Source organism: Eublepharis macularius, chromosome 11 (assembly GCF_028583425.1).
Source record: "Eublepharis macularius isolate TG4126 chromosome 11, MPM_Emac_v1.0, whole genome shotgun sequence".
Lineage (NCBI taxonomy): Eukaryota > Metazoa > Chordata > Lepidosauria > Squamata > Eublepharidae > Eublepharis > Eublepharis macularius.
In genome coordinates this window covers 1,909,525-2,053,703 of record NC_072800.1, presented here as the reverse complement: position 1 = coordinate 2,053,703, position 144,179 = coordinate 1,909,525, and the positions used below count along the sequence as shown (strand labels likewise).

At 46.4% G+C, this 144,179-nt stretch overlaps 1 protein-coding gene across 1 annotated transcript; it reads right to left on the bottom strand.

Moving 5' to 3' along the window:
- Positions 1 to 29,349: 29,349 nt before the first annotated feature.
- On the bottom strand, positions 29,350 to 129,838 carry LOC129337569 (transmembrane protease serine 11C-like). Its single transcript, XM_054991377.1, has 10 exons — positions 129,779 to 129,838; positions 76,916 to 77,037; positions 63,750 to 63,868; positions 61,309 to 61,376; positions 60,233 to 60,396; positions 59,250 to 59,288; positions 50,931 to 51,099; positions 49,877 to 50,142; positions 34,540 to 34,682; positions 29,350 to 32,796 (listed from the first exon to the last, which is right to left on the bottom strand). The coding sequence occupies exons 2-10, from the start codon at positions 77,034 to 77,036 to the stop codon at positions 32,635 to 32,637; spliced, it is 1,251 nt and encodes a 416-aa protein (XP_054847352.1). The 5' UTR covers position 77,037; positions 129,779 to 129,838; the 3' UTR covers positions 29,350 to 32,634.
- Between the last annotated feature and the right edge of the window lie 14,341 nt (positions 129,839 to 144,179).

Sequence of the window (144,179 nt, the reverse complement as noted above, 5' to 3'; positions counted from 1 at the left end):
TAGGCCTCAAAACAAAGGTGTCAGATAAAGACGGTGCCCTGATATGCATCACACAGACAGTGTAATCATAGTCTTAACCCTGAAACTAATTAAGTTTTATCATTGTGATCTCCAGCCAAGTGGCAAATAGATTCATTAAGCCTCATGTGGCTTCAAAACATTCACATTCCAGGAGACTCTCCAATCACAACAGAACTGTCTAAAGCACTTCTGCGTCCAAGAAATACAATCCACTTTGTGTACATTAAATGGCAATTTGCTTTCCATCTGTTGGATACTGTCCCCCCACCCCCACCCCAGGCTAAGCTTGTGCAGTAGAAATATCTCCTCCCCCCCAACATTCAAACCACACAGAGAAAGCATAAAGCACACATTTAGAAGTGCATTGTATGAGTCAGCCAAAAACTACTCACAATTTTTCATAAACATTTCGGCAGCATAAAAAATCTTCCCTTTTCCCAATTATTTTTCTCAGGTAAGCTCTCCATTGACGGGCTTTCCTATTCAGTTCACTTACTCATTTGAGTTCCCCTGCTCTCCGCTCCTGTGCTGCACAACCTCTGATTGGGTGGGTTCAGGCATGAAAGGAACCCAGGAAGCACAATCCTCCTCTTTATTTTCCCTCAGCAACACGATGGCCGCTTCCACACGGCTTACCTTATTCTGCAAAATAGCGAAATCTCGCATGAAATCTCACGAGAAGACGCTGTTATTGCGTGAGAAGACGCGATAACAGCATCTGCGTGTGAGATTTCGCACGAGATTTTGCTTTTTTGCAGAATAAGGTAAACTGTGTGGAAACAGCTGATGATAAAGTTCACTTTTATTGGCTACATAACATTATGAAGGCGCCAGAGTGCACTAGCGGGTGAGGGGAGCAGGGGCAAAAACACAGCAACTGGAGGGGAGTGAAGGGATTTCCCCTCCCCTCCAAATCCTTGCAAGTCCCCCTCCTGTAACAATCTAGTTTTCTTGTTTCTTGGACTTTGCAGAGTTGCGCAGTGGCGACCAGGGCAAAACCCCATCAGACTTACCAGTTTTTCAATCCAATTCCCGACATCTCTAAATTTGTCAGAGGACTGCCGAGCCAGAGCACTGCTGTACCGGACACTTCTTATTTTGAAGTTTCCATTGTAATAAAATAATCCCTCATCTGTCAGTGAAAGAAAAAATAAAATTAATATCCCTGTTATACCAGTATCCCACATTTCTCAAGGAAGCAATATCCTAACAGAGGCCATTTTCACACTGCTTACCAGCCACGGAACATCGCGCCAAACTCCCAGAACGACAGCGTCTTCCTGGCATAATTTTGCACCAGGAAGACGCTATCGTTCTGGGAGCTTGATGCGATGTTCCGTAGCTGGTAAGCAGTGTGAAAATGGCCAGAGAGTGGAACGTGAATGTGCCACTCGCTTCTCTTGAGGGAGACTTGGGGCTTGGGGGACTGTTAAAAATTCACGCTACAATTCAGGCTGGACTGTCTCAGGTGACTCCCTGCACTCTTTCATCCTGTGACACACGCACACACACACACACACACCGCTGTGAAAATCACAGGGCAGCGGATTCTAGGGTGCCATGCCAGGATCCCTGCTCTCCTACCATTGCCCTCGCCCAGTTTGCCTCCCCCTCCAACTTCACAGTAGCACTGGCATCGACTCCTCCCAAATTCAACTTGGCAATTGTGGCATCTTCCTATGGGCCCTTCCTCTCATCTGACACCAGCTTTGCTGTTGGCTCAGTGGTGGCAGTTTCCCCTCTCAACCCGGCTCCAGAGTCAATGGGATTGCGGCTACTTTCCCCTTCCCATCAAGCCATCTCAGATTAGCCACTGCTGCTTGCTCGCCTTTCCCAGCCTCCTTAGTTTGAAGGAAGTCCCCTCCATGCCACACTTTCCCCTCCCATCACCGCTTCCTGTGGGCCCTCCCTGACTTTGCTGCCATTGCCAGAAATAACAGAGGAAGAGGTGAGTGCATTTTCTGCTCATGTGCGGAAAACTAGGCTTGCCAAGTACCCGCCGATGGGCAAACTCTCAGCAACCCGTGCCTCTGCCCACCAACTGTCAGCTGATCAGCAGGGAGAGGCCTGAGCTCCTGCAGGAGGAAGCAAACTGGGGAAATGGAGGTACTGGGGCCCATGACCCCTGTTGATGATGTCACAACAAAACACAGCATTTTCTATATGTTTTGTGCTAATTCTTGAAGAATTGGACCTGGCATGACACCATTGCTTCTGGGTCGTCGTGACAGAAGTGACATCATCAACTGGGGCAGCAGGTGCGTAAGAATACAGGTGCGTGACTGTGATCCCCTCACCCTCCCCTTACCAGTTGTCAGGCAGGACCTGGTAACCCTGCCAGAAAATACTTATGTTTGAGTAGTATTTTACCCCCCTGCCTTTCCCCCCTGATTTTAGATTTTTCTGCAACCCTGGAGAGTGCCCCAAGGTTGCACAAACATCTCTTTTGTGTCCAAGCGCTGCCAACGTGAAGATTTAAGTATCTGAATGCCTTAAGCACTTGCCTATCGTATAACAAGTGGGGGGGCCTGCAAGGATTTCCCCTCCCCCACCACATCCTCCCCCCCTTCCCTGCCCCCATAGCCTCTCCTCCTTTTCCTGCTTCCTTCTCCCCTTCTCACTCATCTTTAGCTGCTCTCCTGTCTTCTCCTCCCCGCCCCTCCACCCCAGCAGCCTCTTCCCTTTGGCCCAGTTGTGTGATGCCAGCTGAACGGGGCCCAGCTGCATGGTGGGGAGGGGGCTCTTCACTTCTCCATGCCATTTCCTCTTTCCCACCTCCTGGCAGCCCCCATGTGCTTACCTTTCCCTAGGCCCTAAACAACTTACCTGCCCCCCTCACACACACCTTCATCTATGTTTATTAATTGACTTCATTTATGCACTGCCTTTCTCCACAATGGGGACACAAAGCAGCTTACATCATTCTCATTGCCTCCTTATTAGCCTCACAAGAGCCCTGAGAGGTAGGTTAGGCTGAGCATGTGTGACTGGCTCCAAGTCATTTAGCAAGCTTCCACAGCAGAGCGGTTGTTCAAACCAGGATCTCCCACATGCAACTCTATGGCTGCCTATCAGTTACCGTGCTCAGTTCAAGGTACTGGTTGTTACATACAAAGCCCGTCACAGCCTTGGCCCAGCATACCTATGGGACTGCCTCCCTCCCTATGTTCCTCCACGGCAGCTTCACTCATCTGAACAGGGTATCTTGCAGGGGCCGGCCTGCACATGGGCAAAATCAATAGCAGCCCGTACATGGGCTTTCTCTGTGGTGGCCCCTACCCTGTGGAACGGCCTGCCTGAGGAGGTCAGGAGAGCCCCCACCCTCCTGAATGTCCGCAAAAGATGCAAAACCGAATTATTTTTAAAAAGGCCTTTTTTCTCAGCTAAGAGGGTGGTATTGTAGGAAAGGGATTCCAGATGTTTCACTAATGAGTTAGAAACCATAGATTTCACCAGTATGTTGCCTTACATATTATCTGTTGCTTTAAATATGTACTCCTATATCCTACCTGTGCTAGAAGTAAGTCCTAGAATTGATTATGTTCTGTTTCAGCAGTTCCTCTACCCCATACTGGATCCCTGCTAATACTATATCTTTGTAAACTTATATTCTTTTACCCCATGACATTGTTTATGGAAATGTTCTTGACGCTGTATGGAAATGCCTGCCCTTGTCCTTGACACTGATTGTACTAATCTCATACTATGTAATCCGCCTTGACTCTCAGTGAGAAAGGCGGACTATAAATGACATAAACAAACAAACAAACAAATAAATAAAATGCTAACTACGACACTACACTGGATTAGGGGTGGGCAGGGCTTTTTTTCAGGGGGAACGCGGGGGAATGGAGTTCCAGAACCTCTTGAAAATGGTCACATGGCTGGTGGCCCCACCCCCTGATCTCCAGACAGAGGGGAGTTGAGATTGCCCTCCGCGCCCCTCTGTCTGGAGATCAGGGGGCGGGGCCACCAGCCATGTGACCATTGTCTCCGAGGGCAACCCACTGAGTTCCACCACCTCTTTCCCCAGAAAATAAGCCCTGGGGGTGGGGGTTGCTCTGAATAGTAGTAAGCAGCCAGGCCTGAGTGAGTCATATAAGTCATGTAATATCAAGTCACTTGGTGGTTCCCTCTGGCCTGGCCCCAATGAGTCCTCTCTCAGAGGCCCAAGCAAGGATGCGGCATTTTTCAGAAATGTAAGAAGATCTTATGACACAAATCTCTGGATTTAAATACGCACAGATCAAGGCCCCTTGGAGATTAGTACATAAGATTACTAAGGGAGAAATTAAATCCATTCTCCTCCTGTTATCACTTTGAGTCACCAAATGACACTGATTAGCTGTGGATTCTAGTTCAAGGAAAAAGCAAGTACCTCTCCATGGAAGGCGTACTCAGCTCATTATGGGATGTGCAGCTATGACATTCCCTCCTCCTCCCTCCCACATCTGTGTCCTTAAACAGCAGAAATGGTACCAGGGGCATTTTTAAAATTCAGAAAAATAACTCTGTTTTGTTTATTTTAGAGGGGAAAGGTCAGGTGAAATCAGGGGTAGCAGGGCTTTTTTTCTGGGGAAAGAGGTGGTGGAACTCAGTGGGTTGCCCTCGGAGAACATGGTCACATGGCTGGTGGCCCCGCCCCCTGATCTCCAGACAGAGGGGAGTGGAGATTGCCCTCCGCACCGTTTGGCAGCACGGAGGGCAATCTCAACTCCCCTCTGTCTGGAGATCAGGGGGCGGGGCCACCAGCCATGTGACCATTTTCAAGAGGTGCCAGAACTCCATTCCACCGCATTCCAGCTGAAAAAAAGCCCTGAGTGGCAGTAAACATCTGAGGTAATTCAACACAGAATTCTCTGAGCAGAAAAGAAGTCTCTCTGGGCAGGTTGAAATTCCTCCTGGTGCTCCTTGACTTATCTTTAGTCACAGCGGTGAGACCCCTAAGTGAAGGACAGCAGCAGCAGCAGCAGGCCACCTGGCCCACGCTCTGGGTCCTACTCAGTGCAGGCCTCCTTTAATAAATGCTTGTTTTCACCATAATCTGCATAACATGAGTCTTTGCGGCAACGGGGGACTCAGAGGCTGGAAGACCCCCCCCCCAACCTCAAGCCTGCGTCTGCACTCCCACATGGGCACTGGTTCCTTGATGGCCTTTTCTTGCATTGTGCGTAAAAGCTCACAGGAGGGGACTGGAAAGGCCTCACCAACAGCTCTGCGCTGCTGCCTCCTCCCCCAGCACAAAGCAAGCCTTTGGAGAACTGGAGCCACTCAATGGCAAAGCCAATGCCATTGCCTGGGAGGTACCGGAGACAAAATGCACTCGTGTGCATGCAACACGCACATCCCCCTTCCCGCCAGCAGAGTTACGCCATGGTAGGGCTCAGCCACTCCCCTTGGGATCCAATTGGTTGGTTGCACTTAAGGAAAACTCCCCTTGGGAGTGTGCTTGGAAGTAGAGGTGTACAAAATGGAACAAACAAGCCAAAAAAGTTTTTGTGTTTGGTTCGTACGGCAGAGCAGCAGTGCAGGCAGGCAGGCACTGGGTTGGCAGTGGCAAGCAGCAGCAGCGTGGGCATGTGTGTTTACCATAAATATGGTACAATTGACCACTGAGGAAGGCCTGAGGGCCAAACCGCGTCTGGCCTGCCTTTGTGTCGGTCACTGGACTGTAACAGCATCCGTGTATGGAGGACGTTTTAGTTACTTTTAACAGATGCCTGTAGCCTGTAGTATAGGCCCTATGTTTTTAACTTGTTTTTCACTCATAATAAATACTTACTGGGAATATTTTTATTTTAGTTTGTAACTTGACCCTGTATTTTCCCCAGCTTGTTTGGGTTGAGTTTGTGGGGGCTTCCCCCCTCTTTTCTTTTTCTTGAAATATAAGAAGTAAACAACAAGACCAGGGAGGGGAGATCAGAGCCATCCCCCCCCCAAACAGGATAATCCACCCACCTCGACCACCATAGGCCTGGCGGAACATCTTTGTCTTGCAGGCCCAGAGGAATGATAGCAAGTCCCACTGGGCCCTGGTTTCCTCAGACAGAGAGTTCCACACGGCTGGTGCCAGGCCTTGTGTTCCACCACGACAGCTTCGATTATTTGAAGAGGGTCTTCTGCAGGTGCCACCTTGCACACTGGCAAAATCGACAGCTTCCCGGACATATGTACGCTCTATGGTCACCCCACTTTATGGAATGGCTTACCTGAAGAGGTCAGGAAAGCTCCCACTCGCCTAGCTTTCTGAAAACTATGCAAAACTGAATGATCCAAGAGGGCTTTTTACTCAGATAGGGGGGCTGTAGTGAAAGGAACTGGTCTCATAAAGGTAGGGACTACAGAGAGAGAGAGATTATATAGGCTTTACTACTATGTATTGTCTGTTGCTATAAGTCTGATGACACTGGATCATTTCTGTATTGTTTAACGTGTCAGTCTTAGAACTGCTTACGCTCCGTTTCAGCATTTCTTCAGCTCTGTATTGGATTTGTGCTGGTTTTAAATCTTAGCAAATCTGTCTTACTGCATTGTTTATTGAAATGTCTTTGAGTATACAGTCTCACACTGTGTAATCTGCCTTGAATCTCAGTGAGAAAGGTAGACTATAAATGACATAAATAAATAAATACGTATTAATGAAAAGAGGATGACAAAGGCAAACCACCTCTGCTCCTCAGTTGCCCAGAAAGCCCCTTGCTAGAGGCACCGCTTGATGGCACGTAGGCAGGGCTTTTTTTCAGGGGGAACATGGGGGGACGGAGTTCCGGAACGTCTTGAAAATGGTCACATAGCTGGTGGCCCCGCCCCCTGATCTCCAGACAGAGGGGAGTTGAGATTGCCTTTCGCACCGCCCAGTGGCGCGGAGGTCAATCTCAGCTCCCCTCTGTCTGGAGATCAGGGGGCGGGGCCACCAGCCATGTGACCATTGTCTCCGAGGGCAACCCACTGAGTTCCACCACCTCTTTCCCCAGAAAAAAAGCCCTGCACGTAGGGATGTGAGTCCTCCAGCGGGGCTATGACTGGCCTAGTCTTGTTGTTTTTTATGACTGCAGTTGGACTGATGCTCTGTGACACCTGCTTGACTACTAGTGGAGGACAAGAGTGCAGAGTAAATCAACACAAAGCCCAGGAGCTGCAGTTTGGGCAGGAGAAGAGGGGCTCGGTCGGCTCTTGACATTTGGTATGGGAACAAACACATGCCTCTTTCTGCCTTTGTGAAAAGGGACAGTGGAGCACAAATTTGGAGATGTGTGTTTAAGAGGGCAGCTCTTCCAAGGGAACAGAGAAATTATACTCACCGTATTCAAACAGGTAAGCCAGAATGCCCAAGGCCAGAGTGGCAACAAATGCGACAGCCAGGACGATGAGAGCAACCTTCCATGCCTCCAAGAGTCTTGGGTTTGTGGCGAGCAGCTGTGCTCTGAACAAAGGCAAGACAGCAAAGTGATTGTCTGCACAGCACTGTACGTCAGATCTTCTGCGTTTGGCATACATCCCAGATAAAATTATTTCTGTCAGCTTTATCAGCCTCTGACTCCATTAAATACAACCCAATTAAATGAAGTCCAACTCCATGAAAACATCAAATTGGCTGAAGAGGACTGGCGCGTGGCGCAGTGGGTGGAGTGCTGGATGAACATATCTTCACACACAGCTTTGGCATGCAGGACGTTTATCATGACTCAGGAGGAGGTCCAGGTACAGACATTCTTCTCACGAAGGGCAAGGAACAGCCTTGGGCCAAGGCCCAGACCCCTCCCCCCCTCCCCGCAAGGTCGTTATGAGGATAAAACGACGGTACAGGACCAGTCCAAAGGGCTCTGGTGCTACAGGCGAACCACTACTTGGACCCCCCTTCAATATTAGATCCTTGCCTTTGTAAGTAGATAATAAAGACAGAGAAAAAAGAAACCCACTGCAATCTAATGTGGCTCCTCTCCTTAAAGCCCGGGGCTAGTCCTGCTCTAGGAGCTTGTCTTGAGGTCTTTGGAAGATGCACAAGATTAAAATGTAATAATAATAAATATTGAAAGCAGGCAGGATCTAGGAATAGGATCTACGCAAGAGCACTGCTAAAGAGAAACACGTGTTAAGACGGGTGAGGTAAAGCTTAATTTTATGACCTTCAAACTCAACAGCAATACTTACTTTTTTTTTCAAAAGCATCCTTTACATTGAAATTTTTAAAATAGCCCTTGTGAACTTACGAAATGCACTTGTTTTACACTGAAATTTTGTCAAACTTGTGCACAATTTTATTTCAACTCTAGAATGACCAAGAGAGTTTTAAAGTTAGTTGGAAAACTCCCGGTGGATCTTTTTGGAGAAATATTATTCTCCTTAGAACCGAGCAGTCCTCAGACTTTCCTTAACTTTATGTCTTCCCTGGATTAACTTGGAAATGTTGGGGTGACAAATGTGAGGAATTCTGTTTTTATTTGAACCATTTCTGAGGCTGAGATGCTCATGTAACACAAGGAAGTTAACCCATAACACCGAATAGATCTTTGGTCTTCGGTACGCTTAGCACGGCACACAACTGATCTGAATGCGGCCCTCATCGTCTCTTTTTAGGCATGAGGCTCTTTTGAAAGCTCGCTCCTCTAGCACAAAAGCAGAGGCTCTCACTGCATGCAAAGGTTCATCTCCACAGAACTGGACGCTGGGACAGACCCCCATCTGTGGCTGGTGGGGGCGGGAGGGGCTGCTGTTAGAACAGGCAGTCTGGCCCGGCATTCAGCGCCCTCCTCTGTCTCAGCAGGAAGCTTTTAATTAACAAGGTAGCAAGGCAGAGCTGAACAGTTTGTGATGGAGCAAGCCCAGTGCAGCCCTGCCTCCTCTGCTTGGGACATGTCAAGCACCTGGCAGTGGATGGGCCAGCTATCCGGGTTTTTTTTTTTAATGGTTAGGAGTCGACTGAGATTTTTAAATCAGTATGCATCCATATAAAGAGTGGGATGAGCTGCAGGAAGGTGGCCTTGGATTGGATTTCCTTGGAGCTAGCCACCAACTCACAGGATTTCCCCCTTTAACACAATACAGTTTCCTGGCTCGCCCTCCACACCAGGCTTCTCCGTAGGAAGTGAATAGGAAAAGCAGTTCAAGAAGACAGGATCACAGGAGCATAGAATCTTTGCTAAGACTAAAGGTGTCAGCTTATTCTGTCAGAGGTGACTGTGGGCCATTCCTCGCTTACACTCTAGCCTACTTCACAGGGTTGTTGTGAGGATAAAATGGGGAAGGGATAATTATGTTTACCACCCTGAATTCCTTGGTAGATGGGCTGGATAAAAACATACTAGACAGAGGTCATAATGTAGAGACACTCCTTTGCACAGGGAATTTATTAACATAATAAGGAAAGCATTAGCTATTTATTTCTGTTGTCTTTCACAACTAGTATGCAAGGTGGATTGCAACAGTACTAATTAAAGCATCAAATATAATAAATGACACCCATCACATAACCAGAAAAGGCATTAAAAACAATAGCACAGCCCTTAAAGGGAAGAGAGTAGCCTGCAGCATAGAGCAATAAAAGATTTAAAAGACTGTAGCAGCTGTCACGAAAGGCAGTTAGGAAAGATTTCAAGGCATTACTAAAAGGGGGAAAGGCAGGAAAATGAGCAAGAAAATGAGCAAGGAAACAACTTGGCACCAAATAAATAGATGTGGGCCGGATGCAACTCCACCTCACACAGAGACTGGCCTGCAAAGATGCGCTCAGGTGGTCTATATTGGTTCAGATTAATATGTCCCAAAATTATTTACATTATTTTATGTTATTTATAGTCCACCTTTCCCATTGAGGGGTTTTCTGCATGTTTCCACCCCGAAGGTTCTGCCCTCGTACTGCTGTGATTTATCCCCTCATTTCTGCACATTTTTTTCACCTTTTGTTTTCACTTCAAATTTTAAATTCTTTCCTGTTTATTTTTTCCTGTTGTTTTGAGTCCACTTTTACCCAACCTTTTTCTGGAAATCGATTTCAAGTCATTCTTTCCCTCGTGCATAATGTTTCTTTCGGTTTTGTTTGCCCTGCCCACTTCCACCCATTTCTAACCCACTTTTGGTGAATGGATGTTTGTCATCATTGAACCTCTCCCCTTCCCGCCTTCCTTTCCCCTCTCCTTTTTTAAAACTGTCATTTTCTTATTGCTATATAGACATACCACTGTAACAATACATTCAGCAGATTCTCTGATTTCTCAGCTTTCATTTTAAAAAGTAAGTGTCTGACCTGCTACATTGTTGCCTTTTTCCTTATATCTCTGCAAGGGAATGGGCTAGAGACTTACTTTTTTAAAAAAAATGAAAACTGGGTTACCCCAGGAGAGGTTCTCTGCTTTGGACCATGGAGGGAGAGGACTTAGGTGTGGGCAGTGGAGCTACCTTTTGGGTTTCCCCATGCAATGATTTCCCCATATGTTCATTTTCAATCTTTTTTTAAAAAAATTCATCCCTTATATCAATATGGTGATATAAGTCTGTGCAAAAAAATTTTTAAGTGTGCATGTGCTGTGACATCACCAATGACGGCACACTGATGACAGCGCCCTCACTTGAAAATCCTGATTATTTAAGGCACGTGCAGAACAAAATAAACTGATTCAAAGGTAGGGCAGATGTGTGGAAAAACTGTACCCAAACTCATTTCTGCTGATTTCTGCTGATGACAATCTGAGTTGGGTGTTCTTGCAAAAACACGACAGCAACTAGCAGCATATGTATCCAAATAGCGAACTGATGTAGAAACTAGGTGTGCAAATGGGTGAGATGGGAAGATAATGTAAACAAAGGAGTAGGTAACTTTGGAATATTTACAACAAAGGTGGGGGGGGGGAATAGAGAATTCATTAGGCCCGTGACAGACAGCATTAAAAAATTGGAATAAGAAAAAAGCTACCTGGTTGCCAGTACCTTCAAAATGGAACCCTACTGAATCCTTAAACGAAGCATTTAAAAATTTTGGAACTGCTTTTTGGGAGGAATTAAAGCAGAAGGGTTTATACAGAATGAAAGATTTTTATGGTTCACAAGGAAATTTGATTCCAATGCAAGAAGTATTGGAGAGAGTGGGAAACCAACCTTGGTTAAAGATTATGGGTTTATATAATTTTATGAAACATAGGAGATATAGTGAAATAGTAAATATGGAAGACAACCCATTTGAAAAATTATATAGTATGAAGGATGTCAATAAGAAGGGTATAGCAAGGAAATTACATCATTTAATGAATAAGGATAGAGAATATATGATCAGGTTGATAAAATCTAAATGGGAGAAAGAGTTAAAATTAACAGATCAGAAGATAGATAAATTAATGAAAGATATAAGAGTAATAAAAATGGAAAAATTTAAAGAACTGGAGATGAAAGTAATATTGAAATGGTATAGGACTCCCTCCCAATTATCCTATATGATCAAGGGAATGAAATCAGAATGTTGGCATTGTAATAGAACAAAAGGCTACTCTGCTCATTTATGGTGGGAATGCTCTAAAGTAACAGTCTTCTGGCAAATGATATTGGGAAAGGTGAAGGAGCTTTGCGATGTCGAGATAAATTTAAATGGGGAGATCCTATTTATGGGCATCTGGGGGAATAATAAAGTACAGGAAAACAGACAGCCCTTGTTAAAAGCCGTGACTATAGCTGCCCGTGCTGTAATAGCGTATGGGTGGAAAGATGCCTCTAAATGGACTTTGGAAAGATGGAACTGGTATTTATATGAATGGATCCAATCAGACATTTTATTGATACTAAAACAGGATAAGACATTAATGATAAGGAAGAAATGGTCTAGATATATTAGATGGGTAAGAGGAGGAGAGACCAACCAAATTATATTAACGAAACTCCAAAGAGTGTGCTCATGGTTAAAGATGTAAAGCAGATGATCCTTATGGTCGTTCCTCCTGGGGGGGTGGGGAGAAAAGGGGGAAAACAAGTTTGTATCGGATGTATGGATTGTTAAGTTTATTCTATATGTACATGAAGTATAGATTGTACGTGGAGGCAATATAAGGCATACATCAGTACAATAAAAAGAAAGAAATTAGTTGTGCAAAGACTGAGAAGGAGCTATTCATAAGCTGCTCACTTGTGAAAGTGCTCGTCGCCGTATTTATGGACAAAGAGTGGCTGTGGGAACAGGTGGCATTCTTATTCATCAAGGCCTTGAATGTCTGCAGCTCATGTGCAGGATCAAGACACAGAAATATAATTTGGTATGGCATGGATTCCCAGTTAATTTCTGTTTACTGTGGATGCCCTCTCAAAGGCAGTCCGCTCCTCCAATGCCAGCAGAGGAGGCCTTGGAAACTGAAACACAAGTCTATGTGGACTGGATTATAACTTTGCTTATGCTACAGATGCATCAGACGAAGAGAGCTGTGGTTCTCGAAAGCTTATGCTACAGATGCACCTGACGAAGAGAGCTGTGGTTCTGGAAAGCTTATGCTACAGATGCACCTGACGAAGAGAGCTGTGGTTCTCGAAAGCTTATGCTACAGATGCACCTGATGAAGAGAGCTGTGGTTCTTGAAAGATTATGCTACAGTAAAGTCAGTTAGTCTTAAAGGTGCTACTGGACGCTTTACTATTTTGCTACTACAGACTAACATGACTCACTCCTCTGGATCTTGACATGGAGAAGCTCAAAGCTGTGGATGAATCGGCCTAGGCTTAACCAGGCTATAGCAAACACCGCCGAAGGTGGTTTCACCTGAGTGAAGCGTAAGCCGCATCAACAGATGGAACTCCTGGATCCACACCCAGTTCCCTATACAGTATACCAGAAGGTAAGCATTGGTTGTTTGTTTGAAACTTTGCATTCCAAGGATTATGCAACAGGTTATTGTTTTCTGTAGCCAGAAATATGTACCTGACAAGGACTGCTAATAAAGTGGCGCTTGCCTGCCTTTTCCCTTGGCGTGGGGCCTCAGATGAAGTCTGCTCCACACAATGCCCCCCATATTCCATTCAAAATTTTCTCAGTTGAATGGCTTTTTAGAAGGATCTATACAGGCTGTCAAACGTTTGATAAAGAAAACCTTTGACAGTGTTGACAATTCGTACAAGGCATTGGTCCGTGTACAAATGGCACCTAGAGACTGACTGGGCTTCTACTCAGCTTTTAAGGGGAAGGCGCATTAATTCTAATTTGCTTATCGTTGATAATTTGTTAACGACTAGCAGCAGCCACAGTATTAAGAAGATGAAGGGAATTCAGCAAAAGAAACAAAAGGGTTTTTTTTTTTAAACCCGAAAGTGTACAAGCTTTTAAATGAAGGATACTCATGAGAAAATGTAACTCTTGTACAGGAAATCAAAGAGGACAGTCATAACCACACTTGTAAATAATCCAGACTGACCATGGAAAATTCATGGCACCGGAGCCCTCACAGTATCCTAGGAATCCTAGAAAGTGAACCAGAGGTTTGAGAATGTGGTGTGACTTCAGCTTCTGTCAACTGACAGATAATTCATCCAATCAAGAGCAATATGACCAGATCCCAAAGAGCCCATCAGGTTCTCATAAGGAACCAATGCTGAGACATCGGGCCGAAAGACTCTTAACTTCCAAAAAGATGGAGCTCTTCCAGATAACTTCCTTTCAATAAATAAGGTAAATTGTAACTAGCACATATATTCACATGTAATTGTTATGTTTTTGCTTGATGGTTAAGGGGAAAGATGCAGTGATAGAGTTCATAATTTAAAGACACTCCCTTAGATGGTGTACTGGTTAACACTACTATGGAAACAATCATTTGAGGTCATATCTTAGGGTCAAATGGGCTGTGGGAGTTTAGAAAGAGGCTTGGAAACTATTCTACAGGCTGCTGACTCAGCTCTTGATTAAAGCTGTGTTCTGCACCTCATTCTTTTGTCTGTTTATCAACTCAAGAATATTATAGACTACAAGGAAAGAAAATAAAAGGTAATCACTTATTTCGATCTTGGGAAAATTCTTTCTTAAATTAATCTTTTAATGTGAGGAGGAAACCTAGATTTGGTAGAAAGATTTATGCAATCTGAAGATAAACCAGGGAAAATTCGAGAGAAAGTGGTGACCCCTCAGGGCTGTCATTAGGCTGCAGGCACAGTAGTGTAATTCTTACAGTGCTTTATTCAGCTTGTATTGTATATTTCATCTGTATCGTCGCTTATATTTCTGCTACTGTTTTATTGTTTGCAGTGGCCTTTGGCCCAATGCAATAAATCCTGAACTGAACTGAACCTAGGTTTGGTGTACATTATCTAGCTTGATTAAAAGTGCATTTTAAAAAACCAACTTTACAGCCTTCCTGCAAAGCACCTGCAAAGTATAGCTCCACAAACAGACAGCGCAAACATAGAGACACAAAGCTGGAAGGGATCCAAGGGTCGTCTAGTCCAATCCCCTGCACAATGCAGGAAATTCTTAGCAACCCCCCTCCCCTGTGACCCCTGCTCTATGCCCAGAGGAGGGCAAAAACCATCTAGGAACCTTGGCCAAGCTATCCTGAAGGAAAATTCCTTCTTAGAATCAGAGAATCATAGGGTTGGAAGGGGTCTCTAGGGTCATCTAGACCAACCCCCAGCACAATGCAAGAAATTGACAGTTACCTCCCCCCCACACACACCCCCAGGGACTCCCCTGCTCCATGCCCAAAAGATGGCAAAACACTGTCAGGATCCCCCGCCAAACTGGCCTGGGTGAAATTGCTACCTGACCCCAAAGGGGCAATCAGCATTATCCTGGGCATGCAAGAAGGGGCCACAAGAACGAAGCCCTGATGCAACCCTTCCTGCCCTCCCTCTCATGATCTGCCTCTGAGTGATCCCAAAGTGGCAATTGGCATTATGCTGGGCATATAAGAAATGGCCACGAGAGCCTAGCTTGCCCTCTCTGTCATGATCTGACTAAATTCATACTAAGTCATAGAATCAGCAGTGCTATCAGGTGGCCATCTTAAATATCTCCAAAGAAGCCCACCACCTCCCGAGGAAGCCTGTTCCATTGAGGAGCCACTCTGTCAGGACGTTCTTCCTAATGTTTAGCAGAAAACTTTTGATTTCATTGTAACCTGTTGGTTCTGGTCCAACGCTCTGGAGCAAAAGAAAAACACTCCATCCTCTAGGTGACAGTCCTTCAAATACTTGAAGAAGGCTATCATATCACCTCTCAGTCGTCTCCTCTTCAGGCTAAATATTCCAAACTCCTTCAACCTTTCCTCATAAGACTTGGTCTCCAGAGACCCCTCACTCTCTTCATTGCCCTGCTCTGCACACGTTCCAGCTTGTCTATATCCTTCATAAATTGTGCCCAAAACTGAACACAATACTCTATGTGAGGTCTAACCAGAGCAGAGTAGAGCGATGCCATCACTTCGCGTGATCTGGACTCTATGCTTCTGTTTATACAGCTCAAAACCACATTTGCCTCTTTAGCCACCATATCATGCAGCTGACTCATGTTCAGTGTATGGTCTACTAAGACCCCTAGATCCTTTTCGCACATATTACTGCCAAGACAAGTCTCCCCTGTCCTATAATTATGCATTTGATTTTTCCTTCCTAAATGCAGAACTTTGCATTTATCTCTGTTGAAATTCATTTTGTTTGTTTTAGCCCAGTTTCCACCCTGTCAAGAATCAACCTAAATCTTGATTCTGTCTTCTACTTTATTTGCAACCTCTTCCAGTTTAGTATCATATGCAGATTTAATGAGCATCCCCTCTATTCCTTCATCCAAGTCATTTGTAAAGATATTGCACAGGGCCCAGAGCAGATCCCCCGCAGCACGCCACTTTCCTCTTCAAGAGGATGAGGAACCATTTACCAGCACTCTTTGGGAATGATCTGTCAACTAGTTACAAATCCATCTAACAACAGGATCCAAACCACATTTTACCAACTTGTCAACAAGAATATCGTGTGGAACCTTTTCAAAAGTCTTACTAAAATCTTGTCTGCAGCATTCCCCTGATCCAACAACTAATAGCGCTCCCAGATAAGGAGCATCAGGAGATAAGGTAAGTCTGACATGACTTGTTTTTGAGGAACCCACGCTGCTTCATAGTAATCACAAATATCTTTTCTAAAAGCTCAAGGACTGACTTTTTAATGATTTAATCTAAAACCTTTCCAGGTGATAGATTGATAATTACCTAGCTCCTCCTTTTTACCCTTCTTGAAGATGGGGACAACACGTGCCCATCTCCAGTCTTCTGGCACCTCACCTGTTCTCCATGAATGATGATAGACAGAAGGTCCAAAATTACATCAACACATTCCTTTAACTCCCTAGGATGCAATTGCTCAAGCCCCTGGGGACTTGATTTCATTTAAATAAGATGTTTATGTACCACCGCTATGTCTGTCCTAGGCTGCAGCGCCTTCCTTCATCATGGCTTCTATTTTTTTGCCTGGTTGAGCAGAGTTTCCCTTGCAAGAGAAGACATAGGGCCAAGCTCCAAGTGACAAATGACACTTGAATGGCAAGTGTATTTCTCCCTGTTCACTTGCCCTCCACTCAGTCCACTTGCCGTTCAAGTGTCATTTGTCACTTGTAGCTTGGCCCTGAGGCAAAGTAGGAGTTGAGGAGTTTTCTGCCCTCTCTTTATCACCTGTTCAGATTCCACTTTCCTCTTCCCACAGTGGGCCTACCACTTCCTTGCTCTTTGTCTTGCTGTGCTCATAACCAAAGATCTTTTTGTTGTTGTGTCTAGCGTCTCTCGCTAGCCTAAGGGCATAGTGAGCTTTAGCCTTTCTAACGCTCTTTCTACAAGCACTGGCAATGTGTTTATATTCATCTGTGGTTCCATGTCTCTCATTTCCTAAATGTGTCTTTTTAAATTCTTAGATCTTCATTTTTGTCCTTCCCTGCACAATTAATGATCCCTGCATCTGTCTCTCTCCCCACTCATCATTAGTGCGCATATTGCCAGTAACTGGCATCATACTAGTTGGAGGGTTTTGTGTCCCTCCCTCACAGGACTTTGTTTAAAGCCTTCCTTATCAGGTTTGCGAACAAAGAAATCTCAGCTCCTACAAAACCACCCTGGAAGATGTTTTGGCGACAAAGCCAGTTAAAAGCTGGCCAGGTTGACAGTGAGTAAAAAGTGCAGCCCTAAACATACTTTTTATTCCTGTTGAATTCAGTGGGACTTGTTGAAGGAATGTGTTTAGAGTTCTGCTGTGCATTGCGCATTGCTGCCGATCCCATTGACTGACAGCCAGTCCTCTGCCCTGGGCTGTGTTATGGGTTCCTGTCAGGATTGCTGTTACAGCATCCACGTGAGCTGGGGCTGCTGCTGCAGCTGCTGCACAATTCGCATGGAGCCCCGTGGCCTCTCCCCTCCCTTTGTTAACGAACTGGATGAAGATAAATGGGGAACCCGTATAAGAATATATCAGAATAACTAGACATTACTTCTGAGGTACTTCTAGCAAAAAGCATCCGCAATTTTGATTTTACATTCAGCCAGATAAGGAATTAGTCTCTCAAATGGAATTTTATTTTAAAGGAATCTTTCACTTTTTTCCCCTCTAAGAGGTTAAACTCACTGGCACAAGGCCTGTATTTGATGCCCATATTTGATGCTAGGAATGTCGAGGGTGGCTCAGTTCTTCCTTTTTTAATGCATCTTTCTCAGATACTGAAATATACGAGTTTTTTAAAAAAAAATTAAACACCCCTGAATTTCGGAGCTTTTATTTCCCATTTCCACCAGTTCTGCTGGAACCAGGAGCACCTGCCTCTCTTTCCACTTTGCAAAGAATAAGTCGCAATGCAGTCTTAATCCTTCACCCCTAATCTTGTAATTTTGAAGCAGGTGATCTGGACCGGCATCTGAGGCAACCCAAGAAAGGTCAGCAGAATTTCAGTGCCTCCTATGAGCTACTTTTCCTGCTATACAAGCCTTGCTGTCATTTTTTCACCCACCCACTCAATGTCAGATGGGTGCAAGCTATGCCGCTTTACCAGCTCCACCCTTCTGCTGGGGCCAGCGCACGGTTTGTATGGCTGTGGGGGCATGAGGGCCCCTGTTCCTAGGCAGCCGGCCAGGGGAATTCCCACTCTCTCTCCTTTACTCACTTGAGCTGAATTTGGCCCTCAGTTCTCGAAATCCAATCAATATACCTCTCCCTATAGTTGTTCCTTGACCAGAGAGAGCAACTCTGGTCTCTGGTCTCTGTGGCAAGTACAAATTCTGCAGGTAAAACTTCTCTCTAGCCTGAAGATGTGAGGGTGTGTGTGTGTGGGGGGGGGGTGCTACGTAACTGGCCAAAGAGCCTTCAGCAGCTATGAAAGGTAGAAACGCCCGTCCAGAAAAAACTTATTTTGAGCAAGTGTGGCACAGGTTTGAACCCGTCTGAAGACAGATACAGTCTAGGGCTGCCAAACTGGATGCTTGAGGGGGAAAGGAGCTGGAATCCTCTATATGTTTATGGTTTTTAAACTGAGTTTTATTTAATAATGTTATTACCTTCCCTGAGCCCGTTCGTAGGGAGGGCAGGTTAGAAATGTAATTAGTTAAATTAAATTAATTAAACAATGTCAATCCGTAACAGTTTTGGAGGGAGGAATCCGTGAAACGGGGGGGGGGGGGGGAGACCTGGATGCAAAGCTCAACAAAAAGTTGTGTATTGCTTCCTTTGCTAGCAACTTGTCCAAGAGCAAATGCAAAACAGAGGAAACAAAGGCCAGACAGGGCTAGGCACATTCTTTTTCTGGTTGGAGAAGATCTTTGATACAAGGCCCGGTGACTCAAGAGGGCTGTAGTCCTTTTCTCTCTCTCTGTTTCTGATCCTTCAAACACATTGTTATACGCAAAACGTCGAGCTTTCCTCATCACCGTATTTCCATGCCAGGAAAACATGTGCCTCCCTGTAAATGTTCTTCTTGTCCTGCCGTGGCCAAAGAGTTCCCATCAGGAATGAAGATGGCAACACCACTTTTGTGATTTGCCCCAAGGCAGCACAAGCAAGATACAGCCAAAGGTGTAAAGGAACCACTGGGGGAGCTTTCCTTGCAAGCCCCTTGAACAGAAAGCAAGCTGTGAATGCCCTCCTTCAGTTCAGTCAGACTGGCCCAGGATGGACTGCAACGGAGACCTACTCTACACAGACCACGTTTGCTCTGGATGTAAGATGACCCTTCCCTCATGTTGGGCGAAACCTTTTTTACGGCTGGGCACAATGGTAACCTGTATGCAAATTTAAGATACCCCCGCTCTCTTTTATGGAATGTTGAGAAAACCCTAGTCTTGCACATGAGTAAATACAGTAAATGTGACCGTTCCCTCTGTCTCGTCATTTAGTAGAGTTAAGGTTTACCTTTTTGTGAAAACTTAGAAGTGGGGACTGCTTCACATTTAGCAAGTAAAGACACATCAGTGGATTCAAATGCCAGCGATTTTTATGCTTTCAGGCAGAGGGTTCCCATGGGGAAGCGGAGAGGCACATCCAAACATAACGTTAACTGGCGGCATCAATTCACAGTCATGGACTTGCCTTCCTTGGCTGTTCTTCTGGCTGAAACGTTTGCTTGGGATTGTTGCCCTGATAAACTAGCGGGATTCCCTCATTATGTAAAATCCACAAAGTCCTCATTATTCCAGATTGCACCCGCTGCTTTGTTTTCACAATGAATTACAAATCAAATGTGTTTTACATATGCACATATTATTACAGATAAAAAGTTGGCTCCTGCCAATGTTTAGTGAAGCCAAAGGTGAGTCTCTGGGTCTCTTTATCTGGCTGCAGAAAATCTGCATTTCTTTTATTTTTGCACAGTCTGAAGCCAGACTCTTCTTTACCTTTTTCATTTGCTGGACATGTAAAAAATCCTCTAGAATGCCTGCATTTCTGTTCCTGCACCTGCTCACAAACAGCATCAAGCCAGCATCTCAAAACAGTAACAATACCCACCCTCACTTTGCTGTTTCAAGTATTGCTGTTCAGAATCAGGCCCCTCTCATTTCACCATTCTTATTGTCATATTTGGGAGGGAAGGAAGGCAGCATGCGGAGGCTCACTCTCATGAGATTGTGGAAGCTCAGCAGGGTCAGTAGTACTTGGATGGGGGACCACCGAGGAAGACTCTGCAGGGGCCGGAAAAGGCAAGCCGCTGCTGCTGGCTTGCTTGCCTTGAAAGCCGGGGTCACCATAAGTCAGTTGCGTCTTCTTGAGTCAGCAGCACACATATATTTGCTCTGTTGGCTAGCAAAGATCCTGAAGACGTTTCCTCTCTAGGTCTTCATACTCCAGAAGACTGCTGTTCAAGGACAGGTGGACATTCTTTAACTCTCACTCGGAGCCCGAGCTCTAGCCTGTTTCCAGAGCTAGGACTAGAAGTATACTTTTGACATGCCCCTGAAAGGGCCCAGAGCAGAGCCCTTTCCCTTCAGCACGAACCACCTGCCTACCCACCCTCAGATGCGATCAGGGAGAGGAACTCAAGGTTGCGGCTGCCAGACCGAAATCACACATTCTCTTTTAGAGCAAAGCTGCGGGAATTTCACAGATTACCTCAAACAAATCTTTTGTTCCTTTTTGCTTAATACAACCCCACAAGCTTTGCAAAGCCAATGTAGGTACCAATGAAGAAAGTTATCAGATTTATTTCTTTAGGTCTTCAAAGTACTGACTCTAGAGCACACCTAATGAAGTCACAGTTTGTACTGCTATTTCTTTCGCTACTTGACAGCTGTCACACCAGCATCAAACTCTACTTGCTCTGGTAAAACTTGTTTCCTACATCTTACGCACAGAAGCCTTCTCTTCCTTATTCTGAGAAAGATCCATCTATTCTTTTCTTCCTGAGACATTGCAAGTAATTTGCCTGATGTTAAACTCATGCTATCAAATCTCATCAGATTATAGAACACTAAGTGGAAGTCCTGGAGATTGTATCAAGACAGCATGAGGACAGGTATGTTTTTCCACCTTCAGTGCCAAGCAGGCTTCTGTCTTTCTGTCTGTAAGAAAGTACTGCTGGTCTAGCGGGGGGGGGGGGGGGGTCACCTGATAAAAGTTGATTATTTCATCACCATGTTGGTGACAGGAAAGGAAGTACCTGCTGCCTCAGTCCCGGCCAGATTCTACTGAAGCCCCTTTTATTCCAGGATTTCAAAACTCTGCCTCAGAACTACCGCTCAGAGCTTTTGTTCTTTTCGTTCTCTGACTGTCAAACCCACCCAGATGTGGCAGACTGAATGCACATGCAACCAGCATTCCACAGACCAATTCACAAATCGAACTGAATGTGCATGACCTACCTCCGAAGCCCCCAAGGCCTATGATGAGAGCTCTGGTAGCCAACTTGGATTCCAGACCCAGTTTGGTTGAAATTGTGGACACACGGTGAATGTTGCTGACATGCGTAGTTGTCACAGCACCTGGTGTGATGGGCAGGGTCCTTCATTGAGATATTTCTAGTGCAACACTCCACAGCGTGCAGAAATGCAGACTGTGGCTGGACCAAGTAGTTGATCAAAACTACAGAGAGATGTCAACATGAAGAAGACGACAACACTTCAGCCTTCGGATCAGCACCACAGAAACTCACACACCACAAAGGGAGAGTTCAGAATCGTCAGCTGCAGATGTTGAGTCTGGACGTTCTTCAGAAGCAGCTCCGAATTTTTCCCAAGAGAATTGTGTCACCACCACAGAGCTGCCGGACAGCTGGCTGGCTCTCTCTGATGAGACTGCCCATCACTCCTGCTCCTTCCTGGTCCCTCCTCAAGGGCACTCCACAGCCAATTAGTGGAATGCTGGACTAAATAAGCAAGCGATGCCAAGATAATCTAGGTGCTTCCAGATGCGCACTCCTCCGGGCACATCCCTGACTCCTGTGTCATTAAGGCTGCAGCTCTCTGTATCTCATCTCCTAATTATGTGTTAAGCTGTTCAAACTGGGAGCCTCCTATGGGAGGCACTTGCCATTTCAAGAGGCCGCCTTCCATTTTCTAGCCCCTTTCTCCTGATATATTGATTTACTCAGGGATTCTTGTCCAGGAAAAGAGGTGGTGGAACTCAGGACTGCACAATGGCATCACTTTGGGTCAGCTGGAACAAGAGGGGAGTTTGGAAAAGTTTAAATCACCCTCAGCAAAAATGGTCACATGGCCGGTGGCCCCACCCCCCTGACCTCCAGACAGAGGGGAGTTGAGATTGCCCTCCACGCCACTGGCCTGCAGGGCAGGCAAAAGGCAGCGCGGCCCCTCGCACTGCTTTCGCCTGCCCCGCAGGACAGGGGGCGGCCGGCTTTCCATGCACCCCTTGCCCTGCAGGGCTGGCAAAAGCAGTGCGGGGGGCTGCGAGGCTGCCTGCACCATTCGCCTGCCCCGCAGGACAGGAGGCGGCCGGCTTTCCACGCACCCCGTGCCCTGCAGGGCTGGCAAAAGCAGCCCCCAGCAGCCCCCAGCCCCCATATGCGGGGCAGGCGAATGGCGTGGGCAGCCCCACAGCCCCCCGTGCTGCCTTTTGCCTGCCCTGCAGGACAGCCAGCCGCCCCCTATCCTGCAGGGCAGGCAAAAGGCGAAAGGCAGCGCAGGGAGCTGCGAGGCTGCCCGCGCTGCTGCCTGTGCCCTCTGGCAGCTGGCAGCTGCTCCTGGCACCCCCTCCCTGATGGCTCTGGGGGCAGACTACCCCCCCTGCCCCCCCTCGATCCAGCCCTGAATGTGTGTGACAGCCTGGGAAATGAAATTCAACATATGTGTAAAATAAGACTTATTGGGACAAAAACTTTACAGTATACTTATGGGGCCTGAACTGGCAGTGACTGGCCAGGACAGAGATCTTGGGGGGCGCAGTGGAGACCTCGGTGGAAATGCTGTACACGCTCTGAGGACCAAACTCCATGTTACAGGTTCTTCTGACTAGTTGGGTTCAGATTCCACAGATGTGACTTGCTTTCCTTGCTGCCCCACAGCAACTTTGGGGCACGTCATTTTGATCACCTGCAGGAGCCTGATTCTGCTTGGGACTGTAGCGTGGGGAAGGAAGGCCTCCTGCCTTCCCCACGGCACCATTTCATGAGCTGAATCAAGCTCTCCGAGGTTTGGCAATGGTGACTGGTAACCCTAGAAGCTGCTGTGGTCAAGTGAGTTGGGTCCAAGGAACCAACTCATTAAAAAAAAACATGTTGTGTGGTTTCACCTCAGTCGATCACAGTGAAAACAGCAGATTTGTATGCAAGGGATTTTTAGGAAAGAGTCTGAAAATAAAACAGCCAGTATTGAAATGCCCTTACAAAGAACCGACAGCTGGAATGACGTGTACGGTTCGGAGCACTGTATCTCAAATAATGTTGTAGCACCAGAAGAGGAGCAGAAAAGGGGACCAGGTTGACCAAGGAGGTGGTGGCTCCCCCCCATGGGGAAAGGATAAGGGCCGACTCCAGCTGGCCCTCCCCATGCCGAAACGTCGCGTGTCGTCGCGCGGAAAACGCAAAATATCGCATTTTCTCGCACGACGACGAGCAACGTTTCGGCATGGGGAGGGCCGTCTGGAATTGGCCAAGGATGGAGTATGCGATTTTCGACTTTCAGAAAATTATAAATAAGGGGCAACTCAGAGAGAACATCTTTCTCTTCCTCATACTAGAACTCGGGGCACCTGGTGAAGTTCATGGGCAACAAAAGGAAGTACTTCTTCACTCAATGAGTCATTAAATTGTGGAATTTGCAGGAGAAGGCAGGGGTTTTCCAGTTCAACAATTGTGGAATTCACTGCCAGTGGTTGTAGAGATGGCTTTAAAAGACAGATTCATAGAGGAGAGGGTCTTTGATTTTGACTGATTTTCTGATGCATTTTATAATTTTATGCTTTTAATTGTTGGCCATCTGATTGGGCAGAAAGGTGGGATATATGTTTTGAAAATAAAATTAATAATTCATAAATCATCCTCACTACTGACTTGAACAGCCAGATCAGGTGTCCAGTTGTCAGTCACACTCAGTCCTTGGCTTGGCTTCTTGTGACTTTTTTTCATGGATCTTTCGCTGGCTGACCATAGAATTTCCAGCAGTTCCTAGACGGATGTCACCTCCAGCATTTTCCCAGAAGTGACGTCATGCCATCGCTGACAGTGATTCCCCCACACACACACACCCCAATGCTAGCCACTGGAGTGCTGATGGGCAAGAGCTCTGGGGCAAATCCAGGGCTTTTTTTCAGCGGGAACGTGGTGGAATGGAGTTCTGGAACCTCTTGAAAATGGTCACATGGCTGGTGGCCCCACCCCCTGATCTCCAGACAGAGGGGAGTTCAATCTAAACTCCCCTCTGTCTGGAGATCAGGGGGCAGGGACGCCAGCCATGTAACCTTTTTCCTGAGGGCAACTCACTGAGTTCCACCATCTCTTTTCCCAGAAAAAAAGCCCTGGGCAACTCTATATACCCTACCATGTTCTCCCAGTTGACTCATGAATTGCTAGCTTCATATTTAGATGGCAGAAGTTACAGTCATCTTGCTACTTCAGTACCTATTTTATAGAACTTTAAGAATGGAAGGGAATGTAGGGGAAACTGGGCAGATCACCAGTGAAGACTGGAGGCTTAACAACAAAGTGATGGAGAAGTTGATTAGTTTGGGAACATCTGTACAATTTCCAGTCTTCCTAATGAATTTGTAGGAAAGTTGACCGATGTGGTCTGAAACAGGAATCTGAGGTCCAAGCCAACATGTCTACTAAGCAGATCACACAGCAGCTCCCACTTTGCCTTTTCATTACCAGATTGACTCTGCAGCACTGGTAAGTGGCAGCGTGGAAACTGTGAGGCCCATTCCAGATTAATAATCGCTTTTATATTTTGTTGCTTCACTGAATTTGCAGCACAGATTTCTGGACCCTGGTAACCGGGATAAAAATATTAGTTCCTGCCGTTGCTGCTTTTTCCATCACTGAATCTCTCTTAAGCTAATCTTACAAAATTCTCCCTTGTCCAAAATTATATCAAATTTTAAAGACATGGGATTTGTTTTCCTGGGTTGCTGATGAGGAAAATTCATGCACTGAGAACCCCGAGACGCACAAGCCTTTCTGTTCTTACTGATTTCAGCAGGAGATACACCCAAACAAGTGTGCACAGGAGTCTTTCTGACATTTGTGACACATGACCTTTCTACCAAACCATTTAAAGCTCCCCTCAGGGTTTTCAGGGAGGGGCCAGGGCTCAGTGGTACATCATCTGTTTTGCATGTAGAGGACCCAGGTTCAAAACCCACCCACCCACCTCCCGCATCTTCAGGTCAAAGGATCACGTAGCAGGCATGTATGAGAAGATCTGGAACCTTGGAGAGGCACTTCCAGGCAGAATAGACAATACGAACCTTGATGGACGAATGGTCTGGCTCTCTGTAAGGCTACTCCATGTGTTCGCCATGACTTAACACCGTTTCCCTTGAGTTAATAATACAATGGCAAAATTTGTAGATGAGATGTAAAATGTGTGTGGAGGAGGGAGATTGTATATGCTGCCTTGAGCAATTTGGGGGGATCAGTTACTCACTTGACCCCTCATAGACTAATTATCTGCTCACTGTGAGGAGTTGGCTTCTGCCTTCTGCTACATCCAGCAGTTTTTCATTGCTGGGGCAGCAAGTCCTGTGGAGAAGGAGTGGATTGCAATGACAGAATCTGGCCGCAGTACTAAGGGGGCCCTCTGGTGGCTCACCTCACAATGTACACCTAAATAAATACCTGGAGTCACGCAGGAAATTGGCCTTTGGAAAAAGAATCCCTCTCGTGGCAGGGGATTGGATGGGATGCCTGCCTTCTGCAATGAGGAGAGGGAGGGAGAAAGGTCCACCTCTTCTTCCTTGGGATACATGTTGCTCCAGTGCTAAAGCGGGGGGGGGGGGCTCTGACCCCAGGGCTGGCCTGACCTTTAGGCAAACCTAGGCAACTGTCTAGGGAGCCAGATGGTGAGGAGCACCCCACAGCCCTGCTCTGAGCTCCTCCTCCCCTCAGGACTCCGCAGCTGCCATCGCCCTTGCGCTGCCCGGATGCCAGCACCTCCTGGACTTGCAGTGTGGGAGAGGAGGAGAGGCAGGCGCTGCTCAGGGTGCCCAGCTCAGGGTGCCCAGCAGAAGCAGAGCCCCTCGTACAGCGTTCCTCCCACACACCGTTCTGCCTGGGGGAAGTTGCCCTGCTGAGCCAGTCTAGCCAGGCTTGCCGCGGCCAGCCCTGTAGGGAGGCACAGGGCTGCCCGGACCAGAACGGATCAGCGACTCCCCCGCCCCACTGCCTTTGCTCTGTTACTGACCCATGCGTCTGGCTCAGCGTCCAGCCTGCTGACCTTCGTTCACCTGCTGCGCTGCAGGCAGGGCTTGGCTTTCAAAGGTAACCACTCAAGCACTGACCCAGACATTTTGCTTAAACCCCCCCCACCAATCTTTTGCTTTTCTACCATTTCAAACTGAAATGGAGATTGGGGGTAGGAGGGTGGCTTTGATAGTGATCCTATGCAAGTCTACTCAGAAGGAAATACCATTTTATTTGGGCTTGCATAGTGGCATATTGAAATAATTTGCATATTAGACCACGCCCCCTTTTACATCAGCAGAAGTTGCATGAGTAGACCACTTCCCCAGTGATGTCAGTGGAAGTGATTTGATTGGGCCATCCCCTGTGACGTTAGCGGAAGTGACATGAGCAGGCCACACCCCTCTTACGTCTCCAGGTGGCCCACACCTAGCCCTGTCCCCTTGGGAGCGCTGCTGAGGCCCTCCGCCCTCCAAACTCTGCCCTCTCCAGGCTCCCAAACCTCCAGGAACCCCCAAGCCAAAGGTGGCAATCCGAGGCAGAGCCGCTTCAGAGAACCTTACCTGCGAGAGGGTTGATGCTGTGAGCATTTCCCGCATTTCTTGTGTTTTATTCCCACCCCAGAAGATTTGTGACACTAAAATTACCATGTTTCATGGATGTCTCCCGAATAACTGACATGGCAGAGCATATAGAAATTCTAAAGAAAATATATTATACACCTGGAGTGGTTGGGAGCTTTGGAGGAGCAGAGCGACTGCTTCACGAGGGCAAAAAATAACAGTATTCAAAAAAGCAGAGGGTCACATGGCAGACTTGGCCACTCCCAGTGGCCGCTACCCTCTTTCTGGGTCGGGGTGCAGCAGGCGGAAGTTCAAGGACGATGGAGAACGGAGATCTGGTCATGCATAAGGCAGAACACCCGATGCCCTCAAGGGGCAGAGCTAGGCAAGGAAATGAAGACCCCTGTGAGGCAAGGACTCTGTTTGGGAATCTGATGTTTGTTTGTTCACAAGCCTTTCGAAAAAGACTCCATAGGAGCCTTTTTCAGTTGTCTGAATGCCCAACCCTTTCCAAAGGCCCTTGAACAGCTCTGAGGCTCCACAGCGAGGCGCAGTCCCTCTGAGCTTGAAAATGACCTTCCTTCCAGCTGCTGTGTGACTGCGGGGAACGCAGCCCGGGGCCAGGGAAGCCCAGGTGCAGCTTGCCAACCCCCACAGTGTCTAGTTTGGCATGACGGGGAGGGGGTGGGTGGGTGGCGGCCAGTGCCAGGTCTCAGGCCAAGACATCTCCAGGAAAGGAACGCGAAGGGGGGGGGACTAGTCATTCCATCAGCCACCCTTGTAGGATCCAGGCAGGGAGGGAAGGATGGCCATGGGCCTCCCCCAGCCCAGCGATGCGAAGGTCGATGCCTCATTCCCCCCTGCCACTGACAGGTTTCTATGGGCATGTACTGGCTTTGCGCTTTTGCAGTATTTCTAAACCCCACTTTGGGGGTTTCCCCAGCATAGTGTTGGGTGCAGAGGTGAATTACTGTTGTTCTGCATACCTGGGACAAGAGGTAAATGCAGGCCTTTTTTTCAGCCGGAACGCCATGGGATGGAGTTCCGGCACCTCTTTCTTCTCCCTCCCCCAGCAAAATCTGTGTTACTGTGTCAAGCGTGGGGGGAGGCGTGACGAGAGCTCCCCTGGCCCTGTTTGCTAGTCCTAAACTACAAATCTCAGAAGCCAACGGGGAACCCTAGGCCGTGATTGACGTGCATGTGCTGGTACTGCTGGTGCTGGAGGTGGGGTCTTTCCCTCCCCTCTCCGATGAATGGAAGTCCCCGTGGCTGGCTGGGGCCTGTGCTAGTGCCACGCTTAGGTTTCTCACCCTGGTGCCTTCCCTGCGGTGAGTGGCGGCTTTGCTTCTGGGGAACTGTCTTAGCAAGCGGTCGCAAGTAGCGCTGAACTGAAAGGTTCACTGTGCCTTTTCTCAGTGTGCCTTTTCTCGGCAGTTCTTTGCTTCGCTGTGTGTTGGTACCAGAAGGTCTTTGCGCGTGGTCTAGAGGCGTCTTCGTTGTGCCAGCAGAGGTGCTTCGGCACTCTCCGATTCCCATTCCCAGGCCAAACTCTTCCCCCTTTCCCAGGAAGCAGGCGGTTCTGCCTCCCATTGACAAAGTGTTTATGTTATTGTGACTAGGGTCTGGGAGACCCCGGTTCAAACCCTTTCTCTGCCATGGAAGCTCACTGGGTGACCTTGAGCCATACACTGTTGAACTGACCTACCTCACAGGGCTGTTGTGAGAATAAAATGGAGAAGGGGAGGAGGGTGTTGTAAGTCATAGTCGGTCCCCCTTAGAGAGAAAAGCAGGGTATAAAATCAGCACGAGAAAAAGACACACTCGCTCAATGCTGTTGTCCGGCCTGATTTGAGTGTGACGCTGGTGATCCTAAAGAACTGCTTGTGCACCTTTGAACTCACACTGCATCTCATTTAGCCTGGACTGCATCTGGGGCAAAGGCCAGCACTGCAACTGCCTGTTTTAGCTAGCTGCTGCTGCAGTGCATGCGGTTCCAAAGGAAAATGCAGTGCCTGCACTCCTTCTGCTACCAGATCACCTTACCTCCTATGGGAGAACCAATAGACCAACTGTATATAGCTGAGCACATATGAAGGTCTTCATAGAAAGATCACATTGGTTGAATTTATTATGGATCTCGAATAATATTATTTCAAAGAATCCTGTGTGTTTCTTCCTCATTTCCCTCTAGAGAGTTCCACCACCTCTTTTCCCAGAACAAAAAGCCCTGAATGCATGCTTGGAGGAAGCTTCAGGTATGTATACAGAAGGGGGAAAGATGAGCGCCCCCCCATTTTTCCTGTAATTGACCCGAAGCGGCTGTCAGCTTTCTCTTCCTTCAGGGGCGTATCTGGCCTCCCCGCTTCCCAGGCTGTTTCCTAAGTAGTAGCAGAGTCTCCTCACGAGCCTAACTGGCACCCGCCCCCACTGATCTATCGGACAGACCAGACCGAGTTCCCCTCAAGCCGTTCACAGACAGCAAACGAGTCAGCATAATCCCATTAATCCTTTTTTTATTTTCATTGCATTGAGTTGAGATTGAAATTGATTTCTAATGTTGGTACACTTGCTGACCCAAGTTCTGAATTCTTGATGTGAAATTTCTCCTTAAATCTATTTCCAGTGTATAGTCATCATTTGATAACTACAGCTTCTGATGGTAACTTGTACATCTAAATAGGTCATCATGACGTGTCCACATCTCAGACTGCAGTTATAATTTTCATAGAAGCTTGTATTACATCAGATACAATGCTTTTCAACAGTCAGTTCACATACGTTCAAGTTTTATCAACAGCATTCACATTTAGAGAAACTGTCACCAACATGCATGTCTGAACAACTGGGCAGGATGTTGTACATCATCTATCTGATCGTGTGAGAACTGTCTTCCCCTTCTCCAGAGCAAAATATCTGCCGGGGATACAAGGGGGTTGTCCTCCAAGGGCTAGGGAAGAGTTTCCGCAAAAGCCTGTGCTTGCAGAAAAGTTGAATAACTGAAAAGGGGGAATAAACAAATGTGGAAAAAAATCCCTGCACAAGTTAAAAAAACTCAAAACCCTGTGTAGAATGAAGACCGCATCCCAAGATGTTAGTTGCCATTTTAGATTGCTAGGAAATGACATACATCACCAAGGTATTAGGTACTCTGCCTTGCAATGAGTATTTTGTGCAATTTGCAGAAGAGTTTATGGCCCTTTTCAAAATGAAGCGATGTTCACCCAAAGGTTGAGAAACAGAGCTTAAGTCCTCTAGCAAATTCCAAAGAACACTCTGTACGAGGCAAGGAGCCCTGGTGATGTCGTACGGGATTGCCTGACAACCCCAAAGGGCAGCTGACATCTGGCATGATGACCTTCCAAGATCTTACGAGCCATTTTGAATTGCCCAGGAAAATGCGCACACTATCTAAAACCTCACAAGAATAATCTCATCAGATCTGACAACCCAAAACAACACAGAAATGCATGCAATAAAAACACGTGGGTGCTCCATTGGGTAGGTTAGACCGGTGGGGCAGGGGATGGAAGTGGGGAGCAGGGCTGCCAACTCTGGGTTGGGAAACTTCTGGAGGTTTGGCGGTGCACCCTGGGAGAGGCACAGTTTGAGGAAGGGAGGCTTTCATACAGTCCACCCTCCAAAACAGCCATTCCCTCCAGGGGGACTGATCTCTGGTCTGGAGCTCGGCTGTCATTCCAGGATATCTCCAGGCCCCACCTAGAGGGTGGCAAGCCCAGGGGCAAGGGTATCCACGGAAGAGCTGCCATTGCTGACTACTGCAGATGGCTTCACGCGTCTAAATGGGAGAGACGGGTGTACAGATATGTGTGGGGAGTCATTTTGGCAGCTGCTGTAGCATAGTGGTTAAGTGGTTGGGTTGCAAATCTGTACTCTGCTGGTTCTAACTGCCATGAGATCAGCAGGCAGCCTTGGGTAAGCCACTCCTCTCAGCCCCAGCGCCCAAGCTGCATTGTGGGGATAATAACAACATTGGCTTTGTTCACCGTTCTGAGTGGGGCACTGATCTGTCCCGGCAAGTGGCACATGGTTAATAATGTTGCTGTTAGCTACCATGACTCTAATGCCTAAATTTATCTGACTCCCTGATAAAGAACGTTTAAAAATACAGACCAGAGGTTAATACATTACAGGCCTTCTCAATCTGCCACAGACAGGACAGAGCATGTCCCGGGGGAGGGGTGGCAGGCGGTTCCGGCACCTCTTGAATCTCACCCCACCCACAGGACTGGGCCTCCTTGCAGTAACTGAGAAGACTAATGGGACTCCTGATCCTCCAACGGAAAACCTTTTAATTTGAAAGAGGGCAGCCAATAACAAGTCCTGCCTTACAATGACCCCACCTACTTTCTGAAAGGCTTGTCAGGCACCACTGGTGGGCATCATGCCAGCCCTCTGCACCATGTCGGGGAACCCTGATCTAGAGCACCATCTAGACAGATCTGAGTAATTTGGATGAGTGTCCCCTTTGGCCTCTGCCTGCTCTTTTAACTGCAGGCTGCAGGGTGTTTGGTCAGTCCTGGTGCCTAGCTAGGGTTGCCAGGTCCCCCATCCCCCTTGGCAGACTGTCAGAGGCCCAGCTCTTACCTTCTGGTTTCTGCATTCTTGCATGTGTTTTGCGTGTGTGTGCTCCCGGCTCGTGCAATGACATCACTTCTAGGAAGTGATATCATCACGCAGGTCACGTGCTGCCCTGGGAGCACTTCGGCCCAACTTGGACTGAAATCAGACCACTGTGGAGTGCGGGAGCACCGCCACACTCCGCAGCGTCCTGATTCAGCCCAAATCCAGCTGCTGCAAAGCACAGGAATGCTCCCGTGCTCTGCAGCAGCCCAATTTGGGCTGATTGGGACCCGAATTGGCCCAAATCCATCTGCTACGGAGCATGGGAGTGCTGCTGAGCTCTGCAGTGGCCTGATTCAGCCTGAATCAGGGCCAAATTGGGTCCAAATCTGCCTGAATCTGGCCACCACAAAGCACAGAAAGGCTCCCGTGCTTGGCAGTCACTCAATTTGGGCTGAATCCAGGCCGAACCTGGCTGAAACAGCATACAGGACTGTGCCGTGCCACCCGGAAGCATGCCATGCCACTTGGAAGCACGCCCCGGGAGGTTCTGCTGCCCAGGTAGCAGGGGCGGGAGGTGGAGGGTGGGAGCAGGAGATCCCCCACCCCCAGCGTGAGATGGGCATCCCTACGCTTGGCCATTGTGGAAGGCCACTGAGAGCCTTCTCAGGTCCTACAGCCAGTCTTGGTGCTTTGCTAGTTGGGATACATGATGGCTACCAAGTTTGCCCTTCAAAGATGAGAGGGAGGAGTAAATCAGGGGTTTCTAGTTCTTGATGGGGGGTATTCAGTGACGAAATACTTTAATGGAATGAAATACTTGAATACACTTAAAAATACTGCCACCAAGTTCTTAAAACTGTTGTGACAACAGGAAATGCTCTATAACTAAACAGCTTTACTACTGCAACTGCACAGAAGATCAGAGTTTGAAAGAGTATAAAATCTCAAACGTTTGCCAATTGCAAAGGGTTACTTCAGTCTATTCCCTTCCTTGTAAACAAAAAGTGGAAAATAAAACAACGCTGGCAAACAGTGCATAATATGATAGAGAATCAGGCGGCTGCCTCCTGCAGAGACACGGAGGCCTGGTCTAGACGCAGTATTAGCCAAAGCTACAGAACGATCACGATTTAGAGTCCAAATGTCTTGGGGTTCCAAACTGGGACGCTGCTTGTGAAATAAATCCTGCCTGCCATTTCAGACTCCAGTATGGGCAGCAATCCAGTCTCGATAGTAGGTCACCCGTGTGTAGACGCCTGGCTTGTTGGGTTTGGCACATTCGTCCCCCCAGCTGACTATGCCAACAAGGTACCACATGTCTCTTGAATCAGGAGTAACCAATGGGCCGCCAGAGTCGCCCTAGCAGAGGAATAAAAACATTTTAAATCTGCAAGAAGGAAAATATTGTTCTCTCAGGAAACATGATAATTAGGCCTGTGTGTGCAAGAACTTAAGTTGAAGAGTGTTGGCTTCTGCAATCTGTATACATCATGCAAACTGGGTGAATTTGCGTGAGGGTTCTGAGATTTCACAAAGATTGTCCACACCTTGAAGTACATTTTTGCAACCAGGAAGGATTGGCATTTGCTTTGTTAAGTAAAAGACGTGAGTCTCAAGAAGCTGAAATCAGTCTACAATTACCTCCTGTGCTTACACAGAATTGCAGCATACACACTGCCTTGAAGGGTAAAAAAAGAAAGCAGAAAAACAAATAAGAGTCTCATTAACATTTCCAAATGAATGCACTTCTAAAGAATTAAGTAATTCAAAATTCCAGCTGAGCAGTTTCATTCGTCTGTTGCAGCAAGAATGGACAGGAGTCCAGTGGCACTTAAAAGGTGAAGTAGGTCCAGTGAGTCCACACAGCTCACAAATCGTTCCTGGTGGTCACCAATCATTCCACGTGGCCGCCACAAGGACTTTGGATCAGACATGCACCTGGACTTTTGTACCTGAAACTTAACTGGGAATGCAGTGCACCAGCGCGCACGCACACGCTCTTTCCCCCCAACCTAAAAGAGCCCTGGGGAACTGCTGTTTGCCCAACTGCGGAGACTTGCATGTAGTAAACCGTATGTGCTTGCTTCCCCAGTGCACAAACAGCAGCTCCTAAGCCCCTCCTTGCCACGCCTGATATGACTTGGGCCCTGCAAGCTTAAATTCCTCCGGGCACCGGTCTGATCCTCAGGGCAGCTGAGGGTCCTCCACATGGACTTTGTAAAGTGTGGGCCAGCTTGTCCTCACAAATCTTACTCCATTATAAGCACAAAAGTTTCTGCTGAGATAAACCACGTTAGCCTTTCAAGTGCCACTGGACTCTGGTTTGATCATTCAGAAGACATTCAAGATCCAGCTGCCGTCACCCTTTGTTGATGGTTGTGTTTTCAACAATTATACCTTGATCTTAAGAAAAAATAGAGATCTTTCACACACATGTGCATGCACACGCTTTGCTTTTCCACAGCTGTGAGAAAGGGTAAAGCAGAGTCTCCACAGATCACTGCCAGTCTGGAGGCTACCAACTGCTGTCTGGTTACATCTGTTACAAAGCCCCAAGTTCTCCCTTATCTTCGTGATGGTGTGACGGATCCACCCCATCTCCTGTCGACAAGTCCCAGCATCTGAGAGTCCCTCTGCACGAGACATCTGACACATGAAGAACACCTGTCGGGAGATGCAACGCTAGCCTCCCAACAGCATTGAACCAGGGCAAATGAGCCATATGGTTATGCCCCTACAAAGCAGCAAAGAGCAAATGCTGCCTACTTCTAACACGGAGGGGGCCAGGTGACAATGGCCCCTGTGTGAATGCTGCCAAGGCAGAACCCCTGTGGGAGATGGGCCGTTTCCAGACGGCCCCCCACCTCGCGAAACGTCGCGCGTCGTCGCGCGTCGTTGCGCAGAAAACGCGAAATATCGCGTTTTCTCGCGCGAGTTTTGCGCGACATCGCGCAAAACTCGCACGAGAAAACGCGATATTTCGCGTTTTCTGCGCGACGACGCGCGACGTTTCGCGAGGCGGAGGGCCGTCTGGAAACGGCCATGGTGTGAACCTATCCCATTCCGCTCTGACTCCGCGCTCTTCTGCACTCTGAGACTTACCTGGCAAGCATCTCTCCCCCCTTGCAGATAGCCAGCACACAGCATCCCAGGAGAAATGAGTCCACTGTACACTTCTCTTCTGTTGCAAACCTCATTGCCTATGATTTTTACTTTTGTTTCACGAAGCTCACCAACACTGGGACCTAATTTTAAAATAACAGTTCATTAGAAAAGACAAGCAAAGCTTTGTGGTAATTCACAGACGACCATACAGCAAGGCACACCTCAGCCCCCCACACATCTCTCATCCCCGTCACGTATGACACCACGCATAACTAACATACACATGTACGGACATATGGAACCACTTCATTCTGACACACATGCCCCACGTTGGCCAATCACTAATGCTCAGACAGCACTTCCCCTGAAGACGGAGGTGGTGGTTGCCAGCAAAAATACTCGTGGCATAAAATCTTGTCTGTCTCCTGTTAATGTTTTCTGCAATGGCTCCCCTCTTGGATATCTGACACACAATCACCTCTGTAAAAGTTGAAAAAATACCGGTAGCCCTTTGCAGGCAAAATGGGACTCACACATAAGGATAAAATAGCTGGCCATCTCCAACCTATTGATAATCTGCAATACTAATCGACATTCTTTGAGAAATAGCTACCGTTCTTAAACCACATAAGCAATACAAAACAATTGCACATCTCTGACTCATATGTTTACAGTTTTATTGACATAACTTGAATAATTACATTATGGTTACATTACATTACTCAGTTAGCCTCCAAGTTGTGTAATCTGCTGCCACTTCTATGATAAGTTTAACCTTTTTGCATTGTAAATAGTGTATTGCTTATTATGTATTGTTACTTAAAGTTTGGGAAAAAATTACAGAAATAAAGAATTTATTTTAAAAAATGTGGGGAGCATACCCATACCGGAGCCAGTGTTTTTAGGAAGGGTGTCTGAGGAACTGGGTCAGATTGAGGTGACAAGAGAAGTTTCAGGACTACTAGGCAACCTGAAAACTCATAAATTTGCAGGTTCAGATGGCAAACACCTGAGGCTTCTTAAAGAATATAAAATTGTTGATTAACTACATGTAACTTGTCACTAAAATTGGCCTGTTTGCCAGATGACTGGGAAATAGCAAATGTCACCCCAATTTTTCAAAAGGGGTCAAGAGGGGAATGAGGAAATTACAGGCCAGTTAGCCTGTTAAAGTATTTAAAGCATAGATAATTTGAAGCTGCAAATAAGCCTGGAAGGTATTTGGCGTATTGTCTGAAGAAAGAATCAGAGAAGAGACGGATACTGGGAATTAGGGAAGACAACCAAGTAATTTACAGAGATCAGAAAATGAAAGAGCAAATTGGAGGTTTGTTCTCAAATCTCCACAAAGAAGAATCAATGAATGAAGAAGAGATGGAGAACTATTTATTGGAGACACTAATCAAAGAATTTACTACTGAGCATGGAATGATCTTAAATCAAGTACAAGAGATAAATTCTGCAATCAAAATTTTGAAGACTGCAAAAGCTCCAGGTCTGGACAGATTCACAGCTGCTTATTACAAATCTTTTGAGGATATGTTGGCTATACCTTTGCCAAAGGTGATGAACGAAACTAAGATCTTACCTCCAACGTGGCAAGAAGCAAATATAACTTTGATTCATAAAGATGGGAATGATCCATTAATACCGCAATCATACAGGCTTATCTCTTTGCTGAATGTGGATTATAAGATATTTACAATAATAATGGTTCAAAGATTGAAAAGATGCATCTCAGAGGTAATACATGAAGACCAAACAGGCTTTGTCCCAAAGAGGTATATGAAAGATAATATCAGATACCTCCTTAGCGCAATTGAATACTCAAGACGAAAAAACTACATTTATGTTGGTTGATCCTGAAAAAGCGTTTGATAATGGCAACTCTGTAGACATTATATGCTTGGACTTTTAAGAGGCTTTTGACAAGAATCCTCCCCAAAGACTTCTGAATAAACTTAGCACTCCCTGGATAAGAGGACAGGTCCTCTTTTGGATTAAAAATTGGTTAAATAACAAGAAGCAGAGAGTAGGAATAAGTGGACAGTTCTCGCAACAGAGGAAAGTAAGCACAGGGGCCGTACAAGGGACCAACGACATTTAACTTGTTCATAAATGGTTTGGAACTGGGGGTGAGGTGAGCAACGTAGAGGCCAAGTTTGCAGATGATACCAAATTATTTAGGACAGTGAAAACCAAGGTGGAATACAAGATGATCTCTCTGAGCAACCATGTGGCAAGTGCAGTTTATTGTAGGGAAGTGTAAGGTAATGCCTACAGGAACCCCCTCTCTCTTTTAAGTACATGCTGATGGGACTGAACTGGTTGAGACTGAAATGGAAAGAGATCTTGACGTTCTAGTGGAAAGCTTGACTCAATATGCAGCAGTGATGAAAAGGCAAACTCCATGGTTGGAATTATTAGGAAAGGGACTGAAAATAAAATGGCTACTATTGTAATGTCCCTTTATGGTGTTGCCTCAGTTGGAATACAGTAGGCATTTCCGATCACTGTATCTCAAAAATGACATTGCAGAGTTGGAGAAAGTACAGAACAGCATCTTTCCCATGAACAAAGGCTGGAGAGTCTGGGACTTTTCAGCCTAAAAAAAATTAGCTATGGGTGGCATTATAGGGATTTATAAAATTAAGCATGGGGTAGACAATCTTCCTATCCAAAGATCCTAGAACCCAGGGCACCTGATGAAGTTGTTGAGACAGATAACGCTTCTTTACACAATGAGGAATAAATGGTACAATTCACTACCAATGGACATAGTGATGCCCATGAGCCTAGATGGCTTTGTTAAAAGGTTAGGCATATTCCTGGAGGAGAGGCCCATCGCTGGCTACTAGCCATGGTGACAGAAGGAAGCCTCTATCTACAGAGGCAGCAAACCTCCGAACCTAGAGCTCAGCATCAACATCTGGGGCTGGCCTTGGCCTCTGTATCTTGTTTGATTGGCCCTCCATGGCAACTATTTGGCCACTGCATGAAACAGTATGCCAGAGTAGATGCATAAATTAAAAACTAAAAGGTATGCACAGAAATATAAAGGCCTAGGGAAGAAGTGCCCTGACCTGGATAGCCCAGGTAAGCCTGATCTCATCAGATCTCAAAAGCTAAGCAGGGTCAGCCTTGTATTGTCGAAGGCTTTCACGGCCGGAGAACGATGGTTGTTGTGGGTTTTCCAGGCTGTATTGCCGTGGTCTTGGCATTGTAGTTCCTGACGTTTCGCCAGCAGCTGTGGCTGGCATCTTCAGAGGTGTAGCACCAAAAGACAGAGATCTCTCAGTGTCACAGTGCGGAAAAGATGTTGGCAGGTCATTTGTATCTACTCAGGAGGGGTGGGGCTGAGCAGAGTCATCCTGTAAGAGTTTCCCAGGGTGTGGAATGCTAATGGCGGGAGACTTCAGGATACAGTGAAGCCTCCCGCCATTAGCATTCCACACCCTGGGAAACTCTTACAGGATGACTCAGCTCAGCCCCACCCCTCCTGAGTAGATACAAATGACCTGCCAACATCTTTTCCACAGAGATGGAGAAATACTTGTTTGAAACACCAATTAAAAAATTCACAACAGAGCACAGAAATATTTTAAATCAAGTAGTAACAACCCAAGAGGTTAACTTTGCCATCAAAAAAAGGCAGTCTGGATGATGCTTAAAAATCGCAAATTGCTGGCCTTAGAGGGATATAAAAAAATATTTGGATGGCATGCATATTTATGGTATGATAAAGTAAAAGCGGACTCTATGTTTTTACACCATTACATTCGGAGAAGCCTCTTCACAATATGGAAAAAGTACAGAGATTACCTACAAGAAGGAATTCCCTCCTGGGTGGTTCCTTATGAAGCGATAGATCCGAGAACTGTTGATAATGAACAACAGTGTTTAACGTATAAGGAGATAACACGAATAGAATTTTCTAAATTAAGAATAAAGACGCAAGAAGAGTTGTCTCCAAACTATGACTGGTTTCAATATAGACAGCTCAGAGACCTTTATAAATCGGATTGTGCCAAGGGAGGGATAAGAATGGAGAACTCGGACTTGGAGGAAGTAATTTTACAAGAAGACAAAAAGGAAATTTCAAAGGTCTATAAAGTGTTGTTAAAATGGTATACTGAAGAAGAGGTAGTTAAGGTGCAAATGGTGAAGTGGGCTATAAATTTTAATAAAGAAATAACAATGGAGGCGTGGGAACACTTGTGGAAAAATACTTTGAAGATTACGACATGCACTAACATTAAAGAGAATGTCTATAAAATGATCTATCGTTGGTACCTGACACCAAAGAAAATTGCGCTAGGGAATGTGAACACGTCTAATAAATGCTGGAAATGTAAAAAGCATGAAGGATCTTTGTATCATATGTGGTGGACTTGTGAGGTAGTCAGGCAGTACTGGGGGGAAATAATAAGAGTAATAAGTGAGATTTTACAGTTTCAAGTTAATAAGAACCCAGAACTCCTGCTACTGAACTTGGGAATGGAAGATATTCCAGCACAACATAGGACATTGCTTTTTTACATGACAGCAGCGGCTAGACTTTTGTATGCGCAAAAGTGGAAAGTACAAGAAGTGCCAACTATCGAGGACTGGATTTACAAATTGCTGTACATGGCGGAGATGGATAAACTGACAAGAAAACTAAGAGACCTTGATCCAGGACAGTTTAACACAGATTGGGAGAAGCTGAAACAATATTTGGTGAAAAAATGGGAGGTGGGAGGAGAACTGTGGCAGTTTGAAAATTATTGAAGAAAAACAAAAGAAGAGAGAAGTGACTATACCGGGGGGAGGAGAGTTAAAGAAGAATTACTAAGCAATTATTCTATTTGATTATTCTATACAGTATTGAGTAATAGTTATTATGTGATATATAAGAATAGAAATTAATTAATTAATTATGTTGCTGGCAGATAGGGGTGTAATTGAGAATTAACAGAATTAAAATTCATGAATACAAGAAGGGAGGGAATGAGAAGTAGCATATAGAATATAGGTTAAATTTATTGACTTATGCTGAAGCTATTTTTGGTTATAGCGATATTTAGAAATGTGCAGAACAGGGGTCAAATTGATGGACTTATGTTGAATGTATATTGTGTTTATAGTTATATTTAGAAATGTGTAGAATATGAGTCAAATTGATTGACTTTATGTTATAAAGATAAGAGATATAAGAGGAAGTAAAGAGTAACATATAGAGTATAAGTTAAATTGGTTGACTTATAAATGTATTCATCACTTATGAGTACTCAAGTTATGTATAGGGAGGGATAAATTGTTTGTCCCATATTGATGACATTAGAATGAATAAGTTAGAGTACAGGATATTGAGAATATTACCAGTATTATTACTATTGAATAATATGCCAGGAATATATTAGTTAGTTGATAAGTGAAGGGAAACTGACTTAGCACTGTGTTATAATAGATTAGCTTAGAAGAGTGTGAAAGTATATGTTTAATTGACAAAATAAGTTGAAATGAGTAGGGGAAGAATAGACAAAGGGTTGGAAAACTGTTGGAAGTCAACAAACGGGGGGGGGAAGGGAGGGGGTTAGAACTGGAATATTAGAGTATTTTGATTGTTATAAATGACAAAATATTTCTAATTCCAATAAAAAAAAATTTTAAAAAAATTAAAGGCAGTGAAGGCACCTGGTCTGGATGGACTGATGGCTGCCTATTATAAATGTTTTGAAGACACAATAGCTATACCCCTACAAAGAATGAAGGAAATACAACACAGGGAAAATTTACTACCAACGTGGCAAGAAGTGGATATAATTCTAATACATAAAGAAGGGAACGATCTGTTACTACCACAATCGTATAGACCCATCTCTTTATTGAATGTGGATTACAAGATATTTACAATGGTGGAAAGGTTAAGAAGATGTATCTCAGATGTAATTTATGAAGACCAAACAGGATTTGTTTCAAAGAGCTACATGAGAGATAATATTAGACATGTCCTTAATGCAATTGAACACTCAAGATGGGAGGGAGAAAAAATGGCGTTTATGTTCCTGGATGTTGAAAAAGCATTTGACAATGTATCTTGGAAAAGTCTCATGAAAGCACTACAAAGAATGAACTGTGGGACTGAGTTTTTGAATTGGATGCAAAGTATCTATACCAGCCAGCAAGCCAGAATCCTAGTTAATGATTCTTTCATGGAGAAAATTGAAATAACAAAAGGAACACGACAGGGGTGCCCAATATCACCATTACTGTTTATTATTGCTTTGGAAATTTTGGCAGTAAGAATTAGGCAAAACAGTAGAATCGATGGAATAAAGAAGGGTAAAGAGATCTATAAAATGAAAAGCTATGTGGATAATGTGGTTATATCAGTGACAAATCTGAACGATTTTCTGATCCATGTAACGGAACAAATATTAAAATTTGGACAGCATTCTGGATATAAATTGAATAAAAAGAAAACAAAGATAATGCTACTATTGGCAACACGAGAAGCACAAGTAGAGACTGGAAAAATAACGGACTGTGCTATTACTACAAAACCTGTAAAATATCTAGGAATAAATGTAACAGTTCGAAATGAGAACTTATACAAGGACAACTATCAAAAATGTGAACATTACCAAAGATTATCAAAGATGGGGAAAACTGAATATTTCATGGTTAGGAAGAATTTCTGCTGTTAAAATGAATATACTGCCAAAATGGAACTTTTAATTTCAAATGTGCCAATTCATATGGATGAAGAGATATTAAATAAGTGACAGAAAGTGATGATTTCATGTGGAAAGGGAAGAAACCAAGAATAAGGACCTCAAGATGATGGCTGACTAGGAACACAGATTTGTGTGCTCCTGTGCTGGTTCTGTTTCCTGGGCTTAATTTCCAGGCAGGGTTGTGAAAAATAACGCTCAGCCTGTCTCCTAATGATAGAAGACACATCAGCTTCATGGCCAAGAGGAATATCAGTGGATTTTTCAGCTCTTTTAATTAGGGGCTTAGTGATCCTCTGTCTCGAGTCCTCAGACACGACAACATCAAAACAGGAACAGATCGATGCCAGCCGGAAGGCTGAGTAAGTTCACCGTGTAAATATTAACATTTATATATAATATTCTCCAGGAATTTGGACTCTGTCAAGAACTATTTTCTCTTTTCTTCTCTCCTACAAAAAGCTAAAGATTAGAACTACATTTATTTTATTTTTTTATTGAATGAAGAGAGTCAGTAAAATCCATAGCTCTTCAAAGAAAAATTAAAACACAATAGCTTATGGCTTATTTGGACTCTGAATTCCAAAATATAACTTGGACGCTAACCTAAAACTGTTTTGTCTATTTTAATTGTTAAACCTTGGACTGATAGACTCTGTGAAAGCTAAGGGGTGGAGGGGAGAGACATATGTATGAAGACTGTTTTTTTTAAAAAAATTAATTTATCACATACAATATAACAGATACAAAAATAGGCACATGCGATAAAAATTTTTAAATGTCTTATTTAGCATCCTAATAAATAACATCTTAACATCCTAATAACCAAATTCCCCCTTATATTATCAGCAGTCATTCCCAACTTGAACATATTTCTTGGTCATTTAAATAGCTTACCACAGGAGCCCACATATCTTCATACACTTGAGGGGAGAAACTTATCTTAGTCTCAAAAAAAGAGTTATTTGTAATTCTACCCATAACATAGTTGAGCCAAAGTTTCTCTTGCCACATCAAGATGGAGGGGAGGGAGGAAAGGTGATTTCCATCTAGCAGCTATAGTGAGTCTGGCAGTAGCTACTAATAAGGAGATAAGATTGTTCTGCTGTTTAGAGACAACAGAAGAGGGCCAAAGATCTAACAACAAAAATTCTGGGTAAACAGTACCGCAAAATTTGACTCTTTCATTTTGCTCCATCACCTCTTTCCAAAATGTTTGAATAACAGGACAAGACCACCAAGTGTGTAAATAAGAGCCTATTTGATTACAGTTTTTCCAACAAAATGGATTATAGATTGTTGCTATCTTATTCAAATAATAAGATAAGATGAAGACTGTTTATAATTTCACTTCACCATCTCAACAGATTGTTAAGAAGCAATTATAAATACATCCAAGAACACTGCCAACGTTTAGACATTATCTGCATATCATTTGTTTTGTTCTTTTTTCTCCTTCTGTGCTTTAATCTTTTGCTCTTCAACCCTCCTAAAACATAACAGGCCTTAATTTGCTTCATTCCCTGCTCAGTTTTTGGATTACAAAACCTCTATATCTAACCTATATCTAACCTCTATATCTAACATATCTAAGAAAAGTATGACTGACAATATCAGACGTACCCTAAACATGATACATTATGGCAGACACCAACCAGGCCCCTCTATACTGCTTTCAGTTGATTGATTCCCTAGAAATTCCATATTTACAGGCCTTGCTGAACAAAATGGAGTTTGGGGAACGATTCCTTAGCTTGATATCAAGTACTTACATGAAGCTCCAATAGTAAAAGTGCAAGCAAATGGCTTACTGTCAAATTCTTTCCCCATAACTCGAGGAACAAGACAAGGCTGCTCCCATCCCTTTTGCTGTTTGTGCTGGGGATAGAGCCTCTAGCTGAAGCAGCATGAACCAATGAAATTAAAGGGATGCAGGTGGGAGGTCACAAACATAAAATAAGCTTGTTTGCCAATGATCTGGTACTCTATATTTCATGTCCACTACAATTTTTACCAAGGGTGTGCAAAACACTAGCAGATTTCAATAGAGTTTCTCGTCTTAGTGTGAACCAAGAAAAATCTGAACTCTTCCCTATAAAACTTTCCGAGGAGGAAAAAGAAATCATAAAAACTAATTTCCCATTCAGCTGAGTTACTTCTAGCTGGAGACATCTTGGCGTACAAATCCCTCTGGAACTAAAACACTTTTTCAAATTTAATTATGCTGAATTAACTATTGATATTGCAAACCAGCTGATAAAATGGCATAAACAAACTCTAACCAGGCAGGACAAAATAGACCTAATAAAGAGTTTTCTGTTTCTGAGATGCTTATTTCTTTTTCGTTCCCTTCCAATAGAGGTGTCCGATTCAATAACAAATGGCAAACAATGTTAAATAATTTCCTCTGGTTTTACAAAAGACATAGAGTTAACTTCAAAATAATACGTAATCCTTCCCAGAAGGGAGGTTTAAGCATACCAGATCTAAAATTATACCACCATGAAGCTAAATTAGTCAATGTAGTTCCAATGCTAAGCAAAACTGCTACAGAGGGTTGGATATGCATAGAAGGAAGTTGTATTAGCTCTAAACCCCTAAATGAAGTATTTTGGAATCGCCCTTCCATCCACCCCATCCAGGTTCAGCAAAATGAGTTTCTGCATACATCCTTAAAGACTTGGGATAGGTGGAGAAAGAAGTTAGCTCCAGATTTCTCTCCAACGCAGGCGTTAACTAATCAACCTTGGTTCCCTCTAGGAAAGGAATTCCAGCCTCACTGGAAACAAGCAGGCATGTTAACGCTAACTGATATCACTCACAAAGGTACTGTTAGGGGAAAAGCTGATCTAGAACAATCTTTAGATGCGAAGATACTTTGGTACTGCTATCTCCAGTTACAGCATTTAATGAGATACCCAAATGTTCAAAAAGCAATAAAGAGACCCCAAACAAACTTTGAAACATACTCAATATAAACGAAGGGTTTGCTCTCATTTACAAAATCCTGCTTAAAGAAGATGCAGTTAAGATTCCTAAATCTCAAAAGACCTGGCAGAATATGTGTTCCATAGGCTTGACAGAAGAACATTGGAATCCCATCTGGAAAACATTTTCAAGGAAAACTTTACCTATCCGATTGCAAGCATTCAAAATTTTGACAAACTAGTACCTCACTTCCCAAAAATTACACTATGCAGATAAATCCAGGGCCAATTCCAGACGGCCCTCTGCAATCCAAAACGTTGCGCGTTGTCACGCGTCATCGCGTGGAAAACGCGAAATATCGCGTTTTCTCGCGCGAGTTTTGCACGAGGTCGCGCAAAACTCGCGCGAGAAAACGCGATATTTCGTGTTTTCCGTGCGATGACGCGCGACAACGTGCAACGTTTCGGATTGCAGAGGGCCGTCTGGAATCGGCCCAGATCTCCCTTATGCTGGAAGAATTGTAGAAACCCTGGCAAGTATGCTCACTGTGGGTGGGCTTGCCCAAAAGTGAATAAATTCTGGGAGGAAATTATTTTTTAAAATTCATGAAATAATTGGGTGTTCCTTACAAAATTCACCAGACTCATTGCTGCCAAATGTTTGGGAGAACAGGCCTGATTTGTCATCACAGAGAGAACTAATAGCTAATCTAATAGGAGCTGGCAAAATGGTCATTGCAGCTAAACGGAAAGACAATTGATGGTTGTTGTGGGTTTTCCGGGCTGTATTGCCGTGGTCTTGGCATTGTAGTTCCTGACGTTTCGCCAGCAACTGTGGCTGGCATCTTCAGAGGTGTAGCACCAAAAGACAGGTGCTACACCTCTGAAGATGCCAGCCACAGTTGCTGGCGAAACGTCAGGAACTACAATGCCAAGACCACGGCAATACAGCCCGGAAAACCCACAACAACCATCGTTCTCCGGCCGTGAAAGCCTTCGACAATATATGGAAAGACAATTGTTCTCCCAAAATTCAGACATGGCACAAAAAATTATGGGAGTTTTTTTACATATGAGAAAATCTCACAAAGTCTGAAACAATCTGATACAGAGGACTCCCATGCCAAAGTCATGCAAAATTGGTCTGCGCTGCCAACTTACCTTAGCAAACATGACATTTTACCACCTTCCTATGTCCCTCAGGCTCTCACCTTCTTCTAAAATATGTTGGGATCTTACATATGACAGGTAAGCCAAACTCTTTAGATATTTTTGTAACGTATTCTGTCTCCAATGTTAGTTTCTTCTAGCATACTGTTATGTTCAATTATTATATTACACTGATATTCTTGTAAATTGAATTATCTATTGCAATCTCTCTATATTATGAACTTTTTAATAATGTCAATAAAGGAATTTGAAAATGAAAAAAAGAATACAATATCTCAAAAAATAAGTTCTTCCCTTTCAAGACAATTTAAAACCTTGTTTGTAGAATTAAAGAAAGAATATAAAAATGCCTTTGGGGGGGTGGGAATCAGCATGGGGTTTTATTTTTGTATATGACTACCACAGCTAGAATTTTATATGCGCAAAAATGGAAAAGCACAGAATTGCCTTTAATTGAAGAATGGATCATGAAAATGACGGAGCTAGCAGAGATGGCTAAACTTACAGCTTTGATCAGAAATAAAACATCGTCTACTTTTTTGGTTAACTGGAATCCCCTCATTGACTTTCTGCGTGAAATAAGAAAAAATGATTTGATGATTTGTGGCTTTGATTTTTAAGAAGATAAATCTGGGGGAAAACAAATAGAAGGGAGGCAGTAATGGATTGCTCTAGGTTGGATTACTGTAACTTGCTCTATGCGGGGCTTCCCCTGAATCTGATCCAGAGATTACAGCTGTTTCAAAATGCAGTGGCTTGTGCTATTATGGGCGTGCCAAGTGGAGCGCATATAACACCTATACTGCATCAGCTGCATTGGCTGGTGGAGTATCGGATCAGATTCAAGGTTTTGGTATTAACCTATAAAGCCCTATGTGGACTGGGACCAATGTATCTGCAGAACTGCCTCTCCCTGTATGTGCCCCAGAGGATGCTCCATTCAGGAGAGAAACAGCTATTGGTGGTCCCTGGCCCCAGGGAGGCCCAACTGGCCTCAACCAGAGCCAGGGCTTTTTCAGTCCTGGCTCCAGCCTGGTGGAAGTCTCTGTGCACTGAGACTAGGGCCCGGCAGGATTTGCTATCATTTCGCCAGGCCTGCAAGACAGAGATGTTCCACCGGGCATATGGTTGAGGATGGGCTTGGTCTTCACAAGCTGAAGAAAAAGGAGGAAACTGAATGATCTGAACCCTCCCTTCTAGGGCTGTCCACCATCTTGTTTTGTAAGCAGCACGTCATTTACTGCCATCTGTTATTACACTGTTTTATTAAATGTTTTTAAAATGTTTTTTCCAGTTATTTTATAAATTATATTAATGTGTTTTCAATTTTGTTGTTATCCACCCTGAGCCTGCTTGTGTGGAGGGCAGAATAAAAATATAAAATAAATAAATAAATATACTGAGAGATGGATTACATAAAATATGGTTTCGATGTAGAAATAGATTAATCCACCAATTTCACCACTGATATCACCAGTAAACATCTACTATGATACCACCACTAGAAATAGAATTGTCCATGTCAACTATGAATTTATGACAGATAAGCAAGGTAACGTGAAAACTTCAAGCTCATGGGGTGTGTGGCTTTGGCTCCAAGGGAGAAGGAAGCTTGGAAAGTTAGCTCCATCCCTCCCCACCCTAAAGCCTCAAAACGTCATAACAGAACTTAAAAGTGAATAAAGAAAGAAATATGAGCAAACCAAACCTTGAGAAGGAAAAAACGAAGGCAAACACTTGAAAAAAGCTTCAGGAATTCTTCCCAGCCTTGCAGCAAGCAACGGAGAAGAAAAGTGCAACATCCAAAATGGCTGCTGAAAACAGCAAGGGTAAGAATAAACTACCCAACTTCTCTAGCTCAGCAGACCCGATACTAACCAGAATGCTGGCTCAATCGGAGCAAAAAATTATGAATAAAGTCTCAACTGTTCTTCAGTCCTTTGAGGAACAACTTGCTGAAATAAAATCGGCTATAGACAAAGTAGCACAAAAGGCTAATTGTGCCCTTATATTAAGCAATTCACTGCAATCTGAAATAGCCGTTTTACAACAAGAAAATAAACAGCTACAAGAAAGACTATTGCAATTGGAAATCCAGACAAAACAACCTAACCTTAAATTCAGAAATTTTGATGAGAAGATATCTGATAATGTAAATCTACCCTCCTTTTTAGAATCATGGCTTTTCACCTGGGGTCACAAAATAATCCAAAGTATAATAAACCAAGAGACACATTAGCCACAATCCCAGACTGGAAGATAAGGAGCAAAATACTAGGAATAGCAAGAAATAAAGGATCAATCCCCTGCAAAGGGACAAATATTCAAATACTTACAGACTTGCCATCCGCAATATTAAAGAAAAGAACTCAGATCTACAACAGAAGCATTGAGAAAAGCCCAAATAAAATATAAATGGACTAATTATACACAACTTCAAGTCAAAATACAAGATACAATCTACCAAGTTTTAGATCAGGAAGCTAGAAAGACATTACTGCAAGATCTTGGCATTGAGACTTTTTCAATCAGAAATTAGAATATCACAGAAGAAAGAAAAAACAGACTGAAACGTTAAAATCCAAGTTGATAGCAAACTAAAATATCCTGTAAAATGTTATGACTGTAAAATGCATATATGTAATATCAGATTAGAGGCATGGTAGGGAGGGAATGGAGCTTACAGACAGGGCCTCCAGTTATTTACAGTTCTCCAAGTTGGTAGTAGTAGGCCAAATAGTCTATAGTGGGTTACTCTAGGGCTATAGAGAACTGTTATTAAGCAACTTAATTAATCCAATTTAAATAGCACTATTTAGTAAAGTAAGAGGGGACAGAGGGAGAGGGGAGGGGAAAGGGGGTTAATTTAGCAAGGTTTATAAGGGTTACAATAATGAGTATATATTATCATTGTTGGTTCTTCTATTAATATCTGTAATAGATGGGTAAAAGGTTTGACTTCATAATACTTATTTAATCATTATTACATATATTGAAAATATCTTCCTTAAACAGTATTTTTATTAATCTAATCATTATCAAAGTAGTTCAATCGTCTATGTTTATGATATAAATCCTCTATAATAAGGTTAAGATTTGTTATCATTTAGTATATCAACCTTTAATTGAAATCCAAGCTGAAATACTCATTTGTAAGAAAATTCATGGTTACAAGGGCATGTAAATTATTATTAATATGTAACAGAAGATTTCTTAGTTATCAATGTTTAATGACTTTCTCTCAATATTGTAACTATTAATATGCATAATTAAATAAAAACTTTAAAAAACAAACAAACTTCAAGCTCAAGGGAAAAATATTACATGGTTGATGTATCATCAAATGGTATCTAAATTTAAGAACAAACTCTCAAAGAAGGTGGCATATCAAGAGAGAAAACAGTTCAAATTAGTAATAAGAAGAGACATGAAGCATTTATTAGGAAAAATCTACAAAATTCTACTGCAATACCACACAGAAACGGAACAAGTCAAAAACTGTATGTTAAAATGGATGAACAATTTTGTAGAAACCATTTCCATGAATCAGTGGGAAAATCTATGGATCACAGAAATCAAATTTACAGATTGTCAACTGTTAAGAGAGAACTGGTATAAAATGTTCTTCAGATGGTATATCACACCTAAAGACATTGCAAGAACCAGGAAGGACTACAGTGGACAGTGCTGAAAATACCGATGCATGGTTGCAACATTCTATCACATGTGGTGGACATGCAAGAAGGCATGAAGATATTGGATAAAAATACATGAAGAGAGACAGATTTTCAAGCTCCGGTTTGAGTTGAATCTGAAAAAAGTGTTATTAAATATCCTACTAATATTACAAAAGAACAGGGAGAACTTTTTAAGTATATGGTGGCAGCAGCGAGAGTACTACATGCAGCAAAATGGAAGACACAATCTTGCCCTGTTATGTCTGATAGATAAACTGTATGAATATGCATCGATGGCTAAATTAACTTTTTATGTGCATAATAAACCAATATCAGAATTCCAGAAGAAGTGGGATGGTATCTTGGATTACCTAGCTCCAAGCTAAGAAAAACTAAGAGTAGTTAAGATGGAAATAATCATAACATAGAGACCTTAAAAATGTTGAGTATAAAATATGGAAGAGATAACTGGTTAAAAACTGTTGATATTAAAGTTTAGGTATAAGCAATCAAGGAGAGGGAGAAGAGAACTATTCCATAAGCTGGTTGTGTTGTCACGTACTTTGAACACACCTTTCTGTTGTAGTTCAAATGTAGTACTTTGTTTCTGAGCACTATCTATCGTCATTTCTATTTTTCTTTTCAAATAAAACTTATTAAAAAAACCCCTTCCCCTGTTCATTCCAATTTTACATCTCTAGGCAAGCAGCCCGTGTGGTTACAAGGGAGTGATGTCAAACTCAGGTCTGGAATGTATGTCCACCACATCAGTTTTAAAGCACTGTAGATGAAGCTCACATTGGGACTATTCGTTTGCCTTTTTTCTGTGTACAGAATTTCTCACCATCATCCTTCAGTGCTCCCCACCCAGTGACAAAACAAGGGGTGTTGTCTGGGAAGACTTGGGTGGCCTCCGGAAGGCAGACGCGATGCACATTAGCGGTAAACTGCAGTGGGGGAGAAATCTGGGCAACAGCAATGTCATATTCGTGGCTCGAGACATTATCTGCATAGTGTTCATGGATGATGATCCGGCGAATGTTCCTTTTCACTACTGCGGGCTTTAAACGAGCCCCAAAGCTGGTTGTCCAGTGGCTGACGTCCTTGGCCCTGAAAGCCATTAGAAATTATAGAGCATATCAAGATAATGAATAACAATTGACATGTTTGTGGCATTTAGCTTTACTCTTAGTCTTCCTTGGGGTGGAACTATATATTTACCCTGGCAAATGTGTGCTTCCTAAACATGTCTGCCAGAGAGGAGTCTTGTAGGGCCAAGGTGACATTTGCAGAGGAGAACTGGTAGTACTCCTCTGCAAATCTGCACCCCCCCCCCAGCACTAAGCACCCCCTTTCCACCTACCTATCCTCTGCTGCAAAAGCTGCCCCCTGAATTAGCATTAATAGAATACAGACTCCCTCAAATAGCAACCCCTGCCTGCATGAGATTGTCCTCCATTATGTGTTACCAAAGATTTGTGCTTTGCTTAACTCTGTACTGTTTGTGTTTGCGGTTGCAATTTTCCTGTACTTCAAAGTGGCTTTAATTAGAAAACGGGCACCCAACAATGGACATCAATAGACTGTGATGCCCCTTGATGTTAATAAATGGTGTTGGCACTAACTTTTTAAAATGCCTCCCACCTTGGGCCTCTTGTTCTCCACAGTGCACCAAGGATTTTAATCTTTGTGTGGGTATTTGGGGGGGGGGTGTCTCATTTTCTGTCCATCTGCTTAGTCATCAATCTCCCTACCAAAATCTGTTTTTTAAAATCCGTTTTTCTTTCAAGACTTTCAAGATGTAGGGAGGGAACAGCCCTGGCTTGCATAGAGATCAGGTGTGATTCCTCCCAGAGGTTGGAGACCTCAAGTGTGTCGGCGCAGGTGGCAATTCTCACCCTCTGAAGCAGTGAGCTGCAGTTACAAGCCACGTGTCACTGATCAGGGTTGCCCCACAGCGATGGATGCCATTCAGCTGCAGGCTGGCTTGCCAGGGCCACTCCCCTTCCTCAACAATGTTTCCGCCAGAAATTCTTTCTCCAGATTTGTCTATTCGTGCCCCGCAACCTGCCCAAGTGAAATAGAAATTTAGTCAAATCACTTACTTTTATTACAAAATAAAAAAGACTTGTTCATAGGTTGAACATTGAAAAAAGAATGACATTATATTAGGGATGAAACTCTCAGACTTCTGCAGGAGAATTTTTTTTAAAGAGACCAGTATTCTTCAATTTTGAAAATTTTGAGTCTGAAGACTTACAATATAACTTTGTTTGTTTCCATGGTAGCAATTCCTATTGATCCAGTAATCCGAATATGCTGCGCATCACTACGGCCACTTTGTCAACATACATCATTAGAGCTAGTGTATCTCATCTGAGATAATCTGGGCCGATTCCAGACAGCCCTCCCATGCCGAAACGTCGCGCGTCGTCATGCGGAAAATGCGAAATATTAGATCTAATATCTGATCTAATATCTAAATTCTAATCTGATATAATCCATTGCATATCTTCAGGATTCACAGACAAAAGGACAGTTGGCAGTGCAATCCTATGCTGTCCCCCAGGCCAATCAACTAGTTTAGAGAGGAGTAACTTCCTCTTCATAGGTTTGCACTTTACAGCAAGAACACAGTTTGTCTCGTTCATTGTCTGTTTCTCCCACCCACCCCCGCACACACACACATGCACTGCCACCCTTGGCGTTGCAGCTTCTTCCTACGCCCCTCCCCTCCAGTGAGGCGGAAATGATATATTTGTGCATCTCAACTGAAGTCTTCCGCTGTTACAGTGACACTTGCCCCCCACCACTGTTGAACACAAGAAGAAACGGGCAGACGATAAATTATTTTAAATGAATTTGCTACCACCCACACATGCTTTCATCCAAGAAGCTTCAATGGTGAATGCAAATTAGTTGCGTTTCCTACTGGTTCCTTCCAAGCCCAGCTAAGAAGGTGAGTCGAGAACTCCAATAGATGCTTCTAAGGACGGGAAATGAAGGAAAGGGCTTTTTGCAAACTTCTGAACACGGTTTAAATAAAGGAAAAATCAATATATAATATGAGCTTGCCTGTTTCCACTGTTCTGGGAAGTTGCTTTTAAAACTGCTTTTTTCTTTTTTAAGTGGCAGGAAGTTGGGGAAGTTGGGGAGGGGACACAATCAGAAATTGACTTTTCTTTCTGGAAGAGAGGGCTTGTGGGCGCAGCCCTGACATTTGGAAATCCTGCTGCAGTTTGTGCCCAGGAGAGCCTGATCTATTAAGTGTTTGGGGAATGCAGTCGGTGAGGGGAAAGGAACTCTGCATTCACAGAGGTGCTTTTATTTATGACTTATCACTAGTGTTGAAAACAAATTCCTGGACTAAGATCCCTTATGATGAGATCTTGGAACAATGTAAGTAATTAATTCCACATTCCAGAGGACCCGCAACAGGTGGCGAGGACAGAACGTCCAGGCCAGGTGGGATCTAAAGCCCCTGGGGTGGGAAAACCAGCCTCAGGCTGAAATTGGGCCCGAGGGCAGCTCCACAGTCTTGCCCCCACAAGAGGCTCCCAGCCAGCTGGGGTCGGGGATTCCAACAGAGAATCCTACAATTCCAAGGAGAGAAAAAATCCCTCTGAAAATCCTGTTGTGAATGCCACACAAAACACGTGTGAATCAAGAGACTACACAGTTTGTTGCAATCATTGCTGAACATCAGGAGCCATCTCCGACTAAAATCCTGTTAAATCTTTGTGTTGTTGCTCTGCAATTAGTCAATGAATCAACCACAACAATTAATAAATGCTTCCAGATACCTGGTGATAATCCTCCGCAATGACACAACTGAGAATGCAGGTGTTGATGGCCGATGGGCAGCCAGATAAAGGAAAGCATGAGCCTTGAAGCACCCCTGGCGCTCACCCCCAGCCCAGCCAGGGCTGTTGTCCCACTTCAGAGACGTGAGGGGAGGGGCTCGTTTCCAGGGCAGAAGCCGAGTCCAGCCCTCCCCTTGCCGGGCAGATTCCCTCTGCCCACTTTCCCCTCCTCCGAAATTCCAAATCCAGACGAAACAACCATTGTGGAAGGTCTTAGGCTGGGAGGTAGAGTGGCTAACATGCCGGACATTGATTTACATTAGTAGCCCAGACATGTCCTTCAGCTGGGACTACATCGGCCGGCTCCACAAGTTAAGGACACACACTTGATTGTTCTTTGTATGTGTACTGAGTAATTCTCATGTTACAGTTAACCAACCCCACTTTGATCCAGGCACTGGTCCCTGGTTTCTTTCATAAATTGAATACATGTCGGCTCTTTCTTACAAACAGATGTATGCATGTACCGGCAGGAGGTAGATGTGTTTACTGTAACATGTAAAAATGCCTGGTGTGTGGTTTTATTTTTGGTTTGTGCTAATAATAGGTTACATCAGGATTGGGTTTCATAAACTCTGAGGATCAGTACATGAGATTTCCACCCCAAGGTTCCCTGGCCAACTGAAAATCCTTTGTGGGGAGAGGGGTTCCGTCCGGTGCCGTCCAAATGATCCCCAGAGGGCAAGGGCCTCCAAGAAATTCTCCTGTGAGGGCCCCGGACAAATGATTTTTTAAAAAAAACTTTATATGTAACTTGTCACTGAAATTGGCTTTTGCACTGGAGGACTGGAAAGTAGCAAATGTAATATTAGTATTTAAAAAGGGGGTCCAGAAAATTACAAGTCAGATAGTCCAAAAAAGAAAAACGTTATTAAAGAAAGTTATTATGAGGCACATAGCAAAGCCTGCTGAGGGGAGTTCCGCCCAGCTTCTGCAAAAGGAAGGGCTGCCTCCTCCTCACCAACCCTTTGGAGCTCTTTGAGAAAGTGCGTAAGCAATCCACGGTTGGTCATTTAAACGATGCATTTGTCTGTACAGATGCAAAGAGGGGATGAACTGCAAGCAGTTCTGTGCTTTATAATATAAGTTGGTCTGCCCAACCATGACTGGGGGAAAGGAATATTGCTTCTCCTCTTGCAAATGAGACCATTTTGTTGTCTCACTGGGCAAAAAATAAAAGCAACCGCAGGCTGCAATAACCAGGCCTATTGCACAGGTGCAAACTTTGCCAGGGAACTTTGGGTGATCTGGAGCTCGCCTCAGGTATGACTGAGCGAGTTCGAACAGGTAAGTGTAGGTGGTTGTTTGCCTAAAGGTGAGCAACTGTCAGCACACCTGCAAGACGGAGGCACTCTGGCACCTCAAGGCGATGAACTGCGCTGAGTGTGGGGTGAGGACGAGCGTGCAAAGAGGCAGCTGCTGGTAGGCCTCCCTTCGGAGGACACCTCTTAGCACTGGGGCCTCCTTCAAGCTGCCACTTAAAAGGCGCAGGAATGGACCGGCTGGCTGGCTCGGGGGACCTGGAGAGCAGGTCAGCTCCCCTCCATTATTTGCTTGTCTTCCTTTAAAAAAAGCGGGGGGGGGGCCAAGCAAGCTTGTCAAACAGAACAGCACAGAAACTGAAATACATCAGTGAAAAGTACCTGACAGCAGGCGAGCCTTTTTGGTATGATAGGTATTTTAAATCCTAGTAGGCTGATGGATATTTATAAAACTCGGCAGTACAGCTTGCAGTCATAACACAAAGGAAGAAGCAAGGAGGATGCTGCGATTCTCCACCAGCACACACCATAAGCAACACGTGGTGCTCGCTGAGCAGCTCTCAGGAGCCTGATGTGGGCCGTTTCCACACGGCTTACCTGTGCGTGTAACGTCCCGGCAGATCGCCCCAAAACCGCGGAAGATCGCATTTCCTCGCGTGAGATTTGCGCGACGTCATGTGGACTGGGGCCACAGTGGAAGGCTGGGAGTTAGCTCCCTCTCCACAGTTTCCCCAACAGAAACCCCACCCTCCAGCCATGGTAAAGGGGAGAGAAAGGCATGGGCCGCAGGCCCCTCCAAGGCTGCTTTGTTAATCTTAAAGAAAACACTAAGAGATCCAGCCCCAGATTTCGCACATTGGCATGAGGTCAAGAGAGCCCCCCCCTCCCGCCCACGTGCTGGCCCCTGCGCCAACTCGTGACTGGCCCCTGTGCTCAGCACTGCAGGGCTGGCCAGCCCCAGAAGAAGTGGGCGTGCCTCTGGGACTCAGCTGGCTCCCTGTCACTGTGCGGCCATCCAAGTCCAACCCTGATCTTCTGCCTCCCAGCCATTTTGTGTGCAACAATAGTACTGCATTTTTTCAAGACTGGGGTCAAAATGCTGCCTACCTATAAGTATGCCTAGGAAGCAAACTTCCAGTCCTCTCGTAGCGAATGGAAATGTCTCCAAAGCCTGGCCTACAGTACAGCCAGAAACTATTCCCAAAAGCCTCTTCTCGAGTCCAAAGCAGCCTTCCGCTCCCCCTTGTCTTTCCCAGCACACACAATCCACTGCGGATTCTGAATACCACCTTTCCAGGACAGGAACTCATGCCAGTTCCAGGCTCCTTGGCATTACCGGGCAGGTCCGATGGCAGCTACGCCCACAGCTGGAAAGATCACAATCCAGCTCAAGGCAGGTCTCCGCTCGGTGGCTTTTCCTACCTGCCACGATTAACCAGAGAAACGGAAAAGAATGCTGCTAAAACTTGTAGGCCAGCTTGTCTCTGTGACTGTTGTGGCTTGCATTCCAGCGGAGGCCTTGCCTGAGAAGGAAATATGCCCTGTGCCCAATTCTTGAACTCTCAACATCCACCTACCAGTATTCTGGCTTCGAGGCTAACAGGCTACAATAATTCTAGGTAAATTTGGGGACAGTATTATTTTGGAGTGTGTAATCCCCACAAGATTAAACAATGTTATGGGGCAATGGTGTTTTTTTGCTGATGTTGCTTGAGGTTAAACTAAACTGTGTGTATGTTTGTGTGTGTGCGCACACACACATGTTGCACATGCATATGCGTGTGAAAGAGAGAAAGAGAGAGCCTGCTGGCCTTGGGAAAGTAGCCAGTTTTAGATTCTGAGCCTGTTTGGCATAAGAAGTGCTAGGAATTGGAGTTACCTGATCACATGGGCATCTGGAAAGGGGGAAATGCCACATGCTCTTTTCAGACAACAGAGGCACTGATATGCTTATCTAGGGATCTCTCTAGACATGCAGGTTTTTAAAGAGCTGGGTCTGGGTCCCCCACATCCACACAGCAGCTGCAGGAAATGGCTGTCAAAAAATAAAAGAGAGCCCAAACAGCCTCAGAATGACAGGGCAGCAGGAGAAAGGGCTCTTGCCTCCCCGCTCAAGTCACTTCCTGCATCGAAATAGCATTGGGGGGGCGGCAGAGGGGATTTCCCTGTTTTTACTGCTCCACATGCCGAGAATACTCCATGTGGAGCAGCAAAAACATAAACATACCCAGTTGCTTGCTTGCTAGTTTGGAAAACGGCGTGAGGACGAGGACCCCTCCTCCCCCGGGGGGTATTCTGAGGCCTTTTGGGCTCTCTTTTATTTTTTAACAGCCATTTCCTGCAGCTGCTGTGTGGCTGCAAGAACTGAGTTGGATTAGGAGAACCCAAACTCAACTCTTTAAAAACCTGCATGTCTACAGAGACCTGGAATGGGTCACACGTCTGTGTCAGGTTCTGACAGTTAGATCCCCCATGGCACTCCACGGCACACGCTCCAGCGTATGCGTTAAAGTTACTTTATTAGAGATCCATCAGTATCAGCAAGCACAGACAAGGTCATTGGCAGAAGAGACATGTAGAGGTTTGGAGGGGTTAGTTGTAGGGTGAGTTCCCACCTGTAGGATTTGGACGGTTAGGATTCTAGCGCAAAAGGGCCAGGGGTGGGGTGGGAAGGGTTTTTGAGATAGGAGCAAAGGAGAATTGGAGGAGAGAAGCAAAAATGAAGTCATTTGAGTTCCCAGGCACAAGCCGGCTCTCAAGGACACATTCTCAAGTGGCTGTAAAACGAAAGTAGACACCACAGTAGGCACCTGTAAGATAAGCAACTCCCAGCCAAACAGGAAACTTCATATACTCTCAGAGGATCAGTACAGAACAGAGAATACAGACAAATACTCATGGCAGATATGTAGACAGACACATATGACAGCCTCTCACTGCCCAAAGGTAACCTGCCAGTCTCCTCTCTCCTCCTGCAGTCCTGTTTCCTGTCTTTATCTCTCTCCAGAGGTCATCCCGTTGTCCGCTGTTCATCAAGAGGGACACAGAAAGGTGTCAACATGCCTGCCGTGTATATGTCCACTCGTGCAATCAGCTGCGTGGACTATTTGTAGCTAAAGTGTTTAGAGAGTGATTTGATGGATATGGAATATATTTCTTAATACAGTAAATTTTCCTTTATGATTATCACTTTGCCTCCTTTATTCCTGTTAAGTCAAATACTGTGTGAAATAGCTGAGGTCTATTGCTTTGCAAAGCTGCCTCTGCTTTCAGGCTCTAACAAACATTAAAAACACTTCATGAAAACACTGTGGGACTGGTTTGAATGGCGCACGCAGCCTTGGGCACTCCGGCCCCTGCATCCTGGCAGGCCTGACCCTCCCAAGTGCCCCGCAAGTGGGGCAGGGTCTTCCTCGGAGGCCATACTGAGCTTAAAAAAGACATCCTACTGACCTTCAGGATACCTCCCAATTACAGTGTGGCACCGATGAGCCTCTCTGAGTCTCCCTACACAAGACATCTGACACGTGAAGAACACGTATGGGGAGATGCAATGGTAGCCAGGAAGGGTAGTTTAAAAAGACAGAGCCAGAGGCAGGACGAAGGTTTTGCTACACACTGGAGCTGTGTGAAGGGGCTGTGAAATGCCAGAAGGGAAACTTCAGTCCATTAGAACCTCTCCAGGTCCAAGCCCGGCTCTGGAAGGCAGCCCCAGCCCACTTCCATTCCTCACTGCCTTCTGGTTGCGATCCCACACACTTTTAGACTGGAGAGGTGAAACTGACAGAGTCTTCCAGGAGGTGAAGATGAAATTAACAAACCATCTGAGGAGCTCTCTCTGCCGGCTCTATCTTTTTAAACTATGCTTCCCAGCTAACATTGTGTCTCCCTACACTTAACGAACACATGCCGAGGCGTCTGTCTCTCTAGTCCCCAGCTCAAGAGGAGAACAAGCGTACTTGGAGCACCTCTAAAGATTAGTGCAGCAATCCTTCCATGCTCGGAGCAAGGAATTGTCCCCACAATCACACGGCAGTTCTACACGCCATCTCCGAAACACTATCTGAGAGTGTGGAGGCTGTCTGTCATTCCCCTCCCAGCTCAGGACTTTCCCCGTCTTTGCAAGTTGTCCCGGAGACACTTGAGGTGGCAAGGAGTGCAATTCTAGGGCAGTTTTAAATCCTTTATAACAATGATGGATCAGATTTTCTAAGCCAATTATTTTAATACTGTGGACTGTTGCAGTGAATGTTTAGGTGCACCAGGAGAACACAGTGGGAATACCAGAGGGAACACTGAAGGTTTTTTTTCTAAAGCAAAGGTTCATGAACCCCAAATTAAAATGCAGTTCCTTGTGCCCTGATGATGAGTATGCGGTACTCTGGCATTGGAGCGTTTGCTTCTCTTATGCACACGTTCAGTACATTTTAAGTATTTAAAAACTGTTTTATCTGTATTTTACTTGGCTGGTCTTGTGACCGTAATAAACCCTTTGAATACAGCTGCACGAGGATTCAGAAAGAATGAAATGGGACTGCCTCCCAGCTGCCTCCCACACAGGGCTGGAGCGCAAAGAATCACAGGGGCTGACAAAGGACAAGCAAACTGGAAAAGCCACCCCGGGGTGCAGGCAGCAGGCGCTCACCTCAATGTTTTCAGGGAAGAGGAAAACACTTTGAGGGGAAGGTGAAAAGTACAGGGAAAGCATTTTTAATGGCTGCACATCAGTAGAGAAACTGAAAGGTAAGCAGGGTCTCTAGAGCTTGCTGGGAATTTTTGTCCTGCGTGCTCCACAGCACAAGGGTGTTTGTGGGGAGGGGCCGAGGCAAATAGAATTAAAAATATTTGAAATAAATGTTGGTAAATATTCCCTTCCAGTGAAATGCTAGTCCATCAGAAGTTAAGATATAGGTTTAGCAGAGGGAAAGTCAGTAAAATGGGGCGGGGGGGGGGGTGTCCTCAAATGTCTAGGGAGAGATTTGCACCCCTTGAGTCAGCTACAGTGGAACAGGGCCAAAAAATTTCTGTGCTCAGGACGGAGGGCCACTTCTAGCACTGCCCATTCAGAACAGAACCCATTTTCAGTACTCACAGCTATAGATAAGATTTCCACCACTTTCTGCAGGAATCTCTGAAAAAGAAGACAGAAGAGGCCATCAAATCAGCCATTTTATCTCAAAGCTCATTTCATTCCAAGGATTAGGTACTAGCTCCTTTCTTTCAGATGGCTTTTCCAAGAAGGCCATTCAGTCTATAAGTACCCACCACAGGAATATGTGTACCTCTTCCCCACTGCTGTGGCTCAAGGAAGAAGAACTTGGAATTATGGGTGTGATCCAGTCTCAAAGAGTTTTCCAGTTTATACATCATTGAAGGAGCTGCTCTCTTCACAGATCTGCAGCAGAGGTGACAGAAATTCCTTTCCCTCTCATATAACTTTCTGGGCATGGTTTGGTCAAGCATTTGTTCCTCCTATTTGTTGTTTGTACGGGTGGTGGAAAGTGCTGTCAGGTCATTGCGGGCTTACCATGACCATTGCCGGGGCTTTCCAGGCAAGAGACTCTCAGAGGCAGTTTGCCATGGCCTCCTTCTGCATCGCAACCCTGGTCTTCCTTGGAGGTCTCCCTTCCAATTTCTAACCATGGGTGAGCCTGCTTAGCTCCTGAAATCTGACAAGATTAATCTTTCCTACAGTGTCCAGGTCAGGGCCACAGATATCATGGAATAATCCAAAAGCAAAATCCATGTCAGACCCTTAAATAACAGAAATCAAAATGACCTAAAACAGAAGGTATCCAAGACCCGGGCAGAAGCCGTGGGAAAGCCCAACATGTCTGGGCAAACCAAGGGAAAAACTTGATTGATTGCTGCAGATCTTCGCAGACTTAAGGGGCGAGCTCAGCAGAAAAACATAGAGAGGATCGTGTTTTCCTGGAAGAAAAGAAGCTGTGTGGGCCTCAAAAACCAGCAAGAAGGGGCAAGCAGGTGATCAATTTACAGCACAGTACAATTCAAGGTATGATGCAGGAAAACAAAGACGCAATGAAGATCAAAACAGTCACCTGGGCCACTTGCCTGAGAGCCTGAAAGATGCCAGGTCAATCCTCAAGGGCCCTGTTGGTGCCTGCAGCCTCCTCAGCAAAGCATTGTAAACGGTCTCCCAGAGCACCTCTCTGCTGTCCGAGGCAATGAACTTAAAGACCAGCACCACGTCCGCCAGCACGGCCCCGCCATCTGGGCTGCAAAAGAGTACAGCTGAGCATGCAAGCAACTATGTTGTCTACTTCATTTTTGCATAGGCAGGTCTGGCCCAAGACATTGTGGTGCCTGGGATGGAAGGGCCAAACAGCACCCTTCTTCCCTGAGTAGGACAGGCTGCAAGCGGACAGGAAACTCTTCCTCACAAGCCTTAATGAAACGAATGAGAGGTGTCCAAGGGCACTGCTCAAGCACAAATCTCATTCCTTTCAAAGTTTCTGAAGTCTCCTGACCCAAATCCAGCTTTAGTAATCCACTAGCAACAATGTCCGTTGTGGGGAAAAATACAACGGGCTCTAGAAAGGGGAGGGCGGGCGGGCGAGCATTGCCTCCTGCTCTGTGCCTGGCCCCAGCCTGGGCTTCCGGCCACATCGTATCACAGAAGGCTTCCCCCGGTAGCAATAACAATAAAGGAGCGGTTAGAGAACCGCCCGGGAGTATGAAGAATTGACAATCTGACAGAGTCAAATTTTCATACACTCAAACTGTGTTATTCAAACTGAAATAACATATTTATAACAATTAATGCACATTGATCAAAACAGATATTACCTAATTCAGCAATTTCTTTTACAGAAAGTTTGAACAAGAGTCCCCAACAAGAGGACCCTAGGGTGTGGTGGCAAAGCAAGATGTAACACAGGTAAGTCTTATTGTTGGTGCTAAGATCTGAAAGTAATTGTATTTCCTTTTCCTTTCCAGATGATGTAAAGAGAGAAGGAGAATCCAAAGGCTGAAACCCCCAGACTCAAGCTGTGCCCGGAACTTAAGCCAGCAAAACGTCCTTGAAGACCTTCCTCAGGGGCAGCCATTGGTGTCCTTGCAGAGTCTCATTTCATACATGCCACATGCAGCACCCAGTGTGACGTGGAGAAATGTGTCATTTGACATACCTTAGCCTCACAACATACGACTGGACAATTCTTCTCTTTAAAGGATGAACTTGAAATGCCTGATGAATCTGTTGAAAGGAAATGATGGACGTTCAGTGAATTGTGTCACACAAAATAATCACCAGACCTTTCTGGCCTGGGTTCCAGAGTGGCATACAGTGTGATCCTGAGCAGAATTACCTGAGTGAGTACCGGGTCCCCCCTCCCCCCCACCATGGGAGGCTATAGAGACACGGCAACCCCCCCTCCCCTTCGAGCTTGTGGGCTCTCAGAATTCTGACACCAGGTAGTGAGTGGAACCACAAAATGGCCACCACGAGAGGTGAAGACACAGACACACACGCACACACTCACAGAGAGAGAGAGAGAGAGAGAGAGAGTGAGTGGAAGCCCAAGTGCAGGGGACAAGAGGAACAATGTTTAAAAATATTCTTATATTCAGGTATACTCTGTCTCCCTAGCAGTGCATGTGTATCCACAACGGGAAAGTAAGTGTAAGATCTTTCACTTGAGCGTCCCCATGTAAGATGCCTTGTATAGTGAGACTGTCACAGACACCATTTAATAGCACTCACTACAGCAAGAGGTTTGGGAGAAGACCTGAGTCTCTCTATCCCCCCAATCTGAAGAAGGGAGCTCTGACTCTTGAATCAGAGGACCCTGGAAATCTTGTTGATCTCCAAGGTGCCACTGGACTCACATCCTGCTGTTCTACTGCCACCTACCTGAAACTATCCCCCAAAAGCTCGTTGTGGCTGTGAGGAAAGAGAAAGACTGGAACAGCCCAAGCCAGAGCCCCCTGTGTGACGCCTCGCAGCAGCTGCTGGCCTGGCAGGAGGCCTGGCGGAAGGGCTGGAGTGGACCCCAGCCCTTCTGGGCGGGAAAAGACCAAAGGTGCCCTCCTTTTCATCATCCGCTCCCCGTTCCAAACACCCTGTTTCCAGCATGGGCAAGAATGCTCTCCTCTCTCTCTCCCAATGCAAAATTCTGCTAGTTCAGCCATCAGCAAATTGCTTTCAATTAGGTATCGTTATGGATCTGAATTTTTAAAATGTATTTACCTTTTTATAGCCCACCTTTCTCCCTGAGACTCAAGGTGGATTATGTAGTATAAAACAATGAAATCACATAAACGTCAAATAAGCAATGCATTGCATCTAGGGTTACAAACATTAGAAATAATTTTTAATAATTGTTGACATAAACAAAGCAGAAAATTTAATTACTAAAGTAGAAACAATGCAAGATAATACATGGGAGCCAATCTGGCTAAAAACTAGGGTACAACTATAAAATACATATATAAATAAATGCAACCACACTAAAACATACTACTGCTTATTGCAGCAGGGCTCGTCGTCACACACGTGGTGGTCAGTTTGCCAGCTCGAACTAGCAGGCAAATCTACAGAGAGTCGTTCAAACATTCAGGTGGAAATGAGGCAGCAGAACGGACTACAGCAGTGGCTGGCCAGAGCTCCCAACCATGCCTAGGCAGGTGGTGGAATATTTGAGATGTGGTACCTGGGAAGGGTGGCATTTGGAAAGGCGGTGATGTCTCTTCTGGGTGATACACTAGGGGTTTCCCCTGGTCTCTAGGGCTGTCGCTGTGGAGTAGGGTTGCCCACTCCAAGTTGGAAAACTCCTGGAGTTTGGGGGGATGGAGCCTGGGGAGGGCAGGGTTTGGGAAGGGGAGGAACCTCCGCAGGGGTATGATGCCATCGAGTCCACCCTCCAAAGCAGCCATTTCCCCCAGGGGCGCTGATCTCTTTCACCTGGAGATGAGTTGTGATTCTGGGGGACCTCCAGGCTGGCAAGCCTGCTGCGGACGCCATTTTTTTCTTTTGCTCTTCTGTTTCTTGAGGACGGGAGGGTGGGGCTGGGCATTCCCCGCTGGATCCAGACAACGGGGAAGACTATCGGTGGCAGAGTGAACTCACCAGGGAGAGGCGCTGCAATATACTGGTGAGGGTGGTGGTGTACAGGTCTTAGGAGGTGGGAGCTGAAATCAAATTCTGCCATGATCCTGACTGGAGAATCAGGAGCCAGCCACTATGGCTCCGCTTCTCCTGTCTTATAAGAGCTGCTTCTGCATAAAGAAACCTCCATGAGACCCCAGGAAGTCCAGACAACTTTGTGCCTAATCTTTCTCCCCAGTGGAGATCCAAAACATCATTCTTGTAAGGTAGGTTAGGCTGAGAGTGAGTGACTGGCCTAAAGTCACCTTGTTGCCTAAACTTTCTGAGACAAATTGAGAAGTTCCTCCTCAAGAGAAACATTTGTGGAATTTGAAGGGAAGCGTTTGAGGGATTTCAAGGTATCAGTGGGAATAGTGACATCTGTCAGGATTTTTTTAAATGAAACATTTCATCGCTTAGAGTGGCATTGGTGGAGAGAGTCGAAGGAGAAGCAGCCCCCCCACCACCCCCCACCCGACTTACCAATGTCTCGATGTTCATGCTCAGATCTCTAAATTCTGTTGAGGTCTGTTTTTCCAAGCTAGGCTGGTACCGAACGTTAATGATTTTAAAGGAGGCATTGTAAAAGAACTTCTTTTGATCTGTACAGGGAGAGGAAAGCAAGAAGCTCAAGATGACGCTGATGGGTTTAATCTTCCCATTCCCTACAGATTTGAGGTCATATTTGTAAGATGATGGTCAAACACTGACGTCCACGGGCCAGATGGACTAGATGTTGGAATCAGCTAAGGGGGCAAAACTTCTTTATGCTTTTCTGAAAGGCTTATGCCTATTTATTATGTCTCGAGGTGATAACCCATTCCAATTGTAGTTTAAGCTTTTTATTACATCATCAGATGGCCAAAGGCAATTTTTCCCACCTTTTCTAATTTGAGCTATAACTCATGAACCAAGTAACCAATTTCAAATTTTAAAGTACTGTTTGAAAGCTAATAAATCCCCCTACAAGTAACTAATATTAATAAATGAATCATCAATCGAAGAAAAAGTCATTTTTTTCCATATTTTATAAGGTTTATGGCACATGGTGCTTTGCCTAATCCAGATAATCACCTAAAGTATACTAGTGAAAAAGAGCAAGAGTCCAGTAGCACTTATAAGACTAACAAAATTAGTGGTAGGGTATTTCACAAGGCTGACGGATTTCCATTCTATATGGCTAAATGTGGCGTCTTCCATGGAGCTAGATCAAGATGGGTAGCCCTGTTAGTCTGTCTGCAGCCGTGGAAAAGAGCAAGAGTCCAGTAGCACCTATAAGACTCACAAAATTATTAGTGGTGATACCCTACCACAAACTTTGTTAGTCTTATAGGTGCTAGTGGACTCTTGCTCTTTTCCACTGCTGCAGACAGACTAACATGGCTACTCATCTTCGAGTATATTAGACAATTCTAGCCTTTTGCCTCCCCAATGAGCAGTAGCATGAAGATGGCCCCAAGGCACTGACTCCCTCTCGGGGGACCTGGCAAGGTGACCAGTGCTCCATCAGGCCGTCTGCGGGGAACTCTCAAACCCCATCTTTTCTTTCTCCAAAGTACCTCTGGGCTACAGCTGGTTTTACTCTGTGAAAGGGGGAGCCTGCTTTTGGAATAAAGTCCACTTGAGGTTTGTTGCTTTAAAGAAAGAAACGGATGTTCTTTATTGTTAAAAGACATTCATATTGTGAGAGGAAAGGCAGAAGAGGCATTCTAGCTAGCTTTCTAACTAGAGGTGCCGAGGAAACACCTCGGCCTCATGGAGGTTGGAAGGGAAAGAGAGAGACAGGAAGGAGATCTCTGAGAACAGTATTGTGGGTAAACCAGGATACAGCAGCAATAGGGCTGCCAGGTCTTCCGGTGAGGATGGGGGATCCACCTCTCCCAGTCGCTGCCCCCCACCGCCATTCACCTATCCAGCAGGGGGAAGCAAAAAACCTCCCAGGCCAGTGCACAGCAGGCACACTCCTGCTGGGCGCATTGATGTCACTTCCTTCAGGGACATCCTCATGCCTGGTGGTGGGTGTCAGATCTGTGGCTAAATAATAGTTGTATCCAGACTACCTTCTGCAATCAGACAAGAGTCCGTTGTTTTCAAAAGAGTTACTGAAAAATGCAACCATTATAGTCCACGGGCCCAGATGCAATATCTGGGTTGGTACACGTGTATTGTTACGAATGAGAGGCAAAGAATACAGTACAAAGTAGCAAGACTCAGTAGGCCCAGCCTCCCCCCATAGTTCTCGAAACAATCCCTTTGAAGCTGAGAAAGTGAAAGTTTCCCAGGACTGGAAAAGCTGTAGTCAAAACATTCCTCTGGAGAGAGATAGCTGCTAGGGAACATCTTGGCACCTGTGAAGGAAGCACTCAGAACACTAAAAGAATTAAAATGGAGTCTCTTTGGTTACAATATATAGGGAAGCATTCTGAACCTGACATTTCTGCCCTCCCTAAAATGCCCCTCCCCCTGGTTTATGCGGATAGCAAGTATGAAATGCCTTTACTAGTCTAGGAGCATGAACATGTACAGAGTTCACCCATTCATCAAACCCAGAGTCAAAGTCTTTCCATCTGATAAGATAAAACAGCTGATTTCTTTTAAGTTTAGAGTCCAGAATTTGTTGCACTTCGTAATGGGTCTGATCATCAATCAAAGTAGGGATAGGAGGGGCACGAGTGTGCCATTGATTTGCTGGGGGAACTTTTTTCAAGAGGCTGACATGGAATGTATCATGTACATGGCGTAGGTTCTTTGGTAAATCCAGGGCTACAGTCACTTTATTGATTACGAACAGGAAAAGGCCCCAGAAATTTCAACGCTAGTTTTCGGCTGGTTTGAGTAACTTTCAAATTTTTTGTAGATAAATAAACAAGATCTCCAGGTTGTAAATCCCATTCGGCCACACGATGGCGATCAGCATACTTTTTGTAATCCTGTTTGGCTTTGTCGAGATGTTGTTTAATTAGAGTCCATTGTTGAGTGGCTTCCCCCCACCATTCGGAAACATCTCTGGACGCTGAAGTAGGAGGGGGGAGCGCTTCAAACGGGAAGGGTTTGAAGTGAAAACCATATACTACTTTGAAGGGTGTTTCTCCAGTTGAGGCGTGTATGCTGTTATTGTATGAGAATTCGGCTAAGGGAAGTAAATCGATCCAATTGTCTTGCTGAAAATTGATATAACAGCAGAGGAACTGTTCTAATATTTGATTAGTTTTTTCGGACTGACCGTCGGTTTGAGGATGATGGCTGGAACTTAAACCTTGCTCAATTCCCATAATTTGTAGAAGCTCCCGCCAGAAGTTGGCAATGAACTGTCCGCCGCGGTCCGAAATCACCTTTGACGGAAAAGAATGTAATTTAACAATGTATTTTAGGAAGATATCTGCTAGCTTTCGGGCTGAGGGTATAGTGGTGCAAGGTATGAAATGAGCTTGCTTGGAGAATAAATCCACTACAACCAAAATGCAAGTGTGGCCCTTGGAGGGGGGAAGATCTGTGATAAAATCCATGGATATGGTTTCCCATGGTCTGTTCGGCGTTTCTAAAGGTTGCAAAAGTCCGGGTGGTTTGCCTTTGCGTGATTTGGCACTGAGACAGATGGGGCATGACGCTACATATTAGGAATGTCTTTGCGCATGCCTGGCCACCAGAATTGCCGTTGCACTAGATGGAGTGTTTTTAAGTACCCATAGTGGCCAGCTGTAGGGGCGTCGTGACAGCGTTGCAACACCTCTTTTTTTAAACTGTTGGGTACATAAAAGCGGTCCCCCCAAAGCCACTCTCCTTGTTCGGATTGTTGTAATTTTTCCTTGGGTACATTTCCCCCCTCCTTTTCCACTTCAGCCTTCAGTTTTTGTCTCCACCCTTGGTCTGGCTGAGGAGGGTGGGTGGTGCGACTGCGCGTTGTAACCACTCCCCCTAATTGCGTAGGTGAGAAGACAGTGTCTTTTTTTTTTTTTTTTTTTTTTTTTTGAAAAATTTTTTATTGGGTTAGAACATTTTTATTTTTACATTACAATCAATTTTCCCCTAATTTTTCGTTTCTAACCCCCTCCCTTTCCCCCCCTTTTGTTGACTTCCAACAGCTTTCCCACCCTCTGTCCCTTTTCCCTTACTTCTATTAAATTCCTCTGTCTAAAACAGATATACATTCTCCATTATATTAAGCAGTGCATCATTAACTCCTTTAATTATTATACACCCAAACTATACATCTTTAGATAAACAATTTATCCCATTTTCCGGTTTTGCATAATTCTATATAAACCTATATATCATAAACCATAAAAATTTCCCACATTTAAATCAAACAATTTGATTTGTTCTCTATATATTACTCATTTCAACTTTTTATGGTAATTCTATATAACTCCTCAGATACTCAATCAATTTAACTCTTCTATACATTCAGTTTGGTGCATATAAATCTTGTCAGAGAAAGAAAATATTGTTAGTTAGTCAATCCTCATGTTTAAACCTTATCATTAATTATTCTCTATCAGTTGACCTATACATATCTATATATATCTCAATCAATTAATCTAACTGCTTATAAATTCACATTTCTCTTCCTCCCCCGGTAAAGTCACCCCTCTCTTTTATACTTTTATTATATTTCAGTAGTTCTCAAACTGCCACAGTTTTCCTCCCACCTCCCATTTCTTCTCCAGGTATTGTTTCAGCTTCTCCCAGTCTGTGTTGAACTGCCCTGAGTCCAGATCTCTCAGTTTTCTTGTCATCTTGTCCATTTCAGCCATATACAGCAATTTGTAGATCCAATCTTCAATAGTTGGTACTTCTTGTACTTTCCATTTCTGCGCATACAAAAGTCTAGCTGCTGCAGTCATATAAAAAATCAACGTCCTATGATGGGCTGGAATTCCCTCCATTCCCAAGTTTAGCAGCAGGAGTTCTGGGTTCTTATTTATTTGAAACTGTAAAATTTCACTCATTTCTCTTATTATTTCCCCCCAGAACTGCCTAGCTACCTCACACGACCACCACATATGATAGAGGGAGCCCTCATGTTTCTTACATTTCCAGCATTTATTAGAAGTATTCAAATTCCCTAGCGCAATCTTCTTTGGTGTCATGTACCAACGATAGATCATTTTGAAAATGTTCTCTTTAATATTAATACATGTCGTTGTCTTCATTGTAGTTTTCCACAAGTATTCCCATGCCTCCATTGTTATTTCTTTATTGAAATTTATAGCCCATTTCACCATCTGTGTTTTAACTATCTCATCCTCAGTATACCATTTCAGCAATACTTGGTATACCTTGGATATTCTTTTCTTGTCTTCTTTAAGAAGGGTCTGCTCTAGTTCCGAGTTCTCTGTTCGTATGCCCCCTTTTGCAAAGTCTGAGTTGTATAAGTCTCTAATCTGTCTATACTGAAACCAATCATAGTTAGGTGATAGTTCCTCTTGCGTCTTTATTCTAAGTTTAGATACTTCAATCTTAGTTATTTCTTTATACGTTAAACATTGTTGTTCATTATCCACAGCTCTCGGATCTATCACCTCATATGGAACCACCCACAAGGGGGTTCCTTCTTGTAAGTAAGTTCTATACTTCTTCCAGATTGTAAATAGACTTCTCCTTACAAAATGATGCAGGAACATCGAGTTGACCTTTACTTTGTCATGCCATAGGTATGCGTGCCATCCAAAAATTTTTTTATATCCCTCTAGGGCTAATAGTTTCTTATTCTTTAATGTCATCCACTCTTTTAGCCAAACTAGGCAGATTGCATCATGGTAAAGTCTCAGATTGGGCAGTTGCATTCCGCCTCTCTCCTTTGCATCTTGTAAAACTTTTACTTTCACTCGAGGCTTCTTGCCTGCCCAAACAAAATCTGATATTTTCCTCTGCCATTTTTCAAATTGTTTAGAGTCTCTGATGATTGGTATTGTCTGTAACAAAAACATTACTCTTGGTAACACATTCATCTTAACTGCTGCAATCCTGCCCAACCATGACAGGTTCAATCTATTCCATTTGATCAAGTCTCTCTCTATCTGAGTCCATAATTTTTCATAATTATTCTTGAACAAATCTATATTTTTTGCAGTCAGCTCAACTCCCAAGTATTTCACCTTACTAGTTACTTCACAATCCGTTGTTTCCATTAACAATTGTTGTTTCTGCTTAGTCATGTTTTTGCATAATATCCTTGACTTCTTTTTGTTAATGAAGAAACCTGCCAAATCTCCAAACTCCTTGATCTTGCCTATCACTTTTGGCATGTTCTCCAGTGGGTCTTCTACAATTAACATTATGTCGGTGAGAAGACAGTGTCTATGGTCTCCTCCCTCTTGCTTTTATGTTGGGGCATGCGCGATAGGGCGTCGGCAAGGAAGTTAGTTTTGCCGGGCAAAAAGTTCAAAGTGAAGTTGAATTTAGAAAAGTACTCTGCCCACCGCAATTGTTTGGCATTTAGCCTTCACGGACTGCGTAGGGCTTCTAAATTCTTGTGATCCGTCCAGACCTCAAACGGATGACGGGCTCCCTCTAGCCAATGTCTCCAGGTGGAGAGCACCGCTTTTACAGCAAAAGCTTCCTTTCCCCCAAAATTTCAATTTCTTTCAGGTTCAGAAAATTTGCGGGATAGGAAGGCACAGGGTTTAAGCACATCGTCCTCCCCTCGCTGCAAGAGGACACCTCCAATCGCCGTATCGCTGGCGTCTACTTGCACTACAAATGGGCGATTTTCGTCAGGGTGCTGCAGAACTGGTTCGGAGATAAATTGGGTTTTGAGCTGATTGAATGCCGCTTGGCATTGGGGCGTCCAAGACAATTTAGCGCTTGGTTTTTTAGCTTGTTCCCCTTTGTCTTTGGTTTTTAACAGTTCAGTCAGGGGAAGTGTTATTTGAGCAAAGTTTGCTATAAACTCTCTATAAAAATTAGCAAACCCTAGAAAGGATTGTAGTTCTTTTCTCGTAGTGGGGGTTTGCCATTCTTGAACAGCTTGCAGTTTGCTCGGGTCCATTTTTAGCCCATCTTTGGAGATACAATATCCCAGATAGGTGAGTTCTGTTTTGTGAAACTCACATTTGGATAGTTTAATGGGCAATTTGTTACACATTAGAGTAGTTAAGACTTTTTTCACCAGTTCTACATGATCTTCTTCAGATTCTGAATAAATTAAAACGTCATCTAGGTACACCACTACTCCTTTGTACAAAAAGTCATGCAATACTTCATTGATCATGGACATGAAAACCGAAGGTGCCCCGGCCAGGCCAAAAGGCATAACTAAGTATTCGTATTGGCCGAGGGGCGTATTGAACGCGGTTTTCCATTCATCGCCTTCTCTTATACGAACGTGGAAGTAAGCATCTTTTAAATCCAATTTCGTAAAGATCTTACCTTGTGCCACGACGTTGAGTAGATCCCGGATGAGTGGGATGGGGTAGGCATTGCTGGAGGAAACTGCATTAAGTCCTCTAAAGTCTGTGCAAAGTCTCAATCCCCCATCCTTTTTTTTTTGACAAATAGCACTGGAGCAGCATGCGGGCTATTTGCAGGTCGGATGAATCCTCTTTGAAGATTAGTGTCAATGAATTTGCGGAGCTCTTCCCACTCATTTGGGCTCATAGGATACAGTCTGCCCTTAGGTAAAGATGCTCCTGGAAAAATTTCCATGGCGCTGTCCGTCCTCCGGTGGGGAGGCAAGGAGTTGGCCTCTTCTTCGGTGAAGGCTTGGACATACGCTCTATATTGTTTGGGTATTTGGTTAAGTTCTTCCTGAGTTAACAGGGCTTGTTCAATGAGAGTAGGGTTTTTGCCTCAGTTTTGGTTCCAACGATGGTTTGCACATTTTTCATGGGAAAATGTGATGCTTCCTGCTTTCCAGTCTATATAGGGGTTGTGATCCCACAACCATTTGCTTCCCAATATTAAAGGGTACTTTGCTGTAGTACTAATTACAAATGATCTCGTCTCCCAATGTTGTCCCATACCTGTAATGACCGGTATGGTTTCGGTTGTGACAGGGTTCATATTCGTGCCATCCATTTGTTCAAAAATAACTGGAGTTTCCAGTTCTTTCACAGGGAGTACTAATCCATTTACTAAGGCTGGTGCAATAATGTCTCTAGAGCAGCCCGAGTCTATTAGGGCTTGTACACGAATATGCGTTTTTCTTTCTGGGTTAACTAACGTTACTGGTATGAATAATATGGACCCATGAGGTCTTTCCAGAGTTGGAATTGACTTGTTTTTGATCTGCCGCTTGGGTCCTTTTACGACAGATCCATCTCGTTTCCTGAGGCGGGACTTTCGGGGTTTTCCTCTCCTATTAGAGCTGTTGAATCATAGTCCATAATCTCTTTGAGCTCTAAGCCCTTTTCGGGAGGATTTCTGCAGAAAGTCCCTCTGCCTCTTGACGCTCGGGGAGCGGGTGTCAGGCGGGCTGGTGTGGGCTGAGAGGGGGGGCTGGACGTCTTGGTAGGAATGGTGTTCTTTGCACAGGCCGGAACGAACATTGTGCCGCAAAGTGACCGCTTTAGCCACACTGTAGACACAATCCTTGTTGCCATCTAGCATCTCTCGCTCCTCTCATAGCATATCCAGCGCTCTTGCTCCCTCTCACAAGTACAGATGAGCGCCGGTGCCCAGTGGCTTGTTGCTGTTCAACCAAGCGTACTTCTTGCATGCGATTTTCCACCTCACAAGCTAACTGAATCCACCCCAAGAGTGTGGGGGGATTATCTTGCATCAGGGCCCTATCCAGTGGTCTGGGATTCATGCCCTGTTTGAATAGAATTATTTTGGTGGACTCCTCACACCTTGGACATTTGGCGGCCAGCTGTCGGAATTTTGTAACATAGTCTCTAGCCGACATGCTGCCTTGTCTAATAGACTGTAATTCTGTTCAAGCTCTACTTTCTTCCAAAGGGTCTTCGTATTGGGTGCGGAGCGCATCTACAAGACCTTGTAGTGTGTTTAATTCAGGGGCCCCTAAATCGTAAAGGGCTACATACCATTCTGCTGCTTTTCCTTGTAGACGAGACCCCAAGTGTTCAATCTGGCTGGCTTCATCTCCGAACAAATGTCCCCAATGGTTAAAGAATTGTAAAGCTTGTACTAGGAAAAATCCTAGTTTGGACGGGTCTCCGTCGAATGTGGCTTCCAGTTTTTCCCACCCCATTGGCAATTCCGGGTGTCTGGTTACCGGAGCAGGCTGTGGGTAATAGTCTATAGGTACTGGTTGGGGTCCCCCATCTGGGTACTGTGGATGAGGCTGTACCAGGGGAGGTTGTATCGGAGGTTGCTGGGGTCTCGGTTGAGGTTGTAATGGAGGAGGCGGTCCTCTTGGTGCTGGCTGAATTGGCGGCGGAGGTCCCCTTGGGACGGGTTGAACTGGCGGAGGGGGTCCTCTAGGCACTGGCTGAAGCGGTGGCGGCGGCCCCCTCGGAATGGGTTGTAGCGGTGGAGGAGGTCCTCTTGGTGCAGGCTGTGTTGGGGGAGGAGGTCCCCTCGGTGTCGGTTGCAGTAGGGGCCTGGGTGTAGTACCTCGTCCTATCGATCCCATCAGCGGGTATTGCCGAGGAGTGGTGCCCCGTGCAATCAGTGCTACGAGTCTCAGCAGGAACGGCAGCCCTTGCTGTACGGTTGTCGTCAGGGGGGTAGCTGGTGGTCCTTGCGGTGGAATTGGTGCGGGCATAAGGATCGGAGCTTCCCCCGGCGGGTGTTGCGGGGTACCCCTGGGAGGCGGCGGGGTCCCCCTCGGATCTTCTCGGGGTGCTTCCCCTCCTCCAACTATTTCCTCATCCTCCTCTTCTTCTTCTTCGGTGTCGGTCGACTGTTCATCGACTGGCCCTGGTGTGGGGTTCGATGGCTGTACAGGTTGTTGCGAATCATCAGGTAACGGGAGTGGTTGATTGGGTACCCCTGTTTCTGTCCACGGAATAATCCTTTGTAAAGTTGACAAACTTTGACTGATGCTCTGTACGCCAGAGGCCGTCTCTTGGCTTCCGTCTGATCCCCCAACCACCAACACGGAGAGCAAATGAACTGCATGGGCCAGACTCTCTTCCATACTTAACAATCTCTCCTCTAGGATCTGTACCCGGTTCGAGTCCACCGCCGTGGTCTCGGTTTCAGCATACTTCTGGGGAGGTTCATCAGGGACTTGCGTAGGCTCTAAATACTCTGCATAGGATGCCCCAGGCCACGGTCTTATTTCTCCCATGCCCTGGGCCCCGTTACCTTGCTCTTCCTGTGATATCCCCGCCAGGATTCCTTTCGCTAATCCTGTAACCGCCGAAATTCCGGCATCTACTGCTATGGTTCGGCTCTGTAATTGTATCCACGTGTGCTCACTCGAATCTTGTTGCCCCATCCATGGAGCAACTTCTGTATAGTCCCAACTCATTACATCGCGGCGGGATGTTTCCCACGTTTGGGTACTCTCTGAAGCTCTTCGCTCCCACTCCAACTGGTCGGCCTCACAGTTCCAATAGTACCAAGGTTGGCTACTTGTGTGCTCTGCAATCACAGCCAAATTCCATCGGCCTTCCATCGGGGGTTGCGTGAACACAGTACTCGCTCTCCTTTCCCTCGCGCCTCTAGGCCTCGATCCCCACTGTGTCGGTGTTGGTAAGGATATCAGCTGGTCAGCTGCTGCTATGGGTCGAGTATCCGTTCTGCTAGGAGCGAGGGTGTATATCATAGTAACAGAAGACCCGGTCCCTCTTTGAACGGGTCCTTGAGGTTCCAGTCCTTCCGAACCGGGGGAGGCATAGGGATCAAACAAAGGGTCCCTGTCAGGAACGGCTTTGGTATTCGGCTGCACCGGTTTAGGCATTGGAACAGATGTGATTCGTAACTAAATGTCAGATCTGTGGCTAAATAATAGTTGTATCCAGACTACCTTCTGCAATCAGACAAGAGTCCGTTGTTTTCAAAAGAGTTACTGAAAAATGCAACCATTATAGTCCACGGGCCCAGATGCAATATCTGGGTTGGTACACGTGTATTGTTACGAATGAAAGGCAAAGAATACAGTACAAAGTATTAAGACTCAGTAGGCCCAGCCTCCCCCCATAGTTCTCAAAACAATCCCTTTGAAGCTGAGAAAGTGAAAGTTTCCCAGGACTGGAAAAGCTGTAGTCAAAACATTCCTCTTCTGTGAGATAGCTGCTAGGGAACATCTTGGCACCTGTGAAGGAAGCACTCAGAACACTAAAAGAATTAAAATGGAGTCTCTTTGGTTACAATATATAGGGAAGCATTCTGAACCTGACAGTGGGCAGGCACACTCCCCTGCTTCAAATGGGCCCCTGTGAAATGCAGGAGCACGCCCACCGTCAGATCCAATGGTGTCCCTTCCAGAAGTGATGTCGTCATTATGCCTGCTGGTGGCACGCGAGCAAAGGTAAGTGCTAGGTCCCCTCCCTCCCTCCCTCCCAGCAGGAGAGTAAGAGACCTGGCCACCCTCCGCAGCAGAACAGAAGAGAGAACCGATACAGAGGAAACTGACCTGCCCACCTGACTAGCCCCACTGCCCCTCCGGAGCACTTGTGTGCTTGGTGCAGAGATGGCACGCCGCCCTTCACTGCCAATAGCTTGTATGAGTGGGCTCCTCTCTTGCACAACCCTTGGGACAATTACCAGAAGAAATAACGGGGCCTCGGAAGGGCCAAGGTGCGGAAGGGGAAAGAACGGACAGTCACTGCAAGTGCTCAGAAATTTGTGCGTCCACATCTGACCCTCATCTCTTCTGGTGATAAAATGATGGGGTTGGATTCAACCAGCTTCTTCACCAGTGAAAAAGGAAGGATGGAAGCCCTAACCCTTTGACCACCCAAAAACTATGCTGGAGATTGTGCCACTTGCATGGGTAGCAGCCCTCCGTTTCAGGGGATGTGGGAATGTTAGGCCGAAGGCAGCAGCCCCTGCACCCCTCCCAAATTGGACACAAAGAGCTGGAGTAGAGAGTGTGATTCATAACAACTTTTCTCACAACAAGAGAGAAGAGACAGGAGGCAATTTGATGCCAGAAAAATGGTTCCCTTCCCTCGGCTCCTTCCTTGAGCAGCAGAGTTCTTTATAGCCTTCCTGACATCAAGATGTCAGTGCAATTAATTATAACATGATTGGCTGACAGTTGTTGAGTAGTAAGAAACTTAGCATGCTTGTGTGACTTTTAAGGTGCAGAGTCAGCTTCTGTCACAACAGGTATGTGAGGCCATGCACAATCAGCTATTGTTTAAGCTTGTTTCCTCTTAAGCCTCCTTTCTGCACGTGTCCAGCACAGACAGTGCCTGCTTGTATGTTATCTCTAAGACAGGGCCATGAATTACTGCTGTCAGCATCTAGTGTAACTAAACTAAACTAAGGCCGTTTCCGCACGGCTTACCTCAACCCGGAACACTGTGCAACATTGCGCAAAACTCGCGCGAGAAAACGTGATCTTCCGCGTTTTTTTCGGCATGTTGCACAGTGTTCCGGGTTGAGGTAAGCCATGTGGAAATGGCCTAAATTGCTCTAAACTTCTTAGAGCAATTAAGCAATTGTAAATTGCTTACAGTAAAACTAAAAGTTAAGAAAATACTGTTTGTTAGGGCTACCAGCATTTAATTGGTGGTTGGCTTGGCTGTGGTATCAGTAAGAAAGAGAATTGAACGAGACTGGCTGAAAAGCCAGCTGGATCAGAAGGTGTTCCTCTGGGGCTGCTGCTGCTCTGTACATTCGTTGCCTTTGTGGACAGTGAGGCCCTGGGCAGTTTGGCCCAATTCTGTGAAGGGGGCCCTGAAGTGATCCTGGTGGTACAAATGAGGAAACTTAAAAGCAAATGGATTTATTGTGACTGAAGCTTCTGGGAGCCAGAGTCCACTTGATCAGATACAAAAGAAGAAGGTGACACCTGAGGTAAACCCAGTAAAATGGTACAGTCTGCCCTATAAAGTGCCATCCTACATAAATCTGTTTGAACCATAGGTGGTTCGGGGGCTACCTGACCCCCAGGCAACTCCAGACGATTGTCTAGGGCACCAGATTTTGAGGGCCACCAAAAAGGCATCTCTGTTGACCCTGGCCTTCTATAGCAGTCAGACTCAGGACAGAACATGGAAAGCTTTTAAAGAGCTCATCTATTTTTATTATCTATTTTATGTGCTGGCCTGGGAGAATACTAATTGGGATCCAAAAATGTCTCAGGAAACTGAACAAAACTTTCAAACAGAGGCTGAAACAGGCCTTTGCTTTGTTCTTAGCTTTAGCTAGACTTGCTGAAGACCTGGGGTGGGCCAGCACTTTTAGGCCCCGCCTGGCTTCAGGCATTTCAAAAAGGTCAAAATGGCCCCCTCCTACCCTCTGTGTCACGTGACATGACATGACAGCCAAACAGCCAAGCATCCCCCCTGGGAGCCATTGTGAGGGGCCTTTGTTTGGCTTTGCGGCTGGTCCTCCTTGAGACAGGCCTGTTGGGGAATGGAGAGCTGAAAGCTGAACGCAGAAGCTGGCTCAGAGAAAGGCAATCGGGAGACATCCTAAGGCACCAGTTAGTCTCATCTTCATGTATGCCCTGCGATAAAGGCTGTCCTTAGCACAAAAACTGGGAGGGGGGGGTGGGACCAAAACGGCAGAATTTGTTACCAAAGACATCAGTTCGTGTCAGATAGAGTAACTGATGCACTCACCATATGCCAAAAAATATACAAGCAATCCAATGACTATTGCAAGAACCACCAGCACTGCGAGGACAATCAGTGCGATCTTCCAGGGCTCCAGAGTTTTCGTTCTTGCCACTGACCTAGCCATTCTAAAAAGAGCAGAGAAAAAATAAGATTTTTGCAGGAAATATTACTGAAATCAATTTTGTGTAATTAACCCAGTATTCATGAAAAAATTCATCAGCTGACAGCGTGCATTTTTACCACGTTTTAATTGTCCTCTGCAAAAGCTTTCTCATTTTTTGTAACCTCATAATTCAGGTAGTCCATTTAAGAGGGTTTCCTCAACAATGGACTATGAGCCTTTATCACTTTCCCATACATCCCAAGTATTTCTGTGTGTCACAGAACAGTCTAGGGGCCTGATTACACATGCTGAACATATGTTAAATGGGGGGGACCCTTGGGGGGGGTGATGAGCTTGCAAGTGCACACATGAAGGAAGGAAGGAAGGAAGGAAGGAAGGAAGGAAGGAAGGAAGGAAGGAAGGAAGGAAGGAAGGAAGGAAGGAAGGAAGGAAGGAAGGAAGGAAGGAAGGAGAGGCTTCATCCATCCCGGCTTTCTCTCCAGCACACTTTTGCATAAACAAAAAAGCCACGGGGGTGGGGTGTTTCTCTGACTGTCTTTTTCATACGTCTGACCAGAAGACACATCTCTCTGACGGTAAGACTAACAGCCCCTCCCCACAGCTCTTTTGTATCTGCAAAAGCAGGCTGGTTAGAAAGCAGGGATGGACGAAGCCTCCCCCTCCTCCAAGTAAGCTTGCAAACCCATTGCCCACCCTCCCACAAACCATTTTGAAGGTGAGTGCAGTTATATGAAAATGCAAGTTCAGCAGAGGTTTCCCCCCATTAAACACATCTTTAGCACCCATGTTTGGTGTAGTGGTTAAGGGTGCAGGACTCTAATCTGGAGAACTGGGTTTGATTCCCCACTCCTCCACTTGAAGCCAGCTGGGTGACCTTGGGCTAGTTACGGATCTCTGGAGCTCTCTCAGCCCCACCCACCTCACAGGGTGTTTGTTGTTGTGGGGATAATAATAACATACTTTGTAAACCACTCTGAGTGGGCATTAAGTTGTCCTGAAGGGTGGTATATAGATTGAATGTCGTTGTTGTTGTTCTCATCAGGCCCCGGTTTTCCATCTCTCGTAAACCTCAATCTCTAGACTCTCTCTCTTTTGCCTTTGCAAGAGATTCTGAGGAATGCCTTTTTAAAATTTATTTACGTGCCCCTCCCATGGCCTCGCATGATAAAAAACAGCGCTGGATGGATTTGAGTTGCAGGTATTTATAAAAACCATGGTAAGATCATAGTATTTGTTAATTTATTATTCTAATAAACTTTATTCAGCTTGAAAATCTGCATATAAATTTTAGAATAAATAATAAGGGGAATGTTCTGGTCGTTCTCCTGCCAAACGCCGCATGAAATGCATGAATCTGAGCATGGAAAGTCAGCTGTGTCAGGTCCAGTATGTTTCTAAACTGTACTGACTCCATTTTCTAATGCTTCTAGTGTTTAAGTGCTTTCTCCCCAGGTGCACCAGTTCCCAGGCAGCATTCCCACCAGAGGAGATTGTTGTGTCTAACCCGGTTCCACCAAGCGTTGGCCTTGAAGGAGAGCAGCTTCCCAGGACTGAAAGATGTTGTTTTGAGAACTGTGGGGGGAGGCTGTTCCAGATGGGTATTGTTACTCTGTATCCTATGCTTGCTCTTCATTGGTAACAATGATCATGTACCATCCTGAGTCTCCTATTCAGGACAGTGGACTATAATGGACCTTTTCTGCAATAAAACTTCCTTTGCTAGACATTGGACTTATTCTTGCTTCTAAAGGGAATCTTGCAGAGAGTACCTTATCTAGCCACAGTCTGACATTTTGTTACCAATCATGTCTGAGTCGGGCCCAGCGGAATCCAAGGTTGTCCCGGACAGGGATCCTTTGTTCGAGCCGTATGTGTCTCCCGACAAACAACCCGTACAAGCCCAAGACTCCCAGGAGCTGGGAGCGGCCGGGAATGGAACCGAAGTCTCCACTTCCACCCCGCCTCTCATCGACCTCAGTGCTCGGGTCGAGACCGAAGCCGACCTCGGGGCAAGGCCGAAAGCGACCGCTCTCCCCTTGATTTCGGTACCCACCCCGTCGGAGTGGGGTGCCAGACCCAGAGAAACTAGAGAGCGTCGTGTAGGTGGGCTCCATCCTCGAGTTTCTATGGAAAGGCGCCGAAGCCTAGGAACCGTCCTGGAGCTAGACAGCAGCCAATCATGGAATTATTGGAACAGGACGCTCGAGCAGACGGAAGAGGACACGTCTCGCCGCGGCGCCCTGAGTTGGGATTACTCCGAACTTGCTCCGTGGAAAGAGCCAACGGAAGTCCCTGAACAAAGTTGGGAGCAGATACAAGGTCGCACCTATGCGGTGGATACCAGCATCTCGGCCGTAACGGGCATGGCCAAGGGGATCCTAGCAGCGAGATCGAGAGTCGTCCAAGGGGACCCTCCTCCTTGGGGCCCCTTGTCCCCGGTGAGTGCAACGAACGAAGCTTCCACGAGCGAACAACCGGGGGCGAGTCGTATGCAACAGTTAGAAGCTAAACTGATGGATATGGAAGAAAGTTTAGCTCGTGCCATCCATTTAATTTCGGCAATGGGAGCAGGGGAAAGATTATCCCCTGAAGAGATGGCGATACAGATAGCTACCCTTCAAAGTGTCATATCCTATCCGGTGGAGGATGCCCAACAGCAGCCGTCACCTACCGGCGAAGGGGGCACCTATCTGGGCGAATCGGGAGAGCAAACCGAGGAACTCCCCGAGCAGCAAGAAATTCCACCGAGAAGGGATGACTCGGTTGAGCCACCCGGAGAGACCCCCACCGAACAACCTAACCAGGAAGGGGATGCGCCCCCAGATGAGACTCCCGTGGAGAGGCCTACGGAAGGCGACGAAAAGCCAAGTGATACCCCGGTGATACCCCCTCTTACTTCTCCTAGAGCGGTCCGGCCGGACCAAGAGGGAGCCCCGCGTCAACCGCCAAACACTGTCCCCGTCGGCCAACCTACGGGAGAAGGTCCAATAGCGCCCAGAGGCCAGCCGCTGCTTCCTAGATTGACAACGCCCGGAGGGGCAAGCCCGCGCGGCCTTCCACCCACTCAACCATCGCCGCTGCGGCCCCTCTTACCTCGACCGCAGCTCACACCGGTGCAGCAGCCTCAGGACCAGCCCGTCTTGCCACCCCCGAACCAACCGGGACGGCCTGCACCACTACGACCCCTCCGACCGCCTCCGCAGCGGCCGATCCCAAATCAACCACACCAACCTACTCCACCTCGACAGCCACCGCCAACGCCTCCGGTGTTACCCGCTAGACCGAGGATACCGCCGCCTGCTCGCCCGCCATTGCAGCCGCCGGCCCAGCCAAGGCCAACCCCGCCAGCGCAACCACGACAACCTCCGCCCGCACCACCAGGTCAACCCCAGCCGGCACCGCCGGCTCGACCGCCGCCAGCACAGCCGGCACCGTTGCCCCTACCGAGGCCCCAGTTACCTCCGCCTGTGCCTCAGGGACAACTAGAAATGCCGATGGACTTTTACCCAGTGCCTGCTCCGAGACAAGATCTCCCGATGGGCTGGGTAAAGCTGGAAGCCACCTTCGATGGGGACCCCTCCAAACTGGGATTTTTCTTAGTACAAGTGGTACAGTTTTTCAACCGTTGGGGGCACCTATTCGGCAGCGAGGCCAGTCAAATCGAACATCTCGGATCTCGTCTACAGGGCAAGGCAGCAGACTGGTATGTAGGACTATACAATGTCGGGGCCCCAGAACTTGATACTCTCCAGGGGTTGGTGGATGCTATTCGAGCCCAATATGAAGACCCCTTAGAGGAAACTAGGGCCCGAACAGAACTGCAAGCCATCAAACAAGGCAGCATGACAGCAAGAGACTATGTTACAAAATTCCGACAATTAGCAGCCAAGTGCCCCAGGTGTGAGGAGTCCACCAAAATTATCCTGTTCAAACAAGGCCTTAACCCGAGACTTTTGGACAGAGCCCTCATGCAAGACAATCCCCCTACGCTGTTAGGGTGGATCCAACTTATTTGTGAAGTGGAGAATCGCATATTAGAAGTCCGTTTGGTTGAACAACAACAACAAACGGGACAAAGAAGACCATTAACCTTACAGAGGGCGGCACGGGGAACTAGCTACGCCACCCGTGGAGCGAGAGATGCTAGATGGCAACAAGGGCTGTGCCTGCATTGCGGACAGGCTGGTCACTTTGCAGCACAATGCCCTTACCGGCCTGTGCAAAGACCTCCGCTCCAACTACGCCGTCCAACTCCGGCTCAGTTTTCTGCCCCCCGTTTATCATGTCCATGATAAACGAAATTCTACACGAATTTCTGTACAAAGGGGTGGTGGTGTACCTTGATGATGTGTTAATTTACTCAGACAACGAGGAGGAACATATCCAAACCGTACAGAAAGTATTAGCCACCCTGATGGAAAATAATCTGCCCATCAAGTTGTCCAAATGTGAATTCCATAAAACCGAACTTACTTACCTCGGGTATTGTATCTCCCAAGAGGGTCTGAAAATGGATCCAGCCAAAATACAAGCGATCCAAGACTGGCAAACACCCACCACCCGTAAAGAACTGCAATCCTTCCTGGGTTTTGCCAACTTCTATAGGGATTTCATAGCAAACTTCGCCCAAATCACGCTCCCTTTAACAGACTTGCTAAAAACCAAAGATAAAGGGGACCAAGCTAAGAAACCATCTTCCAAACTGCTATGGACCCCCGATTGCCAGGCAGCCTTTGAATATTTAAAAAAGCAATTTGTAACGGAACCCGTCCTCTCCCACCCCAACGAACAAACCCCTTTCATAGTGCAGGTCGACGCCAGCGATACAGCGATTGGGGGAGTTCTGCTGCAGAAGGGGGAGGATGGGAGGCTGCGGCCTTGCGCTTTCTTGTCTAAAAAGTTTTCGGAGGCGGAAAGAAATTGGAATGTGTGGGAGAAGGAGGCCTTTGCAGTAAAGGCAGCCCTCACTAACTGGAGACATTGGCTGGAGGGGGCGCGATACCCTTTCGAGGTCTGGACGGACCACAAGAATTTGGAGGCCCTCCGAAGCCCGCGCAGACTGAATGCTAAGCAATTGCGATGGGCGGAATTCTTTTCCAAATTCAACTTCACTCTAAACTATCTCCCGGGCAAAACTAACTTTTTAGCGGACGCCCTATCGCGCATGCCCCAACACAAGAGCAAGAGGGAGGAGACTGTCGACACTGTATTCTCACCTACGCAACTTGGGGGCGTGGTGACCACTCGCAGTCGGGCCAAGCTGCCCCTCCCGGCTAACCAAGAATGGAAATCGAAACTCAAAACTGAAGTAGAGAAGGAGGGGGATAGGGCTCCACGAAACAAACTAACCCAATCCCCACACGGGGATTGGCTAGCTGGGAGCAAATTTTATGTCCCAAACAGCCTCAGGCTGGAGATCTTACAGCGCTGTCATGACGCTCCCACTGCTGGACATTATGGGTATTTGAAAACTTTACACCTGATCCAGAGACAATTTTGGTGGCCGGGCATGCGCAAAGACATTTCCCAATACGTTAGTTCCTGCCCTATTTGCCTCAGCGCCAAAACCAGGAAAGGGAAGCCTCCGGGTCTCTTACAACCCTTGGAGACACCAAACAGACCCTGGGAAGTAATATCTATGGACTTTATCACTGATCTACCTATCTCTAAAGGACATAATAGTATCTTAGTTGTGGTAGATCTGTTCTCCAAGCAAGCTCATTTTATCCCTTGCACTGCTATACCCTCCGCTCGAAAACTAGCGGATTTGTTTCTAAAACACATTGTAAAATTACATTCCTTTCCGTCCAAGGTGATTTCGGATCGCGGCGGACAGTTCGTTGCCAACTTCTGGCGGGAGCTTTTGAAAATGTTGAATATTGAGCAAGGCATCAGTTCAAGCCACCACCCACAAACCGACGGGCAATCCGAAAAAACCAATCAAATATTAGAACAATTCCTTCGTTGTTACATCAATTTTCAGCAAGATAATTGGGTAGACCTCCTCCCTTTGGCCGAGTTCTCATATAACAACAGTGTACACGCTTCGACGGGAGAGGCCCCCTTCAAAATTGTCTACGGAGCCCACTTCAACCCCTTCCCGTTGGACGCACCCCCTCTCCATTCCTCAAAATTGCCAGATGTATCTTCATGGTGGGGGGAGGCGGCACAGCAATGGACTCTCATTAAAAAACACCTCGAAAAAGCCAAACTGGATTACAAAAAATACGCAGACCGCCATCGTGTGGCCGAATGGGAATTACAACCCGGAGATCATGTGTATATTTCCACAAAAAATCTGAAACTAGCTCAAACAAGCCGCAAACTCGCTCTAAAATTCCTAGGACCTTTTCCTGTGCGCAAGATAATAAATAAAGTAACTGTTGCTGTAACTTTGCCCAAGAACTTGCGCCATGTGCATGATACGTTCCATGTCAGTCTTCTGAAAAGAGCTCCCACCGACAACAAATGGCACGTCAAAGCTCCACCCATTCCAACTTTGATTGACGACCAAATACACTATGAGGTACAACAAATCTTGGACTCTAAGCTCAAACGAAACCAGCTTTTTTACCTCATTCGCTGGAAGGACTTTGATTCTGGTTACGATGAATGGGTGAACTCTGCACATGTTCATGCTCCTAGATTAACCAAAGCTTTTCATACTCGCTATCCATATAAGCCAGGGGGGGATCTATTTTAAGGGGGGCAGAATGTCAGGTCCAGTATGTTTCTAAACTGTACTGACTCCATTTTCTAATGCTTCTAGTGTTTAAGTGCTTTCTCCCCAGGTGCACCAGTTCCCAGGCAGCATTCCCACCAGAGGAGATTGTTGTGTCTAACCCGGTTCCACCAAGCATTGGCCTTGAAGGAGAGCAGCTTCCCAGGACTGAAAGATGTTGTTTTGAGAACTGTGGGGGGAGGCTGTTCCAGATGGGTATTGTTACTCTGTATCCTATGCTTGCTCTTCATTGGTAACAATGATCATGTACCATCCTGAGTCTCCTATTCAGGACAGTGGACTATAATGGACCTTTTCTGCAATAAAACTTCCTTTGCTAGACATTGGACTTATTCTTGCTTCTAAAGGGAATCTTGCAGAGAGTACCTTATCTAGCCACAGTCTGACAAGCTGAGCGCCTTGGGGTAAAAATAAAAGGAGAAAGAAATAACAGCGATACTATGGTGGGGGGGGGGTCTGCTATAGACCACTGTGCCAAGCGGAGGACTTGGATGATACATGCCTAGACCAGATTACAACATTTTCAAGAGAGGGGACATAAAAGTCATGGGAGATTTCAATTACCTTGATATCTGTTGGAAGTCAAACTGTGCTAAAAGTGTAGGGTTTAATAAATTCCTGATTTGTCTTGCAGACTTCATCTTCCAGAAAGTAGAAAAGGTTAATAATGAGGTCTGCTATCTTGGACTTGGTTCTCACCAACAGGGAAAAACTGGTTGATGAGGTGAAAGTAGTGGCTACTCTGGGTAGTAATGATCCCATAATTTTGGAATTTAAGATCCTGCGGAACTGAAAACTGAACGTAGACATATACATTGGAGTTTAGAAAAGCTAATTTTAACAAGCTCAGTTGTGCTGGGGAGAAAGAAGTTGAAGATGGTGGAAGATTCTTAAAATAAAGATATTGAAGGCATAATCACAAAGGATTCCAATGAGAAAGAAAAAAGGGAGGAACTTTAAGAAGCCAGGGTGCTTCCATAAACACCTTTCTAAAGATCTGAAAATTTAAAAAGACACATTTAAGAAATGAAAGGAGGGCCACAAATTAATATAAATAAATTGCCAGTGCTTGTAGAAATAGTGTTAGAAAGGTTAAAGCTCAGTAGGAGCTTAGGCTAGCAAGAGAGGGTTCTTTGCCGCCGCCCCCCCATGGAGGTAGGGGATCACCAGCTCCCAGCCTCTGCCCCCCCCACCTCTCACCTGGCCAGTGGGGGGGGAGCAGAGAATGGGCCCAGGACCCCCACAGCTAGGGTTACCAGCCTCCAGGTAGTAGCTGGAGATCCCCCGGAATTACAACTGATCCCCAGGTGACAGAGATCAGTTCACCTGGAGAAAATGGCTACTTTGGGGGATGGGCTCTATGGAATTATGCCATGCCAAGGTCCTTTCCCTCCCCAAACCCCACTTTCTCCAGGTTTCTCCAGGTTTCATCCCCTAGATCTCCAGGAATTTCCCAACTTGGAGCTGTCAACCCTACCCACAGCACGCTCCAGAGCTCCTCCTTGTCACACTGGAAATTAATAAAAATCAGCCCTCAGTCTAGAGGTAAGTCCTTCAGATGCACTTCCCCTAGTTTGGGCTCCTTGGGGACCTGGCAACCTTATTATGTGCAGAGCAAGACAAAGAGCAAGGAAGTGGTAGGCCCACTGTGGGGAGAGGAAAGTGAAATCTGAACAGGTGATAAAGAGAGGGCAGAAAACTCCTCAACTCCTACTTTGCCTCAGTCTTCTCTTGCAAGGGAAACTCTTTTCAACCAGGCAAAAAAGAGAAATCATGATAAAGGAAGGAGCTGCAGCCTAGGACAGACATAGGGAGATACGTAAACTCCTAGCTCCTTTAAATGAAATCAGGTCCTCAAGGCCTGATGGATTGTTGTGGCCCCTTCTTACATGCCCGGGGTAATGCTGATTGCCACTTTGGGGTCAGGAAGCAATTTCCCCCAGGCCAGTTTGGCTAGGGATCCTGACAGTGTTTTGCCATCTTTGGGGCATGGAGCAGGGGGGTCCCTGGGTGTGGGGTGGGGGGAGAGGAAGTATTTGTGAATTTCCTGCATTGTGCAGGGGGTTGGATTAGATTACCCTGGAGGTCCCTTCCAACCATAAGATTTTATGATTATATCATAAAATTTTATGATAGATTTTATCTTTCTATCATCTTTGAGAGTTCATGGAGAACTGGTGAAATCCCAGGAGACTGGAGGTGGGCAAATGTTGTCCCCACCTTCAAGAAGGGGGAAAAGGAGGATCCAGATAACCAGTGACCTGTCATCTTGACATCCATACTTGGAAATGTTTTGAAATAAATCATCAAACAATCAGCCCCTGGGTATTTAGAAAAGACATTTGTGATTACTATGAGCCAGCACGGGTTCCTCAAAAACAAGTCATGTCAGACTAACCTTATCCCCGTTTTTGAGAGAGAGAATACTTTGGTGGATCAGGGGGATGCTGTGGACACAGTTTATCTCGATTTCAGTGGGGCTTTGGATAAAGTTCCCAGTGATATTCCTGCTTGACAAGTTGGTAACATGGTTTGGATCTTATTACTATTGAACGGATTTGTAACTAGTTGACAGATCATACCCAAAGAGTGCTTCTAAATGGTTCCTCATCTTCTTAGTGAGGAGAGACAAGTGGAGTGCCTCAGGGATCTGTCCTGGGCCCTGTGTTGTTCAACATCTTTATAAATAGTTGGATAAAGGCATAGAGGGAATGCTCATTAAATGTGCAGATGGTACTAAATTGAGAGGGGAAGCAAATACAGTAGAAGACAGAGGCAAGATTCAGGATGATCTTGATAGGCTGGAGAACTGAGCTAAAACTAACAAAATGAATTTCAATGTAAAGTTCTGCATAATTATAGGATGGGAAGACTTGGCAGTAGTATGTGCGAAAAGGATCTAGGGGTCTTAGTAGACCATACACTGAACATGAGTCAACAGTGTGATGTGGAAGCTAAAAAGGCAAATGTGAGTTTGGGCTGTACCAACAAAAGTATAGTGTCCACATCACGCGAAGTGATGGAATCGCTCTACTCTGCTCTGGTTAGACCTCACCTAGAGTATTGTGTTCAGTTTTGGGCACCACAATTTAAGAAGGATATAGACAAGCTGGAACGTGTCCAGAGCAGGGCAATGAAGAGAGTGAGAGGTCTCTGGAGACCAAGTCTTAAGAGGAAAGGTTGAAGGGGCTCAGTATGTTTAGCCTGTGGAGAAGGTGACTGAGAGGTGATAGCCTTCTTCAAATAATTGAAGGGCTGTCACCTAGAGGATGGAGTGGAGTTGTTTTCTTTTGCTCCAGAGGGACCAGAATCAATGGGTTAAAATGAAATCCAAAGAGTTTTCAGCTAAGCATTAGGAAGAACTTCCTGACAGTTACAGCGGTTCCTCAATGAAACAGACTTTCTCAGGATGTGATGGGCTCTCTTTCTCTGGAGGTTTTTAAGCAGAGGCTAGATGGCCATTTGTTAGCAATGCCAATTCTATGACTCAGTATGAACTTAAGCAGATCATGAGAGGGAGGTCTGGTGCTTGGCTCTCACGGCCCTTTCTTATGTGCCCAGGGTAATGCCGATTACCACTTCAGAGGGGGATTCTGCATGATCAATTTTGATCGGACTTTCTGAGCAGTCATGCCGCGGTGGAGTCCTACGAATCCACTTTTCCCCGATTCCACATTAGGCTTTTGTTTCGCACATTTCATCGACTCAAAGTCCATCATGCGGAATTTTTGACACATCTTCATTTTTTTTATTTCCCCCCCCCAAAAGTTGCTACACATAAACGTTGCATCAAACCAGCACATTAGAAAAAAATTTCTCACAAAAAAATGTTGCTACACATAAACGTTGCATCAAATAAACATATTGGATAGGCCAGAGCACTTCCCGCCGATATTGTGGAAGAGTATTGGCTATTGACATTTGGAGGGAAAATTGTTACCAATGACCCCGCGTCTATCTTTCCCGCTTTCTTCGTGAGCAGTGTGGTTTAGTGATAGGTGTTGTGTTGAGGACGATCTCTTTCTCCCTCCATGAAATGCCTAGATCACTAGTTGAATGCTGAAGTCCCTCCATCACACTTTCACTCTTCCTCAGAAGCTGTTAGCGAGCAACAAGTAACAAATTTGGTGTGTTGTAAAATGGACCCGTTATTGGTCAGCTGTTGTCATGTGACACAGGATATGTTTCTGCATAGATTTGTAGAAACGTTGCAACGGTTTTTTACATTTTTTTTTAAAGAGGGGAAGGGAAAGGGTAGTGGGTGTAGCTTAGAAAACATGATTGGCCAATCAAATTAAGTTGATTCGAAGGGCGAGAGAAAAGGGCAAGGGTGGGGAGAACACCGGATAAAGAATTCCGCATGATTAAAATCCCTAATCTGCTGCACATGGACAAATAAGTCAGGGGAAAGCAGGATGGAAAAAAAACAGACAAAACGTGCAGTGACTTCGAATCTGTTGCTAGGATTGCCTTCCCACGTGTGGAAACACAAGAAAAAAATGAGGTCATTTAGAAGCTGAAGCAGGAAAAACCATTCGTGCAGAATCACCCAGAGTCAAGAAGGAATTTTCCTCCAAGTCCGTTTGGTCAGGGATACTGAAGGCCTTTTGCCTTCCTCTAGGCACAGAGCAGGGGTCACTGGGGGAGTGAGGTGTCGGACTTGGTGACGCTTGGAGTCCCTTTCAGCTCTATGTTTCTATAGTTCCATTTTGTATATTCCTAAGGGAGAAACAGGAAGTGTCAATGGTGATAAGGAAATACCTGCCCCGTGACTGATGTCAGAGGCATAGCAAGGGGAAGGACATGGAGGGCGTGGTTCCATTCTGGACAGATTGGTGCCCACATTCTATAGTGTGTGCCTGGGCCCACTAGTATGCTGCAAGATAACAGCTGGTTAGCAACACAAAAATACAGTACCCTATGAGCCCACAGAGGAGGCTGCCTACTCTGCCCCTGCATGATTCATTACCTCAACTATCCCTTTCCCAATCAGCCTCCAGTAGGGGTGGGTTCTTCTGCCCAGGCTGTGCATCAGATGGGATGGGATAGTTTAATCATCCCCAATGCCAACAAGGAGCAGAATCAGGGTTGCTGCTCACTGCTCACTGCCTGAGTTATACAGGACTGCGCTTGCTTTCTTCCACTCAGGAGAGGTGCCAAGGCCCACAGAGAGGGAACCTCTGCAGGTGGGGAGTTCTTACTCCTTCACACTGTCAAAGTAACCTTTGGGGGAGTAAGAATGAAATGTCCCCCTACTCACAAAAAGGGTGCCTCACAATCAGAAATGTGGGGAGCATGGTCATAAGGACGCCCCAGTCCTTCCCCCCGTCTTCAGCTGCTCTAAGCATTCAAGAACCTGATTCTTCTCAGACTTCATCTGTCACCTGAAAAGAAAATGGCCACCTCCCAAATAATTACCTGAAGAGCTGCAGTCTCTTTTGAGGCATCATTAGCGATACTGAGAAAGCCAAGGAGTGACTAAGAGTGCTATCCTAAGCAGAGTTCCTCCCTTCAAGTCAATGGGCTGAGACAGGCGTGGTTCTGCTTAGGATGGCACTGAACGTCCCTATAGGAGTTAGCTATCTTAACAAAACCTGATTCCCCACCCATTACAGGTATGAACTAGCTTAGCATAAATAGTGAATGGTCCCTGTATTTCTCCCTCATTAATTTTTAATTTTATATAATTACATTTCACCTTGTACTTCCTGCACCCTGCAGTTCCTGACTCCTGTTTGTTTTTTTATGCATCCTTCATAAAAGATCTCTCTCGTGAGGAGCCACTGCATAGCATCTAAAGAAGCGAGCTCTAGTCCGTGACAGCTTATGCTGTGATAAAATCTAGTTCGCCATTATGTCTCACTAGCACCAGAGCCCATTGTGTGAAACAATACAATGGGCTCTAGCTGCGGGGCCTTGGGAGGGCCACCAGGCCACCGGGTCACACTGCTCCCAGGCCGGACCACCAACTCGCACCAGGCCGAGCCGGATCATGCTGGACCTGCCACCACACCTTCCTGCTGCTTCTGCAGCCCCTCAGGAGCCTGGCCCAGGCGCACCTGCAGGCCCTCACTCCCCTGCGCCAGGATAAAAGGTGAGTCGTCGGCAATGCGGCTCACCTTTACATGGCAAAACTAGACCTCAGATTCGTTTTATTGTATATGGCCATTGGCCTTCACAATATCAAAACACTCTCAAATGTCAGTATAATACATAATCAAAATGATCAGGTAATCAGGAAATTAGCAGGAACTAGACCTGCTAATTTTTCCTGCTTCAGGCTCTGGGGAAAGGGTGTCAGTGGCTGAAACAAGCCAAAGACTTTTCTAGGAAACCTCTATGTATCCACTAGTTCATAAGAGGAAGTGGTTTTGTCCCAGGAATAAGGGGAAGAAGAAGCACGAGAACAAGGGAAATCTGAGTTATCTGGATTTATGCAAACTAGTCCTCCGCTGAGCAGAATGTTTAAATCAAGCATTCAAGAAGGCAAATCAGCTCCAGAGAAAGAAAGCTTCGGCAATGCATCTCATTCACCCAAATGGAAACATTCCAGTAGAGTTGCCAATAGGGGTGTGCATAGCAAAATTCCCGAGCCAAATATATACACAGAAATCGCTGGTCATCTCATTACCTTGATTTCTCAAATGTAACACAAATCCAAGATGCTTGGTTACTATGAAATCCCCTACCTGGGGGAAAAAAATCTCCCCCGCCCCCACAAGTTCTAGTGCTTACCAGCCATGGAGCATGAACACGTGTTATTCTTTGATTCCACTGATTTCCTGGGCAAAGGTATTTCAACCTTCCAATCGGATTGTTGCCGGGGAGGAGCACAGAGCACTGCCAGACAACCCCAGGCAATCCCAAGCTGCAGAGCCTTGTCCTCTCCTTTGTGGGGCTTTCCTTCTGAAGGTAGAAAGCCTGGAGGAACCGGTGCCTGCAGAATTGGAACGCTTGGTCCAATTTGCTTGAAACTTGGGAGGTCTTTAGTGGACAGGCAGTCGTTGTTGCCCTGCAATTTTGGTCTCATTTGGTTCAAAAACAGCCTCCTCAGCCTCCCCTAAGTCCTCATAGGGAATAATGGAAAAGCTGCGAATCTCCTTCTTCCTTAGTTAAACAGATCACAACAAGGAGGCAAATTTTCAGCATTCAGCATAAAAAGTTTTAAAAATATTGTAAGTCAGTCACTATAAAAATGGGGAAGCCCATCCAGAGCTCTCCTACTAGGCTGCCACCATTTTAGGAGTCAGTAGAGAGAGAAATGGCTGCACACAGAGGGACCTACTTTGGGGGGGGGGCGGTCTGTAAAATCAACCGTAAAATCAATCTGCTTATAACTTAGGGGGGCTTTAGATTAGGGTACACATCTGAAGACTCTAAAAGCACTAGATACTTTCTATAAGTGTTGGCAGTATGCTAAATTAGTATTATTTTCCAAAATGGTGGCTGTGGCTAAAAAGCCTGGAATTCCTTGCTTTATGCAGAAAAGATAGACAACCACCTGGAAACTGTATGTGCTGAAACTGGCCCATAGTTTACAACCTGCACTGCAGCATTTGCTCAACTGGTGGAGTGGAGAACTGGGGGGGGGGGGCTCAGACCTTACGTGAAGGACAGTACTGATCTTCTCCATGGCCGTTTCCAGACGGCTCCCCTCTGCTCGGAAGAAGCTGGAAGATCGCGAAAAAAACACGGAAGATCGCGTTTTCTCACGCGAGATTTGTGCGATCTTCCGCGTTTTTTTCACGATCTTCCGGCTTCTTCCGAGCAGCGGGGAGCCGTCTGGAAACGGCCCATGTTGTATTGCCTCCGAGGAGGACATGCTGAGATGGAAGTGAGCACCTGAATGCATGACTGAACTTTAATGAGAGCAACACAACTTCCCACACTGGCCTGTCAAAGGATTACTTTGCATCCAGAAGGTTATTAGGCTACCTGGAGACATGAAGCTGTCTTCATTGAGCAACTGCGAGTAATCTCTTGCCCACGCAGTCCTCCAAAGCCCCAAGCTCAATGCCTGACACAAACATCTTCCAGAAAACTGTCTTCCCAGCTGAATTAAAGAAAGAAATAGCACAAAGATACCTACATGCTGTCGAATGTCCTGACTGGAGCCAAAGACAGTATTTTGCAACTTGTGATGTAAGACTAGGACAAAATTCATTTTCTTGCCATAGTTTCAAACTCCATATTCAAATGTACAAGGCATTTTGTAGCTTGCAAATATTCGTTCCATGGCTCATCATGACTTGACAATGCAAATCCTGTGAATCTGTAATGCAAATTCTTCTTTGTCCCCAAATAACTTCAATACCCTGCGTTCTTTATCCTGCATAGCAATAAACAAAGTTGCCTGTTCTGGTCTAAGCCACCTTGATTATCTGGAGCCAGAGTTCTGGAGATGAAATGTTTGTCAAAACCAATCTGCAAATTCCTAAACTGATACTTGTGTCCCGGGCATTTTTTCTGGGAAAAGAGGTGGTGGAACTCAGTGGGTTGCCCTCAGAGAAAATGGTCACATGGCTGGTGGCCCCACCCCCTGATCTCCAGACAGAGGGGAGTTTAGGTTGCCCTCCGTGCTGCTCGGCGGCGCGGAGGGCAATCTCAACTCCCCTCTGTCTGGAGATCAGGGGGCGGGGCCACCAGCCATGTGACCATTTTTAAGAGGTTCCAGAACTCCGTTCCCCTGCGTTCCCCCTGAAAAAAAGCCCTGCTTCTGTCACCTGAACATCTGGGCTTTGCTTTTTTGTAATGCTTGATACCACTCAAGAGAGAATGTTACACTCAGGTATCCATGCTTAGAATCGGAAGCATCAAGCATTGAACAAATCAGGGTCAAGGACATAAGAAGAGCCCTGCTGGATCAGACCATCGAGTCCAGCATCCCGTCTCACACAGTGGCCAAAAACAGGGCACAGAGGCCAAGGCTGCTGCCTCCTGGCACTGGTATCCAGAGGCTGACTGCTCCTGAATGTGGAGGCTCCCTTCAGTTGCCATGGCTGGTAGCCACCGATAGACCTGCCCTCCATCAGCCTGTCTCATCCCCTGGTAAAGCCATCTCTCAGCATGGCCTCACTACGTCCTCGGGCTGTGAATTCCACATCATCGTCATTTGTTGGGTAAAGAAGAATTTCCTTTCGTTCATCCTGAAGCTACTGCACATCAACTTGATTGGATTCCCTCGAGTTCTAGCATTTGGGGAAAGGGAGGAAAAGTTCTCTCTGGGTTTGGTCCCACAACCTGTAAACTCATGTGTGATTGGGGGGGGGGGGGAGGATATGTTTAACATGTGAATGCTCTCATCTTCAAAATGGTTTGGGGGAAGGAAAAGGTGCTCCTCTGTGCGCACGCAGACAGGAGAGGCTTCTTCGGTCCCTGCTTTCCACCCAGCGTGCTTCCACAGAGAGAAAAAAGCAGCGGATGGCCAGCCCGTTCCTTTCTTTTCACCCTTTCCCACTATTCCTTGTGTTTGTCCAATCACACACACAAGCCTACAGCACGTGTGACCAGTCCCTTCGTACTCTCCCTGCCCCACGCATAATTTTATGTACCTCCACCATGTCCCCGCTCAGCCACCCCTTTTCTGGATCCTAGTCCTGTCCCTGTAGAAACCCTGTGCAAACACCCAGCACGAGGCAGGGAGAGCCTCCCGCCCACCCGGGCCGCTGTTCGGGCACCTGCACCCGCTGCAGCATCGCCTCCGTGCTCCGCTCCTCACGACTGCCCCAGATCTGGAACAGCCCCTCGCGGCAGCTTGGAGTGAGAAAGAAGCAGTGGGCCAGGCAAGACTCGCCCGAGAGGATCCTCGCTACGGCGCATCCTATGCTGAGTGACCCACAATGCTGTCCTGAGCTGAGTTACTCCCTCCTCAGTCCACTGAAGCCAATGGGCTTACAAGGGTATTACAATGATTAGGATGGCACAGAAAGTAACTTAGCATCCTGTTCAGTGTCATGTGGATATCCTTCCTGATGCTTTAGGGCGAAACCACCACCAGGTTCCAGACTACATTTCATTAAGGTCAAGGCGGTCCCCTGCGCGAGCACCGAGTCATTACTGACCCCTGGGGGGACGTCACATCACCACGTTTTCTCGGCAGACTTTGGTTACGGGGTGGGCATTTCTGTAGCTTGCCAATCTTCCATTCCTGCCTTTGGAATCTGATGATGGAACAAATTGTCTTCTTCTCCTTAGCTAAATCTTATCCTGCAGATTTCTTGTCCTGCCAATGAACTGTACTCTGAATGCCAGCTGGTTCAATGTTTCTTTTCCACCACTCCTCTCCACAATGAATGATATGATGTTTTGCCATCAACAAAAAATTAAGTTTAAATATTAGTGGTTGGCACAACCTCTTTGTATCCTACGAAATACCTTTTTTCTTAAGTAAGTGCCTAGGAAATGCTGGAGGTTTGAAAAGCTAGCAATGGCTGAGGACAAGAGCACGTGGAGGGCACTGTTGCTGTGTCCTCCCCAGAGGCATCTGGCAGCCTCTGTTGGAGGTCACATGCTGAACACGAAGGACCTCGGGTCAAAGGCAGCATGCCAGGGCTTCTGAAATCTACACATGCCTCAAAGGGTGATTGGCCAAAACCTACCGGAAAGTTCTCCTGAGCAAGGCCCACCGAAATGAGAGGGAACCACACAAAAGCTGGCGCAGAAGAACTTCCCTAGGGATCATGCCCACTCCTGCCAGCATTCCACACCTCCTGTGTTCATAGTGCAGCCCCCAAAACCAGTCAACAGGTTTCAAGACCATGGCATTCCTATACTAAAACTAGAAGGAGGTTCTCTGCCTTTGTGAACATGTCACATTTAAACAATCTCTCTTGCAACAAGGCCTAGAAACCAGTTTCTGATGAAAAAGAAGAGGCAAATTTCCAAAGGAAAGCCTCACACCAACCATTACAAGTTTGAGGTACAAATATAAATCAGGGAAATGGTGTTGACATCTCAACTGTGGGACTGGCTTGTCCTCCAATTTATTCCTCTTGCCTTCAGTCAGAGCTATTCATCGGGTTTCTTTTCACGTGTTCAAATGGCAGAGTGCAATGAGCAGCATTTCACATACGAGTATTCTCCTACAGCCGGATGAGAGTCCACCTTTCCCACTCCCAGCCTGCGCTTCCCACTTCACAGTCAGGGCTTTTTTCCTGCAGGAACACAGTGGAACGGAGTTCCGGAACCTCTTGAAAATGGTCACATGGCTGGTGGCCCCGCCCCCTGATCTCCAGACAGAGGGGAGTTGAGACAGCGGCGCGGAGGGCAACCTAAACTCCCCTCTGTTTGGAGATCAGGGGGCGGGGTCACCTGCCATGCGACCATTTTCTCCAAGGGCAACCCACTGAGTTCCACCACTTTTCTTTTCCCAGAAAAAAAGCCCTGTTCACAGTCATTTTGTTATCTGTCCTGAGTGACCATCAGTGACCCAGGCTAGAACCACCTGCCTCCTGCACAACTCCAGAAGCCCCTGCCAGGGAAGGCAATGAAGTGCCACCAGCACAGCACAGTTCCCCTGCAGCTGCAAACCAGTTTGATAGCTATTCACGGCGGGTGGTAGACAGGCAAACAGATCAAGTCTTTAGTTCACAGGTGATCACAGTTATCCAACATGGTATATTTGCCTATCACACATGTTCACCACAAAGTCTGTGGCATCCCTAAACACCCCTCCCCTTATAGTATAATAATAATAATAACAACAAGAAGAACATTCAATTTATATACTGCCCTTCAGGACAACTTAACACCCACTCAGCACGGTTTACCAAGTATGTCACTGTTATACCCACAACAAAACACCCTGTGAGGTGGGTGGGGCTGAGACAGTTCTGAGAGAGCTGTGACTGACCCAAGGTCACCCAGCTGGCTTCCAGCGGAGGAGTGGGGAATCAAACCCGGTTCTCCAGATTAGAGTCCCGCTGCTCTTAACCACTACACCAAACTGGCTTACATAGAGCTTACAGCAGAAGTCAGCCACGTATCTGCACAATAGCCAGGGAGCGTGGATTTCCTCTTCAGTTCCACTGAGGCCCAGGTGAGGCAGCTGCCATTTGACCACAGGGGAATGTCCAGCTCGGCCCTTGTTAGGAGACTTAACTGTGCAGCAGGGCTGTGGCTCATTCAATAGAGCTGTGTGGGAAAGAATTTTGGCAGTTGTAGCTTGTCTCTCTCTGCCCAAAATTCCCTCTCCCACTCTACTATTAAACAGGAAGAGGAGCACTGCTGCCCCTCTTCACATCTTGTCTCCCTCATCAGTAGCATCCTCTTGTAAGATTCCAGGGGGCCAAAAAACAGTGCAGTAACCACACCCCATTTGCAAAGAACTGACATGAGCAGAAACACCTACCGAACAGCATTGACTGCCACAGCATACAAGTCCTCAGCAAGAAACTGCTCCCAGGCCCGGCATCCCCCTCGTGGTTACAGACTATGTCCGGTACGGAGGACAGGATCCAGGCTGCTGAGCTGTCTGTCACCTGTGCCTTGCTCCTCCCTCCATCCCAGACCTGACAGCCTGCAGCTCAGGACCTCTGTCTGCAGTGCCAGCTCCTGTTCAGGGAGGTGCCAGATCTGGAGAAACACAATGCAGAAGGGAGTGTGTTAGGAGGAACCAACACCCACACCTGGCATGCAGCGTCCGTCGGGGCCCTACACGTCTAAACCACAAAACAGGGGTTCAAGCTGGTCAAGGAGAAACGTGCAACCGAGATGCTCTTTTGGGTGTGATCCAGTAGCATCGGCTGGAGCAGAGGCGCTTCATCTTTAAGCCATCACCACCAGGTGTGCCTCCCAGGCACACATTTTAAAAAATTAGGACATGAAAACATTCCTGAGAAGCCATTTTTACCGAAACACAAACATAGTCTGAACATGGCCCTAGAGTGCATTTTTTTTAAACAATCCACACAATGGGGCCACGTACAGATGGGAGGGATGTTTATATACACTCAGGGGACCCTCCAGATTTGCAGAAATATTCCAAAAGTGGGAGGGGGCACTAAAAAGAAAAAAAAAATGTATGCCAGCGTACCACACACATCACAAAGAAAATACTGACTGAGACGTCACAAGGTTATGGGTTGTGCTTTCCTCTCCAAGTCCGCCAATCACCTGACTGGAAAGGGGAGGGGAGCCTGGGGCGGAAAGCACGCAGGACGCCAGGCAGCACGCTCTGCAGGCTTTCTGCTTCAAGCCTTCCCTGGGGGAGTCTTGCTACTGAACGTCATTCTCCAAGCCCTCCCATCCACCTGCTGGGAGGGCAGACTGCCTCTTTCCGCTTCTGTCCAATGGGAGGGCAGGAGAACAGGGGAAGCAAGGGGGGAGGAAGAGGGGGGCGGAGTGGGAGGATGAGATTTCTCCACTTGCACATCTGCAGCCTCCCTTTAGGATTAGAGAGGGAAGGACCTGCGGATATCCCAGCTGCTGACCCCAGAGGATGGCTGCAAAGGTGGAAACAGACCATCGCTGAGCAAGTCGAAATGCTCTGCAACATTTTATTGCTGGTCACCACTTATATAGGTATAATTATGATATAGGCATATGACTAGTAACAAAGTCCATTGTGGGAAGAAATACAACAGGCTCTAGAAAGGGGAGGGTGGGCAGGCAGGCATTGTCCCCTCCTCCGTGACTGATCGCAGCCGGGTGAAGGGGGGCGGGCTTTGCCTCCTGCTCCGCGCCTGATTCCAGCTGGGAGAAGCGGGGCGGGCATTGCCTCTTGCTCTGTTCCTGATTCCAGCCAGGTGAGGGGGGGTGTGCATTGCCACCTGTTCCACTACTTATCCGAGTCGGGTGAAGGGGGGAGGGCATTGCCTCTTGCTCTGTACCTGATTCCAGCAGGGTGAAGGGGGCTGGCATTGCTGCCTGCTTTGCATCTGAGCTGGTCTGGGTGAAGGGGGTTGGGCATAGCTGCTTGCTCCACACCTGATTCCAACAGGTTGAGGGGGAGCGGGCACTGCCACCTGCTTCGCTCCATCCTGATCCTGCCTGGGTGAAAGGGGGAGCGGGCATTGCCTCCTGTTATATGCCTGATCCTGGCTGGTTAAAGGTGGGGGGAGCGCATTGCCACCTGCTTCACTCCAGATCCCAGCTGGATGAAGGGGAGTGGGCATTGCCACCTGCACCGCTCCTGATCTCAGCTGGGTGATGGTGGGGGGCAGGCATTGCCACCTGATCCATTCCTGATCCCAGCTAGGTGAAGGCAGGAAGCAAGCATTGTCCCCTGCTCCACATCTAATTCCAGGTGTGAAGGCGGGGGTGGGCATTATACTTGCTTTACTCCTGATCGCAGCTGGATGTAGGGGTTGGACATTGCCACCTGCTCCACTCCTGATCTCTGCTAGGTGATGGCGGGGGGCAGGCATTTCCAACTGCTCCATTCGTGATCCCAGCTGAGTGGTGGGCATTGCCTCCTGCTCCACGCCTGATCCCAGCTGGGTGAAGGAGGGGCAGGCATTGTCACCTGCTCTGCTCCTGATCCAAGCTGGGTGAAAGGGACAAGCATTACCTCCTTCTCTGATACTGATCCCTTGCCAGGTGAAGGGGGGTGGGCATTGCCACCTGCTCTGCTCATGATCCCAGCTGAGTGAAGGCGGTGGCAGGCATTGCTGCCTGCTCTGCGCCTGATCCCGTCCTGGGCTTTCTGCCGCAACGCGCTCTCTGGAGGGACGGGCTTCCTCGTCTGGGCTTCCATGCACAACAGCACCCTCTGCAGGAACACTAGGGTAGGAGGTAAGTTGTCAGGAATACAGTTTGCCTTTTATATAGTAGGACTAGCAACAAAGCCTGTTGTGAGAAAAAATACAACAGGCTCCAGAAAGGGGAGTGCGGGCCAGCGGGCATTCCCTCCTCCTCCATCACTGATCCCGGATGGATGAAAGCAGGGGTGGCCATGGCTACCTCCTCTGCACCTGATCCTGGCCAAGTGAGGGGGGGGTCGGCATTGCCACCTTCTCCACTCCTGATTCCAGCAGGTTGAACAGGGAACGGGGATTGCCTCCTGCTCTGTACCTGATCCTGGCCGGGTGAAACGGGGTGAGCCTTGCCACCTGCTCCTCTCTTGATCCTGGCTGGGTGAAGAAGGGACGGGCATTGCTACCTACTCCACTTCTGATCCCTGCCAGGTGAAGTGGGGGGGCAGGTGTTTCCTTCTGCTCCGTGGCTGATCCTGGCCAGGTAAGGGGGGCGGGCATTGCCACTCCACTCCAGATCCCAGCTGGGTGAAGGCAGAGGCCAAGTATTGCCCGCTGCTCCACGCATGTTCCCAGCTGGGTAAATGATGGGCGGGCATTTCCACCTGCTCTGCACCTGATCCCAGCTGGATGAAGGTGACGAGTGGGTATTGCCACTTTCTCTGCTCCTGATCCCAGCTAGGTGAAGGGGGGGTGGGCATTGCCACCTGCTCCATTCCTGATCCCAGCTGGATGAATGTGGGGGGGGTGGGCATTGCCACCTGCTCCCCTCCTGATCCCATCTGGGTGGGCAGGCATTGCCACCTGCTCCGGTCCTGAACCATCTGCGTGAAGGTGGGGAGAAGGTGTTGCCACCTGCTCTGCTCCTGATCCCAGCTGAGTGAAGGTGGGGGAAGGGCATTGCCACCTGGTTCGCTCCTGATTCCAGGTGGGTGAAGGCGAGGGATGGGTATTGCCACCTGCTCCGCTCCTGATCCTAGCTGGGTGAAGGTGGGGGACGGGCATTGCCACCTGCTCCACTCTGGATTCCAACTGCGTGAAAGTGGGGGGGTAGGTATTTCCACCTGCTTCGTGCCTGATTTCGGCCTGGGCTTTCCACTACGGCACACTCTCTGGAGGTCTGGCTGCCTCATCTGGGGTTCCCTCCACAGCAGCGCCCTCTGGAGGTGCACTAGGGTAGGAAGTGAGTTGTCTTGAATACACTTAGCCTTTTATACAGTAGGATAGATCTCAGGCATATATACAGCGAAGCCCTTGTGCCTGATGGCCATTAGCCAACTCCTTACTGGCAGGTTTGATTCCCATTAGCTGTATGCCACTTTTTGAAGGGCCAGAGAAGAAAGCTAGGATCTGAGATCTTAAGCTCAGGGCAGGGGGAGCAGGGACCAGGGCAGCCAAGAGTCTTATTCCCTCGTCCCCAAGCACCTTAGATTCTTTTACTGATGGTGAACCATGTCAGGTACACTGAGACTGTATGTCCCAGGGTGCACCAAGGAGAAAGAAGGATGACTCTGGGGAGGTGGAGAAGAAATTCTCTCTCCGCAGATCCTCTGCCAGTTTTCAGCAGCAACAGTAGATCTTGCACCTGCTTCAGGCACACCATGGAGAGAGGAGGGAGGGAAAGGTTCTTCCTCTGCCTGCCGACACATCTAACTATTACTGATCAATGTTTTTATTTAAATTCTGGTTCATTATAATAACAACTATATTAAGAAAAATGGATTTTGGTCAGTTAATAGGCAGAGCAATATAACAATATTCATTAAAAACCTTAATGTCCTCTTCTGAAAGCATTAGCAACCAAATACATAATACAACTACAATGCAAAAATACTTTAAGTAATTTCCATATGGACCCCAATGCAGTAACTGCTTGCAAAATTGCAACAATATTTGTTTTGTTTTTTAAATGTTATTATTTTATTACTTTAATTCTGTCTTATTAGATCTGCAAAAACATGTAGGGATCTATAATTATCAATAAAATAACTCTCCTGTTGCACCTTGCTACTTTTTCCTCTGCAAGGTTGTCATTTGCTGCCCCTGTCTGGGGAGCCCCTGCTAGCACTCCTCCATTCACCAATGGCCCTCAGCAGTCAGCGGGGGGCGGGGGGGGGATGGGGGCACAAAACGGCAGTCTTCCAAAGGTGCCATGACTAACGTAGGGTTTCGGGTGAGTCCTGCACATCCCACAACATGGTGGCATAGGAAGAGCGCCATCCAGGCAAGTCCTGCCCCCGCTAGTCTCCTTGGGGCGGCTAGCCCTGCCTCTCTGCACCCCTGAGGAGGCCTGGTAAAGACAGGTGTTACAGCATGAGGAAAGAGGGGAAGTAACTGGGCCCAAGTCGGTTTTCTTAGCTTATGGGGAGAACACACTCACTGTAGCTCAGTAGTTAAGTAGTTTGGCTGTGAATCAGCACTCTACTGGTTTGAATCCCACTCCTGCCATGAGCTCCGTAGGTGGCCTTGGGTCAGCCACTCCTCTCAGTCCAGCTCCCCAGCTGCATTGTGGGGATAATGACGACACTAACTTGTTCACCGCTCTGGGTGAGGCAGTAATCTGTCTAGAAGAGCGGTATATAAGCGCAGTTATGATTATTATCATTATCATTATTATCATTGTTACTACTACTACTACTACTACCACTACTAATAATAATAATAATGTTTCTCTACCTAATGTCTTCTATGCAGAAGTTTAGCAGAGGAAGCTGTTTCCTGACAGAGAGAGGATCGTGGGAAAGGCTTCATTCCTGTGTGTCAGGCTGCTCTTAAAGGCACAGATCAAAACACCTCTCCACAGAAAATGACAACTGTTTTTGTTTAGAGTTTATTGGAGGGCACTCTCCTCCTCCTCCTCCTAGGTAGAGTTTATTCAGTCTGCACTCAGTTCAACATGACTTGTCATGAAAATGAGGCTGAAGCCAGGTTTAGGCAGAATCTGAATAGCTGACATGTAACTCAACAGGGCAATCGTGATTCACGCTGCCGAGCCCTGTAGGAAGGGATCAGGGTTGGGGAGGTGAATCAGACTGGCATTTACGCAACCGGATTGCAAGGAGCCTTCTGTTGAGTGAACACAGGAGGCCGAGCCTGGCATGCCCTCGCTTCCTGTGCCACCAAGAAGCCTAACACAAAACCTGTGAAAAGTTTCCAACTTTTCACTTTAGAGCCAACTTTGAAAAACCCTGCTGAAAATAACAAATGAGATGGTCTCTCAAGAGCTTTCTGATTTAGGGGGGGGGTGTTGCATGGCCTTAAAGAGCCCATCGGAACATGAACACACTGCAGCAATTCCTCTGAAGGGGCCATTTTCTGTTGTGAGGCAGAGCGCTGGATGTTCTCAGTTCGTAGACGGCTCTCTCTGACAGGGTTCCCTCAAAATCTGCGGCGGCTGCTCAGACTCAGCACATTATGTCCATCTGCAATGCATACCTCATGACATGGACAGGCACAGTGAAGGGGGCGTCCCTGGGCTCTTCTGCTCCTCATCTCTTTTCTCTGCTTTCTTTCTCTCCCTCTCTTCTCTTCCATTGACAGCACCTAGCACTCCAGTCTCTATTTTTGTTCCCTTCCACCATTTCTTTCCCCAAATACCTCAGTCAAACTATCATCCTGTCTCCTCACCTTTCCCATTGTTTCCACACGTCTGTACCTAGCGCAAAACTCACGGAATGAGGGTGTCTTTCTAGCGTGACTTTTGACGTCAGCGCGCCATGTGGTGCGATGATGTCAGAAATCACTCCAGGAAGACGCCCTCATTCCGTGAGTTTTGCGCTAGGTACAGACGTGTGGAAACGGCCATTGCACAATGCCTGGGGTGGGTGGGGACAGGCACTGACAACCCTCCTGCCACGTCCTTGCGATGAGGGTGCCCAAGAGAAGGAGCTTTAAATGAGATTGGAGGAGGAAGGGTTTTTTTATTATTATTTCAATGTTAAAAAAATATAAAAGCCTACCTCAGTAAATGTACAGTGCCATCCTAAGCAGCGTTACACCCCTCTGAGCCCATTAACATCAAGGGGCTTAGAAGAGGGTGACTCTACTTTGGATGGTACTATCAGGCATTGCAATTGTCCCTTTCCAGCGTACCTGGGTTCAACTTTGGGATAAAGTAGATCACACTGTTAAAAAGCTGACCTTAAAATATTTACATGTTTGTTGGTCAAAAGCATAATACTTTGGAAGACACACAAGGACCAAAAAAGATTAACTCCAGGAAGGCACAAAGTGGGTAACGTTTGAAGTATCTTAACATAATATACTGTTGTAAAGCCAAAAAGATCCCTTTTCTAGCTTGGCTTCTAGATACAGATAAATGATCTAGTCATCTGGAGGGTCCACATTACATACACTGAAGCATTTAAATATGCCCCTCCAACTTCCCCTTGGAAAATTAAATCCCTTTATGTGAAACTGTGATCTAGTGAAGGTTAATGGGTTCAGTTCACAATACGTGCTGGTGGAAGGGAGAATAGCAGCTGTGCCGCCTCTGCTTTGTACTCAAATCGCTACCTAAGCAACTTGCAATAAAAACTAGGGTTAAGAATCTCAAGATGGAGGTTTTCCCAGAATTACAGCTGATCTCCACAGGCACGGTCTTAATCCCACTTACTATTCGATTTATATATGTAAAGCTCCTAGGAGAAATCATTCATTGTTTTGAAATTGGGTGTCATCATCAACATGCTGACAACACCCAGCTATAGAACTCCTTATTCAAATCTTCTGCCGATGCACAGAGATCCTGAATTGCCTCCTGAGTGACAGCTGTGGTCAAATGGCAAAGAGCACAGAGCTTGAGACTGAATCCTGATTCCTGACATGAGGGAAGTAACGCTAGTTGGGAAGGCTGCAACCGTGAAGGACATTGTGCTTCCCACTTTTGATGGAGTTTAACTGACCCTTGTTGACCCGGTTAACAGCCTAGCGGTTATTCTGGATCCAGCATTACGCTGAAGGAGCAATGCAGCTGCAAAAAGTGCTTTCTTCCAACTTTGTCAAGCCTGGATGATGGGCCCCTACCTTGACTTGGCATATGGGCCACCTGGATCCGTGCCATGGAGACATTCGAGACTAGACTACTGCAATGCATTTCACATAGGTCTACCCTTGAGGTCAACTTGAAGACTCCAGTTGGTACAAAATGCTGCAGCTCAGTTACCAGGGTTGAATTCAAGTACAAAGCTCTGCATGGCCTTGGACTCTCATATCTGAAGGACCACCTCTCGTCCCGTGTCCCACCACAACAGCTCTGCTCATCTGCACAGAGTCTGCTGTAGGTGTGTGCCGCCCTGCCAACAGGCAAGATCAACAACTGCCTGCGCGTGTGTGCTTTCTCTGACGTGGCCCAGCCTTGTGGAATGGCCTGACTGAGGAGCTCAGGAGAGTTCCCAAGACTTCTGTCACTCAGGTCTCCCAGCTCCAGGCTGGAAAATTCCTGGCCATTTGGAAGTGAAGTCTGGGGAAGGAAGAGTTTGGGGAGGGGGGACTTCAGTGGGGTGTAATGCAGCCATTTTTTCAGGGGGAACTGATCCCTGTAGTCTGGAGGTCAGTTGTAATTCCAAGAGATCTCAAGGCCCCTCCTGAAGGTTTGCTACTGTACTGTCCTCCCACAAACTAAATGAAACAGAATTGTTCACGAGGGCATTTCGTTCAAGGTAATAGAGCCATACTCTAACAGGACGGTCTGAGAAAGACTATACCACTGTGCACAGGAAACACAGGACTATACCACCGTGCACAGGAAGGAGCGTCTGTTTGCTGCACATATCATCCCCTGGTTTTGCTGCGTTGTTTTCTACTGACGTGATAACATTTTTCTTCATTATATCTGCACTCTGTATCATGTCTAATATACTAGGCTTATTCCGATTTCTGTAACCCTTGTCCTAATACATTGCTCATTAGATATCTCTTCATATTGATTGTATTAATTTACATAGTATAAATAAATAAATAAATAAACACCAATTACAAGTAACCAAATAGGTGATCTGCCTTGACCTGGATAGCCCAGGTGAGCCTGATCTCATCAGATCTCAGAAGCTAAGCAGAGTCAGCCTTGGTTAGTAATTGGGATGGGAGACCTCCAACGAGGACCAGGGCTGCAGAGCCAGGCAATGGCAAACCAACCTCTGTTGGTTTCTTGCTGTGAAAACCCCACCAGGGGTTGCCATAAGTCAGCTATGACCTGAGGGCACTCTCCACCACCAAATAAGTGATCTACTCATCATAAAGGCAGGATTTTTTTTTATACCAGGGATGACCTTCCTAGGGAGGGAAGGCTGCACGGTATAGCCCGATCTCATCCGATCTCAGAAGCTCAGCAGGGTCAGTGCTTGGATGGGAGGCCACCAAGGAAGACTCTGCAGAGGAAGGGCATGGCCAAACCGCCTCTGCTTCTCACTTGCCTTGAAAGCCCCTTGCTGGAGTTGCCATACGTCAGTTGTGACTTGACAGCACTTCACACACACACCTCTTCATATGCTGCTTCTCCCAAGTTTGACTCTTGAAAGCTCACTCCCTGGAAATCTAGTAGGTCTTTAAGGTGCTACTAGACCTGAATCTCACACAACACAACATAGAACGTTTTGGCCTAAAGTCTGATTTAAAGATTGATTTTAAAAAATTAAATCATTATGGCAGTTCTAGTTCCTCTTCAGGTGATGATGAATTTCTGAAAAATTCTTTGACTACTGGAGAGAGAGCAAGCACAGAAACATTTGACTGCTACCCTCATCTTTCACCCGACTGATGCAGGCCCAGTTCTTACTGAGGTGGTAAATCTGTGTCTCAGTAGAACCATTTTTCAGCCTTCTTCATGGGGGGAAAAACATACACTTAGGAAACTAGCAAATTTGCTTGAACGAAAGAGATGCTGAGAGACACACTAGTTTTTATCTTAAGAGGCTTTCAGAGAGAAAGGCGTTGGCTGTGGTTTATCACTCATGTTGATGAATCCGTTCACAAATTGTCATACACTTAATATTTTGCCTTTATGGACCACTTCTGTTTGATTTTGGTCTCCCGTGGCAGAGCCCTTCTCTCTACTTTCATTTCTATGTGAATATGGACAAGGATGGACAAGGATAATGGGTCAGCTTGTCTGGACTGTAAAACTCAGAATATTGCCTAAGGATATTGCTGTAGCTGGTTTTTCCCCCTTAGTGTTGTCCCATTGTAAAAGTTCTCATTTCGCATGTTGCAGAATTTACTCTTCTCTTTCCTCAGTGTGAGCCCTGCCTGAATTCATGCACTTTTCTTGTCTTGTGCTCTGGTGACCAGAAGGTGTGCACAGCCTGATCATCCCAAGTGGTGAGGAGAAAAGTATTCCTTGATAGGTACATATGTGTGGTAAAATACGTATAAATGTTCTGGAAGTGCTCAGGGTCTATACTGAGGCAGCAGATGAAAAATGTGAATATCCATTAGGTGCACCAAGAATGGCATTTCCAGTCCCTGCATTTATAATGCTAGAAGGAGAGTGCAGTTCGGTGAACGCATGGAAATGGGGAAGTTATACTTAGACATACTCCCTCAAAGATGTATATGTGGGAATAGCATCTGACCTGCCCATCCCGCGTCCTGTTTGGATGCAAAGAAAAATCACACTTGGAGGCAGAGCCGGGAATACCCATCATCAGGTCTGCCTGGCGGCCATGGCTTAATCCAGAGGACATACCCCAATGCCTGCTCAAGAATAGGTCCAGATAAGATAAACAGACCAGATTCAGAAAACAAAGCTGGGAAACAGTAGAATAGCCACACGCTGAGCTTAACTTCCACCTGCCTCATTTCTGTGGGTTGGGTGGCTGTGCAAGGCAAAGGGACTGAGCGGGAGCATTCCCTTGCCTTCTGGATTTATAAGGTTTCTAGTCCATGTGCCAAACAATATTGAAGCGTCTGTGGGCTGAAATGTCAGAAAAGGCAGCTGCATAAAATGTCTCGTAGACTGGGGTGGGGCTTCAGTGTTCTGCATAGTTCTTTGCCCCTCCCCATCACTTGCAAACATAGAATAAATTATGCAAAATACTTAAAGACTACAGAAAAATTATGCAGAAGGAACTGCGTACATTTACTTCATTTGCATAATCTTTGAAGGTCAAACATTCAGATGTTTCTTGGGATAGAATTTCTTTGCCAAGATTATTTGGCTTAGCCACAGAGTTTTAATTTGTTCAGCACAAAGTACAGCCAGCCCCACCTGCGTGTCTTGGGCAACACTCATTCCAACTTCATAACTAATTCATGAAAACTTGAGATGTTTTGATCAGAGTGTTCCAAACCATCCTCAGCTAAACCTACAGAAATGAAGTCTGTTCATTCCAGAGCCCTCTTGCCAGGAAAGTAATTTACTATGAAGGAGGGAATGAGGATTGCACCAAATGTTTTCTCTCACATCTATGACAAGAATGAGCAAATGGTAAAATAACTTCTAATTAAAATTTCAGTTTCTCACCGAGAACAAGGAAATTGGCTACTCCTGTTGCTTGCATGTCAGGCAGCCAGCAGTACCAGCAATCTTGGCAAGATGCTAAGAACCAGGGCTTTTTTTCTGGGAAAAGAGGCGGTGGAACTCAGTGGGTTGCCCTTGGTGAAAATGGTCACATGGCTGGTGGCCCCGCCCCCTGATCTCCAGACAGAGGGGAGCTGAGATTGTGCGGAGGGCACTCTAAACTCTCCTCTGTCTGGAGATCAGGGGGCGGGGTCACCGGCCATGTGACCATTTTCAAGAGGTTCCGGAACTCCGTTCCACCGTGTTCCCCCTGAAAAAAAGCCCTGCTAAGAACACACCACTGGCATTCAACATATTTACTTCAACATACATAATTATGCTTGATGTTTAACTCGGTGCTCTCGGGGGCATCAGAAGGTTGGCTGGACAAAGTCATCCTGCCAGCAGGGATCCTCGCAACTGGCTGTGACTGGAGCTTCTGCATCCTCATCTGGGAAAAAGCGAGGCCAGCAGTGCTTGTCCCCTCCCCGCAAGCTTCTTTGGTGTAGCCCAGTTTTCAGTGCAGCTCATAAAACCCGAAGATGGCCTGCAGCCACGTGAGGACTGCCAGCTCTGGACTGGAAAATTCCTGGAGATTTGGGGGTGGAGCCTGGGAAGGGCGGTGCTTATGGAGGGGAGGGGCCTCGGTGGGTATAACGCCTGAGGCTTTTTTCACTCAACCTTCGCAAACCATTTTGGCCGCTGATCACAAGCAGATTTTTTGTGCCATTTCAGGCACAACCATTTTGGCTGCCAGTTGCCAATATATATATATTTACCTCTTGAGACAAAACCAGTTGCAAAAAGAAAATCTCCCATTCTCAAGTGTTCTGTGACTATTTGAAATGTCAGCGGTGTTTCCACTGGCACTGAGTGTTTATCCCCCCCCCCATTTCCAGTGATTTTCACAGACGTTGTTAGCACTGCAGTGACAGGTGCAGCAGGTTCTCTGAATTCCCATCTTTGTTTTTTTTTTTAAAAAGTAAGCCCTTTCCCTTGTAGAAATATGCCTGCCAATTCAGTGGCATAGTGAGGGGGGGCGCGAGGGGCGGTTGCTCCGGGCGCAAAATTCATGGGGGCACAAGAGACTGTGCTGCACCCTTGGGGAGGCAGCACACACCACCTGTGCACCGACAGGGTGGCCAACTAATCTCTGTGCCCTCTGCCGCAGCCAGCTTGGCTCCCAGCAAGCCAGCCGCCCCATCAACATGCAGGCAGCGTGGGCAGCCTTCCCATGGATGTGGTGCAGTCTTCACCCCCCTCTGCCGCAGCCGCCTGTGCTGCCTCAGCCAGGTCGGCTGCTGCAGGAAGGCCAGCTCGGTGCCCAACTGTGCCACCACCCATGGGGAGGCTACCAGCGCTGCCTGCACGCTGATGGGGTGGCTGGCCGAGCTGGCTGCGGCAGTGTAGGTAGCTGCAGCGGCACGCCCTGCATGATGAAGTCACCGGAAGTGATGTCATCATGAGGGCTTGGGAGCGCATGTGCGCTGCGCTCGTGCATGATATACAGCAAAAGAAAGCCCCAGTACTTTTCTTGCCTGAGGCACACTCAACCCACGCTGCACCGCTGTGCCAATTTTTGCCACTTGCCTGTAGCTCTTCTTTGTCTTCTTGGTGTGTTGTTTTGGATTAAATGCTAAACAGCATAACACCCTTCTAGGCCCATGGACTTCAATGGATTTAGAAGATTGCAGCTCGTTTAGGACAGCACTGTAGGTCTCTTGGTTCATCATAGAAAACAGTTCCTTTATTCTAAATATCTGTCTAGTATTTTTATATCAACCAAAGGACCTTCTTCATTTATCTGGATTTCTTGCTAGCCTTTATAATATACAGAGTATTCCTAAGTATAGTTATACCCTTTGAAGTCAACAGGCTTAGGAAAGTGCTTAGAATCTCATTGTGAGTGTGCTCTTTTGCAGAAAACCTAGATAGTCGTCTTGTTCGTTTGATGCTTTACTGAGCTGTTCTGGGCCGTTTCCACACGGCTTACCTTCCCTCGGAACGACCCGGAACATCACGCAATAACCGCAGAAGATTGTGTTTTCTCGCGCTAGATTTGCACGACATCACGCAAATCTCGCGCGTGAAAACGCAACGTTCCGGGTTGTTCCGAGGGAAGGTAAGCCATGTGGAAACGGCCTTGATCTAACTGTATAAATGCATCATGAGACTGAATGTTGTTACTGTTTTGAGTTTGCTTGTTATTGCAGAAGAAATCTCCTGATTTCTAGAAAACCTACTGTAAAACTGATATATTGGGGATCTCGACTAATTGCATGCCAAGGGGGGGGGATCAACAAACTTTACTTTACTTTACTTTACTTTAATTGAATTTTTATACTGCCCATCTCCCGAAGGACTCAGGGCGATGTACAGCAAAAGTAAAACATACAAATATAAAACAATAAGAATATAAAATATAAACATATTAAATAATTTAACTAAAAACATGACAATTCACTTAAAACACATTTAGGCCAGCCCCGCTTGTTGGAACAATAACGTCTTAAGGGCACGGCGAAAGGTGTGTAGGTCAGGGACCATACGTATCTCCGGGGGCAATTCATTCCAGAGGGCAGGTGCCCCGACAGAGAAGGCTCTCCCCCTGGGGGGTCACCAGCCGACATTGTTTGACCGACGGCACCCTGAGGAGGCCCTCTCTGCGGGATCGTACCGGCCTGTGGGAGGCTATCGGTAGCAGCAAGCGATCTCGCAAATACCTAGGCCCTAAGCCATGGAACGCTCTGAAGATGGTAACCAACACCTTGAAGCGCACCCGGAAGACCACCGGAAGCCAGTGTAGCTCGCACAGGAGAGGTGTTACATGGGCGCGTCGTGTCGCTCCCATAATCACCCGCGCGACCGCATTCTGCATTAATTGCAGCCTCCGGGAGGTCCTCAAGGGGAGCCCCATATAGATAGCGTTACAGTAGTCCAGATGGGAGGAAACGAGGGCATGGGTGACTGTGCGCAAGGCGTCCCGATCAAGAAAAGGACGCAACTGGTGAACCAGGCGAACCTGATAAAAAGCCCCCCTGGCCACGGCCGACACATGATCTTCTAATGACAGCCGGGCATCCAGGAGGACACCCAAGTTGCGAGCCCTCTCTGTGGGGGCCAAATCTCACCCCCAATAGTCAGCGATGGAACCAGCTGGCTATAACGGGGCGCTGGAAACCACAACCACTCGGTCTTGGAAGGGTTGAGTCTGAGCCTGCTTCTCCCCATCCAGATCCGCACGGCCTCCAGGCACCGGGACATCACGTTAAGGGCATCATTGGGGTGATTCAGGGTAGAGATGTACAACTGAGTGTCATCAGCATACTGATGGTACTTTACCCCAAAACCACGGATGATCTCACCCAGCGGCTTCACATAGATGTTAAACAGAAGGGGCGAGAGGACCGACCCCTGCGGCACCCCACAAGTGAAGTGCCTCTGTGTTGACCTCTGCCCCCCGGTCAGCACAAACTGCGAGCGGTCAGAGAGGAAGGAGGAGAACCATCACAACACAGTGCCCCCCACTCCCAGCCCCTCCAACCGCCGCAGCATGATACCATGGTCAATGGTGTCAAAAGCCGCTGAGAGGTCTAATAGGACCAGGACAGAGGAGCAACCCCTGTCCCGAGCCCTCCAGAGATCATCAACCAATGTGACCAATGCCGTTTCCGTACTGTGCCCAGGCCTGAAGCCCGACTGATACGGATCCAGATAGACATCTTCCTCCAGGTGCTGGGGAAGTTGTTGCGCGACCACACTCTCGACAACCTTCACCACAAAACGAAGGTTGGAGACTGGACGATAGTTTGCTAATACAGCCGGATCCAGGGAAGGCTTCTTGAGGAGGGGCCTCACCAACGCCTCTTTTAGGGCCGTTGGGAAGAAACCCTCTCGCAGAGAAGCGTTAATAATTCCCAGGAGCCAGCCTCGTGTGACCTCCCGGGAGGCCACCACCAACCAGGAGGGACACTGGTCCAATAAACAAGTAGCAGCGCTAAGCCTACCCAGTATCCTGTCCATGTCCTCGGGAGTCACAGGGTCAAACTCTTCCCAGATGACATTCACACGACCCACCTCTGTCCCCCCATCTATACCCACCCAGTCAGAGTCCAGACCCTCCCGAATCTGAGCGATCTTGTCGTGCAGATATTGGACAAACTCCTCAGCCCTGCCCTGCAAAGGGTCTTCCCGCGTTCCCTGGTGAAGTAGGGAGCGGGTCACCCTAAACAGGGCGGCTGGGCGATTATCAGCAGACGCGATCAAAGCGGAAAAATAATTGGATTTCGCCGCCTTTATCGCCCCTAGGTAGGTCTTACTATAAGACCGTACCAGTGTCCGGTCAGAATCGGAACGGCTGGCCCTCCAACCACTCTCTAAGTGTCTTTTCCGGCGTTTCATCTCCCTCAGCTCCTCAGAGAACCAGGGGGACACTCGGGATCGGCACCGGGTCAGAGGCCGCAAAGGCACGACACGATCCAAAGCTCCAGCGGCCGCCCTATCCCAGGCAGCCACCAGCTCTTCAGCCGGGGCATGAGCCAACGCCTCAGGTAATGGCCCAAGCTCCGTGAGGAACCTATCCGGGTCCATCAGGCACCTGGGGCGGACCCACCTGGTCAGCTCCGCCTCCTTGCGGCGGGGAGTAGCTAAACGGCAGTCCAGTCGAAGGAGTGAATGATCTGACCATGACAAGGGTTCAATGACTAACTCCCCTGTTCCTAGGTCATTCAACCACTGGCCAGAGACAAAAATCAAATCCAGAGTGTGCCCCCCAGTGTGCGTAGGGCCCTGAACTAATTGGGTCAGGTCCATGGCCATCATAGAGGCCATGAACTCCTGAGCCGCCTCCGATGCTTCGCCAACAGATGGCAGGTTGAAATCTCCCATGACCACTAGCCTAGGGGTATCAACCGCCACCCTGGCTATCACATCAAGCAGCTCAGGCATGGCCGCCGCTACGCAGCAGGGAGCCAGGTACACAATTAGCAGGCCCATCTGCACCCCACGGCCCCACTTCACAAGGAGTGAAACTCTCAAGGAGGCTCTAATGGACCCCATCCTTCAGCACTTGAGAGTATCAAATCTATATTGACATATGAATTGAGATGCTACAGATGCAGCATGACAAATCACAGCGGGGGGGGGGAGTATGGAAGATATATTATGTAATTTACAGGATTTTTTAAAAAAATCTCCTTACCTTCCCAGGAGACGAAGTAGAATGTATTGATTTAAAGAGTATAATGAATGAGGTTATTGAAACCCAAATGGAACTGTATAGGATAGAGAAGTGCGGTATTTATCTTTGAAAAACATTTCCAATGGAAATAAATAACAAACATAGCTAAAAATGAGGAGGGTGGGGGGATGACAGATTGGTTGGTTGGTTGGTTGGTTGGTTGGTTGGTTGGTTGGTTGGTTGGTTGGTTGGTTGGTTGGTTGGTTGGTTGGTTGGTTGGTTGGTTGGTTGGTTGGTTGGTTGGTTGGTTGGTTGGTTGGTTGGTTGGAAGAAGAAAAGGAAGCAGGGAAAGGTGACGATATGGGATGCTGGGAGGAGAAAGATAAATATTGGGGGGAGGTGCCTCCCCACAAGTCCTTGCAAGTTTCCCACCATGCAACTGGGCATGGCTCAGCCCCGTGGCCAGAACTGCACAGGCCCAGCGTTGGCGCCTTGTCTTGCCATTCATGTATCTTTTCTTGTTTCTATAATAAACCTCTAGTACTGGTTAAGGTCTTGTCTGTACAGAGGTGTTTGTCTACGTCAGTAGCTCAGATCAGTGCTAGCTTGCCTGTCACATCCACCCAGGCCTTGGTAAGTGGCCCCCCAGAACAAAGAACCGAGGTGCTAACGGGGACCCACAGAGAGAGAAAGGAGGAGGGGTCCCCCCAAATATTTCTCACAACAATACCAAAAAGGGCTACAGACTTACTTTTTAAAATGAAAATTGGGGGATTCAGGGAAGCTGAATGGCATGGCAATAGATCTCTACGACATAATTACACTATAGCAATACAGCAATTGCTGATTCTTTAAAAGCTTGAAAAAGCCTTCCTGAAGTATAGGAGAGGGTAGTTGCCGCAGCAGTGGGCTGAAAGGTGTGGGAACAACTGCTGTGTGGATGTTCTTCCTCACTGCAGCAGATGCCTCTGCATTCCTTTCCACAAGGCAAGCCACACGGAAACAGCCTCGAAGCGGAAGGGGGAACATATGGGATGGCTGATGCAGGTTGAAATGGCCTGCTGGAAAGAAGTCCCACGGTAAACAGACCCCAAACACCAGTGTAGTTTGAAGGGTCAAGGAGCATGAAAACACGGACTTGTCAGGAAGAGGAGATTCCGCACACGTTGGATAATGCACTTCCAATCCTCTTTAGAGATCATTTGGAACTGAATTTTTCGAGTGTGAAACAAAAAATCCACTTCCAAACAAGAGCTAAAGTGCATTGAAAGTGCATTATCCAACGTGTGCGGAATCATCTCACGAGGCTCTTTAAAACCCTGCAAAGGATAAAGAAGCAAGAGATTGCCAGGGGCCTCGCCTCCTTTTTTAAAATAAAATTAAGCAAATCCTTGAACAGAACATCCAAGATGTGGCTATTTTTCTGCTTCCATTCCATAAATATGTGTTTTTAAAAAATAGTTGACAATGGCTGATTCCGCACACGTTGGATAATGCACTTCCAATCCTCTTTATAGATCATTTGGAACAGATTTTTTTGTGTGTGGAACAAAAAATCCACCTCAAACGATTGATAAAGTGCATTGAAAGTGCATTATCCAACGTGTGCAGAATCAGCCAATATTAGGAGGCGCAACTCCAGAGGTAAGGCAACAAAGAATTTGGGATCACCTTAAAGACCTTCTGTTATTGTGGCTAAAGCAGGCTTGCCCGTTTCTGTAATCTGTTTTAATTATGAACTCTTTAAGGGACATAGACCCATATTTCTTTTTTTATTTTTTATTTATAAGCCCAACTTTTTTGCTAAAACTCAAGGGGGATTACAAAACAGAAAAAAACTATTCAGATGGCACAAGACATTCAAACAACATCCAACAAACAACACAAAAGGATTAGGACTACAGCACTAGAAAACAACGCCCCAAAAAATCTTGTCTGAACCCAAGGTATGACATCCCATAATGCTGAAATTCTACAAGGGTATATAAATCAATGCAGTAAAAGCAACAATAAACATTACAATAGACTAGTTTTCTCCCTTATAAAAGCATCCTCCTGGATGCTTTAGCCACAACAACAGAAGGTCTTTAAGGTGATACCAAACTCTTTGTTGCCTTACCTCCTGGATGCTTTTATAATCTAATCCCTTTACAACAATGAGAAATGAGAAATGATGGGAGCCAGTTTGGTGTGGTGGTTAAGAGTGGCAGGACTCTAATCTGGAAAACTGGGTAGGATTCCCCACTCCTGTGCTTGAAGCCAGCTGGGTGACCTTCGGCCAGTCACAGCTTCTCAGAGCTCTCTCAGCCCCCCCCCCCCCACCTCACAGGGTGTTTGTTGTGGGGATAATAATGGCATACTTTGTCAACCGCTCTGAGTGGATGTTAAGTTGCTCTGAAGGGCGGTATATAAATCGCATGTTGTTATTGTTATTATAAACATTTATGTTTTGCACATTCTGTGAAATGACAAGTGAGAAGGCCTTCGGACCTCAGACAGGCCGTTGCACAGAGTAGGAGCCACAACCGACAATGCACGTGCGCAGGCAGTCGCCATTAGCAGGGTGGCCCCCTCAGCAGGCTATGATCTAACGATCAAAGGTGTAGCAGCAAGGCATAGTGGGAGGGCCAGCCTTGCAGGTATAAGGCTCTATGGCCACGACAGTCTTTGGAGGTGATGACCAGAACCTTGAACCTAGTAACTGACTGGTAGCCAATGGAGTGATGGCAGAAAAGGTGTGCGGCGCATGCTTCACCAGCTCCCGACAGCAACCGAGGTGTCGCATTCTGCCCCAACTGGACTTGCTTTAATGATTACGAGAGCTTCAGATGTTATTATTGCAACCTGCTCTGTGAGCCCTTTGTGTAGAAAAATGAGCAAAAAACTGGAAACACACTAGCATGTTGCTTCCAGGTAGAATGTTAATACTGTATTATTATTATTTATTATTATTACTTTATCGTATTTATATTCCGCCCTCCCCGCAAGCAGGCTCAGGGCGGATTCTCATGGTTTGCAGCTCACAGTTCCACAAGTAAGATATGTAAATATACTTACAATTAGGCTGCAAGGTGCAACAGAATTTGCTAATGGGGCAAGAGAAGAGAAACACAACCACACTTATGCAATTAGGAAAAATGGATGTTTTATAATTCTAACATATGTTTTCTAGAGAACAAATTTTGTTCACCAAGACACTAGGAGGACTCAGTTCTTCAGACAGCTTGTGTCCATAAAGATGATGGTATGGAAAAGCATAAAACTAACTAGTGACCAGGCAAGTAGAAAAATGGGGCAGGGGTTGTGCTCTAAACCAAGAAAGCCCTCCCCCTTTATTTGTCTGGTCACTGGTTAGTTAGTTGTGATATCTCAAACCCTGTGAGTGAGAATCAGCACAACAACAACAACAACAACATTTGAATTATATATCACCCTTCAGGACAACTTAACGCCACACTCAGAGCCATTTGCAAACTGTATTATTATTATCCTTACCACAATCACCCTGTGAGGTGGGTGGGGCTGAGAGAGCTCTGAGAGAGCTGTGACTGACCCAAGGTCACCCAGCTGGCTTCAAGCGGAAGAGTGGGGAATCAAACCCAGCTCTCCAGGTTAGAGTCCTGCCATTGTTAGCCACTACACCAAACTGGCTCTCGATATTTGAATCACAGTTCTCTTCGTCACATGCATCTGACAAAGAGAGCTGTGGTTCTCGAAAGCTTATGCTACAATAAAGTTGGTTAGGCTTAAAGGTGCTACTGGACTCTACTATTTTGCTACTACATACTAACATGGCTAACTCCTCTGAATATTTGAATCATATCTTATGCATATGACATAGAAACAGAAAGAAAATCTTAAGGCATGCTGATTTCCAGGAAATATTTGCATAGTTGTTATACAAGATGGGGTAGTCTGATCCAAAGGAAGTCAAGTGATTTGACATCTACATTGACTGGCAGTCGGGAATCTGCATGGCATTAATCCCGGTGCATGCAGAGCAGCAACATGGGAACTTGCAGCCAACATGGCTAATGCAACATGAATCAAGCACATTTTTACAACCGATACACTGTACCTCCCCACTATCTCTCCCCACTGTATCTGCCATTACAACAAGTTACGGACGCTCGTCTTCCGGTTTGGGATTCATGGAGGTCTAACACAGCTCAAAGAGCTGGGCTGTCCGTGCCGTTGTTTGTGGAGGCTGGAGGGGCGCAAACTGCCCGCAGCACCCTGTTCCCAGGGAACAGGCAAGTACGCTCGAGAACCTGAGGGTGCGTTGATCTCGGGTGTGAGGGGGGTTCTACACAACGAGCCCCCTTCCACCCTTGAGGTCCCACCCGAAGAAAGGTTTGCCAAAATCTCTGCAATGGCTCTGGAGTCAGTTTCTGGCATAAGACCTACACGCCCAAGCTCCAGTAAACCAGGAAGGGAATTGGAATTGATCGGATAATTGAAGCAGCGATTACAACCCAAGAGAAACGTCTAAGAAGGTAAAGATTGCTATCTCTCAGTACGGGACAGATTATAAAAAGGAGTAAAGAGATAAAGACGATTTAAAAACTGCAAGGGACTTGTTATATATATATGAGAGAATTCCGGCAAGTTAAATTTTTTAAAAAGTGACATTATAAAGGGAAATAAATGCGGAAAACTGATTATTGTTTACATACCTGCGGCTAAGAGGAGATAACGAACTGTGAGAAAGTTTTAACATTGCGAGAACTGCTGTGAAGAAAGGAGGAACAGGAAGTGCGTCAAAATCATAGAGAGACTGGTGAGAAGCGGTTTGCTAAAAGCGGAAGTAGAAAGCCACCATCTTGAAAAAGGGCAAAGCTGTGGCTTCAAAGAAAATGGAAGTAGGCTATCTTGGATGAGGGTAAGGGCGATTACTTCAACATAAAACCATAGAGAAAAGACGCCCGACATTTTGGACCATGCAAGCATTAACTTTTAAAAAATAAGCTGAATTGAGACATTTAAAATTAACAGAAAGGAGTAAAGTAGCGCCACGGAGTTGAGGAAAAGAGCGGACTCGTGGGAGCAAGGTAGATCTAGCCCCACAATGTCAAAGAAGGAGTGGCAAACTGCACTGGAAAACTTGGACAAAAAAGTTTCAGAAGGAAATAAAGAGCTTAAAGAGATGATGCAAGAGAACTTTAAAGATTTTAAAGAGGCACTCAAATCGGAGATGGCAGAACTTACAAAGAAAATTGATCAAGTACAGAACGAACTGCAAGCTACACAGCAGAGAGTAAATGTTGTAGAGAATACAGTTGACACCTTAGCAGACATGCAGAGAACAGAGATGAGAGGTATGAAGGGAAGAATGGCCGTAGCTGAATGTAAACAAATGGAAAAACAACTTAGAATGCGCGGAATTCCAGAAATTACAGAAAAATCAGCCCAAGAACAGATTTCAGAAATTTTGGCAGGTTACCTGGGAAGAGAGGAAGAAGAGATTGCAGCTCTCCTGGACGTGGCATACAGAATTAATTCAAAATTTGCAGCACAGAGGAAGTGACCAAGAGATATGATTGTGCAATTTACGACCAGAAGTATAAGAGAGACAATTGTAAGCAAACAATTCCAAGAACCATTAGAAGTTGATGGGAAGGTGGTGAGAATCATGAAAGAATTGCCCAGATCGGTGTTGGTGGAGCGGAAAAAATACAGAGAGCTGGTCCAAATGTTAAAGGACTTGAAAATTAGATATAGATGGGAAATACCAGAAGGACTGGCATTTGAATTTGGTGGAACAAGGAAGAACATTAGATCTGGCCATGAGATGGAAGTTTTTATTAGGGACAATGAAAAGGACTTACCAAAAAGTACAAGAATGTAACCATGGAGTGTAAAATTATATCTTGGAATGTAAATGGACTAAATTCACCCTGTAAACGTAAGGCTATTTTCCATTGGCTTCTAAAACAAAAATGTAATATAGTATGCCTGCAAGAGACACATATTAGAAAACAGGACTTAAAGTATTTAAAATTGGCAAAACTGGGAAATGAATTTGCAGCTGCCTCCAAAAAGAAGAAGAGAGGAGTTGCACTGTATATAAAGGAGGAGCTGCAGCCAAAACTAATTTTAAGCGATGTGGAAGCCAGATATTTAGCGGTGGAAATAATTTGGAACTCAAAAAAGATTTTGGTGATTGGAATTTATGCACTGAACGGCGCAAAAGAAAACTTTTTTAAGGACTTGCAAGGACAACTAGAAGAGTTGACTTATGACCAAATAATTATGGCGGGCGACTTTAATGGAGTTACAAGCTTGGAAGAAGACAAGAAATCTAAAATTGCACAGAAAAAAGAGGACTTTTGCCAAAGTCATTCTTTGCGATCAAAGAGCAAGAAAGTCTGGAGGATGTATGGAGGAGACAAAATCCTAAAAATAGACAATATACTTTTTACTCTGCAAGACATTTTACACTATCAAGAACTGATATGATCTGGGCTTCCAAAGAATTGACGTTGTGGACTAGAGATGTGGAGATTATGCCTAAAGTAAGCTCAGATCATAATCCAATTATGTGGAGATTCGGAAAAAATAGCAAAAAAAGAGGATGGAGGATAAATGAAGACTTGCTGCAGATAGAAGACAATATGGCGTTGCTGCGAAAGGAGACCAAGTTCTTTATACAATGCAACATAAATAAGGATGTGTCAACTTATAAGGTATGGGACACCTACTAAGCGGTAATTAGAGGAATACTGATGGACTTAAACGGAAGAGATAGAAGGAGAAAAGAAGAAAAAAGAAAGGAAATAATGGAAAAAATTAAAGCCAAAGAGATGCAACTTAAGAAAAGACCAGGGAAGAAGCGGATATATCAGGATATAAAAATATTACATGAGCAATTGACGGCAATGAGCAACAAAGAATTGGAGTGGAACTTGAAAAAAATGAACCAAAAAACATTTGAAGGTGCAAATAAACCTGGCAAATACCTAGCTTGGCAATTGAAAAAGAAAAAAGAGAAGAAAACTATAATTAAAATCCGAGAGGAAAATAGAATATTATTGGACCAAACAGCCATCAGTAAAGCCTTCTATATATTTTATGCAAAACTGTACCAGAAAAAAGATGTGAATAGGGGTTCAATAGAGGAGTATCTGGAGAAAATGAAACTACCAACGATGTCAGAGGAATGGAAAGAAAAATTAAACAGAGAAGTGATAGAGGAAGAAATAAAAGAGGCCATCCAATCAACGAAACTGGGGAAAGCACCGGGACCGGATGGACTAACAGCAAAGTTCTACAAAGTGATGGCTAACGAATTGGCACCTTTTCTGAGAGAGGTAATGAATGAAGCTATGCAAGGCCAAAAAATTCCTGATTCATGGAACGAAGCTAACATATCACTGATTCCGAAAGATGGACTGGACTTGACTAATGTTAAAAACTATAGGCCAATTTCGTTATTGAACAATGACTATAAAATATTTGCAAAAGTTTTGGCAGAGAGAATAAAAGGATGGCTGGTGGAATTCATTGCAGAAGAACAGGCAGGATTTTTACCTAACAGACAAATCAAAGACAATCTAAGGACAGTAATAAACGCTATTGAATATTATGACAAGCATTGTGATAGGGAGGTTGGTTTCTTTTTCGTGGACGCAGAAAAAGCATTTGACAATCTGAACTGGGACTTTATGTTTGCCACTATGGAAAAGCTGCAAATGGGAGAAAGGTTCATACAAGCGGTCAGAGAAATTTACAGAGACCAAAGTGCAGCGATTGTAGTGAATGAGGACTTAACTAAAAAATTGAAAATAAGCAAAGGAACAAGACAGGGTTGCCCTCTGTCTCCATTGTTGTTTATTCTGGTTTTGGAAATATTGATGGTTCAAATACGAGAGGATGATACAATCCGAGGTATAAAAATAAAGGAATTCTCCTACAAGGTCAGAACATTTGCGGATGACATAATGTAGAAGATCCAACTGAAAACATGCCAAAGGTAATAGAGAAAATAAAGCAGTTTGGGGACCTAGCTGGATTTTATGTGAATAAAAAGAAGTCAAAAATACTATGCAAGAATATGACTAAACAGAAGCAACAAGAACTAACGGTGATAACGGACTGTGAGGTAACTAACAAAGTAAAATATTTGGGTATTGAACTGACTGCGAAAAATATAGATCTATTCAAAAACAACTATGAGAAATTGTGGATACAAATAGAGAGAGACTTGATAAAATGGAATAAATTGAATTTATCATGGTTGGGAAGAATAGCAGCAGTAAAGATGAATGTTTTACCGCGAGTGATGTTCTTGCTGCAAACAATCCCAATTATTCGAGACTCAAAACAGTTTGATAAATGGCAAAGGAAAATTTCAGACTTTGTGTGGGCAGGCAAGAAACCACGCGTGAAAATGAAAGTATTACAGGATGCGAAGGAAAGAGGCGGCTTGCAACTGCCCAATATAAGACTATATTATGAAGCAATATGTCTGGTATGGTTAAAAGATTGGATAACGTTAAAAAATCGTAAATTGCTGGCCTTGGAGGGACATAAAAAATATTTGGATGGCATGCATACATGTGGTATGATAAAGTAAAAGCGGACTCGATGTTTTTGCACCATTATATTCGGAGAAGCCTCTTCACAGTCTGGAAAAAATATAAGGTTTACATGGAAGATGGAATTCCTTCATGGGTGGTTCCGTATGAAGTAATAGATCCGAGAACTGTCGACAATGAGCAGCAACGTCTAACCTACAAGGAGATAACACAAGTACAACATTCAGTGCTAAGAATAAAAACAGAAGAAGAGTTGTCTCCTTGTTATGGATGGTTCCAGTATAGACAGATCAGAGATCTTTATAACTCGGACTGCTTAAAAGGAGGTATAAGAATGGAAAATTCTGAACTAGAAGAAGTGATGCTACAAGAAGGCAAGAAAGAAATATCCAAGATTTATAAACTACTTCTAAAATGGCATACGAAGGATGAAACAGTTAAAATCCAGATGGTGAAGTGGGCAATACATTTTCATAAAGAAATAACAATGGAGGCGTGGGAACACCTGTGGAAAAATACATTGAAGATTTCAACTTGTACGAATATTAAAGAGAATGTATACAAAATGATCTATAGATGGTACTTAACACCCAAAAAAATTGTGCTAGGGAATACGAATATGTCAGACAAATGCAGGAAATGCAAAAAGCATGAAGGATCATTGTACCATATGTGGTGGACTTGTGAAGTAGCTAAGCAATATTGGGGAGATATAACTGAAGTAATTAATGAGATTTTACAAATTCAAATAAATAAGAACCCAGAATTGTTGCTACTGAACTTGGGGATGGAAGTTGTTCCAATGCAGTATAGAACATTGCTATTTTACATGACTACAGCAGCAAGACTTTTGTACGCGCAGAAGTGGAAAGTACAAGAAATACCAACTATAGAAGACTGGATTTATAAATTGCTGTTCATGGCAGAAATGGACAAAATGACAAGGAAGCTTAAAGATCTTGACCTGGGACAATATATTGCTGATTGGGGGAAATTGAAACAATATTTAGAGAAGAAATGGGATGTGAAGGGAGAACTGTGGCAGTTTGAGAATTTCTAAAGGGCGGTGTTGTAAATGGAGGAGAGAAGTGACTTTACCATTAAGGGGAAAGTTTGACTATAACAATCTAAGCTAACTTTATGATTAAGAAAATTTGATTTAGAATATGTAGTTTAACAAAGGAAGAGTAAAATTGATACATTAGAAAATTTATACTATATACTATATACAATATGTATATCACACTGCATACTATATTGGGATGTTATGATATGTTATATTATAATGCATGCTATGCCATATTGTATGGAAGAGTATATAACAAATACTATATTGATAGTATATTGGATAGAGAATATGCATAAAAGAACTGGAACATGTTTAGAGTAGGAGATATTATGATCTATGTGTTGCAGATAAATATATGTTATGTTATATTACAATGCATGCTATGCTATACTGAATGGTATAGTATATAACAAATACTATATTGATAGTATATTTGATAGAGTATATGCATAAAAGAATTAGAATATGCTTAGAACAAGAGATATTATGATATATGTGTTGCAGGGAAATATAAGTGAAATAGAATTAAGCAATAAAAGGGGGTAAGGGTTGGAAAGTTGTTGGAAGTCAATAGGGAGGGGGGAGGAAAAGGGTGGGGAGCAGAGCTAATTAGAAATGAAGGGAACGTATGTATCAAATTTGGAAATTAAAACTCACCAATAATTTTTTTTTAAAAAAAAAAAACAAGTTATGGACGCTCAAGGGGGGGTTTCAAAACTAGCCTAGGAATTTTATGCACATATAATCCGAAATATTAGAAAACTCTGAAACCAGGACAACTGTACCTCCATTACATCTACTTCCAAACGGTAATTCCACAGTAGCGCGATACCAGATCTTACAACTGCAGGCCAACATGGCTACTCAACGGAAACAATCAAAAGCTGTGACAATCGTCCAAATCTTACAAATCATTAGATAAGTCTGAAATGTTTAAATACTTCCCTCCAAGTGGTGGACATTCATAGCCCCAAACAGTTAAAGGGGCCCTGTTCTGTTTGTCTTTCATAAGAAATGGGAGGCCATTCTTTTTAGGCAGGCTTTTTTGCAGTTAATGCTGTAGGAAGTACGGCTGCCAGACCCCTGGTGGGGGTGGGGGATCCGCTGCCCCCACCTACTTGGACAGCAGGGGGCACGCACCTTCAATGCCCGCCCCCCTGCGGTGTTGCGCACCCCCACGCACAGCAGCAGCCAGGATCAGGCCTGTTTTGGCCTGGATCGGGGCCCCTGTGGAGCGCGGGAGCATTTCTGACCTCCGCAAGGGCCCACAACGGACCCAATCCACGCCAAAACGGCCCGATCCACGCCAAAATGGCCCGATCCACGCCAAAACAGGTGCGGATCGGGCCCGTTGTGGGCCCCTGCGGAGCGCAGGAATGCTCCCATGCTCCACAGGGGCCTTAAACGGGCCCAATCTGTGCCAAAACAGACCCGATCCATGCCAAGATGGGCGCGGATTGGGGCCGTTTTGGCATGGATTGGGCCCGTTTAAGGCCCCTGCAGAGCGCAGGAACGCTCCTGCGCTCCGCAGGGGCCCACAACGGGCCCGATCCGCGCCCAAACGGGCTGCGTGGTGACGTCACTAAGTGACGTCATCGCGCTTGCAGGAACGTGCGCACACCTCCCCTTCAGGTAAGAGCCAGGCCCCAATCTCCCACTGGGAGATCGAGGGGGCCTGGCAACCCTAGTAGGAAGGGATACGCTTTTTTTCTTGATTTATTTTTGGTTTTAATTGTCTGTTATCTGTGAGTTCAGTTTTTTTTAAAAAAATCACCTTGAGCCTCCATGTTCAGGGTGAAAGCTGGCATATAATACTGCAACAAATTTAAAAATAAAGCAACAGCAGCTCGTCCACCACATACCTTGTGGGGGACAAAAAGAAATGCTTTCCTTGTATCTGTGGTAGGAAGACCAAACTGCAGAAACTGTGAAGAAGGGGCTGTAACTGCCCGCCATAGGTAGGCCGACCGGGTGGGGCACTGATTTCATAAACTTATACATCACACCTCATGTGCTGTTTCTGCAGCATGCTCTGGGCCGGGCATGGTGGATTGGGTAGGCTTCAGCTCACCAGAGACTCTGGCAGCTTCAGCTCCAGGCCTCCTGATTTTTTCCAGCAGGAAGAGGGCACTTTCAGTGAGCCACGCCGGAAGAAGGCAACCCACAGATGTCCAGTCCAAGACCTCAGCGAGGCGCCTCCTATACAGGCCTTTGGTGGAACAGAAACGGGCTCTTTCGGACTCCTACACGTATATATACATCCAGGGCTTTTTTTCTGGGAAAAAGAGGTGGTGGAACTCAGTGAGTTGCCCTCGGAGAAAATGGTCACATGGCTGGTGGCCCCGCCCCCTGATCTCCAGACAGAGGGGAGTTGAGACTGCCCTCCGCGCTGCTCAGTGGCGCGGAGGGCAGTCTCAACTCCCCTCTGTCTGGAGATCAGGGGGCGGGGCCACCAGCCATGTGACCATTTTCAAGACGTTCCGGAACTCCGTTCCACCACCTTCCAGCTGAAAAAAAGCCCTGCATACAACACAGTTGCAAGACAATGAGGGTGCAAGGACAAGGCCCTTTTCACACAGCCTTTATAAGCTGTTTTGGCTGTTGGTTGCTAAAGGATTTTTAAAAACCGTTTTAGACAAAGACACTTTCGTCCTGTTTGCAACAAGGGGCTGAGCCTTTTAAAAAAATTCTCCCATTCTCAAGTACTCTGTGCTCTTCTGATATGCTGTATTTAACTGTTTAAAATGTTAGCAATGCTTTAGCCAGAGCCTTTTTTTTATTTTCCCACCCATTTCTAGCATAATGATTACCACTGTAGCATTGTAATGATAGGTGTAGCAAGATTCTCTGAATTTCCAGCTTTCATTTCTTTTTTTTAAAAAAGAAAGTCTAGTCCTTTGTGGAAATATGTGTTTTCTCCTATATCTCCACAAGGGAAGGGGCTAGAGACTTGCTTTCTTTCAAAATGAAAGCTGAAAATTGAGAGAACCTGCCACGCCTATCATAGCACTATAGAGATATTTTTGTGCTGATTTTTTTAAAAAAGCAAAAGCTCTGGTAGCTGGGGTGGGGGAGTGGGGGGGACTGCCCAGGAAAGCGGCACTGTTTAAAATGGCCTCAGTGATTCACATAAGGTTCATAAATGCATATAACTGTTTTTCAAAGCCGCTACCCCACATCTCTTTGCATGAAGTCACGGCAGCAACGGATAATAATAACCATATTAAAAAAGAAATGTGAAAGGAGCCGAAGGCTTCACCTCCCAACAGTAAAAACCCAAAGAACTACACCCCACACACAAATCCGGAGGAAACGTGAGTGATGAGGGCGAAAAAAGGCCACTTAATAAGGTTGCCAACCTCAGGGCTTGGCAACCTTGGCATCTCCAGGAATTGTAACTCCACACAGAGTGGAGAAAATGGCTGCTTTGGAGGGTGGGGCTGTAGGGCGTCACATGCCTGCTCATCTCCCTCCCCTCCTCACAGGCTGTCCTCCCCCCAGTTCCACTCCTACAGGAATTTCCCAGGCGAGAGCTGGCAACCTAAACACCAATACATGAAGCCAGCCAGGCTGGCCAAAAAAAGGCTGAAAGACACACACCACAGCAAATCACCGTGGCAAGTTGTAGCTTCCCTCACCCGCATGCTTGATCTTTGTAGAGCAAACACACACACACGTTCTGTGGAAGCTCCTGAAAAAGTAGGAGAAAGTTCCTTTCTGTGCAAATGTGACATAGCTGCTGGCTGTGCAGTTGTTCAGGGGAGGGGGCTCTCACTGAATGGAAATCGCCTGAAATTTGTGAGGAAAAGTTTTTTGGGTGGGGAGGGGGGGTACCTGAGAACGGGGGGAGGGGGGCAAATAGGCAAAAATATGTTTCTCATCAATACCAACATAAAAGGCTAATTCAACTTGCTTTACTTCCAATATTAAAAATAGGATTCAAGTTTTTAAGAGGAAAAATGATCAGACTGCCAATCCTGCCTTTGGGGCTTTTACACACTCCAATCTCCTCAATAAAAACAAGGAGCCAAAGGAGGCTGTCTGCAGGGAGCTCTGCAGAGCCATTCAGGCTGTCAAAGAGGCCCACACTGCACAGCTGTCAAAACAAGACATAAAATGCCCCATTGCAAAATCCTTTAAGAAGCAAAAGGTCCAGGAAAGGTCAAGAGAGCGCTGCCCCGGACAGGGATTCCCTTGCCTTGCTGCAATTCCTCACCCTTCCAAGCAGGTGGGCATCCTGCCCGGGCAGTGGGCAGGTACAGGGCAGGTGATGGGGCAGAACGCCTCTTCAGGTGTCAGAAAAAGAACAGGTAGGGCCGTCTTCCAGCTCAGGGAAATCTGATTGGTTTTAATGGGGAAGAGTTAAGAGACAAATCCTTAACTCTCAGTCGGGCAGAAAAGTGCTTCTTTGGCTCAGTAGCACCAAATAATTTGAGACCCCATGAACAAAATCAGGGGAAAGAAAGGAGAAAAGGTGTCCCAGGAAGCCCATGGGCCCCCTCAACCTTAATAGACCCTAGCAGGAGGGGAGAATTCGCTAAGCCAATCCTCCTAAAAATGTTTAAGGATCCAATGAAGGAAAACACAGGCTCAAAGCATGTACCCCTGTGGCCAGTCCCCCACCCCTCAAGATCCAAAGCATAAGGGGAGCAAGTGGGTTACTTCTTCCTAAGTTGCCAGCTCTGGGTGGAGATTTCCTGGAGAGATGGGGATACAGCCTGGGAAGGGCAGCGTTTGGGGAGGGGAGAGACCTGAGCGGGGCATAACGCCATAGCGCCCACCCTCCAGGGATCTCTGTAGTCTGGAGATCAGTTGTAATTCCAGGAGATCCCCCAGCTCCACTAGGGGGTTACCAACAAGGAGAGGCAGCTCCAGGAAAAGGCTGGAAACAAAACAAAACTGGGCATCTGCCCAACCCACCGGAGGCATTAGTGAATGAGCAAGGGACAATAACCTCACATAAAGAGTGAGTAAAGTGCCAAGGGCATCTTGTAATCACCTGAAAAGGTTTCTTGCAAATATTTCCTATGAACACAATACACAGAATCCTATGAAGCCATACATGAATGAATACATATCATTCCATCAATAAATACAATAAATATAATCTAATAAATACACAATAAATATACATGGTCAGCAGTGACCATTTTATTTTGGAATTTACAGTCTTGGGGAAGGGAAAAGTCAGATATATAGGTTGGGCTTCAGGAAAGCAAATTTTAACAAACTGAAAGCTATGCTGGGTAAAATCCCATGGTCAGATATACTTAAGGAGAAAAGAGTTCAAGAGAGGTGGGAGTTTCTTAAAAGTGAAATATTGAAAGCACAATCACAAACATTGTCCCCATCTTCAAGAAGGGAAAAAAGAAGGATCCAGGTAACTACCAACCTGTCAACTTGACATCTATACCTGGAAAAATCTTAGAACAAGTCATCACTCAGTCCTTGAGCATTTAGAGAGGAAGGCTGTGATTACTAAGAGCCAGCACGGGTTTCTCAAGAACAAGTCATGTCAGACTAACCCCATCTCTTTTTTTGAGAAAGTTACTACCTTGCTGGATCAGAAGAAAGCTGTAGACATAGTTTATCTCGATTTCAGTAAGGCTTTTGATAAGGTTCCACATAATACATGGAACTTTATCAAGGGCATAATAATCCAAACCAAAGCCCCAACAAAGGGAAGCTCAACACATCCAACCAGCGTAAACATCAGACCTCAGTCGACAGCCATATTCCAAGCAGCATGAAGGCAGAACAAGCTCAGGGACCAAACCTTGCCACTGTACCCCCACGTTTACACTGAGAGCCAAGCTACAAGTGACGCCTTACACAGGTTGGACACTTGTCAGCTTCCCTCAAGTTTTTATGGGAAATGTAGGCCCCCTGGTTTTACAGCTTGGCTCTCCATTACAGCTGCAAGACCAGGATGCCTACATTTCCCATCAAAACTTGAGGGAAGCCGACAAGTGTCCAACCTGTGTAAGACGTCACTTGTAGTTTGGCTCTCAGACAACCTGATAGTATCAGCTGCTCTACGCTGGGCTTATCCACACAATCCAATGGAATATATGCCATCATGTGCTAACAATGCCCCTAATGGACAATGCTGGACAAACATGTCGTTCCCTGTGTGAAAGAATCCACAAAACACAAAGCAGAAGAAATCTCAACATTCAGATACCAAAAAATTTCGAAGGGAATAAAGATACAGTATGAAAGTGCTGGATTCGAACTCATCAAGCATTCGACACTGCATGCCCTCCTGGCTTAGAGACTTGGACTTTCTCAGCCACTACCATCTCTACTAGCAATACAGGACCACTTTTTAGAAATTATAATTAGAAATTCTTAACATGCTTTATCTTGCACCAAGATTAGTTAACACCACTCAACCTATTTGTTTCTGCTTGAGCCTCTGACCTCCCTCACCATCCAGCCAGTGTAACAGATAGTTCTGTTGATGAATGACCAGACCCACACCTAACCCTTCCTCCTCAGCCCCTCCCTTTGCCCCTCCTGTTGAGATTTACACTGGAAAGACTCATGGTGCAAAACACCCCGACCCCTCCCCTCCCCTCCCCCCCATAGGGAAGGTTCCCCATAAGATTTCCCTTCACATATCTATCCGAGGAAGTAAGCTCTGACTCACAAAAGCTCACATCGAAAGAAATATTGTTAGTCTTTCACGTGCCCCTGGAGTTTGGCTTTATTTTGCTATGACAAGCGAACCAAGCGACCCCTTTGCAAACCTTTAGGCCCTGATTTGGGGGAGGGGCAGTCAGAGAGGGCCATTCCATCTCTCAAATATTCTCCTGCTCTGTTGGGGGTGCCTGTTACACTCTGCTCCCATTGCGGTTCCCTGCACATGTGTGTGACCCATTTTAGAGTGATGGTGATAATCATAACATTTTTTTAAAGTTACAAAATGATGTTATTTAGGGCAGGTCTCATCCAGCAGACACCTGGGAGGCGAAAGCTGCAATCTGTATTGCATTAAAAATAGCAACGGGAGCAGACTAAGGAAGGCGTAGCCTTTTCCCTGGTGACCAAACACTGGGGTTTAAGTTCTGGGACTACTGGACAGATATTCTGGCACCAGAAGCCCTTCCTTGAAGGAAGAATTCCAGTCCCACATAACAAAGCTAACCATCAGGCTCCTCTTGCTAGATCAGCCCAAGAGACGTCTCTGCCCGCATTCTCTTCCCCTCCACAGGCAATCAGATTTATCTTCCAGAGACCCTGAGCCCCTTCCATTGCATATGTTCACAGGGGCTAAACCAAAAGGCTGGAACATCATCCAAACAGACCAAAAGTACAGCCAACGTTCCAATATAATTTCATGTCATTGCAGTAGCAGCAACAGCAAAACCTTTGGGGCCGTATCCAGTGGCCCCAACACCTCTGGGCTTACAGGCTCTGTTGTGTCTCCTCAGCACCTGATGTTGAGAGGTAGACATCTCTTGGACATGGGGGTCCCTTGAAGCTGGTCGCCAAACTGCTGCTCAGTTATTGTGGGGGAAAGGAAGGACAGAGGGAAGGATTTTAGAGGGTGCTAAATGGAAAATCTAAGCTTGCTATTTACTCCTAAGTCCTACTGGATTCATTAGGGCTTACTCTCAGGCAAGGTGCAGAGGTTCTAGTCCTCTTGCTCTTCCTGCCTCCATGCTGACAGCACCCTCCTGAGGCAAGGCCTGCTCCCCCGGGTCACAAAATGCGCAACATAGAGAAAGGGGCACACAGCCTGTGGACAAAGGCAACAGCTGGCCACTGGCAGCCAACGTTGTTCCCTCTGGCTTTCTTTGCCCCCATGCTTGCTTCCAGGACCAAGCAGGTGGAAAAGGTATCATTGGCAAAGAAGAGCGGGTGACTGAGCCCCCACTGACTTGGGAAGAGCCAGCTGCTCCCAAACTATGCCATGGCAGCCGACTGCCACCAGGGACCTCTGGAGGGCCTCTGCCCTCCTCTGCCACCTTCCTAGAATGCATCCAGTCCCCCCCCCCCGAGGTACAGAAGAGCACTTACCCGAGGCTGCAGGTGAGGAGCCCGTCCTTCCACTGGGCTATGTTTGCAGCAGATTGTGTGGCATCCTTGGTGGCTTTGATGCTTTATGGGTTGGGTGACAAATAAAAAAGAAGGCCCCAACAGGTTAGATGAAAACAAGTCCAACTAGTCCTGGTGACAAAAGCTTCGCCCTGGAGTGTGGTTTCAAGGGAGGAATCATAACCATAACAGAGCTTTATGCTTCATACATCATATCTTTCAACCAAGAATCCCAGTTACTTTAACAAGCCCTAATTAATTGTACATTTGCAACATAGCCCCAGTGAGGCTGATATGTACAATTTGAAGGAGTAGTGAAGAGTTTCGCAAGGCGGGGGAAAGCTTCCTTCTGTTGGCCAAGTTAAAACAAAGAAAGGAGCAACTGGCAGGAGAAGAGAGAAAAGCCTGTGAAGAGAGCTGATGAGATGAGCGCCAGAAATGATGACCTCTGAGGGGCAGATTGCCAAGTTCTGTGAATCAGAACAGTCTGATGCATTTACAACAACAGCCGTCCTGGACTGCTAAATTCCCAGGACTGCTGTCCACCTCTGCAGGCCTCTTTGGGTTAGGTATTTACCAGGGACTAACAACCCTCTGGGACCTGACTTTTCTGCATGAAAAACATCTTGGAATCTGCACGCGTAGAATGTTAGTTTTGCTGAAGTTGTGCCTTTTAGAAAAGTAGCACAGTTTGCCACTTGGATTTCAGAAGCTGTTGTGGATGGAATTTTTGCAAGTGATCTTTTGCCAGCAGAATTTGTCCTCTCTTGGGGAGAAGGTAGACATAATACAGCAGCCCAAAGTTCAAGAAATACGGTGCTGCTGTCAGCCCCACTATGACTGGTGTCTGCTTGCTAAAAGGCAACACCGGAGAGCCCTCCGAGTCTCCCTCCCTAGGAGTTACAGCATGATGATGACTGGCAGCCACCGGGAATCGAGGCTGGGCCTGAAGAAGGGCTGACACAAGCGTCCCCAAGTACAGCAGCAGGAGCTCAGCTTGTTGTGCACACGCAGACTCTAGCAAGATGTACGCCACCTACGCCATCCCCCCGGCCCACCCGCTCACAGTGCAAACAGCCCCCCTGCCCTGTCTTCCCTTCAGAGGGGCATATCCCTCACTTCACCATCACCTAGCAAAATGAATCCGGAGTCTAGGGGCACCTTTAAAGAATAACAGCATTTATTCCCAACATGAGCTTCTCTGAGTCAGAGCTCAGTTCTTCTGATGCGTTGGAACGTCAGTCCAGCAGGCCCAGTTTATATACACACGATCTTACCAAGAGAGACCAGTTCGAAACATGATCCAGTGGAACGAATAAGCAGCTCTCTCCGAGTGGGTGTGAGACACTCCCAACTGTTGTTAGCTAGTCAAAATGTAAGAACTAATGCAGAATGAAAAGGGATAAGCAACAACCATAGGAAGTGACAGGTGTGTTTTTTTATGCCGTCAAGTCGCAGTCAACTCGTGGCGAGTCCTGAAGGGCTTTCCGAGGCAAGAGATGGGCAGAGGTGGTTTGCCATTGCCTGCTTCTGCACAGCAACTCTGGTCTTCCTTGGGGGTCTCCCATCCCATTACTATCCAAGGCTGACTCCGCTTCGTTTCTTAGATTCGACCCGATCAGGCCAGTGCAACAGACATACGGCTGAAGTCGTGTACATCTGTATAGGGTGGGAAGTGCAAGATGTCGTGAAGAGGAAAGGCCGGGTCTCTTAGGGTGCACCCCTATGCGTGCTTACCTGAGAGAAAATCCACTGAACATCTGAGCAGGCACGCCTAGGATTTCACAGCATGCCTGGTGGCTGTTTGGAAGATGTCTGTCCCACTGGCCGTGTGGTCAAGGACACAATCTGGAACTAACTTTTCTAAGGGGAGAAATCACCCAGTGGTGAAGCGTGGCTGGGGCAGCGGGCAGCTTTGCTGGTGTTAGTCAGCCAGTGTCGATGCTGCCTGTACACAGGAGTGGTCCAGGAGGAGCACTCAGCCACAGAGAATGTTCCAACGTGCATTCAGCATAAAACAAGCCTTTCAGCCAGGGCAGGTCTTCGGGAATGGGCAGCTGCCCTGGGCACTGTGGTGTTAGGGGAGAGGGGGCTGCCCGGAGCCCCACCCCCTCAAAGGAGGGGGGGAGAAGGAGAGTAGGCTCCTGCCCCCACCCCCTCTGGGGGTCAGGAAACTAGCTTCCGGTGGCCATGGTGGCTCCGGCCCACCTCACACGGGGCGAGGGCCATTCTTTGCTTGGCCCCAGCGGGGGGGGGGCAGAGTGGGGGGGGAGTAATTCCGAGGCCCCTGGACTTTTGCCAAGAGCCCTGGAATCACTAAAAACGCTTCTGATTTCAGAGTTTAGAAAGTGGACGGATGATGAGCGTGTAACACCAGCCAAGGTCATCTGAGGTCCCCATCACATTTGCGCAATTGTCGCTCACCAAAAGTGGCAGGAGCTTGTTGGATGCAACGAAATGGCATTTTCCAAGTGGCAAAGCCTGGCAGACATTTGCAAGCCTCTGTTGCAGCTTCTTCACATAAAGCTGACCTAGGCTGTGCTTGGTGGTTGTTAAAGGCACAGGACCTGTATCAGGAAAACAGTGGCACTGCGAGCTCCCCTCTGCCTTTTATTTCTGTGCCATCTCTGCTATTATTTGTCAGCCTTAATTATCAGCCTTAATTGTGCTTCTTATCTGATTTCACTCATGTTAGCAGAAGGGCACTGAGTGAATGAGCTGATGCCAGTCAAACAAACAGGTACTTGTTTTGCGGAGGTTATGTTCCGTTCCTCCGTGGTGCGCCACTGGCAGCCTCCGTGAACAACAGAGCTCAAGGGAGATGCTGCCTTTGGGTGGAAATGTTCTGTTCCCTCCTTGGGGAGCACATGCCAGGTACAGAACGGCCAGAAGCCGCCATGGTAGATGCCCACGGAAGCACAACTGCAGCACAAGCTACGCATTCAGGAGAACAACATGGGAGAATCGTGAGGTCACACAATGTGCTGCGGAGTTATCAGATGGCATGGTTTAGCGCTCCCCTTTGTAAAGAACTTTATTCAGGGAAAAAACTAGCCACCAGGGAGAGGGTTCTAGGCCAGTCCTACCTCTCCTGACTGAGCTAGTTTTCTACTTACACAGGGAGGTGCTTTGCACAGGCTCCATCCATTTGTCATCACCGGAACCTCCCAGTTCATTCCCACCTCCTTCGGCTGAAGTCAGTGCTTGAGTTCACATTGCCCACCACGTTTGCCACGTGTTCCTTATTTCAAGGAACCATTCCTTGTTTGGTATTTATTTATCTAGGGTTTATGTCTTCACTTCGTTTACACTCCTCCTTCTCAACAATGCAGACAGCAAAGAGGCTTACAAAATTGGACTCCTGCCCTCTGTTTTATTCTCCCATCAATGCTGTGAGGAAAATTATGATGACTGTGTGTGACTGGCCCAAGGTCATAGCCTGACGCTGTAACCACTACAGCACATTGGTGGAAGATTCCTTTTCAACTGTAATGCATCACTTAATCCATTCTGACATTAGGCTCTGCTAATGTTCTGCCACAGGTAAGAAACCACGTTCTTCTGGACTCACAATAGGCTCCTTATTTTGGGGTGCTGTGTGTGATACCCCAATGGCCATTCATGGAGCTCCTGCCTGGAAATGCTGCCCTCGCCTACTATACGGACTCACCTCTTTTCCTTTCAGCCCCAGCTTAAAACCTCTCCCTTTTGTGCAGCTGAAGCCTTAACTTTTCAGTTCTTTCCCAAAACAATAAACAAGCATGTGTAAGCAAATTGGTTGACATTCATTCATTCATTCATTCATTCATTCATTCATTCATTCATTCATTCCCTGTTCCACCCAGGTAACAACAACAACAACACTCGATTTATATACCCCAATTTAGACAACTTAATGCCCACTCAGAGTGGCTTACAAAGTATGTCATTATTATCCCCACAACAAAACACCCCGTGAGGTGGGTGGGGCTGAGAGAGCTCTGAGAGAGCCGTGACTGGCCTAAGGTCACCCAGCTGGCTTCAAGTGGAGGAGTGCGGAATCAAACCCGGTTCTCCAGATTAGAGTCCTGCCGCTCTTAACCATTACACCCCTCCCACCCCAAATTATCATCTTTCCTCCCGTCATCATCTAAATTAGGAGTCCCCAGATTCCTTCAGCCTGCAGGCACTTTTGGAATTTTGCAGAGGGCAGTGGGTGTCACTCACCACCAAATGCCTACTAAGGGGGGGTCCTACCACCACCCCTCTGTACATCCATATGTATATTTTAAGACAATATTTCAATTTCAGTATTTGTAGGAGGCCAAGAAAGCTTTTGTGCACTAGTGTAATTGCCCACACATACTCATATAGCTGATAAATTGTGGTGGGTGGACAGTTACCACCTGCAAGTCTTTGGTGTAGTGGTTAAGAGTGGCAGGACTCTAATCTGGAGAGCCAGCTTTGATTCCCCACTCCTCCTCTTGAAGCCAGCTGGGTGACCTTGGATCAGTCACAGCTTCTGGGAGCTCTCTCAGCCCCACCCACCCCACAGGGTGATTATTGTTGTGGGGATAATAATAGCACACTTTGTAAAGCGCTGTGAATGTGGCATAAAGTTTTCCTGAAGGGTGGTGTATAAATCAAATGTTGTAATTGTTATCATCTAATATAGGAATAAAGTCCACAAGTCTGAGTACAAAGGATTTTAGTTGGTTTGTATATGAAGGTATTCCGGATGTGGCAGGAGATCTGGGAGGAAGAGAATTTCCCTTGCAGTGTCCCCCCTTTTTCCTTATCTCTTCTGCCTTTACTTTCACTTCTCAGGGCCAAGCTACAAGTGACAAATGACACTTGAACGGCAAGTGGATTGAGTGGAGAGCAAGTGAACAGGGAGAAATACACCTGCCGTTCAAGTGTCATTCGTCACTTGTAGCTTGGCCCTCATGCATTTTCTTTCTCCTTCCTTTCTGTGGATGGTGGACCTGTTACTGTGGTGAAGGCGTTCCAAACACACACACACACACACACACACACACACACACACACACAGACAAACATTACAGAGAGCTGCAGGGTCTGGTGTCTGTGTAAGCTGCCTAGACTTTGTCGGAAGAGGTACCAACCCGTCTCACTGCCCTGACTTCTCCAGCCTCCTGTCTCCTCGAGCCTTCCCGTGGGGCCTGGGATTCTCCCAGAATTGCAACTGGTCTCCTCTTCAGACTACAGGGATCGGTTCCCCAGGAGGAAACGGTCACTTCAGAGGGTGATAGATGCAGAGGAGTTAGCCGTGTTAGTCTGTGGTAGGGACCACAGATCTCTTTGTCAGATGCATCTGGCAGGGAGAGCTGTGGTTATCGAAGGCTCATACTGCATTGGAATTGGATGGTCTAGCTGTTTGGCTGCTGCAAACTAACAGGGCAAACTCCTTTGAAGCCAACTGATCCACACACCAAAAGGAGATGTTTACATATACTAGCAAAGGAATGTTTCGGTTGCTCCCTCCCCCTCCCCCCCTAATTGCCTCTTCTCTGTCCTCCTCTTCTCCTCCCTCCTCTTTTGTATTTGACCAGTCCCTGTATCATGCATCTGACGAAGAGAACTTGATTCTCGAAAGCTTATGCTACAATAAAATTGGTTAGTCTTAAAGGTGCTACTGGACTCTTTTTGACTTCAGAGGGTGGACTCTATGGGTATTCTCCCCTGCTGAGGTCCCTCCTCACTCCAAACTCCACCTTCCTCAGGCTGCAGTCCACCCTGAAATTTCCTAACCTGGAGTCAGCAACCCTGTTAGGCACAACTCAGAGTCACCTGGAGAAACAACCAGAAGGTAGGAGGGAAGGACAGAGAGCCTCTAGAGAGAAAGAGGGGCAGAGAAAGGGGAAGAAAAGGAAATTGGAAAAGGAGCGTAGAAAAATGGTGGGAGTGAAAATGGAGTGTAGGAGGACGAAGCGAAGAAGGAAGCTTGAAAAGGGACACGCAAGGAGTGTTGAAGTGGTCAGGAAGTGGGGCAGCAGGCCGGCCCCAGAAACCCGGGAAGGGGTGGGCGGAAGACACATTGGGGATTGCTGATCTAAATGTAGATAATAAGCTCCTCTGGATGGGGGCGTGGCTTTTGCTTCCATTACCCTGTCACACCTCTCGTGCGCCGTCAGAAGCAAGCAGGCAAGAGGCTCCTCAGAAGCAAGCCTGCCCTACGGAACTCCTGCCTAGGGGGACATGCCCACTCAGCTGTCTCTCGCTTTCCTTCTTTTGCTGGCCAGGTTCTTGTCGTCGGCCTGGTAGCTAGTATTCAGTGGACTGCTGTAGAGTGAAGAGCTGCTGTTACGGCTGTCATTTTAATGGGCTAATGAATCTTGTATCTGATCAGTTTTGTTTTATGTTTGCAATCTGCTTTGAGCAGCAGAAGATGAGTCCAGTGGCAGTCTGAAGGAGGGAGCTCTGAGTCTCAAAAGCTTGCACCCTGAAACCTTCGTGTTTTCCAAGGTGCCACTGGATTCAAAGCCTGCTCTTCTACTGCAGGCCAGCACAGCTACCCAACAAAAACCACCTGCTCTAAGAAATTAGCGCTCCAGAGCTGTCTGCAATCTGTGCCCACCGCTGCCTTTCCCCAAAGCTGTCCAGCAGTGCGTGGCTGGGAGTGCCACCACGGTGGCTGTTGAAAGCACCTCCACCCGGCACCTCCTGCCAATCCTTCCCCGGCTAGGTTGGACGGTGCACGTGGCAGGGCACATGTGAGGCAGAGCACATATAAGTGGCTGGGGGAAAGGCACATTGGCGTGTGGTGGGGCAGACACCTGGGCAAGGGGCCAGCAGAAGTGGGCACCCCTCAGAAGCCCTGGGCACCCCCCCTCCAGATGCTCCACCTCAGGTACGCTGGATGCAACCCAGATTTCAGCATCCTGTCCCTTGGCCCTGACTCTGCATGCAGAAAAAGCAAAGTCTCCTCCTCAGAGTGACTCAGTCATGGGCACGTCCTCGTTTTTCTTAGGCAGCCTGAGGAGGAACACCCTGAAGCCAAATTCCTCCCGGAGCTCCCTCTAGGCGGGGCGGTTCTGCAGCCTGACTAGACCTGGGCAGGGCCCCCACCAGTGGCACAACCTGAGCCGAAGGTGGGAACAAAAGGATCCGGGAGTCGGAACGAGAGGCAAAGCGCAGAAGGGACAGCCAAGTGCCCCTCCCAGAACACACAGGGTGGCACGTCCCAAGGCCAAGGCCTCTCCTCAGCAGGCCTTCCCCTCCAGCATGTCACAGGTGGAGACAGGGATGCTCCTCTGCGCGCAACGCCTATCCTCACACCCAAGAGCACACACAGCCACCCACACCAGCAGCAGCAGGTACTTCTCTGCCGAACGTCCAGCCGGCCTGCCGGCCTCCTCCTGTCTCACCTTGTCCTGTCCTGGCTTCCAAATTGGGGCTTGTTAGTAAACTCACCAGAACAATTGCCTTTTGAAAAAATTAAGAATGTTCAATGGACTGTTTAACCTTGAAGTGGATTAAATTGTACTTTTGGAATAACCGCAGCTCAGTCCAATCCAACAGCATTTACTGTCCAGGCAGGCAGTTATGGGGGGGAGGGGGGAGTCAAGCAGCACAGTGGTTCTCTGCATCCATGCGCCAAGGACAAGATCAGCCGCAACTTACTTAATTTCTTACGTACTGAATTTCCAGGGCAGCTGAAAGCCGGCTTCAATGCTGCCTCTGCAGCCCCCACTGAGTCTGCTATCACTGCCAGGACCCTCCGGCTGCAAGGCTGGTGCTGGGTCCAGGTGCTGGGTCCAGAAGAGGTCTGGAACAGAGTTCAGTGTCAGGATGCCACTAGAACATATTTGGTCCTGGCTGAATGTATGACTTTCAGTTGGTATGGCCTGATGAAGCAGACAAGCTGCTTAGAAGAGTGCAGCCTACCATATCCAAATTACACCCAAACCCTGATAATATCAGGCCTGGTCAGGTTATTTGAGTGGATCCACGAGGCGATAGGCAGCTGAAGGAGGGTGGAGGGCCAGTTCCTTTGAAAGAAGCAGTCGTCACTCACGCACATCCGAAAGAAGACAGACCTAGACTGGAATGACTTAAATCATGACCGCCTGAGAGCCGTCGTTCCTTTTGGGGAGCAAAAGCATCAAGTGGGGGAGGCTGCACAGCTTCAGAGGTCCTAGAGGAGGCAGATCATCTAGATGTATTTCAATCCGGATTCAGGCTTGGGGCTGGGATAGAAACAACGTTTGTCAACCTGATGGATGACCTTCACCTGGAGACTGAGATCGCTGGTACACGGCGATGGTACACCCAGATATTCTCATTGCTGCTGTAGCTGCCATTCAGTGCACAGGCTTCCTTGGGCTTGGGGTAAGGATCCCAGGTGCCCATTGGTGGTGGGCAATCTCACAGCAGTTTACCTGCTTGCCCACTAGTTGCCAGCAGCCTGCGGGAGGTTTCCAGCCACCTGGAGATCGCCCACTACGGGCAGACACTCTGGGAACACATGTAGCATGCACACACACTCCTGGCAGATGCTATGACATCACTTCCAGAAGTGACAAAATAAATCTATGGGTAGATCCGGGGGCATCATGAAAGCCATGAAATCCTAAGCTGTACCAAACAGGGAGACCGCTATAGAGGTCAGTCCCCCTTGATACATTGCATAAGTGTACCAAAACCAGTGAAGCACAGGAAGTGTGGGGGGGGGGAACCCTGTTAAGCAGTAAAGTGGGTAGGAGACCAACAGCATGCTCAGTTTATTTGAAGAGTCCATCACAAGCAATATGCAAAATGGAAACTGGAGGCGGCTGTTGAGGAACATGTAACCACAATAGTGTGTAGTGTCCATTTACTGGCTCCACCTCAATCCTGTGCTGCTGCTGCTGTATTGAGAAACCTGCCTGAGGCCCGTCAGCGTCTCCTAGCAATGTATCAGCCTGAGGGCTGCGTCTCTCGCCAGGGCTAACCTATAACCAACTGAGGGGTGACCCTCACCCCATACCAGATGGCAAAGGAGGTGTATGGCCCTGCCAAGTCTTGCACAGCAAAAGAGACACCCAGCCAGGCTGTCCAGAATTAGCTGCACAGCCTCTTTCTCCCTCCCTCAGGGGCAGAGTCTTGTCCCTGAGCCATTTCTTCTCCCAGTTAGGGGCGGCACAAGGGTTTACCACGCTCGCGGCCGGCCAGCTGGCCAGGCACCCCTGCGTGCGCGCACACCAGCCTGCGTGATGACGTCACGCATGACGTCATCACGGGAGCGCACGCGCCGCCACTGGCCCGATTGCTGCGGCGGGTGGTCTCCGAGCTCTCCCGCTCGGTTGCCTGAGCCGCCGCAGATGCCTGCCCGCGGTGGCTGCGCCTGGCCGGGGGCTTGTGCTGGCAGCAGCAGCGGCGCGGGGTGGGAGGGATAGGAGGCTGGTGCTTTGTGGCGCGTGCTCCCGCGCGCCTCACCTCCTCCGGCGCTCCCTCCGGCAACCCGCGCCTGCGGCCACCGCCTACCTAGCCTCAATAGGCCCGCCACCCCTGCTCCCAGTCTGCCCCTGATGGCTCAGTAATATATGCTAGGCTGGCTCAGTCACCTAAGGTCAGTTCCTGGAGGGATGACATTTTTTCTTTTACTGACTTACGATTGAACAGAAGCACCTGCAAATCTAATGAGTTACCTACAAGACTGTTTGAACAGCATGCCTTGGTCATTGTGGGGTTCTGGATGTCTTTGTCCGGGGTCTGAGGCACGGCCCCCGGCCTCACCGGGAGGAAGCAATGGGATGCAGCCGGGAGACAGCTGTCCTGCTACCCCAGCCGGCAACCAGGGCCAGAACCTGCCTACACCAGGGGAAAGGGGCAAAGGTCCAAAGCCTCAGAGGGCTAGAAGGGGCAGGGAGAGGCCAGCTAGGCCCACCCTCCAGGGGGAGGATAGGGGGCTAAGCAGAGCAGAGGGAGAGGACAAAGGCAGGGGGAATAGGGACCCAGCAGCTGCCCAAACAGAGCCCTTACCAGCCAAGGAGGAGAAGCAGCCACAACAGCTCAGAGCCACGCCCCAGCCTACACCTCAGCTAGAAGACAGTAACCTGGCTCAAGAGATGCCAAGAGCAAAGCCCCTCCAGGTGGAGCTGCTGGAGGCACTCTGCTGGAAAAGCTGTGCAGCCAGCCAAGGGGCCACAGCTGGGCCTGCCTTCAGCAACCAGCTCAGCCAGAGAGGCTTGGCAGCCAGCCAACAAGACACAGCTGTTGCTGACATAGGCAGCCAAACCAGCTACCTCAGCTGCAACAGCTTGAGACAGCCCAGAACAATGCTGGGAGGCCAAGGAGGGGTGTGGCCTGGCAGGTGGAGCCTGCAACGAGGGTGGGGCGGGGAGAGAAAGCCCTATAAAGGATGGCTCGGAAGAGCACTGGGGTGGTGGGTTTGAGTAGGAGTAATGGAGTGGATGGAGGAGGAGATGGTGGAGATCAAAGGGGGTGAGTGGCCCAGGTTGAGCAGACCAGCAAGTGGATTGAGAGGGAGTCTGGGTGATGTATACTGCTCCTCCTTCCACAGAGCAGGGTCCTGCAGCATCCCTGGCACCCCTTTGATGTCAGGAGCAGACTGTCCGGTGCCCCGCCCAGTGGTAGCCGCTGCAAGCCCTGACAATCTTTGCATGTATTAGCAAAATACCTGTCTTTGTCTAAGGTGGGAACACCTCCTGACTCTCCTCTTGTACTGCCTCCATTGAGAGAGATTCTCTCTCTTGCCTTATGCCTTTTGAAAGAGGAGGATGCACTTTTCTAGAGCTCCTTCTATGGAAGCTTGATAATCTACATACCTGCCTGCAAGTATGATGCCAAATTAGTTGGCCAAGCCAAATAGGGAAAGTTCATTTTAGACTATGATTTTTCCTTCTGTTTTCTACAAGAAAATGCTGTGGAATCTACCACAATAAACTGTAAGTTCTATTTTTTCTATAATTTAATTGCCTGAAGATTAATCACTGCACATTGGAAAAACACTTTTGACTGGGTAACCCTGCTAGCAAATAAACTGGGTGAGTGAATGGTTTAACAGCCCCTACTATCCTCCAATGTGTAGAACATCTTTTTCTAAACTTGGCAGGGTGGTTAGTGATTCCCCCTCCCCCAACATATAGTCAGAGAAATTTTTAGACTTTTTTGCATGTCACAGAGACAAGCTTTGCAAGAAAAACTAACTGGAGATATTTTGATTCATCATTATATAGACTAATACTTTGAATTAAATGATCCTAAAACTGATCCTGGAAGTAATTTGGAGAAATAGCTGCATGAAGATGCAAAGGACAGAAATCTCTGGCAAATTTCTAGTTGGTGCATATTAAGGAACAAAAACAGCAAGAAATATGATTGAATATTATTGAAACGCTTGGAAAGATTTTTGGAGATTAAGATCAATGCAGTAAAATTGATTTATTCAGAGAACTTTTTTCAAGTTAAAATGCAAGAAAATGATGACCACTGCTGGGCAGGTACTAGATGGAAAATTAAAAACTCAATTGTTCTTAAATTCACTTCCAAAAAATTCACTCCACCTTTGAAAGCTCTGTTACTAGGGGTGTGCACCAAGAAAATTTCAGTTTCAGTTCAGGGAGTTCCAGAATAATTCCATTCTATTACTAGTTTGTTCCAGGTGAACCATAGCCGGCTTGAACTGATCTATTTGGGAGGTTTTTTTTTCATTTTCATTAGTTTCAGCCTGTTGCATGTGCATTGTCTGCACATGCATAAACACATGCTGTTCTTTTCAAGAAGGGTGGTTGGGAAACGAGGCTATGGGGCAGTTGTTTTCATGCTTAACCAAAAAAAGGTACCAACCATTAGTCCCCATTCTACCCTAAACCTCTTGATCTGCTCCTTGCTATCTCTATTGAAAAGTTTGAGGGGATATTTATGGCTGTAATTAGCCCTAATACCCTAATGCCACAGAGGGGCATGGCATGCTGCTGTTACGTCTCACCTGCTACTGTCTCATTGACTCAGCTGCACAAATCCTAGAAAGAGAAGCAAAGGCAGATCTTCCTGACCCTCCAAGTAGTGTAACGTTCCACTACCTAAAAAACATCCATATTGTAGTTGTATCACGAACTCCGGCAGTCCTCTGTGACTTGTTTGCTGGGCACACTATGAATAAAGCCATTCACATCTGCTCTAACTTGTACTGTGTGTTTAATACTGAATGAACGCTGAGTTCTTTATTGGCTTCCATTGTTGTAGCTAAACATGTGGACAAGATGCTTTGCGAGGTGTGGGATACTTGTCCTTTCTGGTTTATAAGGAGGCAGTGCTAAATGCCTCCTTGAGAGAGGGAGAAACTCCAGCAACCTTGGAAATATCAGACATTGGACCCTTCTGAACTTTCTTCTTTGACCCAAATGATCAGAACACTACCAGCCAGTCCATACAAATGGCTGCTCAATTCTAGATACTTCTGGATAGCGCAGATTCTCTGGACCCATTTGGATCTGGTTTGGGGACTGAAACAGGCTGTTTTGGGGACTGAAACAGCCTTGTTTACTTGGGTTAGGAGTTAGAGGGAGAAGTGTACCAGTATTGATTTTTCTGTACTTCTCAGTAGCTTTTGCTACCATGGACCACAATATCCTTCTAGATTGCCAAATGGATGTTGGAGGTATGGTACTGTAGTGGTTCTACATGACTCATGGATTCCAGAAAGTAGCACTGGAAGAATCTTGTTCTGGTACCTGGCATTTGTGGCATGGAGTCCTTTCCTATATATTATTTGATAGAATCGTAGAATCATAAAGTTGGAAGGGACCTCCAGGGTCATCTAGACCAACTTCCTGCACAATGCAGGAAATTCCCAGCTACCTCCCCCCCCCTACAGACACACACACCCAGTGACCCCCTGCTCCATGCCCAGAAGATGGCAAAACACCTCCAGGATCCCTGGCCAAACTGGCCTGAAGAAAAATTGCTTCCTCTCTACATGAAAACTATGTGGCGGGCTGTCTGCAGGTTTAGCTTGAAATACCACCCATTTTCTGAGGACGCTCAACCCCATTTGTCCTTTTCATCAGATTCTGACATGGCAAAGGATACCCTGAGCAGATGCTTGGAGTTTGTAATGAGTGAAAAGCTTGGATACAAACTGATGTGGCCAGATGCAACCTTTTTCTGGTAGTCCAGCAATGCTTGTGGCTGCGGTCCGCTTTCATGTTTCTTGTCCTGGGACAGCATGGGATGAGAATGACTGAGCTTGACAGACACACTAGCCAGCTAAAATGCTTAGCTCATATTTGCACAACACATCAATGGTTGTTGGTTGCGCTTTCCTGGTGCAGGACTTGGGGAAGGCTCTTCTTCTGTACAAGCAGGGCTGCTCCTTGAGCAAGACTTCCAAGTATCGGTCTGATTGCAGACAAATGCTCTGCTTGCGCCAGAAAGAAGGCAAAACCTGCAAACGGAAGGGGGGGCGGGCGGGAATACCAACTCAGAAATACAAAAATCAAGACTCTAATAAATAGCTTAATATAAAGTCACAATCAATAAGTATCAAGACATGAACAGTCCAAGACAAATATTACAATAAAGAATTAATCACATGCAGGCAAGCCGCTCCATCAATTATTTATCAACTATAATCCAATAGATACAGTCCTCCACGATGCTGAATCACAAGGTGAGTAGAAACAGGTAAATCCACAAGATAAATGTTCACAAAAACACAAGGTACTAATCTCTCGTTCTTCCTTGTAACAGGTATGCTGCAGAGGACAAATGATCGTGGAGTACACACTCCCCGCCCAACAACCTGGGCCGGTTGTTGCCAGTTGTTTCATGTACAACACCTCCTCAGGGGCGGTAACCAAAATCACTAGTATATATGTACAGTCACAAGCACAGTCAATTGATAATAAAGTCAACGCAAAGTCAAGGCAGCGGTCGAGCGCCGACCCACCCAAGACGCCCGTGAAGGGGAGAAGAGGACAGAGGCAAAGGTTTCCATAATCTGGCTGAATTCCCCCACTCCAGAGGTTAAAGTATTGCTGGCATACCCTTGTACAGCTGAGTGTACAAGGCCATTGGGGTGTGCAACTAAGAAGTCAGAGAGCAATCTTTGCCCCACCACCGCCAGGCAAGGAAAAAGAAGGACCAGCATCCATAGCAGAGCATCTCTTTCCCCTCACCTGGAAATGACCCCAAGGGGGGGGGGGGAACCTGTGAATTGTAGGTGGGAGTGCCTCTCCTTCCCCCACTCACCTTTGCTTGCTGTACTGAGCACTTTTGAAGCATCCTTTTTTCTGCAAGTGAGAATTTTTTTTAAAAAAATTAAGTTTTTCATAACAATATAACAATAACATAACAAAACAACTACTCTGGACAGTATTAACATATAGTCATAAACAATTTAAGTAATAACTTTAACAATGTTAGGTATACAGTTGTC

Bases quoted from the DNA above. Each gene is read 5' to 3' on its own strand.
- LOC129337569 (XM_054991377.1), bottom strand. From the start codon at position 77,036: ATGGCTAGGTCAGTGGCAAGAACGAAAACTCTGGAGCCCTGGAAGATC. The intron at 63,869-76,915 runs GTGAGTGCATCA...CTCCCTGTACAG, and splicing joins TGTATATTTTTTGGCATATG to ATCAAAAGAAGTTCTTTTAC. The intron at 50,143-50,930 runs GTGAGAATTGCC...AATGGCTTTCAG, and splicing joins GCAGCTCACTGCTTCAGAGG to GGCCAAGGACGTCAGCCACT.